Below are 141,818 nucleotides of genomic sequence, written 5' to 3' on the forward strand. Positions count from 1 at the left end.
CAAGGTGGTCATTCAAGGAAGTTTATTCCCACTTGAAATTTGGAAGCACCAGCATCCCTTAAAATCATTGTCCTCGTTTTCCACAGACCCAGAAACCCTTTTGATTTTGAGAAGGGCACGGGCGGCCTTCACCTGGTGGTCTGGGCTGGGGCCCCAGGGATGGAGGCGGTCAGGGAGGATTCAGTCGGGTCTGGGGATTTGCTTTGCTCTTAATGGGGGTCTCAGGAAAACGGGGCACCCATTCCCATCTGCATCCTCCATGCTTCCCTCCAAGGGAGGCCCCCCAGAAACTCTTCCACTCAAGGGACAAGATGGGGAGTCGAGAGGCCTGTTCTTTTCACCCTGGGTTGCTGCTTGGTTGCTCCGTGACCCCCTCCGGGTCTGGTCTGGCCCTCTCTGGACAATCAAGGGGTGGACAGTCTCTGAGCAGGTGCGGGCCTCCCTGTCATGGCCAGAACCAGGCCCACTGGGCACCCCACCCACACTCTCCCTGGGGGCCTGCTTTCCCTTTCCTCCCTCCAGTTTCCCATAGCCTGCCCTTTCCTGTCTTCCCTGGAGAGCCCTTCATGCCACGGCTGGACTGTCCAATGCCTCTGCTATCTTGGATTCCTGTGTGAACATCCGCCCCAGGGTGAAAGGGCATTGCCCACCCATCACAGGGGCACTGAGGAAAAGCCAAGAGCCCTCAGCTTGGGGGTGTGGGGGGTGACACAACAGAGACATGGCCACTGGCAGCCACAGCTGTGTGAACTTAGGCAAGTTGCCCAGCCTCTCTGGGCCTCTGTCAAGTGACAGGGCTAGACAGGACATACTCCCAGGGCCTGTCAGCTTGGGAAAGCTGCATCTGGCTGCAGGTGAAGGAAGATGCGTTCTGACCCGTCCAGTGCTCCCCTGTTTTCTCGGGCTGGAGGCCTCTGCCATTTCCCCCAGACGTATGCAACCGGGCCCGGCAGGTGGCCCCTGGCCGTGGCCGGCCTTCTCATATGCAATATTTCTTCTGGCTTCTCATGGGGATCATAGATCCCAGACTTGACATTTCCCGACACCCGTCCCCGGTGAGCATCCTGCCTGCCTATGCATTTTGGGTACAGCTCCTGTGACATGTCCCTCCCACCCTCAAAAGCTGTATTTTTCTCTGGCTGAGATTAGAGCATATTCCTTGTAAAGTATTTTTCTACATGGGGTTTTCTTAGAGCTCTCGGGAAGCACATGCCAAGGGGCTGCATTGCAAAGGCCATTGGGGTCTCTTTGGGGCCCACGCGTAAATCCGTTCTGCCAGGGATTGCATTGCAATGACGTGGGAGCTGGGGGTGGGGTGCCATTGGGATGATTTTTTAAATAAAGTTATTTAAATGCAACTGGACTGGGGTGTCTGCCTTTTTCTTTCTTTTTTTTTTTTATTATTTTTTTTTGATCATAGGCTGGCAGTAGCTTCTGTTTGGATCTTAGGACATCTTACCTGTTTCATTCATTCATTCATTCATCCATTCAAAAAGTCTGCTTGGACTATGCATTGTTTTCACCTCTGGAAAAACAACATGAACAAGACGGAGGAGGTCCTGTCTGCATGGGGCTTATAATTCTAGTGGAAAACAGACAATGAACAAGGGAGTACATTGTAAAGAATTATTTCAGAATGAAAAAACAAAACAAAACAAAACAGTCATGGGGACACAGTGGAGGGTGAGAGCTTTAGCTCCGGGGTCAGGGAAGGACTTCTCTGAAGAGGTATTTGTGGGGAGACCTTAAAGACAGGAGCCAACCCTGTGGAGACGGGGAAGCACAGTGTCCCAGGCAGGGGGCGCAAGTGCAAAGGCTCTGAGGTGGGAATGAGCTTGGTGGGTCAAGGAAGAGAAAGGCCCAAAAGCAGAGTGGGGAGACCAGGTTGGAGGGTGCAGGGCCCAATGGTGAGGGCTTGGGTCTGGACTGGATTTTATCCTATCTGCAGGAGGAAGCCGCCGAGGCAGGTAAGTGGTGGGTCTGCTGCATGGAGCCACTTTATCCTGGGTGGGATCTCACTGATGTCCTGAGTCTTCACTGGGCATCCAGGGCAGGATGGGCCCAGAGGGCACAGCCAGGCCTCACTAGGGGTCCACAGCTCTGTGGGGGCAGATGAAGAGCTTCTTCCCATCAGCTATGCATGAGGGAGTGAGCCCCCATCTCTGGAGGTGTGTTTAGCCAAAGGCCAGATTGGGCACAGGGTACCTCTGTTCTCCCTAGTGCCGGGCGATAGACTCTGGGCCCTTCTGAAACAGGGAAGAGGGTGTGGACAGGGCCAGACCTAGAGAGGTACCCCTGTGCTACAGACTGGCTTCGTGCAGGCGCTTCTGTGTGCTTTTCAAGAATTCTCTGGATTATCCTACAGCCTTCAGAGATGGTTCTGTTAGCTCAGTGTCATAGGTGAGGAAATGTACAGAGAGGTTAAGTAACTTGCCCTAAGTCACACAAATAGTAAGGGATGGAATACAAGGATATGAATACAAGTTATGGCCAAAACACACAGGGAGGAGGGAGGTGGACAGAGGCCATCAGAAAGGCCAACAAGGGACGCCTGGGTGGCTCAGTTGGTGAGGCGTCTGACTTCAGCTCAGGTCAAAATCTCACAGTTTGTGGGTCTGAGCCCACGCCGGGCTCTGTGCTGACAGCTCAGAGCCTGGAATCTGCTTCAGATTCTGTGTCTCCCCCTCTCTGTGCCCCTCCCCCACTCACATTCTGTCTCTGTCTCAAAAATAAAAAATATATATATCAAAAAAGAAAGGCCAACAACCAGAAAAGGCTGGGGGAGTGGCATTTTATTCTAACATCATCTATAAATAATGAGTTTATATTACTGAGGGGCACCTGGGTGGCTCAGTTTAGCTGAATGTCTGGCTCTTGGTTTTGGCTCTGGTCATGATCTCAAGCTCCATGGGATTGAGCCCCGCACTGGGGTGTTCTCGCTCTCTGCCCCTCCCCCACTCATACATACTTGCTCTCTCAAAATACATTTAAAAAAAATGAGTTATTGAGAGATGTTTGGTCTGGCGAATTGGAGAAAAGGACCCAAGAGGCTTCCCTAAATTTGCCCACACACTGATCTGTCCAAAATATTGACCTGCACTATGATCCCAGCAAAGCTGAACCCCTCTCCTGGCCTCAGTTTCCCCACCTGTAACAGTGAGTTGAGCACACAATTCCCAACGCAGAGGACCAAATACTTCCTGTACCACTTTCTGAGGTCCTGAGGGTTCTGCCTTCTGAGGCCCCAGAGTCTGTGGCGTGATTTCTATTTGCATCCCTCTAGGGCTTACGCTCCTCCCTGCAGCCTCCCCCACTCAGGCCTGGCGGTCAGAAAGCCCGTTTGGGTGCCAGTAACTACTCCTGGTGCATGACCTCTAATCAGCCCGAAGCCTTGAAAGGGGCAGTTTATTCCAGGTGGGGAAACCGAGGCTCGGGAGACTGATGTGAGGTGTCCCAGCCATGCGGGGCGGGGTGCATGCCAGGTGGGCTTTAGTCCCCAGCATCAGGGGAACCAGCCCGGAGCAGACCTGGGACAATTCTTTCAAAGACTTGCTCTGTGCCCCTGAGTTAAGTGTACCCCTCTGTGAGCCTCTGCCTCAGTGTCTCCATAGACAATTACCACCCCCCACCCCACCTTTTTTTTTTTTTTTTTTTTTAAATGTTTATTTTTGGTAGAGAGACCACAAGCAGGAGAGGAGCAGAGAGAGAGGGAGACACAGAATCTGACACTGAGCTGTCAGCACGGAGCCCGCCACGGGGCTCGAACTCCCAAACCTCGAGATCATGACCTGAGCCGAAGTCAGACGCTTAACCGACTGAGCCACCCTCGGGCTCCTACAAGACCCACCTTTGATGAGCATCCTAGGGCAGAACTGAAAGCCCTTTGTAAACTGTTAAGGTGCTTGCCAAACATGAGGAAAAACAGCCTCATCAAAACAGAACCAAGGGCACCTGGGAAGCTCAGTCAGTTAAGTGTCTGACTCTTGACTTCAGCTCAGGTCATGATCCTCTCGGGTCCTGGGATTGAGCCCCCAGTTGGGCTCTGCGCTGTGTGGAACCTGCTTGGGATTCTCTCTCTCTCTCTCTCTCTCTCTCTCTCTCTCTCTGCTCCTGCCCCCCTCCCAACTTGCTTGCACATGTGCACACTCTCAAAAAAAATATTAAAAAAGAAAAACACAGAACACGTGTTGGATTTTAAAAAGGAAATGTTTATTTTCATGTTATAAGGTGATTACAAACTCCTCTAAAAAAAAAGCAAAGATGAATTTAAAATATCGATATACATATTTATCTAAAAAGCAAAAGAGGAAAAGAAAAGCCCTGCAAAATACAGGGATTCATATCATAAAACATTTATACACAAAAGCTTGTATACTGCAAGACTGAATTACACACCAAGGATCTTATTCAAATACAAATTCCTCCTCAGAAGAGTCTCTCGTTGGTTGATTTTTTTTTTTACAAAAGTTTAAAATATCGTAAAAATATTTTGAAGTTTTAAAAAAAAGTCCTGATGAGCCAGACATATTTCTGGAAGGAGGCAAGACCCACGTTCTCAGCTTTCTCTTGTGCTAAATACAGAGTCACAGTTGCTAGGGATTCGAAAATTAAGTGGGTAAAAAATAAGGGTGGGGGGGGGGAGAAAGAAATGGAGCCAACATCTCAATTGGAAGCCAAATATATAACAAGATTCCTCAGGGAACTGTCAGAACACGTCTGTAGTGACACCCACCAAGAGAACAATGAAACATAGCTTCCGATTAAAACGAGCAGTCTGAGGGCCAGGCATTAACAGGGCGTTGGGGGCGAGGGAAATGCTGTTCTCTGGCTTCCAGGTTGCCCACACCCCTCTCTGCGTTTTGATATCTGGGATGTTGTTTGGTTTGTGCCTGTTGGATTTTTGCACCGGGCTATTTATAGCATTCACGTGGACAGCCCAGCCTGGGGCTGCCTGACATTGGGGCTCGGGGCTGGATGGGACCTCTAGCCACCTCAGGGTTTCTCTTGGGTCCCTTCCTGGCCCGTGTCTGAGGCTGGAGGGGAAGGGAGGCAGTGTCTGCCTTTAGCCCTGGCTGCCCAGAGCATTTCCCCGACCAGAGGGGCAGTGCTGGGGAGATGCTGGCTGGGCCCCGGACCACTGTGCAGTGGCACCGGGTGACACAAGATCACCCTGTGCTAGGCTGAGGGTGGCTCACTCCCCTTGGACTTTGCCACCTTCTCTAGGGGTGCGCTGGGATCTGGGGTAAGGATGAGGGAGCAGAGGTACAGAGAGGGGGCCGTGTCACCCAGAAATCATCCAAGGCCACTCACTTCTCTGCCTGGGAATGTCCCTCGTGGCCTCAGGCTAAATCCTGCCTAAGGGATTCTGCCTCTTGCACACCAACTGGCTTCACTGGGCCTCAGTTTCCTCACGTGCCATAGGGAGGTCAGCTCCTAGCTCACAGAGGGCTGTTGGGTGCAGGGCCAGGGTGAACGGGTGCCACCTCTCCTACCAGAGGGAGGGCCGTCGTCGGTCCCACGGAGCCACAGCTTGAGGTCCAGTTGGCCCGAGGATGGTGAGAGGACGGGGGGTGCTGCTCTCCTCGTCCCTGAACGCTGAGGGGACAGAGCGCTTCCTTTTTTCATAAAGGCTCGTCTTTGGTCTTCAGGGAGAACACTGGGGAGCTACACGCGCCACTCGTCACACACCCTTTGGAGAACCTGCAGCCAGACGGACTCCAGACAGCCCGGCTCCAGTCCCTGCTTGCCGTGCCCAGCTTCTTCCTCACAGCGGGTCTCATTTCCCCATTTTATAAGGGCGATGACCGGGGAGGCACTGACCACGCAAGACTGCCCACTGCGGGGACCGACACGGCCCATGCCAGGCCCGGCGAAGCATCTCCCCGGGCGAGATTTATCCTGAGGCCCTTACCCATTTCTGCATCCTAAAACAAGTTCTTTAACCACTTCCCTCGCTTCCCTTCCAGAGCTGGCCTGCTGGGCTATCTGCGGGCACTGGAAATTCTAACCCATCCCAAGGCAGAGAGTGGGCGGGCTGCCTGTTCTCCAGAGACAGGAGGACCAGAGTCATGAGCTCCAATGACAGGTTTCCTTTATGAGGAGACATAGAAAAGTCACGCACCATCACACCTTGTACTCACAGAGCCAAGTTCTGCGGAAACACAAGGGCGAGGGGAGTAGACAAGAGGGTTCAATTGGAGACAGGTGCACCGGGCGATTGTCGAGGAGCGGGCTTGGGGAAAGTGGCTGACCTTCCTTCCAGGCGGGGCCTGGGGACTTGGTCTGCATGTGTCTTTGGTCTAGAATTTGGTCTGCGAATTTTATAAGAGGAGAGGCCTTTCCCAGGCCATTTCCAGAATGTTGCAATTTGCCTACCAACCCAAAATACTGTAGCCTTTCACCAGAGGGGAGACATTGTAGCCTGAAATGGCCACAAAATGCCCAGGCAGCCACAGCACGCCAGGCCCCCCTCGACCCCACGTGTCACCTGTCCCCAATCGTTGACAGTGGTTAGTTTACTAAGTTCCATGAGACAAAGGAAAACAGGTCACATTGCTACTCGGTAAAATTAGGAAAAAAAAACTGACAAAATCAAATCAGACACAGCGGCAACCATAAATACATAGAGAAACAGGAACACAGAATTGTTAACAGTTTGGAATAGGACTGGGTATTGTTTGGCAGAGTATACGCTTTGGAAACAGTGAAATGTGGATGCTTGCCAAAGAGAAGAGGTTCAGAACTGCCTCTGCTCCTCGGACCCCAGAGGCTCCTCCCCTCCCGAATGTGGGGAGAGGGTTCCAGGATTCAGAGAGCCCCTGCTCCGAAAACCCGAGGTGGACCACTCTCCACGCCCCACGAGGCCGTCACTGTAATTTGTGCGTGACAACGTGTCATATTTAGACTCTGAACTTGGAAGTGACAGTTTAAATGGCACAGTTTAGGTCCAAATGGGGGCTGGGGCGGAGACGTGTCCGTCTTGGGATTTTAAAGGTGGAGTACCTTCCCTCCTGGTTCAGAGAAGACAGGCTCTTGGGTAAGCCAGTTCTGGGGTGCCAGCCCCCTGAACAATCCCACCCTTCTAGAAAATGCCCTCTCACCTCCTCTCCTCGGTCCCCACATAGTGTGTATCTAACACCAGCTACCGCAGGAGTTGTGAAGAGTTTCACCATCTCCCGAGTCACCACCAAGGGCTGCTCTTCTGCCTGAACGGGGAGGAGGGTTTGGGAGCACTTCGCCCAAGTCAAAGATCCAGGGAGGCTCCAAAAGCACTCTTGGCACTCCCAGCTAGGAGCTGGGGCAGCCCTGAGCCGGGAGCGTGTCGGGAGTTTCCCAGCCCCTGGGAGACGAGGACAGAGCTGAGCGTGGATTGCTGAGGAAAGAAAAGCACCCCTCCCTGACACCATTTCTCTCTGAACGCCTGGGCCCACACCCTTTGGTCCACTGGCTCACCCCTCGTCCCTCACCAAATACATCATGCTTCTCTCCTACAGGCAGCTGCGAGAGAGGTCAGCGGGGGGCCGGCCAGAACCTGATAGAACCCCATTAAAACGCAACAGACCCATCCGTGTGAGGGTCGGAGCCCTGAGACCACTGGCGGCTCCTGCAACGCCGGCCTCGAACTCTAGCTGGGAAGCCGTGGGACTGCAGCCTCCCGAGGCCTCCTGAATGTCGGGGTTCCATCCTCACCAGCACCCTCTTGGGAGCTCTTACTGCCCCCGCTCCGATGAATGGTTCTGACAATCGATCTGACAGTCCTTCTGACTATCCACCCTCCATCTCAAAATAACAGGCAGGATTTTGCTCTTGGTGCAACGGTTTCTAGAGAATCAGACTTTGGCTGTAAGGCCTCACCTGTCAGCTGTAAGTCAGTCCCTTGACTGGAGGCGTTGATTCACTATTTTGGCATCTCTCTTCTTGGCTAAGACAAGTGTAATGAAACCTCTCCCTGTGGCCCTCCTTTCTCTAGCCCCTCTGGGTCAGGCCGGCTGGTGGGGCCTCCCCTCTGCTGTATGCTTCTATCTGAACCAGGCTGGGAAGGTACTACACCTTTAAAATGGGTCTCCCGTCCAGGAAAATTCCACCCTGTGTTTTTGGGGGCAGAACTTTCTGCCAGCTATACAAGCACCGAAGAATTGCTTTTGAAAATGAGATCTGTTGCTGGCAAGATCGATTCAAGTGGTAAAAGTGTATGACAATCTCTAAATGTATATATAGTTATATGTAAAAAAAAAAATACAAAGAAAAATTTACCAAGTTCCCATAAAATACATCTAATTCAATATGAAAACTCTGCCTCGCCCCGGACATCCGCCGGTGGGTTTTCTTTTTTGTATAAAATATCCCCAAATCAAAACAAAAAACACATACACACGATACCACACACACACACACACACACACGCACGCACGCACACAGAGTAACATTTTCTGTGACAATTAAAAAAAACAATCCTAGTGCAAATAGAAAGCTCTGTAAACCTGGTCCTATGAGAATCTAATGTTAGTAAACAGCAGGGAAGCAGCCCGTCCGCCCGAGCGCCCGAGAGCTCACATCATGGTCTCTACTATGATGTGGGTCGGTTTCATGAGAGCGCCGTTCACGGCCAGGCGGGAGCTGTAGGGCGTAGCTCCCTCGCGCTCCACGGCCCAGCGGTTGGGTTCCCTCGGGGTCAGCAGGTACTTGAGTCTCTGGAGAAGGAAGAGGATGGGAGCAGAGAGGAAAGTCAGGCATCCTAGTTCCCCTCTTCACCACAGCCGTCTATCCCCTCCGAGCCCGGCCAGTGCGCTGTTTGGCCTTTGGCAAACTAACCCCCTCTCTGGACCTCCCATTTCACCCACTAGCAAATGAAGGAGTTGAACTAAGGTGCTTCTTCTAAGGTCCCTCTGGGCCCTGAATGAGGGCAGAATTCCTGTCAATAGTTTCCTTGGCCAACCCCTGCTTGCACACCTCAGGGACAGGGGGACTCATACCGCCTGGCTCCGACTTCTTTCTCCTACGAAGCTGAAATCTGCCTCCTTGTAATCCCCATCCCCAGATTTCTCTGACTTGCAAAGCAGCTGAGTTTCTGCACTTTGTATGCCCGAGGTAGGAAGACGGTTATGAGCCTCCCCTGGCTTCCTACCTTCCCCAAGGAGAAACCCCCAACTCCTCAGCCACCTGTAAACTACATTTCCTGCCTTCTTGCATGGCCCTCCCGTTCTCCTGCAGGTATCTAGTTCTCCCTGCTGGGGGCTCAGAGACACTGCTCGTGTCTGAGGTCCTCAGAGAGGGACTGGAGATTGGACTTCATGAGAGTTGTCCCATCACTTTGGGACAGGACGAGTTTCATCCTTCTGTCTGGTTGCCTGATTATAGAAGCAGTGAGGGAAAGAGCCTTCCTGGGACACCCAGAAGACCCACAGCGGATTTGGGACTGGAACTCAGGGCTCCTGACCCCCAGCTTTCCCCTGCCAAGTGTCTACTCAAAGACTTAAATAGGAAGCAGCTGTGAATAAAAAATCCTCTCTTTAGACATTTACATTCAACTTACGTATATTACAATTTTTAAGCTGCTTACTAAAAGCTACCATATCTCATTTCTTTTTTCAAAAAATGTTTTTAAACATTTATTTATTTTTGAGAGAAACAGAGACAGAGTGCCAGCTGGGGAGGGGCAGAGAGAGGTAGACACAGAATTGGAAGCAGGCTCCAGGCTCCGAGCTGTCAGCACAGAGCCCAATGCAGGGATTGAACTCACAAACCGCGAGATCATGACCTGAGCTGAAGTCAGACGCTTAACTGACTGAGCCACTCAGGTGCCCCAAGAGCTACCATATTTCACTCGAAAAATCCAAATTTAATTTCCATCTGCTCTTAAAACCTTGCAAGATCTGGCAACTAGTAACAACAGGCCAGAGCTGAGCACATGGCTGCCTGCTGCAACTTTCGATCGCCTTCTCCAGGTCCCTCCTGACCCCGAGTGAGTCCTTCCCTTGCCCAGGTTCCCCGCCTGGTTCTGGGGGGACCAGCCTGGAGGCCCCAGGGAAAGGGTAAGGGACGGAGGGCCAGCAGGAAAGCAGGCTCAGCTCCCTGCCGTCATGCTGCCTCTCTATACAGCTGTGAGCCCAGAAGGTGGGACGAGAGGCAGGCAATGCCAGACAGCCACCCGGGACTCCACGTATATGGGAGGTGCGGACAGAAGGGGAGTCACCCCGGGACGGAGCTCTCAGTTTACAAATGTGGCTCAGGGAGAAGCTCATGGCTGGGAGCGCAGACGGGAGGTCGAGGGGCACGTGACAAATGGATGGTGGCTCAAATGCCTTCAGAGGACGGCGCTTTGGCTATCCACCTGGCTTGGAGGCAACCGTGAGGTGCAAGTTTGGGAAGAGGCCTCACCCACACCCTCCTCCTCCCTCCCTCCACACCCTCCTTCCCTCCCCGCCCCCCCCCCACCCCGCCAAAACCCATTCTCATCAAACCTCTGAACTTGGGATGGAACAATATTTTAAAATTAGGCTTTGAAGGGACACAAGTTAGTGTAAGGTGTCCCCCAGGGTTGAAATATGTGGTTGCTGTGGGCAGAGACCAATTGGAACAAACATCCAAGACTGTCTGCTCTGCCCCAATTAACCCGTTAGTTTCTGGGCAGTAGGGACATTCTGGATATTCCCAGGGAGGGGCTGGGTTTGCAAGAGGTAATGGGGGGGGGGGGGAAGGGACATGTGGAGGGCTCAGGACCATAGCGATCACAGATCTGTCCCCAGACCCCGTATTTCAGGATTTTCACAAATGATAGGTCCTATCAGCATTCTGGCTGAGCGCTGGGGTCCTTCCCTGTGTCCTCTGAGAAATTACAATGGGTCCGATGCTGCAGGAACACCTCAAGGGCCCAAGGGCTATCCCAGCTCAGACAGACCCCGGCTTCGTGGCTTCATGTTTTCCTCCCAGGCACACCCTGGCCTGCTTCCTCTGTCTAGGGAAGGCTGGTGCCTTCTGCCCAGCCACCCCTCTCCCCCCACCAACACTACCTCCAGGCCATTCCTCTGCCCACAAGGAAACCGGCCCAGCCCAAGGGGGAGCCAGGGCCCCAGGACATCCTGGCTCCAGATTTTTAAGAGAATAACAATAAAAAGAGTCCAGAACAAAACAGTGTAGTCTTGGAGCTGGCCCAAGCCCAAAGGTTAAGGGAGATTCTAAGAAAAGGATTTCTTGGAAAGAGCCCCAGTTTTTGCCACAGCCTGGAATCTGCAGTATTGTTAGAGAAATTTCTGAGGGGTTGGTGGTAAGGAGGGGACCTCAGGGTGGGAGACTGGCAGGCACAGAAGCTTGGAGGACTGAGGGCCTGTCTCAGGCAGCAGATGGGGCCACAGATCTGGGGAAGGGGACACCAGCATGGGCCGGGCTTACCAAGAACATGGCTCCAGGGTAAGAGAAGGCCTCTGGGTAGAGCTCAGGCTTCCTTCCCAGCTCCTTGTCTCCTGTCTTACTGCTTCAGCACCATGGTCCCCACTGCTCCCAGGATAAAGCCCTACCTCTTAGCCTGACATGCAAAGCTACTGTCACCTCTCAAGCTTCATCACTCACCTGCCCCCCTCAGAACATGTCATCGCTGCCCAAACGCTATCACATGTCCTTCCCTGTGAACATACCAAGCGTCACACCCTTCCACTTCTCATTCTCTGCTTGGCAAACTCCTCGCCCTGCCACAGTTCTGCTCTGAATGTCACCAGAGCCTTCGTCCATGTGAACTGTTTTTGTTCCTGTTTCCCCACATGCCTGCTGACAACCTCAACCCCTCCAGGGGGCAGGCAACGGGTTTAGGACCCAGAGAGGGCAAGCGACGTGCCCAAGGTCACACAGCAAATGGAACAGCCGACAGCCAGTGGCTGGCTTTCACCCTCTCCCTTCTCGCCCTCCCACCCCCCCCATATCCAGCCTTGGCCCCACGTGCTCACCACAAGGAACGGCCCTTCCGTCTGGCAGAGGCGGATGACCATGACCAAGGGGACGCACATCATGGAGGACAGGGCCAGGCTCCAGCCCAGCCCGATGGCCCAGGTGGGGTACACGTAGACTTTGTTGTAGGTCAGGGGTACGTACTTGACGAGAGAGAAGATAAAACATCCCTGTGGAGAGAGATGGGGCAGTCAGGGGGGCCCTGGCATCAGGAGCAGGGGCTCTAGGAGCAGGGCAGGGCCCACTCAAGGGGCCTTACGCCCTTCCTCACTCGGCTGCCCAAGGACCTCCCCTGGGGCAAACCTGACCACGTCGCTTCCCTGCTCAACACCCTTCCGTGGTCCCCCAGTGCCTTCAGGATCCAGTCCAAATCCCTCAGTCCGGCCAGCAACGTTAGCCAAGAGCTGTGCCCCTTCACCCCTCACCAGCCTGCCACCCCCTCTCCATGTCCGCACTCCAGCTGTCCTGAGATCCTTCCAGCTCCTTAGCTGCGTGCCCTGGGGCCTTAGAACAGGCTGTTCTCTTGACTCGAGCCCTTACCCTCCATCCTCATTTAGCTCGAATGGTCCTGTCTTCGTCTTACGTGTCCAGGCCCTGCCCGGACTCTGTCAGGTGACCATACCTTTCCTTCCCAGAAAGCATACGGTTATAATTACTTCTTCACACATGCTCCCCCGACCTAACTGAATCAGCGAGGGCAAGCAGGACGTCTCTCTTGCTCCCCTGTTTCTCTAACACCTGGTGCAGCTCCAGATGTACACAGCAGGTGCATAATAAATGTTAGCTGCATGGGTGAAAGCCTTTCCTCCCTTCCCCCACTCACCCATCTCCATCCCTGACCCCCAGGACAGGGTGCAGACCTGGGTCTTGCCCTGTGGGGGTGTGTCCAGCCCCAAGCCCAAGCCAGTGGCCAGTGGCCATCAGTATCCATGAACGGTGGGGTGTGGTGAGCTCTGAGCCCCAAAGCCTGTGCAAAGTCCACATTTCCCTGAGAAGAGCACATAAGTCTGGCTGGGAGAGCCCAGGGCTTGTTTCTGGTCAAAATTATAGCATCTCATATATGACCCAGGATTGCCTTGGATGGATCCACAACGTAAAAAGGACTTAAATCTTCATTATCTAATAACTGGGTTTGACGGGAAGACAAATCCACATAAATCAGAATTGGTGGCAGGGGAAGGGAGAGCATTAGGCTACAGATACTTTCCCGGGGGCAACTACCGTTTGCCTGGCCCTGTTGTTGCTTCCATCCCTAAGGGTGGGGTGTAGCTTAGATCGGGATGGGGCCCAGGAGAGCGCTGCTCTGGGCTCTCCCAGCACGAGGAAGCTTGGTACCTGCCCCTTCACATTCCTCTTTCCAGCAGGGTGACCTCATCCCACCGCCTGGGGATACAGCCTACCTCTGATCTACCCCTCCCTCATCTCAGGGAGGGACGGAGTGGTGACAGGAGGTGCTCACAAACCACTGTCGAGTGAGGACAAGAACACGGGCTCTGAACCCAACTAAATTCATCTCCCACGATAAACTTGCCAGTTGTTGCGGCTGCTGGTTGCTACAGCTTATTGCATTTTGTGGGGAAAACATGCACCTCAGATGAGAAGGCCACAGCCATACTAAATGACAGCAAACCTAAGGTTGTCGGCTGTCACTCACCTCTCACTGCAGAGTCTCCTTGCCATTACAAACGGGGGAAACCAGGGCCCCAAGAGAAGGGAGGTGCACACTGCGAGTTCATGGCCGTGTTGATTTATTCCGGCCCTGAGAGCAGGCTCACTGAGGGGAGGGCCCGTTCATCCCTCAGCACCTGGTTCCTAAACGCAAGGAACATTTCTGCCATTTGTGCGCCTCATGGCACGAGCCAAGAATGGCCTAGCAGATGTCTTCCCCTGCAATTAGCTCCAAAGCTCACAAGTGGTTTCAAATAATGACAGGGAAGAAGAGGACTTCCCTTCTGCCAGAACCTCTGGGGAAAAGATTGAAATGGAGTGTCTGGGCATGCTCTAACCTGCATTCCAAGATGGCGGGCAAGGGAAACCTGGCACGGGGGCGGGGGGCGGGGGGAGAGGAATGTGGCACATCACGGCCCTTGAGTCCTGGGTGGGTACGAAGCTTCCTTGTTCTTGGGAGAGTCCAGAGCATCTCTTTGCTGGGATTTCCCCTTTCTGGACACAACTCCCACCCTGCCATGGAAACACCTCACTTCCAGTGTCCATGACCTCTCTCCATTTGACACCCTAAAGGCCCCTCAATTTGATCAGTGACCCAAACTGAGCTCACGAGCTCCAGAAGGGCTTGGGGAAAGGTTATGTGCTTTGTTGTGGACCCCCTGAATTTCTCGACATGCATGCCCCGACACACCTTCCTCTTCCGCAACGCCTTGCCTTTGCATGGCCCAGGCTGGTTCCTCTGCCAGGAATGCTCTTTCTATTTTCTCTTCCTGACAAGCTCTTACTTATTCTTCAAAACTCATCTCAAGGAACTTTTGGGAGCAGCCTGCTGCCTCACCTCTCCCAGGCAGAGGTGTCACTGGGCTTGTTACAGGCCAGTGCTTGGCAGGTGCTGGGCAAAAAATGGTTCAGCAGGTGATAAGGTCAAGCCCCATGGACAAAAGGCTAGCACCCACAAGCCAGGCAGGGCAGAACTCACAACACAGAGAACTGGAGTGACCACGGCCCAGCTGTACTTCATCCAGGGCCCAGGCCGGTAGCCAATCATGTCCTCAATACCGTCATAAAGGTTATCGCTGCCTAGGAGAGATGGAGGGAGACAGAGAGTGACACTGTGTCCAACACCAGCATCTGCCCTGGGAATTGCACAGCAGGGGCTCAAGGGCCATGAGGGGGACTCGGGGGTCTGCTCAAGGTCCCTGCTGCTCAACACCACATAGATCCAAGAGTGGCAGATGTTCATCTGAAATTATGTGAAACTCAAATGTAACTGGGCATCGTATATTTTTTAGGCAAACTTAGGCAGCCCCCAAATCCTGGTGTGGCCAATCCAAGGTCTCAAGAGGATTAAAATAGACCACGTCCGGGTCCCAGAGCAGTAAATCATAGATAGACCCCCCTACACAGACAAATTCTGTGTTTCTCAAAACATACAGTCACACCCTGCACCTTTAGCATGGGGAGAATATGTCATGTGGCCACAACGATATTATTTCTGTACAAAAGGGGAAGCCTTGAGGGGAAAATGCCAAGTAGGGAAAGCCTTTGTGTTCAACTCAGAGTGAATTCCCCTTCGAATTCTGTTTTGGAAGCTTCTAAATACAGACACCCAAAGAAGAGACTTGAGAGAGTATATGCCAAAGTCCGTACTCACCATATATCCAGGCAATAACAAAACATTCAAAGAATGCAACCCACAAAAGGCATACACCGCTAGCTGCATAGTAGTCAAAGAGTTGAAACACATACATGCCACCCTATGAAGAAAAAAACCAGAGAAGGTTGACTTGTTATTTGGTATCCAATTCCCTTCATATATAAAGAGCTTTGACAGATCAGTAAGAAATAGAAAACCCAAGAGGAAAATGGGCACAGACTATGATGACTAGATACATGTGTAGAAAGATGCTCAACTTCATGTTTGACAGATTAGTTAACAAACACAGACACACAGGGGTGCCCAGGTGGCTCAGTCGGTGGAGCGTGCGACTCTTGATCTTGGGGTTTTGAGATCGAGCTCCGCGCTGGGTGCAGAGATTACTTAAGAAAATAAAATCTTAACACACACACAAATACACACAGGAAAATGAAAGCAAAAGATGTTTTCCTCAGTAAAAATGATGGGTTTCCGGAAGCAGGTGCTGAAAACTAACCGGGGCCAACAGAGGATACTTCAGTGAAATCCAACTGCTCAGTGTGGAGCTGTGATCTGCCTTTGGCGCATGTGTGTGTGTGCGTGTGTGTGTGCGTGTGTGTGTTTCTTAAAGACATTTCTAGAGAAACAGTCATTTGCATTTCCAGTAGGAAAAAGTGGTGATGTGAAACCTGAACGGAGTTTGGGAGCAAATGCAGTGATTTGCTGGAGAATGAGGGGTGGTAGGTGGGGAGGGGGGCATAAGACAGCAGGCCCCAGGCCTATGCCAGGCTTCCATGTTTATCTTAGTGCAAGAATCTTTCTTTTCTGCTGCCTCTTCTTAGACAGCTGGCCCACCTCTGCCTTAGACACTGTGCTGTTCCTGCATCTTTTTTCCCTTCTGGATGGAGCCTCCTCAGGGCCCCCGCCCACCCTCTGAACAGTGCACACTCCCTGCCGACCACACAGGCCCAGCACCGCCCCGGTGGTATCTACCAGGAGGTCTGCATTTATCTTTTTGAAGGTCTCCACCTCCCCTCCGGGCCTGAGAAGGGCTGTGGCACAGTCGTGGGTGAAAAGAGCTGCCATTAAAGTGGATTTCGGCTGAAGCACCTCTCTCCCAGGCATCCTGGGACGAGGGAGAGACGGAGGGCAGGGGGTGGCCAAGGTGTTGCCATGGTAACAGGAGAGAGGGTTGGGAAGTCTGGGTCAACTGCTGGGTCCTGAGCTGTCTCCTGCTGCCCGAAATGTAGGCCAGGTCCCTTGGGCAGGGTGGGATCCCTGAACTGGGTGGGGCCAGGAGATAACCCATCTCGGTGCTATAGCCTAGCCACTGCCTCCACCAGTGGGAGGAGGGGCAGTACAGCCTTGGACTGGTCTTTGAAGCACGTGTAGGTCACCAAGAGCCCTGCAAGAGGAGGTCCCTCGGGCCAGGTGAGAAAGCCACCTACCTCCGTCACCATCGCCAGCCCCAGCAAGTAGCTGATGCTACATATGAAGGCGATGAAGATTTCCCGACGGAAACCCTTCCTTAGGAAGGATGGGTAAAGATCGACCAAGGACGTGATCTGTCCTTCGACTTCAACAAACTGCGGAGGAGAAGAGAGTGGTTGAGTCCCAGATGCCCAGCACCTCCCCTCTGCTCCGAGAGGAGACTCCTGGCACTCACGGAGTAGCCTGAGGGGTCAAGACCAAATGTGTGAACGTGGTCTCCTGAACTCTACCTGGGGAGCCCCGCCGGCCGGTCTAGCCACGGTGGGCCACACACAGTCCTCCAAATATCCCGCACATCTCTGTCTTTGGTTCAGAATGCCTTTCCCTTGTCATTTAAGACTTCACTCAAGAATGACCACTTCTCTGAAGCTAATGCTGACCCTCACCTTCTCACACTTGCTGGCACATATGTATTGGCACAAACACCTCCCCCCATCTTGGTCTTGGTCCTTTCTGACACCAAGGGCAGTGCCCCCTCGTCTCTGGGCCTGGAGTGCCCAGGTGGGCTAGGCACATGTGGTTGCTCAGTGGACACATGAAGAATGAATGGGTAACTCAGGGCAAGTCTGGACCCCCATTTCCCCATCAGATTCACACAATGGCTTTAGCTCTGTGGGGAACGTGGATCCACAAGGATATCCTGCACACCTAAGCGCCCACGTGTGTGAGCCACATGCTAACTGTGACCCCAGGAACCCGGCCCTGGGCTCCCAAAGGTAAGGAAACCCATTGAAGAGGCCCTTCCTTGGGTAATGTGCTAGGATGATTCTCAGTCTTTCTAAATCTTTCTAACATATAACTTGGAGACGGAGCCAGATCGTTACATGGAGAGCTGCCTCTGTTAAAATGCAGCAGGAAACTCTGTCCTGTGGACGCTTATTGTCATGGATGTAACCAGTGCCCGATGGACGGGTTCCACCCTTCTGCGGCTACTGGTCTGGGCAAAGACTCCTCCTCTACCTCTATCTTTGGGGCAGAAGCATCCGGAGCACAATCTAGAAATGAAGCTTCAGGACCGAAGGGCACACAGAAGCAGTTTACATTTGGGTGACTACTGCCGAAATGCTTTGCCAGCCAACATACCCTCCAAGGCCGGTCTGCCTGATTCCTTTAAAAGTCGAAAAGCTAAAGCCTTGACCCTTCTGTTCTTTCATCCGAGAGAGGCATTTGGGAAGGATGTTTCCCCAGCATTCCTACAAGAGAGGTCCCACCACTTATTCCTTTGGGATGCATCACAGGAGGATCAAGGGATACAACCCGGGAGTGAATCCCTTTCATGGCTGAGAGGGGCTGGAGAACTGATCCTTTGTTGCCAGGAATTCAGGGAAAAGAGGAGCGAGAGGCTCTTGAAAGGGGCCCAAAGAGGAGGGGCTGATGTTTTGACCTCGGACTGATGTGTCAGCCACAGAGTTTTCAACCTAAATTACCACTGAATTACGGCAAACCTGTGGCCCAAACATTAAGCTTCAAAAGGAGTTAAAGACAAAGGTTCTTTCCTTTTTGAGATGGGGAAATTAAAGGCAGGAAGGTCCGGTGTCACTGTGGGGCAGGGTCAACACCAGCACACGCCCCTCATTTCCAAGCTCCCTTCCATTTCTGGAGAACGCCAGCCCCAGCCCTCAGCCCTGCTCCACCGGCCTCTTCAGACCTCCCTCACTTAACAGCTATGTGACCCTGATTTCTCCAAATGTCCGTCTGTCTCCCCTGTAAAATGGGAAGGTCTTGCCTGCTCGGCAGGGAGGCAGACAAAGATGTGAAATCACAAGAGTAAGCTGGTAATTGGGTGATTGCTGCAAACCCATGTCAGGGGATGAGTGAGCTCCAGGGAGATGGGGGCCAGCTCTCTCCTCCACCGGTGCTGCTTCTTATCTCGTGCAAGCATCTGCCTCCATGTGCATGCCACCCCCACCCCATCTCACCAAGAAATACGCAGTGGTCCCTAAGTCAAAGAGCGCTCCCTGCAGATGCCAGGCATCCTGGGGGGGAGGCAGGCGGGGGGCATTTCCTTGATGGGCACACTCCATCAGTGAGAGGCCTCTGCCTGAGGTTGGCTATGGATCTCTGCACTTCCATGAGAGGAAGCTATTTGGGGGGAACTCCAAGATAAGGCCAGGAGGGATGAACTAGCAGGTCAGGGAATGGGTAGCCCCAGAACCAAGCCCATTCCTGAAACCAGCTGTGTGTGGCCTCGGCCGATCCCTTGTTCTTGCTCAGCCTCAGTTTTCTTGGCTCTACAGGGCAACAGTTGTACCCAGCTGTAGAGACGCTACAGATTCAAGAGTTTACATATATATATAAAAACAGGACAGGGAAAGGGCCCCGGAATGGGGAGTTGTATTTAATGGGGACAGAGCTTCGTTTTAGGAAGACACAAAGGTTCCGGGGGCGGGTGGCAGCAATGGTCACACAACAACGTGAATGTACTTCATACCGCTGAACTGCATGCTTAAAAATGGTTCAGATGGTCCATTTCATGGACCATATTGCCACACACATACATAAAAAGCCCGACATGAAGACTTGCCCACAGAAACACCTCGCAGGACAGCGCTCTGACTATATCACGGTGCTGGTGGGGCGTGAGGCGGTCACCAGCATCTGCAAAACCTTCCCCCCCCCACCATCTGCGAGCTCACATTTAGCAAATAGATGCAAAGGAGGGATTCCAACCTAGGCCATCAGACCCCTGAGACATTATGTCCTGGCTCCCTGGGTTCAAATCCTACTCAGGCCCTTCGTGGGATATCAATTAGGCAGGCCATTTGAAGGGCTCTGAGCCCTGAGTTCCAGGTTCTGAGTGGAAAGGGTGCCAGCTCCCTCTGAGGCTGGCTTGGAGAGCTCACCAAGATTCCCTGAGCCCGTTGGCCGCCATGAGGCCTGGCTCAGAGGTGTGCCTCGCCAGCCAGGCCCCACCTGCCTCCCAGGGAGAAAACTTAATATAAACCACCTCCACTCCCTCAGGAAGCAGCTTCCTTGGCCCAAGAGGCCCATTTTGGGCCCATGGAGACGTCACGCTTTGTCATTTATTAACCACTCTCTGTTTTTGTTTTTTGCTTTCACTTAGAGCTTTGGAAGAAGTTATAAAAGCCATTTGCTTGGGGCCTCCGAAGGCCAAACTCATTAACGAGAGATGATTAATGGACTCCTCTTGGTGTTTATACAGCTCAAGCCCACCAACAACTACACAAGTATTTTGTTTTCAGTCTCCCAAATGTTTCCACTCTGTCTTCTCTGCTAATCCTGGTCCCCTTCCTGCCAAATCCTTCACTCTGTTCTTGACCTTGCTGGCAGACTGCCTCCTCTCCTCTGCCTGACCTTCTAAGACGTTCCTCCTATCTGGTTCTGAGTCCACAGGGACTCACCCTGGGCAGCAACTTTGAGGCTGCTGCCCATGGGGTGGGTGGTGAAGCCCTCTCCTGAACTGGCAGCAGGCCTCTGGACCAAAGGCAGCCAGATACCCAGACCACATAGAAGGCCGCAAAGTGCCTGCCTTTCAGCGATGGACCTCAGATGATGGCCCCAGGGTGGTGGCACCGTGTGCAGGACTCTGGTCTGGGCATACCACCAGCCCACCCTGCGCATCCTAACTCTCCACTCCTGGATCACGCCTGCCCTCTCAACTGTCATCTTGAGACAACTCCAAGGAAAATACACATATCTCCAAGGGAACTCTGTTTTCCAAGCACCACGTGCTGCTCTGTATCAGGCACTGTGCCTGGTACTTCATACAAGGCAATGTGGGTATAATCACACCCATTTACGAGATGAGAAAACGGAGTCTCGGCGAGGGGAGGGAATGTGCCCAATGTCATACAGCATGGGGGCTTGGAACTGTTACTCCGAAGCCAGTCTCAGCCCCTGGTTGGCTCTCACTGACACACCCCATGGAGGTCTGAGCCCTGGAGGGGCGGGACACAGGGGTTCAGAAGTGCAGGAAAATAGTGTTGGTATAGATGGAGCCGTGCCTTGGGAGGGCAGAAGCTGGGCTGGCCAGAGGACAGGGTGGGCCTGAGCGAGGCTCCCCAGCGCTGGAGGATCATGGTTTCACTCCGTGGGACGCTACTCACATGCGCCAGGAATCACAGAACACCATGTGTGGTTTGGGCTTCTCTGGCTGCACTTAGGACAATCAGTGACAGCTTGGGCAGGCACTGTCGCCCCTTCCCTGAACTGCCTGCCATGTCCTGGGCCCCCGTGTGGACCCTCCACGGAACACATCATCATCACCACTTGGCCTTGACCTTCTATTTCCCGTCTTTAGTTTCATTTTAACCACACGCCTCAGGTATCCATTTCCCCTTGCTGGGGCCAAAGACCCGAGCTTTGGGGCAGACGTCCTCCTCCTGTTGCCCTGAGGCCCTTTCTATCCCTGGGGTCTTGGAGGAACCCTTGCTGGCTGAAGCTGGTGCAAGTCTGAGGTGAGGGCGGGAGGGAGTGACGGTGTCACACACGGCACGATGAAGGGCACCTTCCCAGAACCACACTCCCCCGGGCACTCCCTCTGTACGGCGTCCCCTCGATCTGGACATACCTGGCTATCCAGTCCAAGCAAGAGAAGCATAATAAAAAAGAGAATGGACCAAAACGTGGGCAGCGGCATCATTGTCACAGCTTTTGGGTAGGCAATGAAGGCCAGGCCAGGACCTAAAGGGAAGAGAAAATGGGGAGGGGCAGAGGGGGAGGCACATCAGTGACCCGGCCAACCCAGGGCACTGGAGCTCACACAAAGACACTCGGGACTGAGGCGGTGTCCCAAACCCCAAATGCAGGGAGGAGCCAGGTCTGAATCTGTGCCTGGGGGAAGAGCCCAGGCCTGCCTCCCTTTCGGATGGGGTGCACTGGGGCTCAGGTGGGGCCCCGTTTTAGCATCTGTCTCCTATGCAGCAGTACAAGTGGCCTCACACACCAGAATCCGGCAGACCTGGCCATTTGGGGGCGGGAGATGGGACCGAGCCTGGGACCCAGTCTGCCGGCTTGGAAAAGGAGGGCTCCCCAAACCAGAGTAACCAGGCCAACATTTGCTGGAAGGAAGCAAAGGGGGAAAGATCTGGTTATCGGACTACCGAAGGCCCCGTTGGCAAAGAAAAGGTTTCTACTTCTGAGTTAATGACTAAAACATTGTGAAAGAATACAGAACCATGCCCTGCAGGGCAAACCTCGCTTCAGGGGTGCGTCTGTGCACCCCACTGAGCAATGTCAGAGGCAAGGCCCAAAGCTAAAGGGAGGTGTGCGCGGGGCAAGACCCCAGGCTCCGGAGACCCGAGACTTCCATTCAGGTCTCACTCCACCTTCTCTTTTTGTCACCACGCACCCCTGCAGGGACCTGCTTCCCCACCTGAGAAGGGAGGGGCAGGATCCAGGAAATGACTCCCAAGGAGACTTCTCGTGCTCAGATTCTCAGATGCTGAGCCCACTTCCCTAGAAAAGGGCTTCTGGTTTCTGAGGAGTGGACTCGGACAGAATCTGGAGGCCCGGTGTGGGAGAAGGGAGCCCCGCCAGCTCAGGGGGCATCTTTCTGCCTGGAAACATTCCAGAGACATAGAGAAATGTCTCCTCCTGTCTCCGGCGCGTCTGGGGGGAGAAGCCAGGGGTTAAGAACTGAGCCAGTGATTAAGACCTGTAGTTCTAAGAGGCGGCAGGAAGGAGCAAAAGAAAGGAGGCCTGAAAGGGCCCGGGCTGAAAAAATAAAGTAAGATCCACAACTTAAAAAATAATAATAAAAATTAAATAAATAAATAAATAAATAAGGTCAAGAAATGTGAAAACAAAAAGGGCTAGAGGCCAGGATATTTAGAGCAGATATCAGAAACCAAATGACTAGCTTAAGAATGAAAAACAAAACAAAACAAAACAAAACACAACAACAACAACAACAAAAAAACACCAAAAAAAAAAAAAAAACCCAACCCAAAAAACCTTTAAAATAATTTGGAGCCAGAAACCGCACAGTGGGGCGTTAACCACAAATGTGGCAGGCAAGGGCGAGTCCTTCTACTGTCCAGAGTCTACTCGGGTATCCTCAGGCGGCGATGGTAGCAAATCCCACAAGAAGTGGTAGAAGGGGCGGTCCTACCAAAACCCCAAAGTCCAAGCTGCAACGGAAGCCCCATGTGCACCTCGCTGGGGCCCCCCTGGTCCCCCTACACGTCAGCTCTGGCCCGACTGGTAAGCGTCACTGCGTGTGGATTCAAGTCCAGCCGACTGCGAGACAGATGTAAAATGGGGCCCCCCAACCCCCACCCGCCACCCCCCGCCCACCTCCCGCCGCCCGCTGGGGCCTGGGGGAGGTTCTCAACACGCTCGTTTCTGTATTTCAGTTTTGCCTTTCTCAAGCCAGCCTCTGGGAGAGGGTCTGAGCATCTTTCTCTAAAAGCGCACGGGGAACTATAGAGAGAGAAGTCCATGTGAAGTCACGCAGCCGCTCCGAGCACCAATGCATGCCCCTCCGCGAGCAGAGAACGCGCCGCTGCACGTGCCGTGTATACTCCGTTCGGCCAAATAATTATCTTGTTCAAATGCACTTCGCTCAATATGGTGCTTGTTAAAAGCTTATTAGAGAAATAATCACCCTTGAGGTATCTGTCAGCTGTTCAGACATCACCGTGGGGAATAAACAACAAGGTCTTTGAAGTGGACAGGAGGAAGAAAACAACTTAGGGTGATGATATATACACATATAAAAGTACCTAGTTGTCCACAGAGATCTATTTTAGATATCGAGATATACATATATATACACACATATATATATATACATATATATATATGTGTATATATATATATATATATATCCCACCACCAATTCACTCCATGCTCCTGGCAATCACAACTGCTTTGCAAGCCCTCAACTGAAAAAAGCCGCTGCAAAGAAGCTGCAAATGGTCTCCCCCTCATCACTGGACCTGCCAAACTCCCAAGTGGATGTGGATCTTTCTGGAATTAACTTTCTGTGTCCTCAGTCCCTGGCCTGCTTCTTGGGGCCCTTGGGGAAGGAAAACTATGTCTGATGGTCCGACCTGGGACTGGGGGCCAGCGGAGAGATGCGTGGGCTTGCCACACTTGTCCTGCGACACTGCGGGGCGGGCGGTGGGGAGGGGGCAGAGAATATCTTTGCCAAGCAAGGATGAAAGCAGGGCCCACGGGTTCTGAGGTCAGAGAAAGTCAGAGGAGCTCAGATGCGTTCTCACACAGGGAAGACCAGAATTATCACATGTGTCCAGGGTGAGTGGGAAGGCAGGAGGCAGAGGACGTCCTCGTGGCAGAGGGGCCTGTCCAGGAGGTGGCGGGCGCCCTGTCCAAGAGACCCCAACTCGGATCCTGATCAGCCCGAGCAAGGCCCTTGCTCTCAAGCCACTGGTCTCCTCATCTGCAGAACAGACGTCTAAATGCACAATGCTGAGGTACCCCTGACCCCCAACGGTAGGGTTCTGTGGCTGAGAAGCCAGGACGCCACCCTGTTTCCAACAAGGGCCAGGGCAATGCCATGGCAAGGGCTCTAGCTATGCCTGACTCTGGTCTGTGGTGGTCCCTGGAGTTAGGACACTAGGCTGTCCTCTGGACCTGAGAGGGGCCTCAGCCCAGGACCCTCGCCTCTCTCCATGTGGGCCCAGAGAGGTCGTGAGAAATCGAGAGGTCGGGTGCAGCAGAGGACATGTACAAAGTTACCAAACCTTCCAGGCAGCTGATGAGCACCCACCCAGTGAATGGGCAGGACAGGAGGGAGGTAGAGAAGCCACAAAGATAGCCCTTGGGGAACTCGGGAGCCTGCGGTTCCTGTTCCCATATCCAAGCCACTGCAGTTCTATGGCTGCAGTTCCAGGACTTAGCACTTCCAGCAGCAAGTCCTAGAATACTGTGGTTCTGAGGCTCTAGGATTCTAGCAACTGAAGGCTTTGTCATTTTCAGGTTCCAGAACCACCTTCCTGGAGCTCCAGGATCCCAGCCTAGGATCCCAGGCTTTGCAGAGTTCACGATTCTAAGACTTTCCTCTACTTCCGGAAGGAGCACCCCACCAACAGGGCCCCACGCCTCCAGGGGGTGACACTGTCCCCACAAACTACCCCCAAACTGGGTCTGTCACGGTCCCAGCGGGCGACCACCATGCCCACCGTCTCTCTCCCACCCCACTGCCTACGGTGGTGGCTGACACAGGGCAGACTCCATAAATCAATAGCATCGGTGGAATGAATGAATGGGTTTGCTAGAGGGAGCGCGCTGGGAGCAAAGTGCAAAATACAGAAACCAAAGCTGAGAAGGTGGTGATGGAATGCCGACTGGTGGCTGGCTTGGGCCTGAGTTAGGAAAGTGGTTTCTATTGCTGAAACCAGGAGTTTGCTGGGGAAGGAGAGGGAGGGAAGACCACACAAGAGTAGCTAAGTATTCCCCCAACTTAACCAACCCCCATGTTTCTGCTAGCCCCTTGGGCCAAATTGCAAAGTGCTTAAAATTTAGCTTTTGTACTCTTTGATACGTGGGGGACATCTTGGTGGGGGGGGTCCGTTTCGGAAACCAGGCTCGTCCCCCCCCCAAAGCCCCCTGGGGTCTGGCTTCATGCCTGCAGTACTTGGCTTACACACTAGGTGGCAGTGCCCACCACCACTGCCACCAATACCACCATACCTGACTCAGCCACATCAGCAATGTCCACCCCTTGCTCTTGTGCCATGAAGCCCAGGATGGAAAAAATTGCGAAGCCAGACACAAAACTGGTACCACTGTTCAGGCATCCCAGCAGCATACAGTCCCTAAGTTACACATATGTCAGGGAGCAAGTTAATTCACAACACAAGGAAGCCACGCTCCCTACTTCTTCTCTTTTTTTTCTTTAAACATCATCATTTCTAAGGTTTACCAGGCCCGCTGGAGCGACACTTGCCTGTACGAGTTGTACTTGTACTTGTTGTAGCTCCCCAGAGAGGTCATGGCCCCCAGGCAGATGGCGTAGGAGAAGAATATTTGGGTCCCGGCATCAATCCATACCTATGGGGGTTGGGGTGGGAGTGGTAAGGAGAGAGAGAAGGGGCCGTTAGGACCAGCTTCCTGGAGGGGGCAGTGCGGGCCCTGGGCACCTCAAAATGTGCAGAGCATTTGTGCTGGAATCCAAGGCGTCTTTGAAGGCAATACTGAGCTGCAAGGAAGCCCAGAAGTCAAAGAAACCCCCAGTCACTGAGCGTCAGGATTAGGAGGATGGACTTTTGAAGCAGACAGATCTGAATTCCAACTATGAAATGATTGTGGGCAATAGGGACTCCCGCCTGGAGCCTCAGTTTTCACATCTGTACCATGGGCTCCACTGCCCTGACGCACAGCACTATCATGCCTATTTTCGGAAAATAGATTCAGCCCAGTGCAGGCACAGGGTAAGACCGTGAAGTCAAGGCCGCTATCGTTACCGTAACTGCTATTGTCCGGGGACCCCCGAGTTGGAACGGGGAGGATTCCCGAACGGATTATGCAGACAAAGCTGCTCTCCAGAACTTTCCTTGAGCAGCTCCCGATGGCCACAAAACTGCCTTCCCAGCTGTCCTCTGATGTTGGCCAAGCCCCCTCTCACCTAGGAGAGGGCGAGAGGGCAGTGGGGAGGAGACCCAGAGCAGCACAGGACCTTGAAGGCAACTTGAAGGTTGAGGATCCCGGGGACAAAAGGTCCTCAAATGGGCCAGTAAAACATTGTAGGGTGTTCTCCAACCTCCCGCGGTCACATGGCTGACTGCCAGGAGCCAGACGTTCAGTATCTGCCCCGACCTTCCAAGAGCTCATCGCCAACTCTGAATTCCGACCTCGGCCAAGGAAGCCAGAAGCGGCACTCCTGAGCCGACTCTCCCATCCCCATGAGGCAGCCCTCTCGGCCACTGCGGGCAGAGGCCAGGGGCGAGGAGGAGGCTGGCTCCTGAGACCAGCCCCCCTTACCTGGCACAGGGCCCGAAGAAGACTATAACTGGCTGGCCTCAGGAGGCCTCGACATGAAAAGATACGCCCACAGCGGGAAGGGCCCATGTGCACGGTGAACAAACTGCCACGGCCCAGCGGAAAAGTACCGGAGCCGGACGGCCCGACCAGATGCGTGTGCCCAAGAACCGCGGAAACTGGGACGCCAGCTTCGCTTCCCCCGCACCCTGCCCTGCCTGGCCCCGGGTGGGAGGGAGGACAGGCTGCCTCCCGGTGTACCTGTGGGTCCTCCAGGCGGCTGATGTCGGGGTACAGATAAAACTTGATGCCTGCGCCTGCACCGGGCAGTGTCAGTCCACGGACCAGCAGCACCAGGAGCATGGCGAAGGGGAAGGTGGCCGTGAAGTAGACAACCTGTGAGGGACGAGAGGGATTCAGGGGGGCCCGTGGCCTCACCTGCTGCTGTCACATTCCAGCATTCCCTCCGGAGCCGAGGGTCTGGAGCTGAGCCTGCCGCTTCACTTGCTGTGTGACCTTACACATATCGTTTAACCTCTCGGGGCCTCAGTTGCCTCACCTGTAACCTGGGTATCACACAAGTACTCACCTCACAGATTTACTGAGATTCAATGAAAGCAATCCTATGAATATTTACTGAACATCTAGGCCCTGGAAATAGAGCGGTGGACAAGGCAGAAAACAAATCCCTGCCCTCACGAACAGACACTCTTGTGAGTAAAGAAGGAAAATGGAAAGTAAGAGTGTCAACTATCAAGTGTATGTGTAAAAGGCTGACCCCAGTGGTCGGCATGTGACACTCAGTACGTGTTAGCTAACATTACAACTGTTAGTACGACTCTTGTGGTTCGGGATCAGTTAAGTGTGGGTTCAAATCCCAGCTCTGTCCCCTCTCTTGCTGGGTGGCCTTGGCCATGATGCTTAACCTTTCTGGGACTGTTCCCTCATGTGTAAATGGAGACAAAAGTAATAAAAGACCTTTGTCAAAAGCTGAGGTGAGTGCCTGGCACTTTGGTGCTCGAGAAATGGGGCCTGTTGTTGACTCTGATTTTGTAGGAAGGACACGAGAACTTCTAGGAGGAGATGAAGTCTCTAAAGCCCCTTGGCCAGGAGATGGGGAAGAGCCTCCACTCCCTTGGGACCATGGGAGGCCCACGGCCTTCCCTGGATCACACAGCACATCCCAGGCAACCTAAGGCCAATTGGAGGTGGGGACCAGAGACGACCGAGGCTGTGCCGTGCCATTGCCAAGGGCCTGCCCTCCATATCCTCCCCTGTCCTGAGAACACTGGTCTTCAAACACCCTGCGGCCTCAGTCCTCTTAGATGGATTTCCCAATCTTTTCCTTCAACCCGAGAAGTTTCCAGGCAGGGTTTATGCCTGGGAGGGGCTCAGAGGTGCACGGCTCTGAACAGACAGCGAACTCCTGGTACTTCCAGCAGGACACTGGCTGAATGAGGACTCCCCAGGCCCGAGCCCACTTCGTGCTCACCACACCCCCCCTAAACTGGTGTGCTGGCCACCGTGCTGACAGAGGAGGAACCGAGGCTCAACAGGGCTTGAAGACTTGCCCAGGTCATCTAAAGAGCACAGGACCTGCACCCAGAGCCCGTGGAGATTAACCACCTCGCTCTGAGCAAAGGCATGAGGTATTTCACTTTGCCGATGGAGCACATACAGAAAGGTCATGTTGACCACCTGAAATGCTAAGACAAGGTCGCAGAGCCCCTGACTCCCTCGGGACCTCAGAAAGGAACGACTATGTAGCCAATGCACCCATTTTACAGGTGAGGAAACAGACACCCAGAGAGTAGGATGAATGTGTCTGTGGTGCTGGGGGCGGGGGCCAGAAGTGCCCAGGTGGGTAACAGGCGCCAATGGAGGGTGACAGACCCTGAACCCCACCGATCTGGCACAGGAACCCTCACTGGAGCACAGTTCTTGGATAGCCAACATCCCTTTGAGTAGAAATAACTAGAAAGGGCCTCTGGAAAAGGGCAAGAAAAAAGCTCTCAGGACCCACCTGGCTTGGCTGCCCTCAGCCAGTACTGCCAACCAGCATTTATTGAACGCTTACTGTAAGCCTGGTACTATTCCAAGTGCAGTAACTTCTATACTTAGTTGGTCCTGCCCTACCCTAGCCCCTTGAGGTAGGTTTCAGTCCTATCTTCGTCTTTTTTTTTTAATGGTTATTTTATTTTTGAGAGAGAGAGAGAGAGAGAGACAGACAGACAGAGTGTGAGCAGGGGAGGGGCACAGAGAGAGAGAGAGGGGGAGACACACAATCCGAAGCAGGTTCCAGGCTCTGAGCTGTCAGGACAGAGTCCAACGCAGGGTTCCAACCCATGAGCTGTGAGATCATGACCTGAGCCGAAGTTGGGATGCTCAAGCAGCTGAGCCACCCAGGCGCCCCGTGTTCATCTTGAAGGTGAGGAACTGAAGCCTTTGCTCAGAGCAAAGTGGTTAATCTCCACGGGCCCTGGGTGCAGGTCCTGTGCTCTGTAGATGACCTGGGCAAGTCCACTGCTTGCCCACACAGGTCACACAGCACTTAAGAGGCAGAGCAATAAAAAGCCCTTCTGTGGGGCGCCTGGGTGGCTCAGTCGGTTAAGTGTCCCACTCTTCTGTTTTCGGCTCAGGTCACCATCTCACAGTTGTGAGATCGAGCCCTGAGTCGGGCATCATGCTGAGCATGGAGTCTGCTTAAGATTCTTTCTTTCTGGGGCGCCTGGGTGGCGCAGTCGGTTAAGCGTCCGACTTCAGCCAGGTCACGATCTCGCGGTCCGTGAGTTCGAGCCCCGCGTCGGGCTCTGGGCTGATGGCTCGGAGCCTGGAGCCTGTTTCCGATTCTGTGTCTCCCTCTCTCTCTGCCCCTCCCCGTTCATGCTCTGTCTCTCTCTGTCCCAAAAATAAATAAACGTTGAAAAAAAAAATTTTTAAAATTTAAAAAAAAAAAAAAAAAGATTCTTTCTTTCTCTCTCTCTCTCTCTCTCCCTCTCCCTCTGCCCCTCCCCTGCTCGCACTTGCCCTCTCTCTCTCTCTCTCTCAAAAAAAAAAAAAAAAAGTCCTTCCAAGTCTGGCAGTTTATTCAATCCTTCCAACGACCCGAGGAAGGCTGGACTCCCCAAGGGCACAGGTTGAACTTCAAGCTCAGTGACTGGCTTGCTGTCAGACCTTGAGCAAGCTACTGTCCCTCTCTGGGCTTCATTTCCCCACAAGCTGAAGCCCGCCGAAGTGGGAGGCTCAGGCCAGATGGCTCTGAAGTTCCCTCCAGCCCTGCTGCCTCAAGGGGAAGGGTAGAGTGGTGTGGGTCACCCAGGCTGGGGTTTGCGTCCCACCTCCGCCACCTCCCAGCTGGGTGGTTTGGCCTCAGCTTCCATCTGTATGGGGAGGATTAAGGGAGCTGACCTCACCTGCCACCCTCAGGGAACCTCGGCAGTGATCCTGGTGACCCCAGGTGAAGGGCAGGCCCTACACCTGTCTCTGCAGCTCCTTCCCGGGATGCCTTTGCTCCATCAGGGCCTCAGTTTTCCCAGCAGAGAACCCTTCCAATTTCCCAAGGACCAGAAGGCAGATGCAGAGGGCGGAGGCAGGCCAGGAAGCCACAGAAGGGGTGAAAGAAAGAAACCCAGCATGGCCCCCTCCAGGCCGCTCCTCCCTTCCTGCAGACAGGCCCCCAACCAGTTCCCAACTCTGGGCCCTGCTGTGGGCCACACCCTGGGCCTGGTGAACAACAGCTGCTGACAGCACGCTGTCCCCAGAGGGCGGCCACTTCAAAGCCAGCTGGGCCCCACCAGGCTGGGCAACCAGGCTCTGGCCAGAGGGCTTTGTGTCAGGGACACAGGAAACCACCCAGGGATGGGGGTGGCTTCCCTTGTTTTCACATATTACATTTGTTTAACAAGCACTTAAGTAGCACTTACTGTGTGCCAGGCACTCTACTAAGCTTTATGTGTGTTACTCATTTAATCCTAAAGGGGACGGTACGTGCATCACCTGCATTTTCTAGATGAGAAGACTGGCTCAGAGAGGTTGATGTCAGGTGCCTGGGGTCACAGAACTGGTAGGTGGCAGAGGTGGGACTTGATCTAGGCCAGCTGACCTCAGAGTCCCGTGTCTTTTGTGTGCGTGCGTGTTATCCCTGTCCCTCCCCCAGTCCAGACCAGGACAGCCCCACCTGATCACAGCCCCACCTAGTCACCCCACTTCATCTGCCTTTTTGGAAAGCCACCCTTGTTTTGCAGAACTCGCTGCTCTGAGGACAAGCCCCTGAGACCCATTCTCTCAACTTTTCCGTGACTCCCCCGGGATCCTCACGGGAGAGGCTGGTGCCAGCCGCCGCCAGTGGGCCTCTAGTGGTGGCCCAGCAGGCCTTGCCACGGGACGTGGTATTTTTCCACTCTTGCTGGCAAGCTCATGGTTCCTCTGAGCCCTTGATCCAAAAGCCCTGTGGCCCAACTGCCCTGGAAACTTGAGAGGACAACTCTTCCTCACTCCCCTAGGGACGGTGGAGAGAAGGTGGTCTGCAAGGCAGGAGGGAGACAGGTTAGTCTCCCACTGCCCTGAACTTCCCTTGGGGGGAAAGGCCTGGGGAGCTGGGGTCCCTCAGCCCAGAGATGGAGGTCCGAGAGGTGGGGCCATGAGTCTGTGCCCAGCACCTAGGCAGGCCCTGAAGGCTTTCACAGCACCCCTGTGTGTGTGAGGGCAGCATCACGAACTCATTTCACATAAGCGGAAGGACGTGCCCAAAGTCACGCAGCCTGTGGGACCGAAACTGAGATCCCAAACCACATCTGACTCTGACTGCCACCCCTTTGTTTCTAAGAGCCAGACGGAAGAGCTGGCGATGGAAGGGTGCGGCCTCAGACCATGTCTGTGCTCCTGTCTGCCCGCGAATGTGTTCCCCTTTGGGTCCATGGCGCCGTACTTCCTGTGTGAGGGTCTAGACTTGCGTCACCTTCTTGGACCTGAGGCTCTGTGAGCAGGGACGTGCCTGCCTCATGCCCCACTGCACCATCAGGCTAGCACAGGTTAGGGCAGGCAGCAGGTGATGGTTAGGGGGTGGAAGAATGCAGGGCGCCGAGCTTGGCAGCTGGGCTGTCTGGGTTCAAATCCCAGCTTGTCCCAGACACCTCAGAACATTAGGATGGTTAAATGAGCTAATAAACAGCACTGAGAACAGTGCCTGGTGATGTGTGTTACACAGCATTTGCTGCCATTATCACGGTTTGTTGAAAGAATTAAGCCCCAGCATACCTGGGCCATGGCTCAGATCCTTGGAATGCCAACAATTTACAAAAAAGGGAACTGAGGCTCAGAGAGGCAAAGTGACTTGAACTTGGGTCTTGAGCTGCCCAGGCCCTCCCTCCGTCCACCCCCTCCCTAATGGTCCAGTGTCAGCCACTGAAGAAAGGCCATGCCAGGATGAGGCCTGCCCTGCTGCCCATGGGCCCAGCCCCCACAGCGGCCATGAACCTGGTCTGTGGCCAGGGCTGAAAGCCATGGCTGGCGGCCGGCGGCGGGCGGGCAGGCAGGCAGGCTGTAGAGCTCAAGGAAGTCCACAGAGCCTTACTGTGTTTGTCTTGGCTTCTTTGGGCTGGCCTAGGCCCTGCTATTGTTCTGGGAGCCATGCCCGCCCCTCAGGGGCCTGGAGCTGTGTGAGGAGGAGGTTGTCTCCAGGGGTGGGGAAGGGTAGGGGACCTCTGTCAAGTCACGTCTTCAACTGGCCACAGTTGCAGCCTGGTACCCTTCGCTTTTCGCTTTGATTCTATTGTCTTGCCCGCTGTTCCTGCGAAACATCAGCTTCCTCCATCAGACTGGGGGCTCCCCATAGGTCTGGATCAGATATACCTCAGGGCCTTTGCACTGGCTGTTCTCTCTCTTTAGAATTTTTTTTCCTCCAGATATCCACATGGCTTACCTCTCCCTGCCTTCAGACCTGTGCCCCAAAGTCACCTTCTTGGTGAGCCTGCCTGGCCACCCTATTTAAAAGTATACCCCAACACTTCCTATTCCCCTTCACCACACTGTCCTTTAACCACCATACTCTAGTCACCACCTGACCCCTATATATTTCACACATTCACTTTGTCACAACCAGCAAATGTGTCAGCTCCTGGAGCACAGAGATGTCTGTCTGTCTTGCTGACCCCTGCATGTCCCCCGGCCCCATTCCTACAATAGGACCTGACGAATAGTAGAGGCACAAAATGGACAGATGCATAAGGAAACGATCATGTCTCCAGCATTGCTCAAGAACACTGCTCCATAGAAACTTCCTGAGAAAAACTCATCTCCATGTGGGGAAAGGGAGGCCCAGTGAAAACAGGATTGGTATTTACTGTACCATCTGAGACAAGCATCGTGCTGGCTACGTAACACTTCTTGTTTGAACCCTCGCTTCCACCCGTTCTGTAGATGAGGAAACTGGGGCTTCAAGGTGAGGCAGTACCTTTGAACAAGCCGCCTAACCTCTCCCAGCTTAGTTCCCTCACGTTTGAAGAAAGGCGGTGAGGAAGCAGCTTGCACACAAGACGGAGGAGGAGGTGGGGTGTCACGGGTGAAAGCGCTCCCTGAGGCATTGTGTGGATTGCTCGAGGGGCCATCTTCCTGACTGTCCCGGTGGGGCAATGCTGGCCAGGGGTGCTGCGTGTGGACATTTCTGAAGCCTGGCCTGCTTCCTTTCTGGACGGGGTTTTAGGACTGCAGGATGGCTCCGAGCACAGAAACAGGCAGAGGGTGTGTGGGGCTGGGCAGGCCCCCGTTCCAGAATCCTTCCCATTCTGCCTCTGCCATCCTGGGCGCCCGGATCTTGCCCTGAAGGAGATGCTGGGATCCATTCAGATCCGTGATTTCACTTCAGGGGCTCTTCATCCAGAGACAACAGGGTCTTTCATTTAAATTCCGGTGCAGCAAAGGCCCCTTCTCCAAACAACTTAACCACCCACTGCCCACTGCTGTACCTCGAATGCCACCTTAACATACTCGCTTGACCTTTGGGGGCTTTTAGACCTTAAAGAGATTTTCCCCCATCGAGATGCAACTGATAGGAGGGAAATGATAGATGGGGGACATGTAAAGGCAGATGAGCCAACACCTTCACTATGGCCTAGAGCCTGGCCGAGGCACGGGCTCACACCTCTGATCATGACAGAGCCCTCTGCACTGACCTGAGATGGCAATGACCATGATGCCGGCCAGTGTCTTGGTTAATCAGGTAATGGTTTAGCTCTAACTTTAACAGGTAACATTTTAATCATAGGCTGACATTTTCATGATGGCCAATACACCAGCCCATACCTAAAACCTCAATTATAAGCTAACATTTTAATGATCAGCTACTACCTCTGTTAATAGCTAACAGTCTAGTCATCGTGTAACATATTAAATCAGCGGCAAATATTTCAGTGATGGCTAACATTCTGGTTAACAACTAACATCTTGGTTATGAGCACATGACTTAATCTTATCAGCGAAAGCTTTCCTTAATAACTAACAACTCAGTTTCCGGCTGAAATGTCACTGGTAAGATGATTCAGTGCATCGGACTTAGCAGCAAAACTCCCGGTCAGTGCTTCTCAAACCCTCAGTGAGCATTTGGATTATCCGGGGATGCTGTTCAAATGTGGGTTCTGATTCTGCAGGTGTGGGGGAGGCCCATGGGTCTGCATTGCCAGCAAGTTTGCGGGAGATACTGCCCGTCAGGGCGCATTTTGCAGAGACAGGGTCCGTGCTGTTAGGGACTGGCTGAGAACCGACAATCAAGCTGTCAGCTCACCTTGCTTGCAGCTAACTTCGCAGTTACAAAGCCAACGTCGGATATCTGCTAACAGCTACGCTTGGCCGTGGGAGCCAGTGATTATGGGAGCTTGTACAGGCGCCACAGAGCCCACTGCCCGATTTTCAGGAATTGTGTTAGCTCGTTGTGAAGCCCTTGGTAACTTGAAGTCAGACATGGTGGAAGTATTTCCACCACGAAGTGGGCAAATACCACAAAGCAGGGCCTGATTTTCTTTTAGGGGACTGCTCTGTCGCACACACCAGCACTTTAGTCTGGGCTCTGCGTCCAAGCGGGAGGGCCTGGGAGGGGGGTAGGTGGAAGATTCTCTGGGCTGAGGCAGGGGAGAGACAGAAACACCACTCACTTTTCCCGTGGACTTGACGCCCTTCCAGATGCAGAAGAAACAGACCAGCCAGACGAGGAGAAGGCAGAGAGCAAGGTCCCACTTCAAGGAGCCGGGGTCGTCGATTCCAGAGGACAAGCTCAGCACATTGCGCCTTCAAGCAAACAAAGCCGCAAGTTAGTCGGGCCGGCCCTGGGGCAGCGAGAGCTGAGGCTGAGGCGCCAACAGTCTGGGGTTGAAACCCCGACTCAGGCGCCATGTTTCCACAAGGCCTCTCGCCTCTCCAAGCCCTGGAATCGCCATGGGTCTTTGAAGCAGCTCCCACCCAGGCCACAGGGCTGTGGAGAAGTCAACAAGGAGATAGATTCGGACTCTTACGTCAGGCGAACCTGGGTTCAAGCCAGTCTGGCCTCAGGAAAGTTAAGTAAACCTCCAAGCCTCAGTTTCCTCATCTGTAAAATGGGTACTAATTCCTGTGGATCAATTCTTAGTACACCCTGCTTCAGTGCCCACCGAGGGCCAAACACTGGGTTCAAACTTGGCTCTACAGTGTAATCACTGGGCTGGTTACCCAAACTCCTGGACCTGAGTCTCCTCATTTGTGAAATGGGGATGACTACCCTCCCCCAACACTCTGTCCCATCCCTCTTATTCTATTCACCCCTGTTCCTTATCCAGATCTCCACTAAAATGTAAGCCTCACAAGGCTTCTACATGCAGCTGCACAGCACTTTATAGAGATTGGTGTTAAAAGAAAACCCACACGGGGCGCCTGGGTGGCTCAGTCGGTTGAGCGGCCAACTTCGGCTCAGGTCACGATCTCGTGGTCTGTGGGTTCGAGCCCCGCGTCGGGCTCTGGGCTGATGGCTCAGAGCCTGGAGCCTGTTTCCGATTCTGTGTCTCCCTCTCTCTGACCCTCCCCCATTCATGCTCTGTCTCTCTCTGTCTCAAAAATAAATAAACGTTAAAAAAATAATAATAAAAAAAATAAAAGAAAACCCACACAAAGTACTAACTACAGGGTCCGGGTGCAACCAGCACTGGGTAAACCTGTTTCTGTCCTGGCCTTAAGACGCCCAGAGTAGGTCCTGGTACTTAAGCAATGCTGGTCTCCTCCCAACCCCCAGCAGGGTTGTGAAGGTCTTGGGGGTAGGGGGGTGGGGACAGGTAGACGGTCTGAAGGCTAATCAGCTCAGAGCACCCACCCTCCTTGCCCGGCATCACACAGCAGAGGCTGGGTCCTTGGGAGTCCAAGAGACTTACTGACCTGTGGAAGATGAATAGAAACACCTACTCACAGACACATCTCTGCGGGGCAGATGCCATCTGAAGTCAGGGTGGGGCAGCACGGGGTGCTGATGGCCAGAAGCCACACATCGTAATGCCAAGAAACTGTCCCCATTGTCCCGGAGCCCTGATACCGCAGCAGTGACCAAGGGCAGGCACACCGAGCCCAGGGACGTCAGCCCTGCCTGCCACTCCACCAGGGTCCTTGTCCGCTGAATCCCCGGGCTGCTGACCATGGGAGCCAGGGAGCTCGTGCTCCCCTGGGAAAAATCTGGTTCGCTCCTGTTCTAACCAAAGTTCGCTCCTGGTTTCAAGGCCACACTCAAGCAAGAGAGGCAGAGAGGGAGTGTGACTTTGTGCCCTAGGCTCTCTTCTGTAAAACGCAGGTAACAGTTCCTGCCCCCATGCTGCTGCTTGGCAAAGCATTCCAGACAATTCCCTAGCTCTCAGCCAGCCTGTGGGAAGTTCCCTGTGGTCAGGGCTCTGGGTCTCAGAATGCCTACTGGGCCAGATGTGTCATTGCTTTTCCTTCTTTTTTCCAGAGTCAACATGAGGACCTTGAATAAATCCAAGATGCCCCTCTCAATTGGCATTCGACCGAGGCCTTTCTTTGGGTCACTGCCATGGTCCCAGCACCTACAAGAGCATGTGGCACATAGTACAGCCTCGATAAATACCTGTTGAGTGAACGAACCAGGGACTCAGCTGAGGCAGCTGGCAAGTTCACATGGCACTCTGGACCAATCCATGCAGTATTACCATTAACGCACCTTAAAAGGGGGCAGCTTTCCTACCCTTTTCTTGATGAGAACCCTGACATCAAATGGCCTCCCCTCTGTCACCCACAATGGTGTGCTCATACCATCCACAAGGCCTTTTCAATTCATCTCATCTGATTCAAGGACTAAGGTCACTGGCCCCATTTTACAGATGGGGAACACCAAGGCACGGAAGACCCAATTGCCCACAGACACACAGCCAGCAGGCGACAGTGTTACCACCCTGTACTCAAGCCTGTCTGACTCCAAAAGCCCGCACTCTGTGGACTCCCCCATGCTGCTCCTCTGGCAAACAGAGAATAGAGCCTAAACTTTAAAAAGAATCTGTCCAGTCCCTGCTATGGGCCAGGGTCACCTGAAGCCTCAGGCCAGGGGGCATCCCCGTGAGGCAGGCCGTCCGCCAGACGCATCCCGGCTGGGGCCCTGCCAAGCACGTGGATCTGGCGGCTGCAGCTGCCTGAGAATAAAAAGCCCTTCCCGCAGGCTCCAGAGCTCAGCGCCTTCAATGAAGGCCCGGGGCATGCTGGGCAGCGGCCCAAGGCTTCCTTGTGAATGGGCAGCGTCACAGGGAGAGTGCCTTCCACCTCCACACCTTTGCACACCCTCTGCATTGCCAGCCACGTGGCCCTCGGGCTTCCAGAGAAGCCTTCCCTGCTGCCCCACAGACCACCAGAGTCCCTGTCGGTCTTGCGGCTTCTATATGTGGCTGCACCGAGTGTCACCCACGGGTGAAAAGTCTGTCTTGCCTACCAGGCTCCAAACATCCCAAGGACAAGGATCTCACAGGCAGGTACACAGTAGGTGCTCAGCTAATGCTGAGGAGGTGCCCGGCCTTTGCTGCTCTCCTAAGGGCAAGCCGACCGAGGAGCTTGAAACCCCAGAGCTCAGAATCTGACCACACTACGGCCAGCCGGTTCACGGACGCCCTTTCGACCTTCTCCCCCTCCTGTGCCGGGTAAACCCCTGGTGCCCGTGACAGACGGGAGGCTTGCTCTGGGCAGCTAGCTGCGCAGCTACGGAAGCCACAACAAACAAGGAAACTGAGTCTCCGCTGCTGGCAGCGAATTCCCTAAGGGAGCTGGCGACACCTGCAGCGACACTGTTAAAGGCACGTGCTCTTGGATCCGGCAATACTCCGTTCCTAAGACTCTGTCCTGTAATTACTCTTGCACGTGTGGCCACCGACGGGGTCCACCCCAAGCTATTCATCGCAGCAGCGTCTGCAGGGCCGATGCCTGGACGCCACCCAAATGGCCCTCAACGGGGGCTCCGCAGGGGCAGGGAAGACACACAGTGGGATGTGCCACGGCCCCTAAGACAATGGGAAAGCTCCCTGGATGCAGATAAGGAACATAAAACAAGTGAACAAAGCAAGGTGGACAGCACTGTGGCATGCTCCCTATTGTGTTCAAAAGGGAAGGGGGTGGATGTACATTTGTGCTTGACTACGCACAGACTATTTCTGGTAGGACACACAAGACGCGGTTGCAGTCGCTGCCTGTGGGGAGGGGGACCTGGCGGTGGGGACACGGGGGAGGGGCGCTCACTTGGCACTTAATACCATTTTTTCTGTTTGGCTGTTTTCAGTCTGAATGTTTTTCTCGGTGAATGTTTGATGTTGTCAGAAGAAGGATTCCATGTTTTTAATAGCACCTTTATAAAAATTATTTAAAATTCTTGAAAATGTTTGTAATGGGCCACGCAGACGTTCTAGGAATGGAATGAGCGTGTCTCATCAGTCAGGGATTGTCAAAACAGAGCCCAATGTGGGCCCAGGGCCAAAGTGACCAACATCCTTTCCAAAGATATCTTTGGGTAGCCGTGGAGGCCAGAGAGTGTGTGCGTCCATTCGAACCCCTCTTTGAAGGGACCCAAGTGTGAAGGACCCTCCCCAACCCCCCCCCCCCCACCGTGGGACTCCTGTGGCCTCAGCCACAAAGCAACAGATAGGGATCTGTTGGGCCTTCCCCCTGTGCTGCATGGGAGGGCTCAGGAAACTGTAGAGTGCTGTACCCCAGAGGCACGGCTGTGGTGCACTGCCCCTTGACGGTGCCTGCTAACCACCCCAGGAGACTGCACGTTACCCAAAATCTAGCCATGTCCCCAGCACTGCCACCACTCCTGTCTGGGCCCCCACTGCTCCCCAGAGCTACTTCAGCAGGCTTCCCACTTGCCTTCCTGCCTCCACTGTCACCCTGCCCCCAAGTCTGTTCTCATCAAGAAAGAATGTGTCCATACCCAAGTCAGGTCACACCCCTCCTCTGTTCCATATCCTCCCTTGGCTCCTACCTACCTGGCTAACGAGGCCCTCCCAAGCTGCCCCCATCTCTTTTGTGCCTCCCTGAATAAGGTGACCAAATACTCTTATCGTTCAGACCTATTAATAATGACAGTGGGACCACAGGTGTAAATGGGACGTGTCCGGGACAAGCTTATGTATGGTAGTCCCATCTCGAACCTCAGTACGGCCCCTTCAGCCACTATGTTCTCTGAATAGATTGAGCACATTCCTGCCTCAGGACCTTTGAACTGGTTGTTTTCCCAGCCACGTGTTACAAGACATGCCAACGCCCTCCCTGCTTCAGGTTTCTGTTCAAATGTTACTTCACTGGGGCAGCCTCTCCTGTCCATCGTATGAAAATAGCATCCCTGGTCACTCTCCTTCTCCCGCCCCGGCTTTATTTTTCATCATGGATCATCACTTTTATACTACAATCATATTTGTGTTATCTGTGTAATGTCTGGCTGTCTTACTGCAATGACACGTCCATGGAGGCAGGGCCTGTGTCTGATCACTGCTGGACCCAGAGCAGTGCCTGGCACATAGTGGGTGTCCAACAGACATTAACTGAGTAAATTAATCGTACCCATTTGGTTGATGGGGAAACTGAGGCTCAGAGAGGTTCAGGAATTCACCTGAAATTACCCAGCTAAAAATCAACCCTGGGCCTGGTTCCCTTTTTCTGATGCTGCCCTGGGGACCAGCCCTCTGTGTACCAGGTCCTACGCTGCCCTTCGCGAGGGCCCCCAGCATCCCAGGCTTCCCTGCATCTCTCATACAGAGGGAGGAGGCCCAGAGGTGAGCTGCATTCTTGTCCAAGAATAGTAATGATTCATTCCAGGGTGGGATCCAAAAAAGAATCGCCTGGACGTCTGTTTTGAGTCGGCCGCCCCGCTGCCGTCCAGCCGGCACTCAGAGATGTAAATACGTCCTCCGAGTGGGCCAAATCGTTTCCTTTTGACTGCCGGCCAGCCATTTATTGGCCATGGCTCTTCCCTGGAGACTGGCGGAGGCAACAATTATAAAAGAGCCCGTCCTCCCCGAGCATGGGGCCACACAAGGCTCTCTCCACCGCCTCCTCCTTCCGACAGCTGCAGGGGAAGATTGGCTGAGCACGGCTTGTTTGCAAATATGACTCATTTCTTTGATTCTAATAAAGCCTAATGATACGTGCTGAGCTCCCGGGGGGCTCGGGAGGAACCAGGGAGGAAGGCATGGCTCCGGCCTGATGGAGGGCATTAGGCCAGATCTGGCCCCGCCTGGCTTCCAGGGCTGGGGTGAAGCAGGACCCTTGGGACAGACAGAAGAGGACCCCAGAGCAGAGACACGCAGGACAAGGTTAAGCGGGGGCAGAAGCTCTGTTTTCCATCACAGAGCAACTCAGAGTCCAATTATAATTCACAGCCAGTGTGAAATGAATGTCCCAGGGGCCCAGGTGGCTGTCACAGGGGTCTGCAAGGGCACATCTCACCAGCTCCTGCCGACAGTGGTGCTTTGGCGTTGCAGACAGGGTGGGCGTGGGGGGTCCAGGCCAAGAGAAGACCCCACGCAACCTGAGAGTGGGTCACGCAAACACATACGGCACAATTTTACCTGTGACCATGGGCTTGCGGCTGGTGGGGACACAGACACTGCAGGTGGCGTCTGGTGGCAGAGGTGAGGTCTGGGAGCTCTGCTGCCTGTCTAGCTCCCTGCGTCACTTAACCTCTCTGGTCCTCAGTGTCATCCCCAAGGAGCCGTGACTGGAGGCCCTGTCCTTAGCATATCCCTTGTCTTAGCTCTTTAAATAGAGCCAGACTGTGAAGGTGTTGAAACCATGCTATCTCCAAGGTTTAGAGAGGTGAGGTCACTGCCCTGGGGTGCTGCAGCTGGGATGCGTGGTGGCCAGAGTCAGCCTCCCTGCTCCCGACGACCTCCTCTAGTAAAACTGGAGGGGGAGGGGCAGCTGGCAGGGATGTTCGGCAAGTTCCTTCCCTGTCCAGGGCCCATAAGGAAGTCTCAGCTTTCACAGTGCCTTCTTATCTTGATTCCTAGGCAGCTCTCATCAGGCATCGTTTGCTGAAGGCAAGGTCACCTCGAAGACCTACGCGTCTGCTGCAAGTGAGAGACGTGGAGGGAAACGATGGCTGGGGCCGGGCTTTAGCTCGAGGGATATGGAGACCAGCCTTTTGAGAGTCAGCTGGTACCAGTCACGGATACCTCCATAATGCCCCAGCAAGCCTCTCCTAATGGAAGCCGCAGAGCTGGTCACTGTAGGGCTGGTGGCTATTTTCAGGGGAAATCACAGAAGCTATGTGTCACCCCAAAGGGAACCCAGACCCACTGATGCCTGAACCCTGTGAGGCCCTATCTATAGTTGGTGCTTCATATATGCCCTAGTCTCTCTCCCACTACTGTGTTCCTTGAGCAGTGTCCAAAACATATTCACTCATGTCGCTCCCCTTCTCGTATACCTTCTATGGCTCCCCCTCCTAGAGAACAAAGCTCAAACTTACCGGGCTAACATTCAGAGCCTCAAACCTTCTCCTGGCCCCATGCGTCCTACACTCCAGCCAAACTGGTGACTTTACTACTCCCAAACACTTGTGTGTGTTCAGAATGGCATGCCTCTTCATGGGCTGTTCCTTCCACCCAGAACGTCTTTTCTCTCTCCTTTCCAGCCTAGGGAGCTCCTATTCACGCCTCAAAGCCCAGCTCATATGGCCTTTCCACTTGCAGTTGAGGAAACTAGGCCAGAGAGGGGTGGCTACCTTGCTGCTCTGGGCAGACAAGCAATCAGTAAGAAGAATCGGCACTCGGTGGGCACTCACTGTGTTGAAACATTCTCACTTAATCCCCCCGGGCTGAGTGAGATCATAGTATCGCAAAAGCCAGGAGAGGGTTCTGGGCTGAGAAATGCCACATTTGGATTCACAGTTGACTGCAGAGACACAAGGGTAAGGCAGGGAGAGGAGAGTCCAGCGCTGGGGTCTGGGAGAGTGATGATGGGACTCCCATGCAGGGTGGGGGGGAGTGCAAGTGGGGAGAGGGGTCAGACTCTGGATATACTTGAAAGGGAGAGCCAAGAGCACTGCGAACTGGATGGGAGCTTTGAGGTGGGCAGGGGTTTGGGATGAATCCTACGACTTCCCTCCTCGAAGCGCCTCTCCAAAGATGAAATGCAGTGAGAGGGGCAAGTCCCCAGCACAGTGCTCACTGGAGCTGTTAGTTCTCTTTCCTCCCCCCTCTTCCATGTGCAGGAGAAGGGAGGCTCTAGAAGGCTGGGAGCCGGGCCCTTCTCACCCGTAGCACCTGGCCCAGGGCTACACTGCACTGAAGCCCCCGGCCCCACTCACTGGCCCCAGCCTCTGCTCGTGCAGGTGGCTGGCCAGGTCTTCTCGACTAAGCCTGCATTCCAGGCTCCTGTTCTGTGGACCCCAGTCCTCCCCAGGGTTCCAGAAGAGGCTAAGCCACTTGGAGACATTCAGGTGGGCTCACAAAGCTCTGCTGGGACCCAAAGGCTGGAGTGGAAGGTGAGCACCGGGCAGGTGGCCGGCGCTCTGTGAGCGGAGCAAGTCCATCCGCATCACGTGGGCCTTCGGAAGCCGCCTGCGGGCTCCGGACATTTCTGAAGATAAATCCTGTCTCCGTGGCTTCCAGGCCAGGAAGGGCAGCTTGGGCACTCAGGATGGGGATTCTGGAAGGCAGGAGCCTTAGAACCCACAGGAGGGCCGGGTGTGGGGGATGGGCACGTGAGAAGGCATGGGAAAAATCAGACACCCTGAGGACCTCATTGCTCTTATGAGTCCTTCCCAAGAGCCCTCACATCTACGCTAGCAGAGAGGGGAAGGAGGACAGTCCCTTTGCAATTCGGGGGGAGTGGGGGTGCATACGGGAATTTGAGAAGGGGCCATTCTTAGTCCCTCTGAAGGGCAGATCACTTGAGTTCCAAATGCCCCTAGAGGGCAGTTTTATCCACTAAGAGGACACTCAATAAATTAAAATGGCCCACATTTCTCAAGCAGCTTCTCAGAGCTCAGTCTCACTCTGAGAAGCTGCACAGTCTCACAGTCTGTGTCTCTGAGTGAGACTCAGAGCTGTGCACAGTCTCACTCAGTTAAGGGCAGCCCTACATCCCTGGAAGGGCAGTGCTATGATCTCCCCAAGCACAGGGGAGTGTTCACTGGAGCCCAGAGAGGAAAAAGCACCTGTCCAAGCTAGGACTGGCAGATCGAGGGTTCGAACCCAGGCAGCCAATCCGTGCCCGAGGCAATGAGGTCCCAGCAGGTATCCAAGTGGCTGGTTGGGCACCAGTTTCCTGGGTGGGGCAGGCCGCGTGTGGTCAGGCTGTGCCAGGAACAGCCGAGAGCACACAAGGCTGTGGTTTCGGGCCCCACTCAAGTGAGAAGTTCATGGTGCCTGCATTTCTTTGTCTATAAACTCAGCTGTCTGGTGGGGGTGGTGTGGAGTGGGTGACGAATATGCTTGTAATGCCCTCTCTGTCTACAAGTGGAAAATATGTACACACAGAGAGCCCTTGTCCAAGCAGGCCTAGGGCCTTGTGAGCACAGACCGAAGGCTCGCATGTCACGACAGGGAATGGACGACCTGAGAGTGGGCCACCTGACCCTATCTTGCCTAGGATTTCCGGGCCCTAGCCCTAACGCATGGCTGGGACTGGTCAGCAGGCAACCCCCTCTTCTGTGGGCCTGTTCCTGGGCCAGCTTCTAAGAGCGGGGAAGACCCTTGGAAACCCCAAAGCTGCACACAAAGAGGAGTAACATCTCATGACGATGAGGGACCACCCCCTTCCTTACTGATGTCTCCTGCCCCTGGCTCTCACCCTCCAGGTGAAGACTTATCTCAGTCATTTTCAGGACCATCAGGATCATACCAAGGTGCCAAACCCCAAGTTTAGTGGAAAATGACGCACAAGTCCATTTTTGATTGGCTTCCAAACACTGGGTTCACAGGACTCCCTCGGACATCAGCAAAGAGGTGCCCAAACTTCAGGTTTCCACTTTCTGCCTTTCTGCTGTCTGTCCGCTGTCTGTATTCCTGTAGGTGCTGACTACATTGTGGTAAACCATAAAAACGCCCACAGCTCTCCACTCCTCTCCTGAAGAGACAGGGCCTAGCTCCTACCTCTTGAATCTGGGTTAGCCTGTGGCTTTCTTTGGCCAACGGGACATTAATGAAAATGGAGCAGAGGCTTGAAAAGAGGTCCTGTGCTGGGGCTTTCCCATTCATTGTTTTGGAAACGCTGAGCCTCCTGTAAACAGGCCCAGGCTCAGGCTAGCCAGCTGCATGATGGACCCATATGGACCCATTGCCCCTGGCACCCCAGCCAATAGCCAGCTAATCCCCAAAAGAGCTATCCTGAGATCCTGCAGCTGACCTACCCATGAAGGAGCCCAGCAAAGACCAGAAGAACTGCCCAGCCAAGCTCAGCCCAAACTGCCAATGAGCAGAACCATGAGCCAAATAAATGGTGGTTGTTTAAAGCTACCAAATTTTGGGGTGATTGTTATACAGCAAAAGCTAGCCAATACATATTTTCTTGCTCTATCTATTCACCTTTCCGCTTGAGTAACTACTTCAGCTTCATACATGCATTTTTCTCTACGCGATAACAGGTTTGATGTGCTAACTATACATTTTTTCCGAAAATGCATTAAGAAAACTACATCATTTTCAGACAACAGAAGTACATATACCTGCATACGGGTGTAGGAATGATTCATTCCCCTCATTTGACAGTTAAAGAAACTGAGGCTCAGAAAGGGGCAGTGACTTGCCGAAGGTCAAACAGCCAGTAAAATGGTAGAACTGGGATTCGGTTCCAGGCCTGTCTGAGACCAAAGGCATGGATTGATGTCCAAATCTGCACCCTCCTTCCCCCACCATCCATCCCAAGACAGTGACTGCCACATCCCTGGGGAGAAGATGAGGGAGTAGGCTGTCGTCCAGCCCCCAACCCGTGCCCTCCTCCCTCCTGCCTTCGGTGAGGCTGGCCTTACTCCCAGAACTCGGTGACGGGCGAGGTGAAGTTGTTGGTGTTGAGGGTGGCCCACAGGCTCTTGTTCTTGCGCATAGTGTCTTCCATGCACTGCGGCGTGTTCCAGCTGTGGTTACAGTGTGCCCAGGGCAGCTCCGACTGGAAGGACTGGAACAGATAGTATGTGGCCCAGGCCAGGATGATGACGTAGTAAATATTCAGGAGGGACACGATCACGATGGAGGCATAGCCGATGCCTGTGGGTGTGGGCAATCAAGATGAGAATCAGGAGGGGGGCCAGACCCACCATGGCCACCTATTCAACTTCAGTATCCCCAGGGCTGGGGCCCAGATGGGCCCTTCAATAATGACCAACAAATAGGGGCACCTGGGTGGATCAATTGGTTAAGCTTCTGACTCCGGCCCAGGTCATGATCTTGCGGTTCGTGAGTTTGAGCCCTGTGTCTGACTCTGTGCTGACAGCTTGGAGCCTGGAGCCTGCTTCCAAATCTGTCTCCCTCTCTCGCTGCCCCTCCCCCACTCACACACACACACACACACACACACACACACACACACACACACTCTCTCTCTCTCTCTCTCTCTCTCACTCTCTCTGTCTCAAAAATAAATAACCATTAAAAAAATTTTTAAAAAACCTAATGACCAGCAAATATTTATAGGATGAATGGATGGCCAGATGGATGGGTGGATGGGTGAAAGAATGGATGGTCTGATAAGCAGGATGAATGGAAGGATGGATAGAGGATGGGTAGAGCAATGAATATATGGCTGGATAGATAGATGAGTAGATGGATAGATGTTTGGTTGGATAGACAGCTGAATGGATAGATCTTGGGTTGATAGATGGATGTTCAATATGTTGGAAGGATGTATGGACGGTGGCTGGTTGGAAGGTTAGGTAGATGAATGGATGGATGAATAAGGGGATGGGTAGATGGGTAGATGGAAGGCTGGTCTAATTGACTAATGGAAGAAAGTTTACTGGATGGATGGATGGATAGGTTTATACAGATGAATGAATGGACTCACACATCCTCCCACCCCTGCCAATTATAATCATAACAGTGATTATTTTATGAATGCATAATAGGTATTAGGCATAGGAGTAAATGTTATAATAATAATAATAAAGTTACCATTAATTTGGTGCTTAGTACGTATACAAGACACTTTTACATAGCAATGTCATTTTGTCTTCATAGTAACCCTATGAAAGTAAGCATACTATTTCCATTTTACAGATGAGGAAACTGAGGCACGAGGCGATTAAAGGACTTTCCCAGAGTCACAAGAGTTTGAGCAAGAGGAGGACATAGGACATGACATCATACAGACTCCTGAATTTGAGTGCTTATCTTCTGCACTATACGGCTGAGCAGCTGCTACATACGGATCCTTCGACAGCACAGAGGTGGGAACCGCTCATATGTATTGGGCAGCCACCGCGGGCCGCAGCATCACAGGAATAACGCACCAACTGCCTGCGACCGTGCGTCAGGAACAGTGCCAAGTGGGCTTGCATGAGGCTCCAATGTACCTCGTAAATAGTAGGTGCTCAATAAAAATTTGCTGACCCGATGAACGCCAGGCCCCGGGTGACCTTTGTCCCATACTCACCGGAGAACAAGGGGCAGATCTTTTCCCAGCAGGTGATGCCCCCTTCAGAGGTGTACTGGCCTATGATTACCTCCAGGAAAAACACAGGCAGACCGCCGCCAAACAGGAAAATAAAATATGGTATGAGAAATGCACCTGCAGAGAGAGCAGAGTGGGATGAGGGTCAGACTGCGGCTGCCACAGGGGCCACTCCCAAGCCCTCCCGGCCAATGGAATCCAGGAGAATGAGGGAGGGGCGTGAGAGATAAAGGCCAAACTCTTGGACCTGGTTGAAAATTCTCTGGGCCTTGCCCACCTGTCCAGGGGGCATCACCTTTCCAGTGTGCCTTCTCACCTGCTTCAAACCCACCAGGTGCTTTTCAAAGCCTCCAAGCCTTTGCTTAAGCTGTGCCAACGACCTGCCTAACTTCCCCACATCCGTCCATCTCGAACACGACCTCCTCACTGAAGCCTTCGCCCATCCTTCCCCAGGCCCGCCCAGGGCAGGAAGCTGAGAAGAACTGGCTAGGAAGGGTGCAGTGATGAGAAGCAAGAGGTGGGAGTCTCCAGCTGGGGGTAAGAACCAGGGCGAGGGTTCCTACCTGGCATCCACTAATGGCTTCGGCGGGTCCATAAACCCTTTGAAACTGTGGGCAACTTGGGTCTATGTGTATGTGCTTTGTTCTGGGGAGCGTCTAGGGCACTCATCAGAGTCCCAAAGGCGCCTGAGACCTACAAAAGGTTAAGAAACCAGGATCTAAGGCAGAATTTCCCAAAAGGTGGTTCTCCTAACTTGGGCGGCAAGCCACCTGCTGCCAAGCAAGTCTCTGATTGCAGGCCGTCCCGGGCGCTGAGCAATCCCTCCCTGCCCAGTGTTCCGTAAGCCCTCTCCTTGCACCAGGGAGAAGGTCTCCATCACGTGCTGCCTGACTGTGATACCTCCGACAAGAGAGGATTCTAGCTCAGAATCCTCTGAGCAGCAGCAGGTTGAAAAAAAACCAAAAAACCAAAAAACACACCAAAACCCTGAACCAAAAAACCCAAACCAGCCAACTAGCCGAACACCCACTTACAATAAAAAAAATTATCTTCAAAGGTGGTTGAAAGATACAGATTCAAGGTCTAAGCTCTGGGGACACAACGTACAGCACAACAACGGTAGTTAACAGTCCCGTACTGCGTATTTCAAAGTTGCTGCGAGAAGAAATCTGAAGTTCTCAACCCAAGAAAAAAATGTCTAACTACGTGGGGGGATGGATGGTCACTGGAGTTACTGTGGAGATCATTTAGCAATATACACATGTATCAGTGCATTATGTCATACGCCTTAAGCTAATAAATGTCACGTGTCAATTGTATCTCAAGGAAATGGGAGCAAAATTTTTAATTAAAAAAGAATATATTTTAGAATAAATTCACCGAATTTCTTTTCTTGGATACCCTTCCATCGTGGCAAATAATACTGGTTTTCCATTTATGGGGGTGGGTACAAAGCCTGCTTTTGAAGTACATTTGGATTAAGTTAGAAAAAGCCAAAGCAGGGGTGCGTGGGTGGCTCAGTGGGTTAAGCGTCTGACTTTCGCTCAGGTGATGATCTCACGGTTTGTGGGTTCGAATCCCACATTGGGCTCCATGCTGACGGCACAGAGCCCGCTTGGGATTCTTTCTCTCTCCCTCTCTCTTGAAATAAATAAGTAAACTTTAAGAAAAAAAAAAGGAAAAGAAAAGGCAAAGCAAAGGCATGTAGATATGGGGGGATTTATGAAGGGGCCATGTGAATGCCTGAGGCCTGGGTCATATGGGTCTGGCCTCATCACCTCCCGAGAGAGAGATGGTAAAGGACTTACTTGAGGTTGCCCAGCAAGACCCTGACAGAATATCACCTGACTCCCAGTTGTGCTCATTTCTTGCCTCTGAGATGGGGTGGGAGGTAGCAGGCTGACCCAGGGGAGGTCCAGGCTGGGGGCCTGGGAAAGCGGGGCATGGAGAGAACCCCGTGGCCCGGCCCCACCCTCTCCTCCAATGCCACTCTCTGCCCAGTCCAGGCTTACCTCCACCATTTTTGTAGCAGAGGTACGGGAAACGCCAGACGTTGCCCAAGCCAACGAAGCCACCAGCCACAGAGAGCACAAAGTCGATCTTGCTGGACCACTTCTCCCTCTGAGGGGGCTTCCCCTCTGCCTCATCTTCGGGCCGCGTGCCTGGGCTCTTCCCCGGGGATGGTTTCAAGATGTCTTTGTGAAAGTCTTTCAAACACTGCAGTTTCTCCTTGGTGGCCATATCCTCCTTGATTTCTGTAGGGGACAAAACAGAAGACAACGTGTGCTCGGTAAGGGACGGCCTGTTTGTCTTCAGCACATGCTCTCCTTTCTCACCCATGAGCTGGCTCTGATCCACCCAGGCCAGTGGCAGGGGGCCTGACATCCCCTGTCTATCCACTGCTCTGTCCTGAGTGATTTGGACCCCCTAGGTGATCAGGGACCTCAAGACTCAGGAACTGACAGGTTCCCCAGGCACCTGCTGAACAGAAGCACGGGGATCCCATGTTTGTCGTCTCCAAATGTCATGCCTCGTTCTGCACCCGGAAGCAGAGAAGCCACCCCAACGCTGGCATCATCTCCACAAAATAAGACACACGCCGGGCAAATCCAAGGTAACTTCCCGATAACAGCCTGCCTGCATTTGCTAGAAATGAACAGACACTGTCTCAAATTTCAGATTTGCCTAGAGAATGATGGCTCCCATTTCATTCAAGACCCAGCACAGTGCCTGGCCATAGGAGGTTCTCGTTCCCAGCTTTGAAAAAGCAGATTCGAAAAAGAAAGAATGGCTAAACATAAATGAATACGGAATGGAGTTTCAAGCCGGGATGGACACAGTATTTGAAAAACGAGGTTTCCATCAAAGTATGGAAAACAGATGTTTATGAAACAGGTTTGCAGTTTATTAACCAGTCACATCTCTGCGGCACACTGTGGGGCTAACGGAAGAACAGGGGCTAATGTCCATTTGCCCATCCCTCTCTAGCCACTCTGGCTTGCTCTAACCCCTGCGCCATCCAGGCTCTCTTGCCCTCTGACTCCCTGTTGGGTTCAGCAATGGAAGACCCCAGATGAGGTCCAATCTCCAAGTCCCCAGAAGCTGTTCAGGATCACACTCAGCCCACCCCGGCTTCGAGCCCACTCTAGAGGAAGTCTGCCACCAGCCAGGAAAGAACATCTTTCTCTACTTCCCAGGTCCCTGAGCCCTACCCCCCACTGCCAGCTTGGCTTTGAGGGAAGAGCACCGCGAGTCCCAGCCCAGGGTGAGAGGGTGCCTTTGAGGGTTTACCCCCACCCGGTGGATGGCCACAGAAGGCAGCTGAGCTGGGGGAGCCAGACCTAGGGGGCCTACCCACCCCTCCCCGAGCAGAATAAAAAGTGTGACCAACTCATAGCCAAACAGCCTGGGATCCAAACGGATGGCCAACATGGAAATAACCAAGAGAAGTCAAGATTTCTAGGTTTTCTTAAGACATGTGAAGGTCATCAGGCCTCTTTGGGTTCACATTCCTTAAGGGAACGATCGGCTGGACCAGATGCGGCCCGCTCACCCGAGCACACCCTGGCCCGCTTGCCACCTGGCTCACAGGACATCTCTAGTGGGGATCTGAGTCTGCCTTAGCAAAGTGCTTAGCACTACGTACCTGACAATGTCTTGCTCAAGCCCTTGCTTCCTTGTCTCCACTTTGACAAGAACACAGGCTCCATGGTGACAAAGACCTGCCTTATCTACTGCTGTGCCCAAAACCTGGAGTGCAGGAGGTCGCCAGGTAAGAACAGATGTGTAAATGGTCCCCAGAGTGGGGTCTTCAAGCAGCTGTTGCCACGTCCCAGCTCTGATGCCAGCGAGTGTCTCCGCCTGGCGTGGGTGGCGGTCTGGGCAGGGTGAGTTGGGGGCTGCCTGAGGACCTGGGGTGTGCACAGAGGATGCCCTGGCCTGGCCCCAGCAGACAGACCCACAGGGGCCATGCTCTGAGGAGGAGAGGCACAAAAGCACAACAGAACCCCCATTTCCCCCACGCCTCCTTCCTCTCCCTGGCTCGGGGTGGGGGACCCCGATTGTTTCGCTATCTGGCCATGAGCAGACCAAGAAAAGGCTTCCTGGAGCCGTCGGGCGCTCGCTGAGCCCTTCCTCTGTCTCCTGGAGCGCAGACTGGTGGCGGCATCCGCACAGCCTTTCTTTGCCCTGCTCCCTCGGGGCGACGTGGGGGTTCGGCCAGGCGTATGGCTACTGTAAAAATAGCCCCAGCGGCCAGCATTGTTCTAGCATTAATTTGTGCAGCCCCCGATGGTTATCTGAGCAGCCCATTGTGGGCTGGCTGGATGGGAGCATAATTGGAGGATGTGGGACTCAAGTCCCTCCTAGTGAAGATGTTTTTCAGGGAATGACCCCTGAACCTCCTCACCAAGAGGGTTGGTTCCGCCCTTTCAGGCTCTCCTTGGATCTCGGGGCTACGAGGCACTTCACAAGGTCAGCCAGGCGGAGGGGGGAGGTGGCCAGCTTCTGTTCGCACAGGCAGCTGGGAACGGCGAAAGTTCTGCCCCAGTAGGATACTAGGAGCCGGGGCAGCTTCCCTGTGGCTACCCTGAGAGTCCTGGCTCTGCCCCCCAGGTCCCCAAACCCACTTGCCAGGCTGGCACTCAGAGGACCCTGCAGAAACGTGGGGGTGGGGGGCAGCAACAAGTTCCCCGAGACCCTCGGCTCCAGGCTCCTGTCTCCCATGAGGAGAGACCTCCAGCCCCTTCTCCCCTCAGGACCCCGTCTTCCCAGCACCCAGCACCCGTGGCTGAGCCAGGATGTGGGCGGGGCTTGAATGGGGCACAGCTGGGGCCTGTCACGTGTCTGGCACCACGGGGGTTTCCCGTCTCCTCATCCCAAAAGCACATCCAGGGATGTGTGTTCTTCTGTTACGTCACCTGTCTCACCCACGGCTGCCACGAATACAAGCCCACCTGCCCTTCAGGAACACACCAGCCGGTTGCCCTGCGTCTGGCTCCCTGCCGCCAGGGCCACAGTCCGTGACCTCGTCCAAGACCTACTCATGCCCTGATGAGGCCAGGCCCAGGTGCAAGCATCCCACCTCCCACTCAGGGGGCTCATTCCAAGCCCTTCTGTGGTGCCTGACCAGCCCCGTGACTGTAAAAGCCCATTGCAGCAAGACCCTTGGCTTCCGCCTCCTGTACATTCCTGGCATCCACCCACATCTCTCCGTTGCCATGGCAACCGCGGTGCTCAGGGGCCCTGACAGCTCTTGCCTGGGCATCTGCGGCAGCCTCCTCCCAGGTCTCCCTGCTGCTACACTGTCCCAGCTCCCCAAACCGTTCTCAGCGCAGCAGCTGAGGGCAACGTATAGAGCACAGCAGACCAGAACATACCCCATTACTCCTAGGAGAAAACACAAACTCCTCACCACAGCCTAGGCGCCATCTCCCCATTCTCCCTTCTCCTTGCGACACTCTTTCGTTCATCCCACTCCTCAGCTTCAGGCTCCCTACACGGGCTGCTTCAAGCCCTCTGGTGGCGACCTGACCCCTGGAGGAACTGGAGTATGAGCCCCGGCCTAGAAGCTGACAGCCGTTTCCTGGCTGGGTGTCCTCGGGCAAGTTGCTCAACCTCTCCAGTCTTTCGTGGCCTCACCTGTAACGTGCGGATAATCACGCCCAGCTCATAGGGGTATTGTGGAGACTCCACAGGGGAGGAGAGGAATGCATGGAAAGTACTTAGAACCGTAGTGGCAAGTAGCAAGTACTCCTTACACAGGAGCGGCTGCATTACTGTTGTTACCGCCACAATTATTATTGGGTCCACCTTGACCTTGGGGTATGCAAGGCCTTGGTTCTACTCAAGGGGAGATCGGCGAGACCCGGGGAGGCCAAGCGACACTCCTGAGGTCATACGCCCGGTAGTGACAGTAACCGTAACGCGTGCGCCGAACTTTCAGCTCTGCCGCCAATCCCTCCCCCGGCCCAGCCCAATCTCAGACAACACCTTCCCTGGAATACTTCCATCCATCTCTGCAGACTCCTGGAGGCCCACTAATTCCCACCTGTCACCCCACAACACCCTCCCCACAGTGCAGTGAGCACTTAGGAACAAGCCCCCTCCTAGGCATTCCAGCAGCCCGCTGGCTGCCAAAAGCTGTTTTCCTTGGCCCCAGGCCCAGGGCTGTTTTGTAGCCGTGATACATAATTCCCCATTTTAAGAGCTTCCTCTTTGGTTATTACAGCTACAAGTGATTAGAATCGGCATTAGAATCAGCTCTGACACAGAGGCTCCAGGATTAAGGCTCCCTCCCTGCCCAGCTTAAATTCTCCTTGTCTCTGTTGCAGGGGTCAAGGCCAGAAATGGCTGTGCCTGAAGACCGACGTACAGATCACCTGGTCAGCTCTGGCACGTCCACGGACAGATTCGACCTGGTGCCAGCGATGCCGTGGATTTATCAGATGTTCCTTTGCTTCTCCCCCATTTAAACCCACTAGAATTTTGGTACTTACACTTTGTGCTGAGCTGTCAGTAACTAGTGGTCTATTTACTCCTCAAACAGCCTTACTGTGGAAGGGAAGGGATTTCTAGTCCTGTTTTACCCATGAAGGAAGTTGAAGCTCACGTGAGAGAGTGAGTGGCCTGCTTGGGGCTATGCACACAGAAGCCGGAAGCCAGAATTCCCACCTCCACCTGCCCAATGCCTGAGGTACTGGAGCAAAGCTTAGAAGGAGGAGACCTCTGCCCTGTTTGCAGATGAAGATGCTGAGGCCGGAGGAAAAAGGCCAGATGTATAGCAGGACACAGTGGGGACTGGGTGTCCTGCCCACCTCCCATGCCCTCCCAACCCCTCTGGCCCCAGGTGCCCAGGTGCCAGCCAGCTGGACCTCGAATCAAGCTGCAGACACCGCACCGCGGTGGCTGCCTTTCCCAGCACCTGCCGCTTCAGTCCAAGGCTGTGGGGGAGAGCAAGCCCTTGCCTGAGAAGTTCTCACCCTTCCCCAGCAGAACTTGAAACGTTTCCCGTAAAAAAAAAAAAAAAAAACAAAAAAAAAAAACAAAAAAAACAATCCCACAAGGCTCTCTGGAAGAGAACGAGGACTTCAATCTCTCATTGTCACTGACTTAACCAATCAGTGAGGTTCTATCAGGTTTTCAAAATAAGAGGGCAGGTAGGTACACTTTGCTGTTTCCTCTTTAGAAGCCCTCCCACCCACTCAGAGGCACACAGTCAGCCCCTGAGATCCATCTCTGGACAGTGAGTGTTTCTCAGCAAGCCTCTGGGGGTGAGGCAAGCAGCACCTAGAATCCCAGAAGAGACCCCCTCTTGGAGGTAGAAAAATAGCAACGTCCTGTTGGGCTCACTGTGGAATTAAGCATTCTGGGGCAAGGCTTTATCCTCTCCTCCCGTTCCCCTGTCCACTCCAGAGCCAGGGTTCTGGGCTCACTGAGGCTACGACCCAGCTGCGTGACCTAGAGCAGGTAACAACCTCTCTGTGCCTCATTGGCTATAAGAACTCCCCTCCTAGGGATTAAGTAGGATGATGCCTGTAAAATGTTCAGCACAGGGTCTCTTACATGCTAAGTGATTAATAAATATTAGCTATTACTGAAGAAAACAGCTGACCACACTGGAATTTTATTAATACTGTGTGGCAGGCATCATATCCTGAGTGTTTTGAAAAGAAGAAAAAAGCAAGCTGCATTTATGAAGCATTGACTACACACACGTTTATTTAGCAGTGTGCTAAGTGCTTTGCAAGCATTTTCTCAGTTAACCCCCTCTATGGGAGCCATTTTGCTGACGAGGCCTGGAGAGGTGAAGTCACCCATCCAGAATCACACGGCAAGTAAAACGGCCGCGGAGGCTTCAAACGGCTCGCAGGTCTGCTTCAGCCTCTGTCCCATGTTCTCAAGCACTTGGCCATCTGGGATCACCTGCAAGGTGACCAAGTGAAATCAGGCCTGGTGCCTTTAAGTCCACTCCAAGCCGCTGGACTGGACACATCAGGGTAGTATGGGAGGGCCAACAGGGAAGCAAGGAGCCACAGGACACAGATGGGGCAGGGCCCGGGGACCTGGGGAGCAGTCACTGCCCAGGGCCATAGGGAAGGGCTGGACAGGCTCATGAAGTGGCATTGACAGCCAGGACACACGGCACCCTGGACCAGAGCCTTCCTCCAGCAGGCAGGGAGAGCCTCCCAGACTTCTCTGATAAGTCTGAAGGGGCTCCTTCAAAGCACTGTGTCCACAGATTCCAGGCAAAGGACAGGTTCAGTGAGTAGCAGGGCTGGGATCAATTAGTAATGTCTGCCACGGCCATGCTCCTTAGGTACCCTCCTGACCCTAGGAAGCATCTGAAACCTAAGCACAAAAAACAAAAAACAAAAACCAGGGCACCTGGGTGGCTCAGTCGGTTAAGCGTCTGACTCTTGGTTTCAATTCGAGTCATGATCTCACAGTTCATGGGATCGAGCCCTAGGTCGGACTCTGAGCTGACAGCACAGACCCTGCTTGGGATTCTCTCTCTCCTTCTCTCCCTCTGCCCTCCCTTGCTCTCTCTCTTCTCTCCCTCTCTAAATAAAAAAATAAACATTTTTTAAGAAAATTAAGCACCCCAAACCAACCAACCAAACAAAAACAAAAACACGAGGTGTGTCAAAGAGTGCTATTTAACCCAAGACCTTAAGGGTAGCTATTTTTGAAAAGAAGTAGAAGTTACTCAGAGAAAGACTTTTGTTTTTGTTTTTCAGGAAAAGGTGCACCTTTAAAAGATGTAATCATTTGATTAAATCACGTGGTCTGTATCCTTCTGTCTTGTTTATCTGTCTGTATCTCAGGATAACTCATGTGACAATCTCAACAGCCTACAAGGACCTGGCCGCGAAAGACAGAGTTTGGAGGGGAGGCAGGGAGGCTTCGGGGAGGAGTAGGGCTTGCGGCAAACCGGATGGGCCGCTCTCCTCAGCTCCAGCTGCTGCATATACATTTTCTAATTTCTAAACCATGCCACGGCCCAAATACAAATATGGTTTGCCTTCTTTGCTTACGCCATTACCCCAGGTCACCTGAGGTGGCCACAGCAAAGGGCAGGGCAGGGCAGGGGGCAGGCTTGCCTGGAGATGCTGACCAGCCCGGCCTCACCGGCCCAACGGCTCCCCCGGTGAGGTCATCCAGGAAGTCTGGCATTGTTTTGCCCGGAACAAAGCTGAACAATGAGCGACCGCATTCTGGTCCTAGTGAAAGTGAATTCCGTTTGGGGAATTGTTTTTAGCATGACATCTCTGGGGACAGGGCTTGTTAATCTACCTGGGGTTCATTGTCTGCGGGCGAGTTCTCCCCTTCCCTGGTCGAGCTGGAAACCCCCCACCCCACAAAAACTCAGGTCCACCCTCAGAGACCCCTCCATTGAGAGCACCTTGCCTGGCTCATTATTAGCCCTCAACCTACGTTAAGTGTCTACCTCTCCCCAAGCTTCACAGAGGCTCCCCTTTCACAGATCAGGATGCTGAAGCTTAGGGAAGGGGAAGGTCAAGCCCAGGTCACACAGTCATGAGGCAGTAGGTCAGGATTTGACCCCAGATCCTGACTCCACACCACCCAGAGACGAGGTGACCTCTGGACAGGGACCTACCAGAACAAGTCATACCTCTGGCTCTGTGATTTGCAGAGGAAAAAGTGGGTGAGAGGGAACAGGTTTTACAGAGAACCGGCCTCTGGGACAACACTGGTGGCAGGCAGGATGTGGGCCCAATGCACAGCCACCTTGTCCTCTTCTCAAAAAATGTTTACAGGTGAGAGGTCCGGGGACCGGGTCCAAATATTTTTCTTATCTCCTTAGAGGTGGCAAGCACTGACCCAAAGCCCAGAGAACCACAGGCGGTCAACAGAGAAGAACAAAAAAGAAGGCATGCAAGCTGCATGGGAGTGAGGGGGAGGGTACTAGGTGGGGGGGAGGCAGGAGGCCGAGCCAAGGGAGGGGCCGAGGGGTGGGGGCAGGATGGCCGGCGCAGCCCCCAGGCACCAGCCAAGCAGGCCACTGAGTCAGGGGAAAGGGCAGTGGACCAGGGGCCAAAAGGCTGGGTCTAGTTCTAGTTCCACTGGGTCATGCAGGCCAAGTACTGCCCCTCTGCATCTCAGAAGTCCAGGGACAAAACAGAGCAAGGGTAACCCCGGCAGGCAGTGACTGCTGAGTAAGCACTTCCTGAGAACCTACCGTACTGGGTGCCAGGCACTGCTCTAGGAACTGGGGGCATGGAGGTGAGCCCTGAGGAGCTGACGTCCCAGAAGGGGAGATCAATATTTACAACCAGGACCAGCATGTAGAAGACAGCCAAGCAGGATGAGGTGTAAGGGACAGCGACACAGGAGTCAGTGAGACCCCTCCAAGGAGGTAAGGTTTCATAACGGCAGACGCTCACTGAGCTTTCAGGGACCTTTCAGGGACCTTTCAGGGACCTTCCAGGCACCAATGCATTTATTCCTCTCAGCAGCCTGGATGAAGCAATGAGGCCCAGAGAAGCGACGTCACTTGCCTAAAGGCACACAGCTGGGATCTGAACCCAGGCAATGGGTTTTGGGGTCCATGCTTTCAACTACACCGAAACTGAGGTCTGCATGGCAAACATCTGGGGAAATGGTGTTCTCAGAGCAGGGAATGGTGTGCTCCAAAGAGGGCCACACAGGGCATGGTAAAGGAAAAGAGAGAAGGCCAGTGTGAGACAGAGAACAAAGGGAAACAGGGGATAGGGTGACCTAGAGACGAGGCCATGTCCAGAGGCCAGGATTAAAAGCTGGGTTTATCCAGAGGCTGGTGGCAGCCCCTGGAGAATTTTGTGCTCAGTGGGGACTCAACCGTGTGGCTCCACAGCCCCTGCTTGTCCCTGACTGCCTGACCAACCCCTCCCTTCCACTCTGGGAGGGGATTCAAGGGCTCATGCTGGGCTTTTCCCTGTAAGCTACTACGAGTGGGGGCCTTTAGAACCTGGGTCCTTTATCCCTGACACCCCGGAGCCACCCAGCCCCCTCATCCTGTGCCAAATACCTGCAGGACTGGCTGAAGACGACTGCTGTTCTTTATGAAGAGGCATCACCCAAGGATGGGTGGCCAGAACTCCTTCCCCTTGGCCAAGGGTCACAACACCAGTGCCACAGAGAAGAAAATGTTCTTGTGAGTTGAGTCCGGACCTCAACAAGGGTGAAGCCCACGGGTTTGGGAAGAAGAGGGTCAGCCTCTGATGCTATATAATCTGAGACAAGTGACTAACCCCTGCCAAGCAGGCACTTACCTGGGGCAGTGGGGCGGAAAAGCCCCAAATGTCCCATGCTAACTGAGCACCTACTTACACTGCTGGCCCAGGGCCACTGCAGGGGGATACGAGGTCACCTCCCTGCCCTCAAGGTGCTAATGTCCAGAGACGGAGGGGAGGGACTCGTTTTGTCAAAGTAACACAAACATTATTCTGCAAGGAGGACAGGAGTCGTGCATCTGGTCAAGGGTGAATGAGAGGAGCTTCAAGGAGCAGGTGCCTGGGACACCCTCCGGGTTGGGCCCCACACAGCCTGGCTGGACCTGGACTCCTGGGGAAAGGTGAGTATCCGGGAACAGTCCAGTCTCACGGATTCTGTCGCAGCGGGCTCAGACCCCAAATGCCACTTAGGTCGATTTTGAGCATACACCGCCAGAACTAAAGCTTAGCTAAAGGAGAGAAAGCAGGGAGACAGAGGAGGGCCGCCATGGCGTCTAACGGGGGCGCTCAGGGGCCTGTTTTGGTGCACAGGGCAGTGAGTCAGCAGGCAACGGTCTCCTGGCACTGACTCACCAGCCACAGCCTGTCACTCTCCCGTCAGCTTCCCCACCACCCCAGCCCTCAGCCTGGTTTTGCCGGAAGTGGGGGTGGGGTAGGGTCTACCATGATCCTGAGGCAGGCTCTGTAGAACCCAGGATTATTTCTGGAGGCCACAAAAAAAGAGACATGAGAAACAAGAAAAGCGCAGTTTCCATTTCCGCAAACTTCCCCTTTAAAGCTATAAGAACCCTAAAGCCGCCCTCCTCTCACTGCTTGTGGAAAGCAAACAGGGCTACCCCTCCCTAGCTCTATAGAAACTGGAGAGCGACAGGATCTCAGCGACAAGGCTAGCTAAGGGCACGTCTGTGGCCCAACACCCACTCAGAGCCAGCCACCTCCAACTCCCTCACCCGGGCTCGGCCGGAAGTCACATCTCCATGGAAACAGTCAAAGAACGCTCTGCGGAACAGCCTTGGGAAGTCACCTCTCTAAGCCTCAGTGTTATCATCTGTAAGATGGGCATAATATCCCATCTACAGTGTGTGAAGACTCCTAGCTCAGTAAATGTTTGTAAACAAGGCCCCTGTTCCTCTTTTAAACACGTCTCTACTCAATGAGGAAGGACCTTCTTCCTTCCTAGCTGCACCCAAACCTCACCCTCACTTAGAAATTTAGCTCAAGGAGAGTTTGGTGCCCGAGGAACGAAGCAGCTTGAGATTTAGCAAGACAGAGGTGGCGATCAGCTAGCAATGTCTGCTGCCAGTGCCCCGGTGCCTGTGCCGTCTCGGAGCAAAGGGACTTGCTGCCTGGAATTTTCTCCGTTTATCTGGAAGTCAACTTCCGGTTGGCCTCCACCACCCACAGCCCACCTGAGATCCCCAGGGGCTCCTGAACCACACACATCTTAGGCTTTCTCACACCTCCATGCCTTGGCTCATTCTGTTCCCCTAGCCTGGCACGCTGTTCCCCAAGTATGGTACAAGCAATCCTCAGATGATCCCTTGGGACAATGGCCCTCCAATGCCTCCCTTGGGCTCCGTGGGCCACACCACCTCTGTTCCCATGCTTACCAGCCCATATCAAAATTGTCTGCTTACCCAGGGCCAGCTTCCTGACACCCAGTATGAGGCCCGGCACTATAAATATTTGTCGGATGGAACCTTTAGGGCTCACAACTCTGGGGACACTCAGCATAGGAGTAAATATCTTCTTCATTGTAGCTATGTGTAGCGGGGCGGGGGCGGGGGGGTCCTCAACTAGGGTGAGAGAGCAAACAATAGCAGATGTTTAGGACACAGGCAGGGCTGTTGACAGAGGAAGAATGGGCCATACACAGCCTCTGCTAGACAGAGGGGGTGTGTTCCCGGCATATGAGCACAATTCCCCCGCAAGTGGTCAAACCCCTGCAGAGCTTTGCCCTCTTTTGATAGATGAGCCCGAAATCTTCAGGAAGTCAATTTTCGTTAAACAACGTGTTCTCTGAGCATCTTCCAAAAAGGGACTCTGAAGTGAATTCTCCTTGGTCTCCTAAAGGTTCGCCGGGTACTAGAGGATCCCAGTGGATCCTGCACGAAAACTGGGAGGCTCCAAATGGGGCCTTAGAGTAGTGGCACATGCGCGTGCAAGCCCACTTTTGGGATGAGCAAACCGAGGCCCCAGACACACAGCAGATCAACAGGAGCCACCAGCCTCTTTCACAGATGCGCCATCAGAGCTCAGGGGACCTCGTTTCAAAGGAGAAAGTGAGGCCAGAAGGAGGTGGGATTATCCCAGCCCGCTCTTATTCCAAACCCACGTGGACCGCCTCAGATCTAATTCCGTCAGGTTGGCGGCTGTTGGCACAGAAGCCGTGGCAACTTCCAGGGCTCCAAGGTGGTGCCTAAAGCAGCCAGCATTCGGCTAGAAGAAAAGCTCAGCATTAAAATCCATACCAGGGATGGGGGGGGCTCAAGGGAGGATGCACATTTCTCAATTATGCATACCGTCTCCCAGGGCAACCCCCAGGCACCCTCTAACCTTCTCAACCTTTCGTGCCCCCAGTGCTGTTCACCGAGAGCACCGTGTAGGGGATGTGGCGCTGCCTCCTCACGGCCAGCCACCCATGCAGTGACACAAAATGAGGCCACCTCATCCACTGGAAACTCCCTAGAGGCGTGCCCACTAGCTCAGCCAAGCCTGTTGCCAACCATGCAACAGCAACCCCCACTGCCCACCATGTCGCCCTCAGCTCGAGAACTATCACTGGTGGCTCCCAGCTGCTTGGAGAATAATCACTGTATTTCCCCATCAGGAACCCAAAGCTCCTTACACTTGACATTGCCCTTGTCCCCAGTCCCCACCTTATCTCTCCTCTGGTCCTGCCTGAGTCCCAGGACCTCCTTGTTTTCTCCATCATTATCCCATTCAATCCTGCACTTTGAGAGCCCGTGAGTTCTCTTATGTTTAGGTAGATCCCACCCACCCTGAAGACCTGGCCCGAGAGTCACCTCCTCCAGGAAGCACTTCCTGCCCACCCCACTCTTTCCCCTCGCCTCCTCTGACTTGTGTCACCACACCATGCACCTGGTTCTGGGCTCTTGCTCAGACTGTGACACCCTAGACAGAGTTCAAAGTTCTCCTTGGGAAAGCTCCGTTTCTTCATCTGTAAAGCGGGCCCCCTAATCTGTAAAACTGTCCCGTGCTGAAGTCTCTGGGCCCCTGAGCAGAGTTGCTAGAAGATCCCAGGTGCCTGAACCTCAGCACAGCCTGGGGCTCTGACTGAAAATGCAGATGCCTGGCCCCTCCCCAGACCTCCTAAACTGAATCTTCAAGGATATTAGACCAACCCCCCAGAGTGAATAGTAGAACCGGGTGAGGTTAGGCATAGTGGGTGCTAACAAACTGGGAGGTGCTTGGTAACATGTAAAACAAAATCAACCGATGAAAGAGACTATTACTGGCTGATGAAACTGCATGCGAGTGTGCATAGCTGTGCACACGTGTGTGCCCATGGACTGTCGGTCTCCCCTGCCAGACTATGAGCATCTGGGGTCTGGGCCTGGCTGGCTTTCATGTCTGCCAGCCCCAGTTGAGTCCAGGGACTACCCTGTAACCATGTGCCCAGACATGGTTTGCCACGATAGTTTGCCAGAGGCTCTCCTACTCCCTTTTGCCACTGCTCCTTACAGTACTCCCGGGGGACGGGCACTTTTGTCCCCATTTTACAGATAAGAAAACTGAAGCTCAGAGATGAAACATGGTGGAGCCAAGGTTACCCAGTGAGCAAGTGACAGAATTTGAACCCAGGACAAGGCAATACTCCCTCTACTGGCTTCTTAAGTTAAAAGGCGTTTGAAAAATAAAGGTTGGGGCTGGCAGGTGGATTATCTGGGGCTCCTGGGGCAGGGAGCTGGTGGAGTAGGGGTCCTGGAGGGACAAGCACCCAGGGGGCAAAATCCAGCAGAGCAGGCCTCAGTCAGCATCTCCAAAGAGACACAGAGTGTAGGGCACATCACCTGAGACCTGGGAACCCCTCCCTGCACCTGTCACCCTGGCACAGGGGGTCACTTTTTCCCTAAAGTGGAGGCAGCGGGTGGGGCCTTTCCAACAGGAGAAGCACCTGTCCCTAACATGCCAGCTCTCCAAACCCAAGGAACAACCGCAGGCAAGGACCCAGGAGACCCTGGTGAGGCCCTGGCTGGGCCAGTGGCCACTGCTTGACCAAGGCAAGACCTGCCCCTCTCTGGGCTGTGGTTTCTACCAGGTGACCAGCAGACCCTGACAGCTTGCAAGGGCGGTATCCCAACCATCCGTCCCACGCGCAGGTACACACACACACACACACACAGACACACACACAGCCACCTCTCCTTCTTCAAAGGCAACCTGCCCACCAGAAGAAAATACACACCACAGATACACCTGTCAGCACCCCAGTTTCCTCAAATGTAGAACGAGGACAGTAGTACCTACCTCTTCGGGCTGCTGGGAGATTAAATGAGCTAATATGTACAGATGACTCTGCCAGAACAAAACATGAGCTATCAGGACAATGACCAAATGCAGGCATATTCTTCCTGAGACCAGTGACAGCCTGGACTCACAGCCAAGGTCCTGCTGGGCACGTCCTGTGTGCCAGGTCTGCTGGACACCTGACAGATCACCTCGCAGAGCCAGGACCAGGGTTCAAAAGCAGGCCGGCCAGTTCTGAGACGCGGGGCATCACCCTAACGCTCCTACCTCCTCTTCCATTCCTCTTCCACAGTGGGGGGGAACCAGTGTCCCTGGGGGACACTCTCAGTACACCCGCTGACTAGGACGATGTAGGTCCTGTGGGCTGGTGGCTCCCTGGGGATCTGAGCACAGATGCGGAAACCTGTCACCTCCTGTCCCTAGCCTCGGAGTAGGGTCGGGAGAGCAGCTCAGGCAGCTGCCCACAGACAGGCAGAAGATGCCCAGAGGAGCCGGCGGCCAGGCCAGCACACGAGGTGGTGTCGGTACCCCTCTGGCCCACGGGCGGCGGGGGACGTGGAAGTTACAGGGCCTGGGGCCCGACCTTGAGAGCAGACAAAACGTGTGCGGCAGGCGCTGCCGGGGAAATGGGCTGCAGAGAGGACCCAACAGCCCATGGCGGAAATGCAGACCAGCTACTGGAGCAGAGTGGCCAGGCAGCCTCCCTCCTTCCTGGTAGGCACAGCTGCAGACCTTGGGCTGCAGCTACAGAAATCAGATTCCGCGACCCCCTCAACTGCCAGGGGCCTCAAAACCCCAAAGGTCCTCGCTAGAAATCCCTGGGTACCTGAGACCCCTTAAGTGGCCATCAACAAATGACAGATCAGCCCCGGACGCCAATGCCCAGTTTACAGAGGAGACTGAGGCTTGAAAAGGGAAGGGGGCTTTCCAGGAAGCTCCAAGGCTCTGCTGTGGGACCCTGGGCAGCCCTACTGGGTCTGTTTCCTCATCTGTAAAAGGTGACCAATAATGGCATCATCCTCTCAGGGCAGAGGGGTGATCACGTGAGCTAATGCAAGTAAATCACTAAGTACGGGGCCAGGTGCCCAGACAGGTGCATATTAAGATGTTGTGTGTGAGGGCAAACATTATTCATGCTGGAGCGAATCTCAGGCAACTGCCTGCTAGTAGGAAGGCAAGACCACAGCAATTATGGCAAAAAGTTTGCCAGCCCAAGAAGGATGGGCCACTCCATTCTTCAACCCCAATTGTTTTTTTGAATGTGTACTAGTTCCTGAAATTCAATACCATCATCTGGTCTAATATGCCCGTTTTACAGGTGGGGAAATTGAGGCCTAGGCATAAGAGCTTTGGTCTCTAGTGTTTCAACTCAGGTTCTAGGCCTCTGGTTGCCTTGCCCGCTCCTACTGTTTGGAAGCCTAGGACCAGCTTATTTGGGGAGCTCTTACCCAGACCCAGGACATGCACAAATCCCACAAAGGTCTTTGACTCCAAGAGAAGGAAGGCCCTGCCTGTTTACCCGGCAATCTACTTCCCATCAGTCCAGGGGCCAAGAGGCTCCTTCAGGCATTGATTCTTGTTCCCACCAGGCCCCCTGAAGGACCACTCAGGTCAGAGCATCTGCTCCCTCTCCTGGGTGGACTCCCTGGACACCGTTTCCTAGGTAACTGCAGCTGTTGGGGACCTCACAGGCTTGAATCACAGAAGGCAGCTCAGGAAGGTTCTGTAAGGGGACAGAGGCCCTGTAAGCAGACAGGAACACAGGTGGACTTCCCCCAGACACTGGGAAACCGGGCTTCTCATGAAGCCTGAGAGAGTATAAAAGATGCCCAGCACGCTGGCTATGGACCTCAGAAAATCTGCTGAGGTCACAATGCCCCTTCCAACACAGCCCAGGTACCCAGAGACTGCATACTCCAGAAAAATGCCACCGATTGGGAATGTCCCTAGCAGAATTAAAGCCAGAGGAGGGTCCTTTGTCATAGAACTTACTGTCTCTCTACATCAGTGCCTGGGAAGCCCTGGGCTGTCACAGCTCAGTGGGTGCATTTTCACAGGCCATTTCAGGCCCTGAAATGCACATCCCTGCTCTTCTCGATCCTCAAATACTTCCTCCAGGAAGCCTTCCCTGACCATCCCCGGTCCATCTCCTGGCAGAACAGATTGCTCAGCTGTAATCCTAGTTTCTTCCTCCCACAGTCAGAGGATGCTCTAGGACAGAGGGTGGGCCTCCTCCCTAGAGGCAGCCAATGAGGAGGACCCGGGTGTATCATTGCCATGGCAACCTATTGTTCGAATTCCAGCTGTTCTTACGTCCTGGAAACAAAAAATAGTTGTAGCTGGCACTATGTTGGGCATTTGATATAATTCTAGCTGCTAGTAATTTTTCATTTTCTACTTTAAGTTTTAAGTTTATTTATATTTGAGAGGGAGAGAGAAAGAGAGAGAGAGAGAGAGAGAGAGAGAGAGAGAGAGAGAGAGAACACCAGGAAGGGGCAGAGAGAGAGGCAGGCTCAGCACCGCCACTGTGGAGCCCAATTCAGGGCTCGAACTCACGAACTGTGAGATCATGACCTGAGCTGAAGTCGGATGCTTAACTGACTGAGCCACCGAGGTGCCCCAAGTTGGTTAGTAACTTTTTAATCATGTTAAATATTTTTATTTGCTTAGATCACTTCTCACTGATTATTGCTGCTTGCTTTCCTCCTATAATCAATCCAAAGGTAATAAGACTTCATAACATTTTCGGAGACTCTCATAGAACAAGAAGCACACTCTAAACGCCTGAAAAGTATGGAAAATCCTCCAACTGCACACCAGTTCCAGAACTCCCTGGGTTGAGTGACCCTGCATATGCCCAGCTCAGCGCCTGGCACTTGGGGGCAGTACTTTCACCCAGTCCTTACCAACCACCCTATGAGATGAGGAATCTCACCCCATCTGAGGCTCAGAGAGGCACAGGCACTTCCAGAATCCTGGGTCCTCAACCGCTGGGCCCTGGGGCATCTCCTGACTAGGACCTTTGACACCAGCAAGACCCCCTCTGCACCTGACACCAGAGGAAACTGAGGCCAACAGGAGGTGGGGATGTCATTCTGCAAATGAACCAGCTAGGATTAGGATCCGAGTCTCCCAAGGGGGCCCCTATCACGGGTACTGGGCCAGTCTCAATTCCAAAAGTGCACTAACAGGGGCGCCTGGGTGGCTTAGGCAGTTGAGCGTCTGACTCTTGATTTCAGCTCAGGTCATGATCTCACGGTTCTTGAGTTTGAGCCCCGCGTCGGGCTCCATGCTGACAGCACAGAGCCTGCTTGTGATTCTCTCTCTTCTCCTCTCCCTGCCCCTGCCCTGCTCTCCCTCTCTCTCCCAATCTCTCTCTCTCTCTGAATAAACAAATACATTTTTTAAAAATGGCAGTAACAAAAACATCCACATCGCTGAGGCTTTGTGCTAAATGCTTTACAAGGACCTTCCCATTTAATTATGTATACGTGCTGGGATGACTAAATACTGGCCCCCTCGGGCCAGGAAGAACTGTTAACCATTTCAATTCATACTACCTAGAGCAATTAGATGGCTAAAACCTGCGGGTGTGGCTAATAATAAGTGGATGGAGGAAAAGGACGGAGTCCAAAGAGCATCATCCCTGCCCCCACCTCCTCTGAGCTCCTCTCACCCTGACCCTCCTGCAGTGTCCCATCCCCTGCAGCGGCCCAGGACTTAATCAGCTTATTCACCCTTTAGATGGCCTGGCCGATCAGAAAAAGTCTCCTTTTACTCCTCGGGGACAAGGATAGCTGAGATTTAGGCCACAACTATAAATAGTCAAGAAATCCGTCCTTTTTAATTGACTCATCTATTTATTTGGTCAATCAGTTCCTGCTGACCCCCAGATGGCTGAGTTCTACATAATTCCACCCTCGTGCTGTCCGTGGAGAGGAGGGACCCCCCTGGCCTCTCTAGCTTTGTTCTCCGAATTCCCCAACAGGCACTGCCCGCCGCAAGACCCTGTTCCCCACATACGCTCTGCCTAGTTCCACTTTTGCCTGTGCTGCGTCACCTTAAAAGATTTTAGTTGGAACCTAAGTCTGTTACTTGTCAGCTGTAAGCGGTGACCTCAGGAATGTCACTTCCCCTTGGGGCCTCAATTGCACCATCTGTAAAATGGGCCGTCTGGAATTACACAACGGAAGGTAGGAGGAAGTGCCTCTGTGCACGATTGGATTTGCTCTCAGGAGAAACGGCCTGGCCCAGGATGCGGAAGACCAGCCACCTTTCACTTCAAGCTGTTCATCAGTAACACGGACTCCGCCCCTCCTTAGCACCCTGCAACTAAGTGCAGGGAGAGGCAGCAACAAGCCGCAGGGGCCAAAACCAAACAAACAGTTCCTCGTCCAGTGTTCTGTGTCAAATGGGCAGCCGAGTCTGCTCACCGCCAACCCTTCCCAAGGCATTTCACGTGCTCCCCAAACCACGTGAGTCGTCAAAACTAGGTTAGACATCTCGTTAGAGTGTGTTTCCTCTTGGGACCTCTGGCAACGCCTGCAATCCTCCCGCAGCCCTGTTTGGGCGAGGGCTGGGCTGGGCTGTTTGTTTTCCTGAGCAGAAGCCAGTGGTCAAAACAACTCCATAGTCGCTACCTTTGAGGGGGCACCTGGCAGCAGTACGTAAGGACTTCTGGTCCCAGGCTGGCTCCCCAAAGTGAATCAAGGCCAACCACTCGGCGGGGCGTTCAGGGTCACCAGCCGAGACCTCCCATCCAGCTCCTCTCCCCTGCCCTCTGCCCCAGAGCGAGACACCGCAGCCAAGCCCCAGCCAAGCCCAGCTACTTGCAGCATCTGGAGAGGCTTCCGGCTTTCCCTTTTCAGGGCCGGTGATGCCTTTCCTGTCTAGCGCCTGCCTGGCATGCTTTTGTCATTGGAGGCCTCTGGGCAAGTTTTTTGAACTCTGTTGCCCAAAGCATCTTCCAGAGACCCCACCAACCACAGCCAACTTGTGTCCTCACTGGCCTGGTGGTTCCCAGGCTGGGCAGAGTGAGGCTCGGCTCTGGGTCTCCAGGGCACAGCCAGGGCCCGCGCTGCGGGAGAAGTCCAGAAGTCTCTTGATGACTGAACGAACAGACTTTCAATTCTCGGGTTTCAGATGCTTACAGGTTTTCCCCAAACTTCCCCTGACATCAAAGATTCTTGTCTGGGCCTTTCCCCCACTCAGTGGGGCTGGAAGGGGTTTGAAGATATATGAATTTCTCAAATGGACCATAAATGTCAAAAGGAAAACACAAGGTCTGCCCCGCCGTGACCTCATGGAGTTGGGAGCTACCGTTATCTACGTGAGATGATGCAGGGCAACAGAGCCTGTGATGATCACTTCCCAGCGTGTTCCATGAAACCATCATGCCACAGGCCTGGCATGATGTATGCCAACTGTCCCTCGGTAAGACAGAAAGAGAAAGCTCACACTCAATTTTCATGTAATTTATAGGTTCACATGTATCTCACTAGATTGTAAGATTCTAAAAAATGGACGCTGTGTCTTTATATTTGTGTCACTAGCTCTGTCACATAGCTTATGGATATGAAATACAATCAATTTGTTTAGTGTTTATTTTTAAGAGAGAGAGGGAGGGAGCACAAGTAGGGGAAGAATAGAGAAGGCGGGGGTGGGGGGGGTGGCGGGGGACAGAGGATCTGAAGTGGGTTCTGTGCGGACAGCAGAGAGCCCGATGCAGGGCTGGAACTCACAAACCACGAGATTGTGACCTGAGCCGAAGTCAGACGCTTAACCAACTGAGCCTCTCAGGTGCCCCATAAAATTAATTTTTTAAGGAAGTTGGGGGTGGCCTTTCTCCCCAGAAGCACGCCGCATGCCCAGTCTGCAGCCACAAAGCTTTCAGGCCCGGCCACATGGGGATCAGCTGGGATCCCATACGAGGCCAGAGATGTATGGGAGTCAGTACCTAGAAACCGCCTCGAGGGGCGCCTGGGTGGCGCAGTCGGTTAAGCGTCCGACTTCAGCCAGGTCACGATCTCGCGGTCCGTGAGTTCGAGCCCCGCGTCGGGCTCTGGGCTGATGGCTCAGAGCCTGGAGCCTGTTTCCGATTCTGTATCTCCCTCTCTCTCTGCCCCTCCCCCGTTCATGCTCTGTCTCTCTCTGTCCCAAAAATAAATAAACGTTGAAAAAAAAAAAAAAATTAAAAAAAAAAAAAAAAGAAAGAAAGAAATAGTAGGATAAGTACACAAAGACTATTGCAGTTTTGTATATATGAAAATTTGGAAACAATGTAAATGTCCTTCAAGAATGGATTTGGTAGGGGGCACCTGGGTGGCTCAGTTGGTTAAGCATCCAACTTTGCTCAGATCATGGTCCCATGGTTCATGGGTTCAAGCCCCGCGTCGGGCTCTGTGCTGACAGTTCAGAGCCTGGAGCCTGCTTCGGATTCTGTATCTCCCTCTCTCTGCCCCTCCCCCATTCATGCTCTGTCTCTCTCTGTCCCAAAAATAAATAAACCTTGAAAAAAAAAAAAAAAAAAAAAGAAACCGCCTCGGCCCCAGGGGCCTTCCAGAACTGCAGCTTTTCTAGTTTTGTTTCTTTTCGGATGAGACATTCCGGGGTGTCTGGACTATTTAATGTGACTAAGTCACCCCTGAAAGCACTTCAATACGACCATTTAAAATTAATAACACACATTCATAAGACCTATTTGCGTCAAGCTTTTCGATATACCAAACTACTTTCTCCTCGTCACCAGTTAGCCTGGTGGGCACACGGTCCCCCCTTTTACAGGTGGGGCAACTGAAGCCCTGGCAGGTGGGACTGGCCAGAGGTCACACAGCCAGGAAGCTGCAGACCAGGGCCACAGGGTGGTTACGGGAGGAGTGCAGGCACTAGGTCTCAAGGTGCCGTGTGACCTTGGGCACGTCAGTGCACTTCTCTGAGCCTCAGAAGGCTCATCACAAGGATGGACGGACAGGAGGGTGGAGGCAGACGGCTGCGGGAGAAGTGGCCCGCTTCTCTCCTCCACCCAGAGACAAGACCTGGTTACGCACACGGACTGCATTCTGGAACCCCTGTTCCACTTTGCAACCAAAGTGTTTTTGTGATCTTCCTTCCGGCCTTGTTCCTCATTCTATCCCCACTGCCCAGCACTCTGCCTGGTATACAGCGGGTGTTCCACGAATGCTCACCATGTGAATGAACAGATGAATCCAAGGTAAGCGACTCTACTCATTCAGCTGTGAGATCCTCACAGGACAGGAGAAGGTCTGGAGGGAATAGTCCAGAAGAGAGCAGCAGGGTCCCACTGGGCAGCACCCTGTGGAAGGAGGGCAGGGCGGGCAGCGCACCATTCCTGTCTCCTACTCTGTCTGTGTGGCTGCAGCAACATCCCCAGGCACCCCTCCGACCCCGGCTTTTCCACCCGTGAAACAGAGAACATCAGGACTTTGACACAGGTCTCATGGCTCAGATGAGGAAACGACTGTAAAGTTCTGGGGTGTCACTGGGGCCCAGTAAGCATCTCCACGTCAAAACCAGACCTCGTAAGTCCACCGGGCTGACCCTTCGGGTGCCTGGATGAGGACGCAGATGCCCAAGGCGGCAACGTCTCAGAGACTCACCGCCAAGAGGGCCAGGGCTGGGGCGAGAGCAGCTGCAACCAGCTCACGGGGACTGTCCGCAACTTCAAGCAGCGGTTCAACCCAGTTTGCCGGAACGGCCTGAATCAATGACGTTGCAGAGGTAAGACTGCCGGGTCGACAGAGACCGCAGAGACGACATCCTTCGCTAAGAACATGACTCACCGTATATCTGAATTTCTACTTCAACTGGACGCCCAGTATTTTATCTAGCAACCTTATTCAGAGTGTCTGGAGGGATCCCTGTTATCACCACCACCCTCCTCCCTGCCCCCGGAATCCAGCATAAAATGTGACACCCAGGAAATAAAAGGGATCAAATACTTGGGCCGTCTGGACTGAAAACTTCAACCCGAGTACAAATGAAATACCCTGGGACTGTAAGGGTCACATCCTCCCACAGGAATGTTCCTTTCTTTCTTCCCACTCAGAGGAAGCTTCTCACCTGGTACCTGCTCCTCTCACCTCTTCCCTGTTTCCATAGTTTTTCTAGGGCAGGTGTCTGATCCCAAAGGTGTCCTATAGTCCTTACCTCACAGATGCCCTGAATACCACATCCACCTATCCTGATCTCCCGACAGACATTCCTAATCGATCATGGCATCCTTCCCACAGATCGGGAGCCAGCCTTACAGTCCTTATTAAAACATGGCCTTGGGCGGGGTTGGGGGAGGGGGGCTCTGTGGCTCAGTTGGTTGAGCGTCCGACTTTGGGTCAGGTCATGATCTCATGGTTTGTGGGTTCAGGCTCCGCATCGGGCTCTGTGCTGACAGCTCAGAGCCTGGAGTCTGCTTCGGATTCTGTGTCCCCTCTCTCTGCACCTCCCCCCCCCCCCACCATGCTCGTACTCTGTCTCTTTCCCTCTCAAAAATAAACATTAAAAAAAATTAAAAACAAACAAGCATGGTTTCTCTCTCGGCCTCAGCAACCTAATAGACAAGAGAAAGCTCTCATGGGGTGCCTGGATGGGTCAGTCCATTGAGCATCTGACTTGATTTTAGCTCAGGTCATGATCTCGAGGTTGGTAGCTTTGAGCCCCATGTCAGGCTCTGCACTATTAGCATGGAGCCTGCTTGGGATTCTCTCTCTCCTCCTCCCCTACTCTCTCTCAAAATAAATAAACTTAAAAAAAGGGGCACCTGGGTGGCTCAGTTGGTTGAGCGGCCGACTTTGGCTCAGGTCATGATCTCGTGATCCGTGAGTTCGAGCCCCATGTCGGGCTCTGTGCTGACAGCTCAGAGCCTGGAGCCTGTTTCAGATTCTGTGTATCCCTCTCTCTGACCCTCCCCCGTTCATGCTCTGTCTCTCTCTCTGTCTCAAAAATAAATAAACGTTAAAAAAAAAAAAAAAAGATTCTCTCCCTCCCTCCCTCTACCCCTCCCCCCCCAATTGCATGCCCTCTCTCTAAAATAAAAAACAATTAAAATTAAAATTAAAAAAACAAGGAAAGCTCTCATGTTGGGGACACGGTCGGGACAGGCAGGAAACCAAGAAAAGACTAGGAAGGAATCAAACAGAAGGCCACAGGAGAACTCGACCTGAAAACAAATCAGAACGATGACCCCCTCACTGTGGCAAGAGGTAGGGAGGGAGGCATGGCCTGGTCACAACACAGCAGAGCAGATGGGGCCCACAGAGCAAGAGCTCAGGGGTGATGAAAGGAATGTGGAGAAATCTGGGGGTCAGAGAACACGTGTGCAACGTCATGTGGGAGCTAAGCTGGGCTGAGATGAGGAGCAGAGGAGCCATTCAAAACTGCCTCCGGCAGGGGGGCCCTGGGGGGGCTCGGTGGGTTAAGAGTCAGACTTCAGCTCAGGTCATGATCTCATGGTTCCTGAGTTGAGCATCGGGCTCTCTGCTGTCAGTGCAGAGCCTGCTTCAGATCCTCTGTGTCCCCCTCTCCGCCCCTCCCTGACTCAAGCGTCTGCCCCACCTCTCAAAAAAATAAGTATTAAAAAAAAACCAACAAACTCTGCCTCTGGCTACTCCTAGGGATGAAGGCATAGGCATAGGGGTGAAAAACCTATTATGCAAAAGCCACTACAGACCGTGTGCCACCAAGCTGCCAGGCTGGGGGTAGGGGCCAGCCGTTAAGCACGCGGTAGACCCTACGGGGCATGCGCACCGATGTCTGCTTTATAGAGATCACCCAGCCTAGGGAAGGAGACCATCACAGTAGGCACTGGCTCCTAAATGGCAGAGCTGACATTCATGTCCAAAGCTGGGCACTGCTATCCCACGAGCTCCCCGGGAAAATGATTCCGGACCCTTGTTCTACGCATGAGGAAAAAGAGGGCCCAGAGAAGGCAAGTGACTCGTCCAAGGTCCCCCAGCAAGTTGGCGGGGACATGGGTAGATAAAGGTGGTGCCACAGGGAACCCTTTGGGAGGTTGGGTCTGAATACTGACTCAGGGCACCCTCCTTCAGGGGTGCCTCAGGGAGCCAGCCCCTCCCAACCCGAGGCTGTCTGCAGCCTTAGGAATCCAGGAGGCTCCAGCTTTTGGGAGCCTGGGTTTCTGGACTTCTTATCTGCAGGCTGAGAACAGACTAACAAATGGGAATACCTCCCAGAAACCCCACTCAGGTTTCACGTCGGCGGGCAGCTCTGCTCTCTGAAATGCCCTGCCAGTTTCTGGAAAAAACAAACAAAAAACTGTGATACTGAGATTTTTAATAAATATATATATTTGGTCTTGCCCCCCAAAGCCTACAGAGCTCCTAAAATCCTTGTAATTTCCCAAGTGAGGAAAGTGATAAAGGTGTCTTTTGTTATGTTAACGAGTGATTCTAGAAAGTACCTAAGGATGGGGGCTGGTTGCTAGGAGAATCCAAGGAGGGATGAGGGGGTTGGAAGTTTCAGTCCCCACCCCCTGACCTCCACGGAAAGGACAGGGGCTGGAGATAGAGTTCAATCACCAAACGGCCAATGATTTAATCCATCGCGCTTAAGTAATGAAGCCTCCATAAAAATTTATTTTTATTTTATTTTGTTTTATTTTTTGAAGCCTCCATAAAAATTTAAAAGGACGGGTTTCGGAGAGCTTCCAGACTGGTGAACACATGGAGAGTTGGGCAGAGAGGCACTGGAGAGAGCATGGAAACTCGGCGCCCCTTCCCCAGATACTGCCCCACACGTCTCTTCCATGTGCCCGTTTGGCTGTTGCTGAGTTATGTCCTTTAATAAACAGGCCACTAATCTGGTCAATAAAATGTTTCTCTGGGTTCTGCGAGCAAATTAATCAAACCCAAGGAGGAGGTTGTAGGAACCTCCGATTTATAGCCAGTTGGTCGAAAGCACAGGTATAGGTGGGAGTGGGGGCGGGGGGCGGCCTGGGAAGACTGAATCATTAACCTACAGAATCTGAAGCTGTCTCCAGGGAGATAGTGTCAGAAGCCAGTTTAAAGGCAGGACCTCCAGCAAGTGCTGGAGAATCACTCGGTGGTGTGGGGGGAAAAATCCCCACATGTTAGAATCATAACATCTCTCCTTGAAAAAACCCTCATCTGACCCCAGTTGGTGCTAAGAGCCAAGACAGGGAAATAAACCAAGGAATCCTCTCTCCCTCCACCTGAGGCCCAAGCTTTCCCAGCATAGGTGAGGCCCAAAGAGGAGGCTCCTGCTCACCCTGGTGGTCCAGAGGCCCCAGCTCCCAGCAGCTGCTGTGTGGGACCGACTATAAGCCAAAGACGTGGCTCCCTGTCCTGACACATGGCTGACCTCGAGGTGGCCATTGCCTTCTTGAGCCTCAAATTTCTCACCTGTTACACGGGGACAGTAATAACTACGCTATAAAATAATGCAAGTATTACAGATGGAAAACCTTTCTGAGCACAGCAAAGGGCTGCACCTACTATTATTGCCTGTATATGCCTACGTGCAGTCACTGTGCTAAGAACTTTCATAGTTTCTCTTCCGTGATCTTCCAACCAGAAAGGAGAGCCTCTACATCATTCTACATCAGGTCTATTTTGAGAGGACTCTAGGCCCCAGAGAGGTTAAGTGACATGCCCTGGGTCACACAGCAAGGTCGAGGCCAAATTGCATTTACACCCAGAGTCACTGGACACCTGAACTGAGGTCTTAACCACACCTCCCCTCTCTCTTTTTAAAAAAAAAAATTTTTTTTTAACGTTTATTTATTTTTGAGACACAGAGAGATAGAGCATGAACGGGGTGGGTCAGAGAGAAAGGGAGACACAGAATCTGAAACAGGCTCCAGGCTCTGAGCTGTCAGTACAGAGCCCGACGCGGGGCTCGAACCCACAAACTGCGAGATCGTGACCTGAGCTGAAGTCGGACACTTAGCTGACTGAGCCACCCAGGAGCCCCATACCTCCCCTCTCTCTAAAGGGTATATTGATCAACCTCTGAGTCTGGTCCAGTATTCATAGCATACCTTGTTTATTGAATTTTTCTTTTCTTCCCCAACAGAGGAAGGCTCACACGCTGAAGCTGTTTCTCTGGGATGAGTTGTTTTAAATCCACTGCTCCCTAAAGGCCTGAAGGCAGCGGCTCCCCAGGGAGGGGGAACCGCTCCCTCCTGATGCCTCTGCGCTGTCACCGCTGATAGGAAAAGGCTTAAATTGGGGCAATCTCTCAGCATCAATGATGCGGCAACATGTGCCCAGCACTGTAAAAATGCACCCCCAGCTTAGGATAGCAATTCCAATTTTCTGAAACAGACCAATGTGTAAAGATGCCCACTCAGAGATGTTCACTGCCTTCGGTTTGGCAAGATGAAAACAGTTCTAGAGATTGGTTGCCCAACAATGTGAATATACTGAACACTACTATACTGTAGACGTAAAAATGGTTACGATGGTTAATTTTATGTTATGTATATTTTACCACAATTAAAAATAGAAAGAAAAAAAAAGATGTTCACAGCAGAGTGGTTTACATGAAAGAGAAACTACAAACGGCCAATCTCTCATCACTAGGGGATTAATTAAATAAATGATGATTTCCTCAAACAAATCAGAACAAATTAAGAAAGGGGGGGGGGTCAGCAAACCTCAGCTCCTGGGCCAAATCTAGCAGGTTACTTTTTGTAAATAAAGTTTTATTAGCATAGAACTACACCTGCTCATTTGCATATCGTCTAAGACTGCATTCTGGCTACAACCGCAGAGGCGGGACAAACTCCACTGAGATCAGTGGAGGCAAAACCACATGGCCCCGAAGCCCAAAATACATCTGATCTAACCCTTTGAAAAAAAACCCTGCTGACCCTGACTTAGAAGACCAAAGACCCAGAAAAACGCTTAGAAATATGTTAAGGGGCGGGGGCGGGAAGTTGGCTCCCAAACATTGCTACACTGTGAATTCAACTTGAAAAGGAAACATTTAAATAATGTATATTTACCCACACGTTTATAAATGCACTGTTAGATGGTTATGTTTGGACGGCGGGAACAGAGATAAATTACATTTTCTTCTTTTGACTCCTCTGTGCTCTCCAAATTTTCTGTATTAAAAATACATTACTGAGGCGCCTGGGTGGCTCAGTGGGCTCAGTGGGTCTGACTCCTGATTTCAGCTCAAGGACTTGAGATTGAGCCCCAGAGTCACGCTCCCTGCTGGGTGTGAAGCTTCCGTAAGGTTGTCTCTCTCCCCTTCTGCCCCTCACCCCTGCTCACAAGCTCGAGCAAGCGCCCGTGTGTGCTCTCTCTCTAAAATAGAAAAAAAAGGGGGGTGGGGCACGTGGGTGGCTCAGAGTGTTGAGCGTCCTGCTTCGGCTCAGGTCATGATCTCACGGTTCATGGGTTCAAGCCCCTCGTCGGGCTCTGTGCTGACAGCTCGGAGCCTGGAGCCTGCTTCAGATTCTGTGTCTCCCTCTCTCTCTGCCCCTCCCTTGCTCGCAGTCTGTCTTTCTCGGTCTCTCAAAAAAATTTAAAAAATTAAAATAAAAACAAAAACTTGGGTCACCTGGGTGGCTCAGTCGGTTAAACATCCAACTCCCGCTAAAGTCATGAACTCATGGTTTCTGAGTTCAAGCCCCACATCGGGCTCACCACTGTCAGTGCAGAGGCTGCTTCAGATCCTCTGTCCCCCTCTCTCTCTCTGCCCTTCCCCCACTCACGCTTGCTCTCTCAAAAAAAAAAAAAAGATTCTCTCTCTCTCTCTGCTCCTCTCCCCTGCTCCTGTATGTGCTCTCTCTTAAAGTAAAAGATAAAATAAAATAAAATAAAATAAAATTAAATAAAATTAAATTAAATTAAAAAATAAAATAAACAAGATTCTCTCTCTCCCTCTGCCCGTCAGCCCTGCTCATGTGCCTTCTCTCTCTCTCCTAGAAGAAATGATAATTATGTGGCCCAATAGAATGGCTAATGTAAAGTGACAAACATGTTGCAGTATAAATGTATCAAATCAAAATGTTTTAACACCTTAAAACTTATAGAATGTTGTGGGGCACCTGGGTGGCTCATCTGGTTAAGTCCGATTTCGGCTCAGGTCATGATCTCACGGTTTGTGCGTTCAAGCCCCGTGTCTGGCTCTGTGCTGACAGCTCAGAGCCTGGAGCCTGTTTAGGATTCTGTGTCTCCCTCCCTTCCTCTGCCCCTCCCTAGCTCATGCTCTGTGTCTCTCTCTCTCTCAAAACAAATAAACATTCAAAAAAAAAAAAAAAAAAACAACCTTACAGAATGTTGTATGTCACATATATCTCAACTTTTTAAAAATGTGTCACTTTTATAATCAGGACAAACAGTGAATACCATTTTCTCACTGCCTGGGCCCCTCCAGGGAGGGGGTGATGAGGGGTCACAGGTCTGCTGGAGTTTACAACCTGGAGGGGTGGGGGGGGGGAGGGGACGGGGTGAGGGAGAAAGCCCTCTGGGAATTCTTATGGCAAGCCCAGAGAGGATTCCCCTCCGGCTAAGGTTACCACAGACACCCCCAAGGGTGGATCGGATTTTCAGCTGAGGCAGGTTAAGGGCGGGTGGCTCCTGGGGATCTGTCCAGGGAGCTGAAATTAGAACATGTACTAGGGTGCTTGGGACTGACTGTTAGGCCTGTAGACTTCAAACCTCCACTGTGACGACAAAAGGGGTCATCACAGGAAAGGCTGCCTGTCTTTCCAATCCTCTTGGGGGCATTTATTGCTCCATTTTACAGGTGGGGAAGCTGAGGTTCTGAGGAGTTCAGGGACTCCCCTCCCGAGGTCACACAGCTGGCAAAGGACCGAGACAGGATTTGGATCCAGGACTATCTGACTCTCCAGCTCCACGGACTTTCCACCAGATGGGTGGTGCCTGTCAGGAATGATTTTTTTTGGCCGGCTCCTTAATAACTCAGAGTCTGCTGAACAACTGAAAATCCTCCATACCTCAATCATCTCCCAGCCGTGCACACCCTGTGAGGGGCTAGTGAGTAGTGATTATCACCCGTCCTCAGATGGGAACCTGGAGGCCTCAGGGAGGAGAGCCACACACCTTCGTGCCCGGTGGGGCTCCAGCTTCAGAGATGACAGTTTCTGTTCCCTGACAACACCCTCCCTCCAGATCCTGCTGCCTGCCATGTCAGATGGCCAACGAGCCCTTCCACAAAGAGAAAACTTAGAGGGCAGCGTGGAGGAGGCGTCACACAGACCTGAGAGCAAACCCGCTTCTCAGCCTCCACTGGCTCTCCTGTGAAATGGGTTCCCACCAAGTGTGGATGGATCAGCAAACCTCGGAGGAGAGGAACGGTGACCCTTTGTTGCCTATAAAGCCACCAGACCAGATGGGGGCTGGGCCCCTTGCACAAGACTCTTTATCTGGAAGCAGAGCTCAAACTCCAGCTTTGTAGCCACAGGCATCTGGCTTCCAGGCTGCCCCAGGGCTACTCATTAACCAGTGCAAGGCCTTGGGAAGGGACCAGACTGGGAGTCGGCTTCAAGCCCAGTGGGGAGGGGAGAGCAGTGCTGGATGGTGTGGATACCGGGGTCAAAAACCCGGGGTTCAAATCCTTCCTAGCTGTGTGACCTTGGGGGGGGAGTCAATTCACCTCTCTGCACCTCAGTTTCTGCATCTGTACAATGGAGCTAATTATCTAACTCATGAGGGTTACTTTGAAGACTGCAGGAGTCTATAAAGTGCCTAGCAGTACCTGATACAGAGTAAATGTCCAGCAAATGTATCTGTCATTTTTACAAAAAGAACAACAACATCCACATCCTAAGACCGTTGTAGGATAAAATGAGCTCCTATGCATTAAACCTCTCGATGCCATATCGAGCATGCTGTTAAAGAGTTCAATAAATGTTCACGATAATTCTTATTGACGTTTGTGACAAATATGGCAATGACTCTGGAGGCTGACATGGATGGGAACGTTTCCATTCCCACTCAGCAGCTGGCCAGGGAGGTGTCCTGAGCCCCCAGAGATACACCTGCCTGATTTTCCATGTCTGATGTCACAGCATAAAGAACAAGTCTCCAGAAGGTGAGGTGGCCTAGAGGGGGGTGGGGAGTGGATTACAGGGATGGAATAAGGTCTACCACGGGCAGCGGTGGGCCAGGGTCCTCAGGATCTTTCTCCTAGTCCTGGCTTCCTAGGGGACCCCAAATCTGCCAAACTCCAACTCGGGACCAGTGGGAGCTTGGCCAGGGCACTACCTTCCTCCCCTCCCCCCCTTCCACCCCCAAGAGAAATTTCTGCCCAAGAAGCCGGGGTGTTCAAATTCCAGAGCAGAGTCTACCAATGGGCCATGAAATCAACTTAAAGGGTCAGGACTATCATTTTTATAAAAGAGAACGGAATACAACAGAGCCCTAAAGAGGGTGAGGATGTGAGTTATCCATGAGGCTGGTTTCACTTTCATCTGTGTGTGTACATGGGAGCTCAGTGGCATCCTGCTGTAAATCTATTTCTTACTGAATGCCATAATGAAAAAGCTTTGAAAGCCCCAATAGTAAGGATGTTTTAAACCAAGGTAAAGAAGTCATCTGCAGGAAAGTCAGGTTCCTGCCCCATTAAACCCCTTTTAAAAACACTGTGATCCTGAACTGGGGAGGGGGGTGCGGGGGGGGGGGGCAGCTTCTGTAAATATGAGATAGTCAGCAAAATGTCATTAAGGTCTGTAGATTAGATAACAGAATTGTGTCAATGTTAAATGTCCTGGGGTTGATAATTGCATGTGCTTATATAAGAGAATGAGTGGCCTTGCTCTTACGAAATACATATGAAGTATTAGGGGTAAAGGGGCATCATGCCTGCAATTTATTTCCTAATGAGTCAGCAAAAAAAAAAAAAAAAAAAAAAAAAGAATATTAACGTGACTATTTTTATAGCATATATATAGAGATGAAGCAAACATAGCAAATGTTAACAATGGGAAAATCTAAGTGAAAGGTATACAGGAGGTCACCGTATTATCCTTGCAACTTTTCTGAGGGTTTCCAATTTTATAAAAATAAAAAGTTTGATGAAGAGACAGTCGGGACACCAGCCCCAAGTCCTGGAGCATCCTAGCTGTGCTGGGAGCCAAGCATCTCACCCTTTTACATGTGCCCGACCCCAATCCTCAGAATTCCCCATTACCACTCGCTGGCAGAGCCAGGAATGGGGTCCAGGCCAGACTCCAAAATCAGTGCTCAGCATCTGTAGGGCTACCTCCCTGGCACAGTAGGCATGCAGGCGGCCAACCTGGGCCATAAACCCACAGCCCGGAGGTGACGCGTGGACGAGGTCCTGGAGCCCTAGGGGTTCTGTTTCCTTCTCCTAGAGCCTGGAGAAGACACTGAGATCCTGAGTGCCCCATGTCGGTTAGACACCAATGCCATGAGAAGGTCAAAGGCCACTTACGTTTTGGAGGCTCCTCGGAAAGGGCTGTTGTTCTGGACCTATTACAAGAGGAAGCAAAGAAGGAAAGAAGAGAAGATCTGGTCAGGTTGTGGCTTACACGAGACCCAGAGCCTTCTTCCATGTGTGACCAACTCATACATGCTGGGAGGGGCCAGATCAACACCCAGTGGGGCCAGGGCTGGGAAAATCAGGGGCTCAGACACTCATGCATACACACACATGCTCGCTCTCTCTCTCTCTCTCTCTCTCTCTCTCTCTCTCTCTCTCTCACACACACACACACACACACACACACACACGTCTCCTGGATGCGGGGCCCTTCAAACTGTCAGCAGCAAGAGCCACTGGGGCCCTGTCCCTACCCAGCAGCCTACATCCCTGGGAGCCCCAGGCCTAGCCATGGGCCCAGCTCTGTGAATGGCTGTTCCCTGTGAGCACAGAGACATGATAAGGCAAGACAGAGGGGCTGAGGAGGCCCTGGGGGCCCCAGATTCTTGGGAGAATACGGTAACTCATCGACTGGCTAGAGCCTCCGAGAATCATGGTGCCAAGGAAATCTGAACTTTGCTGAGCCAGACAGTCCCCAAATGTGATTGACCCCAGAAGGCTTTTTTTTTTTTTTTTTTTTTTTTTTTTTTTTTTTTTTTTTTTTAATAGAACACCTCCTGTTCTTTGGAACTCAGCTTAGGGAAAAATGCAAATGGGGGAGGATCACCTCTCCCTCTCACTCTACCAGCAGAGCAGTGCTGGAAAGCTCCCTGGTTTCCTAGAATATAAAAATGCAGAAAACCAGGAAATGGCTTCTTATCAACTAAGATCTCACATTTCAGTGAACATGTAAATGAAGGGTAGAGAAGGAAAGGGGGGATGGTGGGAGGGCAGAAGAGGCCGCAGGGTGGGCAAGTCTTTCCTCACCATGCCTCAGGTCCTGCCCTTGGAGCCCCTTCCTGACAGAAACATGGCCCCAGCAGTCTACAGAGTTCCCGGTCCCCCAAATAACACAACTTCATTGCTATGTCAGGGCCCCCATGGGCTCACGTGGGTGCCCCCTGTGTTCAAGGCCCTGTGGGGTAAGAATATTCAGTCAATAATTTATTAAGGGGTCCCTGGCTGCCTCAGTCGGTAGAACATGCAACTCTTGATCTCTGGGTTGTAAGTTCGAGCCCCATGTTGTGTATAGAGATTACTTAAAAATAAAATACATTTTTAAAGATCATGGAGCACCTACTATGGGCCAGGAACTGCTTTAGGCACTGGGAACACAGCAATGAGCAAGACAGCTGAGGTCCCCGCTGTCATGGAGCCCAGAACCCCACGGAAAGGGCCAACATGTGACACAATGCCTCGGAGGCTTCCCATGGCATCGCGAAGGCTGGGGTAGATTAGTGATGCCTACCACAGGTGTAGGTGCTGTGGCGCATGTAACCTGCCATCCTGACAGCAAGGGAAGAGGGAAAGGGGGAAAGATGAAGAAGCATGTTTAACGCACAGTTATAAGCATAATGTTAAGGGAACCAGAAGAAGGAGTATAATTCTATCTGGTGTGAGACCATTGCAGTTGCGTGAGGGCAGCCCAGCTCAGGAGGAGGAGGAAAAGAGTGGCACTAAGTTCCTGTGGGGACAGCCTCCTGGCACCCATGACCCTTCTTCTGGGGACAGCCTCACATCTCTTCCACCTGGAGACCCATGCACACCCACTCTCAGCCCATAGGGCTCTGGGTGGGCATGTGAGCCAGGCCTAGCCAACCAGAGAGGCCGTGACAACTGGCTCAAGGATAAGGGCTTGACCAAGCGTGGACAATGAGAGTGATGACAGGGGCTTGTGCTAAAAATATAGTGAAAAAAGAAGGCTCTTTCGGGGCCCCTGGGTGGCTCATTCAGTTGAGTGTCTGACTCTTGATTTCAGCTCAGGTCATGATCCCAGGGTTGAGGGATCAAGCCCGGCATCAGACTCCATGCTGACTATGGAGCCTGCTTAAGATTCTCTCTCTTCCTCTGCCCCTTTCCCCTCCTCCCACACTCTCTTAAAAAAAGAGGGGGTGGAAAAAGGCTCTTTCTAGGCTGAGACGGCTATGCTGGGACAGGAGGTATCCTATGCAGTTGAGGGTAGCCCAAGGAGAATGAAGCCAACACAGAAGCCTAGGAATGGAGAGAAAGAAACGGAGGTCCAAAGACCTGGATCCCGCCATGCCTGAAGTATGACCCGGGGTTTTTCAATTAAGAGTCAGTAAATGTTCTTTCTCTTTTATATTCTTTCTTCTTCCTCTTCTTCTTCTTCTTTTCTCTTCTTTTCTTCTTCTTTACATTCTTTCTTCTTCTCTTTTCTTCTTCTTCTCCTCCTCCTCCTCCTCTACATTCTTTCTTCTTTACATTCTTCCTCTTCTTTTCGTCTTCTTCTTTACATTCTTTCTTCTTTCTTTTCTTTCTTTTCTTCTTTTCTTTCTTTCTTTCTTTCTTTCTTTCTTTCTTCTTCTTCTTCTTCTTCTTCTTCTTCTTCTCTTCTTCTCTCCCTCTTCCTCCTCCTCCTCCTCCCCCTCCTCTTCCTTCTTCTTCAAGTTAGTTTCAAGTGATTTCTGCAACTTGTAACTCTAAGAATCCCGGCCTACGCCCTGTCTCAGATGTGCTGTATAACTTTGTGCATGCCCCTTTATCTGACATTCAGGTCATCAGAAAAGTGGGGCACAGATGAAATGAATCTGAAGTCCCCCTGCAACCCTGGTACTCTGGCTAACAAGAATGTGCAGCAAAGGGTAGTACTGACCCTCCCTGACCCCTGGGCATTTGGCCTGAGATGGAGAAATCAGCCGTTCTCAGAGTTAAGCCTTGAGGGCTTTGTTAAACCAGAGTGCTGGGCCCCACCCCCAGGGTCTGAGTCAGCAGGTCTGGGGTGAGGCTCAAGATTCTACCTTCTAACAAATTCCCAGGTGATGACGTGACTGTGCATCCTGTGACCACATTGTGAGGACCCAAACTCCAAATCTGTTCTCTTCCCAATTGCCTGGGGCAGGTGCCGGGTGCAAAAATAAAGCCCCAGCCACGCAGAAGATCTCAGCAACCTCAGCCCTCCATCAGATCCCCAGTTGCAAGGATGAACCAGTATTTAAACAATGACGCACCAGGTCCCAGCTCACAGCCCTTCCAGTGCCTACGCTTCCGGCCAGCCCTCCACCCTGGGATGCATCTAAATAACAAGGCTGTAAGACTGACAAGGAGCCTTCTTGGGTTCCAGCAGGCCCCACACTGGTCTTCCAGGAGCTGGGAGCATCCCCGGGCAGCTCGACACGCCAGGCAGCAAGACCCACTTCAGACCTGATCCTGACACACTGCCTCAGGCCGCCCTGCTGTCAGCGCTGCTTGGCTGGCCCTGGGCTCTCCCTGATTTACATCCGACTTGGCTGCCTTGAAAAGCCTCCTGTGGCTTTTGGACCGTGGACACCGTTCAGTAGAAAACGGCTTCCCCACCAGCATCCTTTCCAAGGTGGCTCTGGCCCAGAGGGCCTGGCCTGGCTCAGCGGCCTCCCAGCTGTGTGACCTTGGGGGCAAGTTACCTGCGGTTTCTGGGGCTTTGACTTTTCACAAGCAAAATGGAAATCATCGTATCTCTTGTGATGGTTAGGGAGACGATGCTCACAAGGCACAGGGGCTGGTTGAGGAAGTAGGGCGGGCACCCAAGAGCTATGATTTACCTCCTTTATTCAAAGCATGGTCTGCAGACCAGCAGCAAGATCACCGCCGGAAGTTGGTTAGAAATGCACAACTCAGGCCCTCAACTTAGTCCTCCTGCATGGGAAGGGGCATCTTAAGCTCTCAGGTGACTTCTACAGCTTTCGAGTCTGAGAAGCACTGCTGTGCGTTTACCATTATTATGGCTGTTGCCATATCCCAGGACAGGGCCAAGATGTAGCAACAACCCGCAGGCGGGTCAGAGGGAAGGAAGAGATGGAGGGGGAAGAAAACTTCTCCCGCGCCTCTCGGGCTCCCCACTAACGACGAGCGAGCCCTTCCACGGCTCGGGTGGGTGGGGGACCGTTGCATCCTGCGATGGGCCTTAAAGAATAGGTACCGATCACCCACTGACTTCACTCACAGGCTCGGCCAAGCTAACGTGATCCACTGAAAACATTCCAGGTCTCAGACCGAGGGCTTCCGGCGGCCGATTAGGGCTGCCCTCGGATCCTCTCTGCAGAAGGCTGACTCTTTTGCATTCAAGGAGGCAAACGGCCGTCTGCCTGGAGCCCGCAGCCCGGAACTCCCGGCAGAGGCTGACAACAGCGGGGCTGCCTGGGAAGGTGCGTGACTCCGCCCGACGTAGGGGTGTGCCGCGGGCTCTTCGCGGAGCAGCGTGGGGGCTGCCTGGATCTCCCCAGCTCCGGCCTCGAGCTGCCCCCGCGGAAACACGAAGGTCTGCGCTGGAGAGCTGTAAACACGAAGCCGGCCTTCGTGAATCTCTCTCGCACGCGTGTGCGCCGCGCTGCCAGCCCCGTTGGATGAACAGAGCGGAATGCTACCACCTGCCCGGGGTCCCCTGGCAGCGCATTTCCATGCCTCCAGGGCCAGGCCAGACCCAAGGAAGCAGCTAGGGGGTCAGGGGCGTGTTGAGGGGGTGGCCAGGTGGGACGGCAGTGTGTTCAGAGACACTAGACAACGGCCAGATGCAGCCGCAAAATAAATAAACCCTATGCTGAAAACTACTGGCTCGATTATACAACTCCGTGTGGACAACACAAAACGTGCCTGTGGTCCAGAGCTGGCCCCGGGAGACCATTTTGCAGCCACTGGTACTGTTTTTTCAGGCCTGGGGCTTGATCTGGCAACCAAAGTCTGGTGCCCCACGCTGCTGGGATCATTCATTAAACCATTTTATAGTCAGCTCCATGAGGGAGGGTATGGCCATGCTTTGGTCTGAATGGCTCACCTGCCACATCCCCAGGGCCCATAACCAATAAATATGGATGGTGATGGGTGAATATAATTTTCAAGCCCGGACCCACTCAGTTGTTTAAACTATAGGCTCTCATCTCAGAATAGATGAAATCAGCCTTCAGTTGTGTGCTGAGCACCTACTGTGTGCCAGGGCCTCTGCTGGATGCGGGAACATCTATCCCTCCCTCCCCGGCTGTGCTCTCAGTCAGATGAATGGATAAAAGGCAGCACTGCAAAGATCTGAGCTCTGTCCTACAGAGGCTCCGAGCAAGGTTAGATTATGTACACTTTGTTTCATCTGATCCTTTTTGAGTGTACTTACTATGTGTCAGGCACAGTTAAGGGGCTGAAGGAAAGCTTCATGAAGCAGGCAGCTTCAAGCTGGCCCTTGAAGAGGGGGAATAATAAGAGAAGGGAGAGGGGCACCTGGCTGGCTCTCAGTCTGTAGAGCATGTGACTCTTGAACTCAGGGTCTTGAGTTCAAGCCCTATGTTGGGCATGGAGCCTACTTTGAAAAAAAAGAAGGGAGGAAGGGCCTTGTGGGCTGAGGCATGGCAGAGCCAAGAGAGCCCCACGCTCATTTTAGGAGCAGAAAACAGCCAAATCACGAGGAGAGGGGAAAAGTGGTAGCAGATGAGGGTAAACACTGGCCAGGAGCCAGATTCTGCAGGGCCTCGAATGCCAGGCTAAGGTGTGTGGACCTGATTTCATACAGCACTAGGGAGCCACTGAAGGCTTTTGACAAGGAGAGTGGCATGCCCCCACAGAGCGGTGCCTAGGAGGAATAGAGGCTGGCAAGAAGCCTGTTGTCTCAAGCCGTAGGGATATCCACCCAGAGAAGAGATACCAAGTGCCATCTGGTGAGAGCACGAATGTCCTTGAAATCATGGCCTGAGTCTTCCCTGAGGCCTAACTCAGCAGCCATCATCTCCAGGTGCCAACTGGCTATGGGGCAAGAGGGCAGAGCCCTCATGACCACCACCTTCCGGTGCCCTTCACCCACTAAGCATGACTCTGCTGAAATACACTTCACCCCTCCACCCCCCCCCACCCCCCACCAGGCAACAGGCAACCTGGCCTGGGTTAGAGACTTTCTGCCAGAAAGGGGATGGTGGAACATGGCAGTGATTGGCTTAGCACTTTTATTGTGTGCAAAGAGCCGAAAAGCCGTGGGAGGGCCAGGACTCTCAGAAGTCCCCCCAGCCTCCCAGCCTCCATTTAATGGGGAGGCTAAAGCTCCAAGGGACTAGGGAGGACCCAAGTGAGCAAATCTAGAGCTCAGCCCCGGCCCTCTAGCCCTCTTGCAATTGCCTTGATTCTATTCCACAGAGCTGCCCACGGGAGCCGAGAGGTCCTGCTTTCCAGGAACCCCCATTCCGGATTCTGCAGATGTCTCTTGAGCAACCAAGTGCTAAGGAATCTTTTGGATCAGTATGGCTTCGTCCTCTCACCCCCTTTCCTATTAGCTGTGATAAAATCAGAATCTGAATTATGAATGTGGCCATCAAGAGTCTGAAACAAAGGTAAAAACCCTGCCCTTAAATTTACCTGTCTAACGTAATCACTGAATGGAGCCTGAGTCTGGGGGAAGAACTCGTTTGGGAACAATGGCCCTTTTGATAGCTGATCAGTCTCATTCAGACCTCACTCTCCAGATCCAGAAAGTGGATGGGCGGGGAGGCTTAACTCAAAGATCTCAAAGTCCCCACACTTTTCCCCCTGCCAATGGACCACTCTCCCTCAGACCTTCCATGCTTTTCCCTGCCTGGACCTGGACTTTTGCCTGCCCTTGGCATGAGCCTCTGGAACTGTTCATTAACCTCTTCCTGATACAGATCTTCTCCCCTCCTGTGAGACTGAGCCACTTGAGCACAGGGGCTGTTTTATTTACTTATCCTTGCCCTCCTGGCCTTGGCACTCAGCCTGATACGCAGTAGGTGCTCAGTAAAGCTCTGCAGTGCCGCCAGTGGAGTAAGGGGGGGCTCTGTCTCATTCTAATTCCCTTTCCTATATCCCAGCTGTGTGAGCTGCAGCACAAGTTACTGTCCTGAGACCGGGTGAACTCATCCAGAAGATGGAGGGAAGAACCCCCAAGTCAGGCACAGGGCTTAAATACAGGAAGGGAGACAAGGCATCTTGGGTGCTCAGTAAGTATCAATCCTTCCCACCTCAGCCTGCTGAATGGCCTCGGCCTGCTTCTTTAAGTTCAAAGTCACCGGATGGGAGCTTTTCATTCACTGAGCTGGCAGCGCTTGCGGTGACTAAGACAGGCCAGACTAGGTCAGTGATTCCCAAATGCAGACTAGCTATTCAGGGTGGCCTGGCAGGTCTGTACGTTCTGACAAATGGCGGTCCCACAATGGTCCGTTGTTTGAAGAGTGAGTGGCAGAACCAAGAACAGCACGATGCCATTTTCGATAACAACACCACAGAATGAGAGCCAGCTTGCTGGACATGTCCTAAATAGCCCCAGATCAAAGAGGACCTCAAAACCGAAGAGAAAACTAACCTAGAAAGTAATAAAAAGGAATATATATGTCCACGTAAATATCCAAGGGATTCAGTTAAAGCTGTATGCAGAGGAAAACGTGTAATCTTACCATTATCAGAGAAAGAAACAAATAAACAGAGTGAAGATTACAGTGCACTTTTTTTTTTTTTTTTTTAATTATCTTTAAGAATCACTTTTAGTAGGTGCGCCTGGGTGGCTCAGTCGGTTAAGCGTCCGACTTCCACTCAGGTCATGATCTTGCGGTTCACGGGTTTGAGCCCTGCGTCGGGCTCTGTGCTGACAGCTCAGAGCCTGGAGACTGCCTCAGATTCTGTGTCTCCCTCTCTCTGCACCCCACCCCCGCCTGCTCATGCTCTGTCTCCCTCTCTCTCTCAAAAATGAATAAATGTTAGGCGAGCCTGGGTGGCTCAGTCGGTTAAGCGTCCCACTTCGTTTGGCTCAGGTCATGATCTCACGGTTCATGAGTTTGAGCCCGGCGTCAGGCTCTGTGCTGACAGCCCAGAGCCTGGAGCCTGCTTCGGATTCTGTGTCTCCCTCTCTCTCTGCCCCTCCCCCGCTCGCGCTCTCTTTCTCTCTCCTTCAAAAATAAATAAAAACATTAAAAAAAATTTTTTTTAATGAATAAATGTTAAAAAAATATTTTAAATCACTTTTAGTTGATAGTGTTTTGTACTGCTTGAGGTGTATTACTTCTGTAACTAAAAGAATCCTTTGACAGTTTCTCATAAAGTTAACATATCCACCCTACAACCCAGTCTCACTCCTAGAGCTATGGAAAAGATAAGCCCACTAGAAGACTTGTACAGGAATGCTCATAGCAGCTTTATTTGTAATCATCCCAAACTGGAAACACCCAAATGTCCATCAACAGGTGAATGGATAACAACAGATAAATCCGTACAGTGGAATACTACTCAGCAATAAAAGGAAGCACCTTCTGATACACTCAACAGCATGGATGGATCTCAAAAACATCAAGCAGAAAGAAGCCAGACACAAAAGCATATAGACGACACAAGTCCATTGATACAAAGTTCTAGGCTTGGCAAGACTAATTTGTGGTGACAAAGATCAGAAACTAGTCGCCTCTGGGAGGGGAAGGGCACAGGACGACTAACTTTCTAGGGGAGCTGGGAATAGTCTATTACCTTGATCTGGGTGGTTAGTTACACAGGAATATAAACTTGTCGAAACGCATCCAACTGTAACAGAGTCTTTGCATTTCGCTGCATGTAAATTATATCTTAATTCAAAAAGATTTTTTTTTTTAAATCACATGGAAATATTTAAAATACAGATTTCCCCATGGGGATCAATTCAGTGTGTCCATGCTGAGCCTGGGAATCTGAATTTATAAGAAGTAACTCAGGTCATTCTCCACCTAATTAGACTCAATGCTGCCTGACCCCTACCCCCCTATACTTCCCTTCCCTTTTATTGTTTTGGGTGATTTTTCTTGGGTATATTGGTTTTTATAAGGGAGTTGGCAGATTCGCAGAGCTTTAGAAACAGGACAGCAATTTCCATTCTTTCTCCCTTCTCTTGGACACCCCAAACCCCTGCCCCTCAGCTCAGGTTTCCAAACAAAGCCTCTGACCAGGTGAGGTGGGAAGAGAAACCCCAACGCCCTGTCCAGGGGGCAGACGTTACTCACCCTAAAGACTCCTGGGCTTCATGCTTCCAGGGAGGTCAAAGCCAGTAAGTTAATGGCCTGTGTACCTATTAAACTGTATGTCCAGGCCTTCACCCTGTGTTTACAAAAAGAGCTCAGGGCAAGAGTCACTGGCACAGAAAACGCTTTGTGCCCTGACCAGCAGGGGCCCAGCTGGCCATCTTTGGTTTCCTGGACCCCAGCCTAATTCCTCACCTACCGTCAGGGGTCTTCTGGGCTCCCGGGTTGAACTGGCTTCTCCACTGCTGCCCCCAAAGCCAGTCTGATGCTATTTCTCTCCCTGCTGCTGCCCTCAGAATAAAGCTCAAGCCCATTTACCCAGTGCCCACTCCCCTCCACCACCTGGCTCCTGCTCTCTCCAGCAGGGACCCTGCAAGGCTTATCATGATGGCTATTTCATGCCGCTGTGCCTTTGCACCTGCTATACCCCCTGCCCAGAATGCCAGCCCATACTGTTCTTGCACTCACAGAAAATGCCAGCCCCGACACCACCCCCTCAAGAAGATGAAGTCTTCACAGCATGCCACGGATGGCGTGGTCACTGTCCTCTCTCCCTCTGGGCTACGAGCACCTTAAAAGCCAATATTCTACCCCAGATCCAGTGCCCAGCCAGAACTGACCTCAGCTAGGTTACTTAAACAACTAGATGAGGCACATTAAAAAAGCTCTCTTTGGGGTGCCTGGGTGGTTCAGTTGGTTAAGCATCTGACTCTTGATTTTGGCTCAGGTCATGGTCTCATGGTTTGTGATCGAGCCCCACATTGGGCTCTGTGCTGGCGGGCTCTGGGCTGGCATCACGGAGGCTACTTGGGATTGCCTCTCTCTCCCTCTGCTCCCCCCCCCCGCCCCCCCCTCTCAAAACAAACAAGCAAACAAACAAAAGAGCTCTCTTTTACACTTGAAGGCCACCCTGGGCATGTCCACATCCACAGCTCCTCCCCAGAACCCATAAATTCAAACAAACACTTGGACCAAGATAAGGTGGCCAACACAGAGGAGTGAGATATAGCCCCAAAGAATCTGACTCTTGCTTATGACCTTCTGCCGAAGAGAGTGACCAGCCTGCACCTGCGGGGGTCACCCTGGGGTTCCGAGGTCAGCCCCGTTCCCGCCCAGATCCCCACCCTGCTGTGGTGAAGCTGCACTCTGGTGCTCCCTGTATTTGTCAACTCTTTCCTATATACAGGAATGTGTCCAATGTAATTTTTTTTAATGTTTATTTTTAAGAGAGAGAGGGACAGAGAGACAGCCGCGCCAGCAAGGGAGGGGCAGAGAGAGAGGGAGACACAGAATCTGAAGCAGCTCCCGGCTCTGAGCTGTCAGCACAGAGCCTGACGCGGGGCTCGAACCTCCAAACCGTGAGATCATGACCTGAGCCGAAGTCAGACGCTCAACCGACTGAGCACCCAGGTGCCACTACAGGAATGTGTTCAATGACTCGCAGGGGTCTTATTATTTCAGGAACTTTGGAAACACTTTCAGAGTACAGCTCCCAAGTCCTTTGACAGATGGACAGGCAGACAAGTTGGGAGTTAGAAAACACCATCACCAGAACCCAAACTGCCTCCTGGGGACTGACCCTTGTGTAGGAAGAGTGGCACAAAAAAGGGAGAGTGTATAACTAGGGACAGAATTGAGGTGCCAGTGGGCCCCAGGCACCCACCCTCCAACCCTGAGGACTGAGGCATCTGTGACTCTCCTTTTCCCCAGGTCCCAGCCAGGGTCCAAGTTCAACACTTCAGCACAGCAGTGACTAAAGCTCCACAGGGCCAAAAGTCACGGCTGGCCAAGGGAAGACGCCCAAAGCCCACTCTCGTCACTATCCAATCAAGGCAAAGTCCTCTAGGCAGCTCTCAGTTTGCTGATCTCTAAAATGGGCACTTCCCACTCTGGCCTCCCGACTCTGCAAAGCAGATGTGACCCAATCACTGCAGGACAAGTGGAGAGGAGGGAGATGAATGGGGCAGAGGAGGCTGACTGCAGCTGTATCATGGGCCAGCACAAGGGTATCCCTGAAGGACAAAAGCTCAAGAGTGCACCTTGGCCTTGCCACATACCACAGTGACCTGAGACCTCGTGATACCCTCTAATCGGCAGCTACGAAGCCGAGCCCGGCTTTACAGCTTACCGCAGGCTTATTCACTCTCATCTCCCTCAATCCCCTCAAGGACGCAGCGAAGCCGGCATTGGCGTCCTTGCTGCCCAGACAGCCAAGCTGAGGTTCAAAGAGGCCAAGAGTATCTCCCAAGGTCACCTACCGACTAAGACACAGTAACTGAGGCACGGTAACTGAACTCAGCTCCCTGGGGACATGCTCCTGCCTCTCAGTCCCAGTTTACCTCATAACCAGTCGACTCCACCCATTTTACAGATGTGGAAACTGAGGCCAAGAAAAGGTTGCACAAGGTCAACCGGGGGCCGAGCCAGGCTCAAGCCCAGGCCATTCTGCCAAGCCTGCTCGGTGCTGGGTTCTCAGCCGGTGCCCTCGGGCATCCCTCTAATCCCCCTCAACACCATCCTGATTAAACTCCTTCCCCCACTCCCACCCCCGTACCTGCTCATGCCCACCCCACACTCTTCAGGATGACTCCCTGGTCGAGAGGGAGGCAGGCGGTTGCTAAGCACTCACCCGCTCTTTCTCACAAAAATAAACTCCTTCTGGCTGGGAGACTCTGGATGAGATCCCCTCCCTTCTAGCCAAGAAAAAAATTAAAAAGAAAATTTAAAACGACTTCTCCATGACATTTATTTGAACGCCAGCAGTGCCAAAGCGTGGGCCAATTTACCGAAGTCCAAATGGAGCCAGCCACGCGCCACTAACCCTCAGCCCAAAGACCCTCCGTTCAAGTGTCTGGGCAGTTACTGAGCTGATTTATTTCTCCAGGCCGGAAATGGGGGCTCGGGCTGCCTCCCAAGCCTTTGGGGCTGGTCCTAGGGGACACCAGGATCTGGCAGAGGCTAGGCAGTGACCAAAATAGCCAGGCCGGTGGCCCTGCCCGGCACACACCTCCCTCTGAAGGCCGGGGAGGGTGGCCCACAGGTCCCCCCCTCCAGTTTAGGCTGAAGCTTTGAGGCTGTCAGAGGAGGTCCCCAAGATTCTCTATCTGGCTTCCCTGGTGGGAGGGGGACGAGAGTCTCTTGCTCGAAAGAGGAACCCTCAGAAGGAAGCAGAAAAGGCTAGAGGAGGATGTGTCCTGCTGTCCCTGCCTGCTGCCCATTTGGCCCCCAGCTGTCCCTCGGGGCCTCCGTCCTGCCACGCAAGACGGCTGGACGTTGGCACCGCCACCTGCACGCCACACACGGGCAGCACCCTTGGAGCCGTGCCCCCCTATCACCTCTCCCCACTCGGTGCCTGCCCTGGAGAATCAGCTCTGGCTGTTCTGTCCTCCAGGCACCGGGGACACTCCCTCAGGTACTGCCGAGAGGACACACAAGTGCCCGCAAGCAGGGGCCAGAGACACAGCCACACTCTGGGACACACACGTGCACAGCCAGGTACTCGGAGACACAGTCACATACACACAGGTCCACACCAGACACACACCGGGACACACAAGTGCACACATCCAAAGACACACTGACACAGCCACACTCAGGTATCAGACACACCACAACACACAGAGACGCACAACCCAAGACACACAACAGCAGGCACACACGGAGACACACAAGTGCACACTGCTGGAGAAATGGAGCACCACCCACCCTCAGAAACACAGACACACACGGGGACATGGGGGCACAGACACCCAGTGAGACGGAGACACACACACACACACACACACACACACACACACACACCTGCCGCCTGCACGAAAAGCCCAAGCCCTTTTCGCTGGCCAAACAATAACAGCCCCGCCAGCGGGTCGGAGCAGGCGACCCTCCGTCCCTCCCTCGGTGGCGAATGGGGCGCCGGAATCGGGGGCACCCGGCGGGGAGGTCGGGCCGGCTGGAGTGCAGGGCTAGGGAGGGGGCTCCGCGCGCCCGGCTCCCTCTCCCTCGGGTACCTGGGGTGGCCGCGGGGCTGCGCTCGGCTGCGCTCGGCTCCACTGGCCGGGGGCTGCCCTCCTGCTCAGTCTCTGGCCCGCGGGCTCTGCGCTCCGCGCTCCTTCCCGGCTTGACTCGGTCTCTGGGCTCGCGGTCCTCGGGGCTCGGTGCTGGCAAGCGAGCGGGGCTGCGGCCAGGGCCCGGAGCTCTGCGCTGGCGGCGGCGCGGAGGAAGCGGTAATTTATAAGCGGCTTCTTCCTGACCTCGCGTGTCTGTTGTCTGAGCAGGCAGCTCTCAGCATCACCCATCCTGCTGGGTGGAAAAATACCAGCTTGGCCGGGCCGGGGGCGGGGCCGGGGGCGGGGCCGGACGCCCAGCCCCGCCCCATATGCGGACGCACACATGCACACACACACACACACACACGCACGAACGCGCGCGCGCGCGCGCGCACCACACACGCACGCGCGCACGGGCTCGGACAAAGAGCCCGGGCTCGCCGAGCGCGCGCGCACACACCCTCATGCAGCGCGGCGAACGTTTGGCCCACCGCTTCCCCCATTAGAGCGCACTTCTCAAGGAAACCCTTTCCTTGCAAAAGCTGGTGCCAAGTGGTACAGCCGGTCCTCAGCCTCCTGCTGCTTCCAGAAAAAGAGCTAGAGAGCCCCGGGCCCGACCCGCCCCCTCCCTTACCCACCGCCACCACTCGCCCATCCACCGGGCTCAAAAGAGGGACCTACCGCTCATTGAGTGGCCAGGTCCCAAACCACTCCACTGCTTCCTTTTGGGTGGTCATCCAGGTTCTCCGACCTCGGTTTGCTCCTCTGAAAAATGGGCACAATAAGCCCGCCCTCGCTGCCTCCCCAGAGGCATGAGTGATCTGAAGCTGTGATATGAAGCAGTCAGCAGCTCTTTGATTCTTGGCTTTGCCCCTGCTGGGTCACTTTGGGGGGTTACTCAGGCTCTCTAAGCCTCAGTTTCCTCATCTGTAAAATGGAAACAAATATAATAGAACCTATCTCCTCTAACCGCTATGAAGACTCAAGGTTAACAGTGTAAAAAGCTCAGAAAGGCACGGGCACTTAGAAAGTGCCAAGCAAGTGTCAGCTACTGTGACTATTTTTAAATGAAAATGGGGAATGTGCCATTATTCTTGTCCTTATTTGCATGAGTGGCTCCTCTGAGACCATTTTCCACACTCCTGCCCTGTGTGGGTATGAGGAGGAGTGCCGTGTGACCTCAAGCAAGGCCTTTCCCTCTCTCAATGCTCTCCACTTTCTCCTCTCACTCACTCCCTCTCTGCACCTGGGAGGCTGTGTGCAGAACACATGGATCCTTCCACCTTTGCAACTGAGAATAAAAGAGGAAATACAGGCTCTACAGAGAGTCATCCCCCACGTCATACCTGGCCGTGTCTGGATGAGCTTCATAACACCCTCTTCCAGAACAGCCCCCAGAAGGCAGACCAGGGAAGCTGAGGAGCAGGATTGGAGAGATGACGCTTATCCTCTGCCTGGTTTTCTCATTGAGGCCCCCTGCTGTCTGCCTCCATCTTGACCTTCTAGCGGGTTACCCTCTCCCCCTGCTGCAGCTGAGCAGACATGCCATCCCCTGCCCTTCTCTGCTGTCCCCAGCCGTCCCCTCCTCCAGGAAGCACCCAGCCACCCCAGGTGGCATCCACCTCCCGGCTCCTCAGCTCGGTCTTTTGAGTTCATGGTGATTGCACCCCTCTTACAGGTGAGGAAAGCAAAGCTGGAGAAGAGAACAACTGAGTCCTCACATCTCTCCCCTCCTTCCCTATGTGAGCGAGGCTCCTCCGTGAGCTGAAGGAGCAGATGGCAACCCCAAACTCCTCAGCCTCCCCGTGTGTGTCACTGCACACAGCACCAAGTGGCAGGTCATAATATGGTTAAGTGACTTTGGAGAGGAGGCTTTGACTAAGCCAAGGGGTTGAGGGGAAGGGAGGGGGGAGCAGAGGAAGCTGCTGTGGAAAAGCTTGTTGGCAAGAGTGGTTGGGCCCTAAGCCAAGGTGATATGGGCCAGCTGAGGGTCACAGAGAGTGAGCGAAGGCAGTGGAGGCCATGGGAGGAGCGGGGGGGGGGATCGGGGGGGCACGTCCAGTGGAAAGCCCTTCGGATCATGCGAGCTTCAAGCAGGTCAGTATAGTACAGATGGTGCCAGCTTAGGACACACGGATGACGCTTGTCCAATCATGTATCTTCCTCCTGTAGGGCATAAGTTCCGTGAGGTTGGGACCTTGTCCTCTGTGCCCCCATTGCATCCTGAGGTCCATCATAGGGCCTGGCACACAGCAGATACCCGATAAATGTTTGTTGCCCTCCTTCTATTTAGCAAACCCTTATACAGACGGCATGTAGTTGCACAGTTCAATGCATTTGTATATTTCAACTCATTGAATCCTGACAACCACCCTCTGAAGTACCTGCTATTAATCTCCCCCATTTACAGAAAGGAAAACTGAGCCACAGAGAAATTAAATAGCTTGTCCAAAGTCATTCAGCTGGTAAGTCGTACAGCTGAGATTTAAACCCAAGGCGGGAAGAAGAAGGGGAAGGAGGAGAAGAAGGAGGAGAAGGAGAAGGAGAGATAAGGGGAAGGGGGAGGGGAAGGAGAAGAAAAGCCAGGAAGTGCTCCAACCTCAACCCCAAGGAAAGGTGGCATAAGAGGTGGAGAAGGGCTGGTGGGGTGGGGGTGGGGTGGGGTGGGGTGGGGAGGGGAACTGGGGGAAGTATAGGGTGGGGTGGAGAGAGCTCCCCGTGGAGGCCAGAGACCCCCAGTTTGTATTTGCCCCTCTGCTGCTGTCCAGCTGTGTGACTGGAGTCTGCATGCCCACTTTCTGGGCACCGGTTTCCTCATCTGTGACATACCATAGCGAGTCTTACCTCGCGGAGCCATGGTGACGAAAGGTCTCCAACTGGGGGGCCCTGTGCCGAATCTAGCTCCCAGATGGGCTTTTCTGGCTTTAAAATGTCTTGAGTTAATTGCCATGAAGAAAAACTTGGAAGATCTCACATATTAGGAATCTGAATGTCTGGTGGAAAGATTTCACATTTAGAAAATGGCAAGACGGAGCCTCCTCAAGCCATTATCTACCTGTCCACCATCCCTTGGAGCTGAGTGGCATCAGCCTGCTGCTCCCATGGGGATGTGGGATCCCCAGGGTGCCACAGTCCCCACCGGGCTAGTTCCCTCATTTATGCCACTCAGCTGGCCCTGCAGAGAGCAGACCAAGAGAAGCCTAGTGTGCTCTGTGCACCGGCCCTGCGCCTTGCCAGGGGACGGCAGCTGGAAACTCCAGGGAGAGACAGTGAGCACCAAGGAGCCAAAAGCGCTGGCAGCGAGAAGGGAGCTTCAAGGAAACCCAGGCAGAGGTTTCCTTCAAAAGCCACATACTAGCCTGAAATTCCACTGGGACTGTTTTGAGAATGAAAATCGATTGCCGGAAGAGCTCATGGAGGGTATGTGGGGAAAGATGGCCAAGTTTCAGGCTTCTGTGCGCTGCCCTTAACTTAAAAGCAGTGAATGCAATTTGGAAAAGGTTCCTGATCATGCTTTTTTCAGCAACTGGCAATAATAAAATAAAATCGATCCAGGACTTGGAACAAAACCTTTAGTCCTCTGCCAGAGAATAATTTGTCTCATCTATCAGGTGACCACCGGCCAAGGAGAGCTGTTGAAATTCTCACCGGAGGTCCAGCCATGCTGGGCCATCTGGCCAGTGCAGGGCACCCCTCCGCACCAGCCCTGCGGAGGGTGACGGGGTCAGCCTCTCAGAATGGCATTCCCTGAAGAGACAAAGGGACAGTCATGAGACTGTCGAATGGTCCCCATCCTGGGCACTTTCTCCTGGACACACCCCCTGTGTCCATACTGCTGGATGTGTATGGGTGGACCCCTGAACCATGGAGGCTTTAACAGAGCATCTGAACCTTCAGGAATCTGCTTCCCACTTATCTAACCTCCTCTTGCCTGCTTGCACATCCCAGCTTCATCTGTCTTGGGCTGTGTGACCTAGATTGAATCGTGGGGAAAAAAAAAAAATCTCTCTGTGCCTCAGTTTCCCAATTTGTTAAGCTAGGCTAATCATAACCTCTATGCCCCAGGTTGTTGTGGGAACTAAGTGGAGAAGATTCATACAAAGCACTGAGCTTGATGCTGGGCACACAGTCCAATGTTGGGGTAACCAGAACACTCGCTGGCCTTTTCACATGCATGCCCCGAGCTTTCCCACCTTCTGGGTTTCCTCCACACTGTTCCCTTCCCCAAAACACTTTGCCCATTGTCCTCTTGGAACCTGGGGTTGAGCCAAACTTGGAGGCCCAGACCAGGAGCACCCATAAGTCAGCGATCCCTAGTACGGGGCCCAGAGCACGGAAGATCCCAGGAAATGCTTGCTGGATGTGGCCTGTGGGTGGCAAGCCTCCAAGGACTCATTTCCTTCTCTCCTTCCACAAGAATGTGGTAGATCTGTCCCAGGGATGAGAGGAGTGTCAAGGCAGGGGGCAGACATTCAGGGGAGGGGGTGGGTCCACGTGCATATTTATTCATCTACTAATATAGCTCCTTGGCCATCCCAGGGGCCTCCTTCCTGGCTTTCTGGCTTCCTCTCCTGCCCACCAGCCCATCTCCACTCAGCAGCCAGAGGGATGCTGGGACCCTCCTCCACGGCTGGTGGGGGCATGGAATGACACAGCCACTGTGGAAAACAGTTCAGTGGTTTCTTATAAGGTTAAACATCCACTTAGCCTACAGCCAGCAATTCTATGCCTAGGCATTGACCAAAGAGAAATGAAAACATACGTCCACACACAAAGACTCGTATAAGAATGTGAACGGCAGCACCATTCATAATAGCCCCAAAAACGGAAATAATCCTGGTTGCGTAACACCCACAGGAGAATGGAAAAACAGACAAACAGATGAAGGACTATGAGATGCACGAAACTGTAGGGCAGTCTCCAAAACACGAGGCTTGGTGAGAGAACACCACAGACCATGTGGACTTCTCAATTCAGCCAAGCAAACTTAGGGTCTTGGAAACAGGAGCAGTGATCACCTCTGGGGGTGGGGGCGGGGGCGGGGGTGGCTGGAAGGACCCTGAGAGACCCTCCTGAGGGTTGGAAAGGGGCTTTATCCTGAGCATAGGTATACCTCCCCAGCACCCGTGTGCTGTATACTTTAGATACGTGCATTTCACTCAGCTCAAAGGTCCTCAGACCCACTCCATTGTCCTTCCTGCTTTAAATGGCCCCACAGCTCTCACTGTGCTGATGGAAGCCCGCACCCCTCAGTGCCTCTGAGATCGGCCCCTCCCATCTGCACCATGCCTCTCCTTCCACCTGCTCCCGCCACACTGGTTTCCCTTCGACCTAAGCTCCTTCTGCTGTTGGGCCTTTGCTTTTGGCTGCTCCCCCGCCCAGAAGGCATCCCTTCCCATTCTTTGGACCTCAGTGCCAGTGTCTCCTTCCCCAAAGACCTTCCCTGACCGCCGTGTCTCATACAGCCACCTGCCCCTCCCCACCAGCACCGTGCCGTGGGCCTGGTTTTATTTCCATCCGAACTTGGATAACAGCGTGAATGTACCTCGATCATATATATATTGGCCTGTTTCTATCTGTTTCCACATCGAGGCTGCCCACTTGACATGGGCAGGGCTGAGCCAGGCAGGTCCAGCACCACATTCCCAGGGCCTAGAACAGTGCCTGGCCCATGGTAGGTGCCCAGGGAATATTTGCTGAATGAATGAATGATGCTGTAGCTATCTACAGTTGCTGTGCACATCCATATAAGGGATCACCCCCTCCCTCCTGCACACACACACACACACACACACACACACACACAGTGCAAAACTAACCATTTGTGCAGCTGGGGGTAAAGGGGCCAGTCAGCAAAACTGTGAATTCAGTTCCACCCCAAGGAGCTCCCTCCCCTCCCCTTCTGCCCTGGAGAGATCTGGATCTAAGCCCTGAGGCATCTGGGTGTCTCAGTCTCCCCATCTCTAGCACCAAAGGTGAGCCAAGATGGCCCTAGTCCAGCCCTCCTCCAGCTGCAAAGTGCATATAGTCACCTGGGGATGTTGTTCACATGCAGATCCCACTGCATGGTCTGGGGAGGGGCCCAAGGTTCCTATTTCTCACTAGCTCCAGGCAGACACCCCTGGCCCACAGGCAACACCTTGAGTCATGAGAGTGCAGGAGAGGTTCTCAAAGTGTGTCCCCAGGCCAGTCGCAGCAGCAGCTGCAGCCCCTGTGAGAAATGCATGGTCCTAGGCAGAGCCCAGACCTCCTGATTCAGGAACTCTGGGTGGGGGGCCCAGCAGTCATGCTTCGCAAGCCCTTCAGGGGCTCCTGATACACTGCTGTGGGCAGCACTCATTCTCAACACTGGCTGCCTGTCACAGTCACCCAGAAAGCTTACAAAGTCCTGCTGTCTGAGTCCCACCCTTCAAAATCCTAATGTAATTGGGCATGAGGCTTTTAAAAAAATTAAGTTCTCCAGGCAATTTGAATGGTTCAACAGAGATGAGAATCCTTGACCTAGGGGGTGCTGGGGCCTCTGGGAGCATCACCATCTCCCAGACATACCCAGGCAGGCCTAATTCCTCTGCATTCCTGCCCGGGCCTCTCACTGGCTGCCTTCTTATATTTGGTTATTTTTCCCTCCCTCCCCAAACACAACAATTCAAAATATTCCCAGCTCCCAGACAATAAACAAAGCCAGAGAGGCGAGCTCCCTGGCTGTTTTGTTCCCACTTATGGCCTGATCCAAGGCTGGCCTGATTGGGCCCTCGGGACTGGTCATCTGAGCCAGGCAGGGTGGGCCCCAGCTCACAGGCCACCCCAGCTCTACTCCTGGAATCCCAGAATCCCTCAGCTCTGAATGGCCATAGGCACCCTCTGAGGCCACTTCCCCTGGGAAATGGAGGCTTCAGAAAGGGTGAGTGACTGGTCCCAGGACACACAGCAGTACTGAGAAGGCCTCAGTCATCTCTTGCAGTCTGGCAGGGGGAGAGAATGAAAGTTTTCTGAGCTCCTAGGCTCACAAGCATGATCTTTTCGACCCTTTCCAGTAACTGGGAGGAAGGAACCCATGTAATAGATGAGGAAACTGAATCTCAGAGATGATGAGCCACTGACTTGAGGCCACACAGTGGAGCTAGGATTCGAATCCAAGCATGCTGGACTCTAAGCTATGAGCCCTGCTCCTTTCCATAGGCCAAAGCCAAGAGAAGAGAGAGAAGCAGAGGGAGGAGGAAGAAGGTGACATCAGGGTCAGAACAAGGGTGAAGAAGATGCCTGGTTTTGGACATGTGCCGCATGACCTCAGTTGCTTAGCAGGTGAGCATAGGTGACAAGGTGTGGGACAGCTGCCTGCATGGACCCTGATTTTTGATATGGATGGTCCAATGGAGCAAGAAGAAAAAACTCTTGCAATCATCACTTGGGTTATAACACTTGGTATGAGCTAAGTTTTGTCCAGGTCCAGTTGCTTGAAGCATAGTAATAATCTTGCACAGACTTCACTTGGCTATAACTTCTATGGGATCAGAGCACATACAGGCTGTGTCTGTTTGCTCATCCTTGAGAGTTTAATACGCCTGCCCTACATCCATGCGCTCAGCTCCTGGCCACCTGGGCATGACCTGGGGTTGCTGGGTGGGACTGGGAAGTCCTTTCCTGGAAAGAACGTAGGAGTGCAGCCCAAATCCAGACTGGGCCACCAGTGCTCTGTGACCTTGGGCAAATCACTGAACTTTTCTGGGCTCGGTTTCCTCAAACATGAAGGGAAGATAGCAGGAGGGAAAATGGCCATCCCTGAAGTCCTAATCATTAGAGATACCTCGGAATGAGACATTTTGGGTAATAATCAGGTTTTCTCTTTTCAATTCTCTTTTTATCCCTCTGATAAGCCGAGAAGTCTCAGCTAGGTGCCTGTGTATCTTCAACACCCTTTGTCATTTGCTCATGTCCTTTTTCTTTTTCTTTTCTTTTTTTTTTTAATGTTTATTTATTTTTGAGAGAGAGAGAAAGAGAGAGAGAGTGAGCGGGGAGGGGCAGAGAGACGGGGAGACACAGAATCTGAAGCAGGCTCCAGGCTCCGAGCTGTCAGCACAGAGCCTGATGTGGGGCTTGAACCCACAAACTGTGAGATCATGACCTGAACTCAAGTCGGGCACTCAACTGACCGAGCCACCCAGGCGCCCCTCATTGTCTTTATTTTTAAGGAGCCTTCTATTTATGGAAAGGATCATGGTCTTCCATTTATAGCAGTGATGGGAGGTTTACTTTTAGCAAATTGTATGCAAGTTGTTTGAAAATGAGTTCATTTGAAGGAAAAAAATGAAGCGAGCAGTGATTTAGGAAGATATATCAGTTTCCTAGGGCTGCCTTAACCAACTACCACAAACTGCTGGCTTCAAACAGCAGAAACCTGTTCTCTCACACTTCTGGAGGCCAAAGGTCAGAGATGGTGGTGCTCCCTCTGAGGCCCTAGATAGATAGTATCCTTCCTTGCCCCTTCCTAGCTTCTAGTGGTTTCCATCAACCATTGGGTTGTCCCTGCATCACTCCAACCTCTGTCTCTGCTGTTACATGACCTTCTCCGTGTGCATCCCTGATAGCCCATCCCCCTGTGTCCTAAATTCTCTTTTTCTTTTTTTTTTACTTAAAAATTTATTAAAGCAAAATATACATAAAATTTTCCATTTTAACCACTTAAATTCATAGTTCAGTGGCACTAAGTACCCTCACACTGCTGTGCAAGTATCACCACCATCCATCTCTGGAACTTTTTCAGCTTTCCCAGTTGGAACTCTGCACCCATTAAACAAAGCAATTCCCCATTCTGCTCTCCCAACCAGTCCTCGGCAACCACCATTCTACTCCTAGACTATTCTTTTTAATGTTTATTTATTTTGAGAGAGAGAGAGTGTGAGCAAGGGGGGGGGGGCGCAGAGAGAGAGAGAGAGAGAGAGAGAGAGATAATCCTGAGCAGAGTCCATGCTCAGCACGGAGCCAGATGCGAGGCTTGACGTGGGGCTCGAACTCACAAACCGCAAGATCACAACCTGAACAGAAGTCGGACACTTGACCGACAGAGCCACCCAGGTACTCCTCCTAGACTACTTTTTGACTCAATTTCTCTTTCACGTAATAAAAGTGAGGGTCCACTGCTAACTATAGGATTGCTTTCATATATGCAGACTTTCTTGCATGTACATGATTGAGTTTATCATAAGAAAGGCAAGAGAGAATGGGGTTGGAGAAAGAAAGGAGACAGCTGGATAGGGATTTTCATACCGGGCCTACTATTCCACAGGCCTCAGCAGCCCTGCCACCGATCTGCCCAATTGTCTCATCAAGTTGGTCTTTGGAGTCATTCCGTGTTACAGATCTGCAGGCAGGTTTCATAGCTTCCCTGCTGTCAGCACAAGGCTTTTCATAGTACTGCCACCCCTTAATGCCCTCAATGATCCCATCCATGGTGAGGATTCTGTTTAGGGTCCTGGAGGCACCTTACACATTCCCTTCCTGTGCCATCATGGTCCTGGCAATGAACTTCAGATGTTTTGCAATGACCTTGGGATTTAACTCTTCACTCTGCAGGACCCCACATCCTCAGGAACCAGCCACCAAGAACCTAAATCCCCTCTTCTTATAAGGACACCAGTCATGTTGGATTAGGGCCACCCTAATGACCTCATCTTACATTGATTACATCCTCACAGACCCTATTTCCAAATAGTCACACCCACAGGTCCTGGGAGTTAGGACTTCAACATATCTTTTTGCGGGGGACACAGTTCGACCCATACCCAACAGGTGAGTTGTTGTAAGGAAACACTTGTACAGAGGGACCTAATGGACAAAGGTTTAGGGAACTCTGCCCTGGCCTGAAGAGCATGGGAAAGGGAGTCAGGGGGCCAGAATCCGGCCCCAGCCTTGCCCTCACGATGGGAACTCCTTGGGCAATCCTGTTGTCCCCTTCTCTGAACCTCGGTTCCCTGGAGTTTTCCAGCTGGGTCCCACAGAGTCCCCGAGGAACCTGGGGAGACCTGGGGGAGGTCAGAGAGGGCAGGACTCCAGACCCCCCAGTATTAGCACCACTTTGCTCCAACTGTTATTGGGACAGTGGGGAAATCTCTTGTTTGACAAAAAGGCACCAAAATAACTTGCAAGATAAGAACCCTTTATTAATTCATATATTTTTAAAATAGGGAACTCTTCACGGATTTGCGTGTCACTTTGTGCAGGGGCCATGCTAATCATCTCTGTGTCTTCTACCTTTAGCTGAAGTGAGCACTAAAACACTTTAAAACCACTGGGCTGGTGAGTCCGAGCGACTCCTTGTACCCGCTCTGATTTTAACTCATTCTCTTCCCTGGACCAGGAAGGGAGGAACAGCCACTGCTCACTGCCCGCTTTTCTCTGGGAACAGAGTGTCTATCTGCACAGATTTTGCCCTCAGGAAAGACCACGGTCTCCAGGTTCCCCTCTGAACCCCACCAGAGAGGAAGTGGAGGAGGCAGCTCAGCCTTGGGGCCCTTCCCTCATAGGCTCCAGCCACCCGAGGGACCTTTCAGTTCCCATAATTTGTTAATTTGCTGCTGAGGGTCTTCCTGCCACGGGGAGTTTGTGCGCGCTGTTCCCTCTGCTGTTCCCGCTACTGGGGAGGTTCTTCCACCCCTTCACCTGCCTGCTGTACTCAAGCTTGGTCCCGCCTTCAGGGAAGTCTTCCCTGATCTCCCCTGACTAGTGAAGCACCCCCGCACCCCCACCCCACAACCAACACGGTTTTATAATCTCTAGGATACGGCTCATCCCTGTTGTGCATCAGACTCGCCTTGGCAGCTTTTTAAAAATACCCATTCCGGGGGAGCCTGGCTAGCTCAGTCAGTGAAGCAGGCTACTCGTTTTTTTCTTTTTAATTTTTTTTTTAAAGTTTAGTTGTTTACTTTTGAGAGAGGGAGGGAGGCAGAGAGAGAGAGAGAGAGAGAGAGAGAGAGTGTGCACATGCATGCGCACCATGGGAGAGGGGCAGGGAGAGAGAGAATTCCAAGTGGGTTCTGCAGGGTTAGTGCAGAGCTCCATGCGGGGCTTGAACTCAGACCCGTGAGATCATGACCTGAGCCAAAGTCGGACGCTTAACTGACTGAGCCACCTGAAGCATGAGACTCTTGATCTCCAGGTTGTGAGTTTGAGCCCCATGTTGGGTGTAGAGATTACTTAAAAAAAAAAAAAAAGCCATTCCCCAGGGCTCCCCTCCTGAACTTCTGATTCCTTTGGTCTGGCGTGAGACCAAGAACCTGCATCTTAAGCAGCTCCCCAGTTCATTCTTTTTAAAATTTTTTATGTTTATTTATTTTTTTAAAGAGAGAGGGAGCGGGAGAGGGAGAGAAAGAAGGGGAGGGGCAGAGAGAGAGGGGGAGACACAGAATCGGAAGCAGGCTCCAGGCTCTGACCTGTCAGCACAGAACCTGACGCGGGGCTGGAACTCACGAGCGGTGAGATCATGACCCGAGCCAAAGTCGGATGCTCAAGCGACTGAGCCACCCAGGCGCCCCTCCCCAGCTCATTCTAATATGCAGCCACGGTTGAGAATCATGACTAATAATTATAATGACCCACATAATCATAATTCCCATAGCCAGCAATTTTTTGAAAGACAAAAATCTAAAAACAAACCTGGGGGCAAAACTAGAGATTCTACAAAGCTATCTAGAAACTCTATTTAGCCCCTATAGCACTAGTCATAGCTTCACTGTAGACATATCAGTTGGGCTGCCTGGAGGGGCTGCTCCAGACCCTGTCGGGTGATATGTAACATACGGTATAGGCGCTTCATCGTTCTTGCAATCCCGATCACATTTGGACTCGAGGGTTTGCAGAGAAGACTTTGGACCCTAGACTATAATTGGTGACAGCGTCACCTCTGTCTGGCCCAGAGAGAAGTCCTTGACATGCTTGTCCTCCCGAATCCTCATCACCTGGTCCCTGTGAGGAACGCATAACCTTCAATCCCACGTTACAGAGGAGGAAACTGAGACTCACGGGCAGAGAGGTAATGCGCCCAAGGCCTCACAACCCACCCAGCACTCGGGAAGGATGGGGCTATACCCAGGCAGTCTCAGGAGCCCCAGACCTAAGGACGTCCACAGGGGAAACATTACTGAGGGCTTTGAGTTTGGGTCCTGATAGTGTGGGCGAGGACCGTGGTCAGCCCTCTGATCCCCAGGCCCAGCCCACGGTGCTTGGCGTCGCCGAGGGACAGGCTGGCAAAGCTAGAGTCAGGCAGCCTGGTGGGGAGGCCCTGTGCTCGTCCCTCAGAAGCCTGTACTTGGAACAGTGCCCTGCTGTTTGGCCAGGCTTCAAGCCCGAGGGATGGATTTAGTGTCCTTAATCCTCCTCTTGAGTCAAGCCCCTACTTGTCACCGGCCTGCCTGGGACCCCTCAGAGCAGCCTCTTTGGTGAGGCCTGCCTTTCTGAGCTTGAAGGCACGCGGGTCTGGATTTGTGGGAGGGGCACTGGACCTGCAGTGTAGACAGCCCCTTTGTCCCCGTCAGCCTTCTTTATAAAATGAAGACTGTTTGGGTGGCTCAGTCATTGAGTGTCTGACTCTTGGTTTCGGCTCAGGTGAGATTGAGCCCGGAGTCTGGCTCCATGCTATCAGCGCGGAGCCTGCTTGGGATTCTTTCTGTCTCTCTCTCTCTCTCTCTCTCTCCCCTTCTCTGCTCCTCCTGCCACTCACACATGTGTGCACGCTCTCTCTCACTCAAAATAAATAAGTGAACGTTTTTTTAAGAAAAGACTGTCATTGGGAAATGACCATGATGCTTACGGCCCTCCCCACTGAGAGGTGGGGTCTGTTCCTGCTGCCCTTGAATCAAGGCTGGCCCTGCGACCTGCTCGGGTTAATCAAATATGCTGGAAGTGACACTGTGCCAGTTTGAAGCCTGGGCCTCGAGAGACCTTGCAGCTTCTGCTCTTGCTCTCTGCTCAGCTTCTGCACAGCTGCCACGTGTAAAGTCAGGGTGGCCTTCTGGCGGATGAGGCACCGTGAGGGAGGCCAGCCAGGCCAGCAGAAGAACCACTCGGTGAGCTAAGTCCGAATCACCAACCCACAGAACCGTGAGCCAAACACATCATCATCGTTTTAAGACCCTTAGTTTCGGGGGTATTTGTTAAACTGCCGATGCCGACGGCACCTTCCAGTCCAGTCCTCTCTGGGCTGCTGAGGAGTAAACAAGGTGGGTAGTGCCTACCACAGAGAGGATGCCCACGCAATTGACAATGTTCTCTTGCTCCTCCGGCGAAATTCTTCTTAGTGGTCAAAGGTAGAAGAAAGAAGGTGAAGTCTCTTGTGGGTTTGGTGCTTTTTCTACTAATTTCATCTCACCTGAGATTGGTTCCCTTCTCCACGCACTAGTTATAGAGGGGCTCCTGTTGGTGGTTTGGGGTTAGGTGCCCTTCATGAGAGCCCTCCTTATGAGCGTTTTCAACCGCAGGGAATTTGTGAGAACACCCAGAGGAGGAGTATGTTAAGAGAGAAGAGAACCCCAACCTTGAAGGAGTGGGCTTCAGAAGAGGAGCTTGTAAAGGGGCCTGAAGAGGAAGGGCAGGAAGTTGAAGGGAACCAGAAGAGGGTATGTCATAGGAGTCATGACGGAGGAGGGCGTAACGGGGTGAAGGGAAGCTCAGTGAAAGAGGACTGACCAGAGGCAGTCGGATGTGTCCACACGAAGATGAGCTCTGTGGTGCTGGCAAGATGGGGTTCCACGGAGCACAAGGGAAAGAAGTCGGAACACGGTGGCTCAAGGAGAAAGCCAGATGGACAGAAGACATGGAATGTAGATGTGTCACATTCGCAAATAGTCTCTCACGTACGCATTTCTTCCACTTCCGTCTAGGGGCTCCTCCTGGGCTCCTAGGACTGGGGGATACGGAAATAAACACGACAGTCTGAGTTCGAGAAACGTGAGATCCACGAGGAAACACAGAGAGGGTGGGTGAATGAATAAATGAACAAGTGCGCGAGTGAAATCCCCTTGGATAGAATGCCCCCGAGGGCCAGCCCTCCCCCACCCTGCCCCCGACCCAGCGCTGGGTCCCAGCACAGAAGCTCTGGAGTAGGACACCCCCAGCCGTCGTAACTGCAAGCTGTGTGACCTTGGGCTAGCAGCCTCACCTCTCTGGGCTTCCTCATCATCACCTGTACCGCGGAGCTGTGAGAGCTGTCCCCAGCACTATCCCATGGAGGGGGAGCTTCAGGGACAGTGGTGGGGGTATGAGGGGCCCCCCTTGGCCGGCAAGTCTCCCGGGGAGCAGTGAGTTTGATCTTTGTTTTCATAAAACACACCTGACCAGGTGAATGCCTGTGTTTTATGGAAGGGAAAAACAAAATACGGCAAAGGGTGGCGTGTGGGAGTGAGGGCAGGAAGGAAGAGAGGGGAGGGAGGGGACAGGGAGAGGATAATGGGGGCAAGGATGCTCCTTCACACTTGCTGTGTGCCAGTCCCTACTCTCAGCTTGAGCCCCGTCAATTCATTTACTCCTCATGGCAGCCTGGCCAGACAGGTGCCCTTGTCACCCCCACTTTGTCCACAGGGAAATGGAGCCATCTCCCCTCTGTGACAGACCCTGGGGAGCAGGAGCAGAACTGGAATCCTAATCGTGGCGGCCTGACTCCAGAGCAAGCAGGGAGGGGGGTGCCTGTCCCAGCAGACAGAGTCAGGGGTCAGGGTCCTGCAGGGTCAGGATCTGCAGCCTGGGCTTGGGGCCCAGAACCACCAGACTCGTGTGGGAGCCTGGCCGTCTTTGGACCTAGTGACCTCATCTGTGCAATAAAGGGCTGAGTCCTGCTCTCTTGAGCTACCCAGAAGCTCCTCTCTCGTGGTCTCTTCCTGCTCCTTACTGGGGCTTAAATGTCCGACCTGGTCAGCCCTGAGCCAGTCCCTGCCCCCTGGAGATTCCCCCCCAGGAGACTCTTACCTAATGGGGAACCAAGTCCCTGACTGGGGCTCTGACCCTCCGCCCCACCCCTCACAGAACCCTCCTCACAGGCTCTGCCACCACTTGGATCCCTGGGGAAAAGCCAACGCACACGTCACTCTTACTACAGAATCTTTGGTGGCTCCCTATTTTCTCCCAAGTGATTGAACCCCTCAGCCCTGCCCTCAGGGTGCCCTAACGCTTCCCTTCCAGCTGGTCTCCCAGCTGCCTCCCCTAAGTTCTTCAGACGGGCCTCAGGCAAGGCTTCTCTTCTCTTTGGATTTTCCCACTGTGTGTCTTTGTGTAACAAGTCCTTCTGTGGGTCCACCCTCCTGTTCCCCAGGCCTAGCTGATGGCTCCTCCCGAGGCAGGTAACAGAGCCCATCAAACTGCCTTGCCACAGTGGGTTCTGTGCAATTACTCCCGAGCTCCTTGAGGCTGGGGGCCAGCCCTTTCTGCACCCCTGCACCCACAGCACTTCCCCGGCCGCAACGGGAGGATCATGAGGCGGCAGGAACCCTCAGTTTCGGAAGCAACAGGAGATAAAAGTTGGTAGAAACCCAGTGTCCTGATGGGGGAATGTCAGCCAGCAGAGACTCAGGATCAAGGCCCCTGAACCCTCCCCATATGAACGAACTCGAGAAGCCTGTGAGTCCTCCCTCTCCCACCCAGAACATTCCAGAAGACGTCAGCTGGGAGGCTTCTGGAAACTAGCGTGCCCGAGGCTGTTGTTGCCAGTTGCCCACCCCGCTACGGAAGGCTGCCGCCCTGTGCCCACTTGCATGATGCACAGAGTCGTGTCAGCCAGCAGTTAAAGGAAAGCGTCTGCTACCACAGACCTTCTGGGGTCCCCTCAGGAGGACTCTCAGGGCCCCTTCCGAGTGTGAGGTTTCCTTGAGATTGAAACCAAGCCAGCATCTCGGCTGTGCCCCAGGGGTTGGCTGTGGGCACCTGGCATCCTTCCGCCCGTTTTCTTGGCCTCCAGGAGGTTCAGACTCCCACTGCCCAGTCCGCAGTGGGGGTCTGGGAGATGAAGGGGTCAGAGGGAGGTGGGGGTCTGGGGGATGAATCTGTGCCAGGGCAGAGGCAGGGATGGGGGAGGCAGGAGGCAGCTCGGGATCGGGCTGGACATGAGATGGAGTCATCTGAGATGGGCCACTGCAGGTCCTGGGAGCCCTTGAGCCGGGCTGGCCCAACTCATGGGGCTTTGGGCCGGGAGGCCCCCACACGGCACCTCGTTCACAGGCCCCCGATCTCCAGACCCTCCCTTAGCTGTTTGCCATGGACAAGGCCCTTCACAAATGCCGTCCTCCCAAGTGGCTGTGGGAATTCAGTGCGGTCCTCAGCACAAGGCCACTATGTAGGAAGTGTTCTGACACAGGCAGTAAATGGCTGTGCCCCGAAAAGCAGGAGGGAAGGGGAGGACCCCTTAGGAACAGGTGCTGTGCTAAGAAATTTCGTCCTCACAAGAGTCTCGTGAGGTGGCGTTGCTGTTGCTGTCTCACAGGGAAGGCCCAGTCACCCAGGAAGTAGAGGTTTTCTCCCCAAAGAAATAGCCCTGTGAGCCCCCAGACCCGTGAGCTCCCTCCAAGTCTTCCCTCCAGGTCCACAGCTCTGCACCAGCCTGCTCCATGGTCTTCTGGTCCCCATCTCGCCCCCCCAGTTCTCTCTCGGCTCACTCTGCGATGCTCCTGCCCCCCAGAACCTTCAGTGGCTCCTGGTTGCCAGCAGAACAAATTACAGGCCCTCCTTTGACACTCCAGGTGGGTAAATCTGGCCCTAGCCTCCTTTTCCGTCGTTCTCCTCCATTCTCGCTGCCCAAATATACCGTGTACTCTGCCCCTCCTTGCCCTTGCTCACTCACCTCCCTCCTCCTGACACTTTGTCCAGCCTCTGTTGAAATCCTCTGCACTCTCCAGGCACCACCGAGTGCTACGCTGCCCTTGAAGCCTGGCTGTGTTTCCCGGTATGATGGAACCTCTCCCCTCCTGCACCTCCATGATGTTTTGCCCAGGAAGTCCTTGCAGCCTTTCCACTTACAGAGGATTTGGGGTTGGTCCAGCCAGGGCTAGGTAAGTCCTGCCTCCCAGATCCTCCATTTGCCCAACTGTGAAATGAGATTTGAGACCACCAGCTGCTTGCTCCCCAAGACGGTGGGAAGTCTTACAAGAAGGCGCAGAGAGATAAGGAGCCATATTATCTCTAAGTTCCAGAAACGTGCAAGGATTTCCCCTGATATTGTCTCCCCAGTAGGCATCCCCTTTCATCTTGGCCAAGAGAACTCTGACTTCGGGGGAGGGAGTAACATGTCCCCTGGTGTGGTCCACCTTGAGTGGAATGCACAGTCCCAGACACCCCATTCCCATAGCCGGTGACAGGTCGGGAGCATTGGCCATGTTCTGGCCAATGAGACACAAGAGAAAGTCAGCTAGGGGCTTTAAGAGAAGGATTTTCCTCCTGGAGAAAAGAAAGGGACGCCTCATTGCCCGGGGTGCCTGATATCCCGTCCACCTCAGTGTCCACAAGGGAAGGTGTCACTGACATGCTGAGGGACGGCTTTGTGGAAAGTCAGAAAGTGCTGTGGTTCCCTGGGTCAGCACTGAGCTACTGAGGCCCCTGGGATCAGGGCTGAGACCTGTGTGACAAGAACCAGCCATGTGGCAATCTAGGGAGAAGCTGTTCCAGGCAGAGGGAATAGCCAATGCCAGGCCCCAGGCAGGAAGGAAGCTTGGTGTGCTCCCGTACCAGGGAGGAAGCATTGTGTGTGCGTAGGCGTACGTGGGGAGAGGGGGAGTGTGCAGAAGATGAGATCAAGGGTTGGATGACATAGAACCTCACAGAATTTTAGATTCTATTCATTGTACCCCCAACTTTTTATTAGAAAAATGTCCTAAAACATAGAACAATTGAAAGAATATAGAATGAGCACTGATATTTCCGTTGGGTTCAACCACTGTGAATATTTCAGCAGTTTTGCCTTATTTTAGTATATGTATGTGTGTTTTTTTTGTTTTTGTTTTTGTTTGGCTTAGCGTTTGATGGTAAGTTGAAGACTTCACAACTCTTAACTCCTAAGAGCAAGGATGTCCCTCTATCTAGGCACATTACCGTGATAACCAGAGAAAATGAAAACAGTTCTCTGATACTCAATTTATATTCAAATTGTGCAGCAATTTTTTTTTTTTAACTTTTGAAGTGTTTATTTATTTTTGAGAGAGAGAGAAACACAGAGAGTGAGCGGGGGAGGGGCAGAGAGAGGGAGGCACAGAATCCGAAGCAGGCTCCAGGCTCTGAGCTGTCAGCACAGAGCCCGATGCGGGCTCGAAGTCACAAACTGTGAGATCCTGACCTGAGCCGAAGTCAGACACTTAACCAACTGGGCCACCCAGGCGCCCCTGTCCTGTAAATGTTTTACATAGCTGGGTCTTCCTTCCTTCCTTTTCTAGAACCAGGATCTAATGAAGGCTTATGTGTTATACTTGATGGCTATGTCGAGTTCTTTTAAACTAGAACAGTCTTCCACCTGTTTCCCCTGACGCTGACCTTTTATAATTTTATTCATTTGATTACTTTATTAAATTGAGGTATGTCACCCATACAGCGCACGAGTCTTAAGTCTGCAGCTTGATGGAATTTGCACATAAAAATAATCACCACCCAGATCAAGATATAGAATATTTCCATCCTCCCCAGAGTTTCCCTTGAGCTCTTTCCAGGCTAATCCCTACCCCCCACCTGAGGCAAGAACAATTCTAATAGTTATCACTCCAGATTGGTTTAGGCTGTCTTAGAACTTCCTGCAGATGGACCCATATAGCACCTTCTCTCGGGTAAGGTTTCTTTTACTTAGCATGACATCTGAGAGAGTCATCGCGTTGCTGTGAACGAACCACACTTTCCTGTTGTCCCATTGAGGGCTATTTGGAGTGCGTTGGCGATGATGAATAAGGCATCGACTCGCGTGAAGAGTCTGGGACGGTTGTGGTGTCTGCTGATTTCCCCGTGGTGTGGCTTAATTTGTCCTTCTGTCCCCTGATTTTATATGAACTGAAACGCCTTGGAGAAGCCAGGTCAAGATTTCACAGGTAGGGCTGTGCTCCTCGTAACACATCCTACAAAAAGGCCCAAAGTGTCAGGTGATCTTTCTGTTAGTGATTTCTGATTGGTCAGGGGGTGACCTCAGATCTTTCCACTCTTAAGGTAAGTTTAGTTTTTACATCAGGGTCAGTGGAGAGTTTTTAGCAGGGGAGTGACAGGGTCTGATTCACCTCTTGTCGAGAGCACTTTGAGTTCCGTTTAGAGAATAGACTGTAGGGGGTCACAGGCAGAATCAGGGAGGCCAGTGGGGAGGCTACCCCAGCAGTCCAGGTGAGTGACGACGGTGGCAGCAGTGGAGGTGGTAAGAAATGGATTCTGAGTAGAGTCATGCTAGCCTCAGCACCTACATGTGGAGGGGCTTGGTCAAGTTTAGTTGTCTGCACTGAGCTTCGAGAAGGCAGAGACCATGGCTCATTCACCTCTGTGTACCCAGCCTAAGACCTTGCAGAGAGAATGTCCCCATCATACCTGGGTCTGCCTGAATTTGGGAGCCTGTGAGTTTTGGGGTTTGATGCTGCAATAAAAACAAAAAAACAGAACAAGAGTCTGACCTGGTTTCCCAGCAGCCCTTGCAGCAGCTTCTGATTAATAACATGCTCAACCCTCCTCCCTGAGCATCATGAATCACCAAGGATGCCCTTCTGCCTTCAGGGAGCACCATTCACAAAGCCCTAGAGTGACCATGTGGAGAACAGTCAGGTCTGCCTCCCGAGGACAGAAGCTTTCCAGCTTGGAGCCTAGGTCAAAGAGCTCTTTTCCTTCCTGAGGCTGGGGCCCAGGCATGAGGACCGGCCCCTGCACCTGACAGGCTGTCCCCAGCCACCTGGGGCAGCTCCCATCTGAAATTCTGCTTGCGCCAAGGAATATGGTGGGAGCCTAGGTTGCCTGCATTCGTGATCCATCACTGCGTAACAAATCGCCCCAAAGAACAATCGGTATTGGTTGTATCTCATGTTTTCTGTGGGTCAGGAATTCTGGGGTGGCTTAGCTGGCTGCCTCTGGCTTGCGGAGGCACCAGTGGTCTCTCATGAGGTCACTCTCAAGGGGTCAGGCTGGGAGGCTGTCATGAGAAGGCCTGACTGGGGCTGGAGGCTCTGATCTCAAGGTGGCCCCCTCACAGGGCTGTTGGTGGGAGGCCTCGGTTCCTGTGCACAGGCTTCTGCCCCTGTGGTGGCTGGCTTCCCCCAGAGGAAATGGTCCTAGAGGAGGGCGGAAGCTGCAATATGCAATACCCTGTGACTTAACCTCGGAAGTCACACACCATCCTTTCTGCAATATCCTATCGGTTACACAGGTCAGCCCTGTTTGGTGTGAGGGGGGGACCGCGTAAGGGTGTGCCTACCAGGAGGAAAGAATGACTGGACCCCATTGGGAGGCGCGTGGGCATTGAGCAGGGAAGAACACCACCCTACTTGCCCGAGCTCTAGTGATCCTGCGTGCCAGGCTCTATGCCTGGCTTTGGACGTGCAGGCGTGAACGCAACAGGCCCAGCCTCTGTTAAGCAGAGAAAGAACTCCATGCATTCAGTGGATTCGTTAGGGGAGCAAAGCCCCGTGGGCCACACAGGGATGAACAAAGCCACTGAGCCCGGATGGAGCCTCCTTAGCAAAGGCATCACACTCTACCCAGAGCCTCGAATACATGGCTGGATGTGCCAGGTGCACTGGGGTGAACAGCAACAACACCTAGAAGGAGACAGAAACCTCCTTGGCCTGGAAGCAATCAGGGAAGCCCCAGGAGGAGGTGGCATTTGAGCTGGTTTTGACGTCCAGGAGAACATGAAGGCGGGGGATAGTGTCACTGAGGGGTCAGGTCAGATATGGGGCTCAGGCCCGTGACAGGGACCTCCTGAGATACCCTTCAACTTTTACTTGACAACAAAGCAATTAATCACATTCTCTATTGTGCGTCATGGCCTGTGCTGGCCACTGGAATTCAGCAGTGGATGAAACAGACCTTCTGGTGCTTAAAACAGATCCTGTGTCAGGAACAGAGCCTGAAGGTGACCTTGAGATTGATACTAACAATAAAGCTACCTCCATTTCAGCCATGCGATGTACGTGCATCATCTGATTGCAGTGTGCACCATCACATCCCCATTTGACAGATGAGAGGCTCACAGCTGGAAGGACTGGCCGAGGTCCAGAGCCAAGCCTAATCCCAGGCTTTGTAAGTGGGCGTCGGGAGCCCAGACAGATACCGGTGCGCTAGCCCTCGGCCCGGCTCTCTGGAATGCTCTGGGCTGCAGGAGCTGCCTTCTCTTTCCCACTGGGAGGAGGCCTCCATGCCAGCCTAGGCCTTCACAACAGTGGGAGGAGGGTAGTACTGAGTTGTGTGGCTCAGCCTCTGTGCTCGGGGTCAACCATATGACCGATTAGTGGGGCCCATGAGTCGCGTGGGGAGGGATTTGCAGGGATTGCTGTGAAGCAAAGTGTCTCCGGGCCCGATCTCCTGCCATGGGGGGAGATGCAGAGGCCCCGAACTGCTAGTGGGCCAGTCGGGGGCTGCCCTGGCTTAGGGGCCCTGAGTCCAAGAGCCCCCATACAGCTCTTCCCCTTCCCCCCCCCCCCATGTTAGTGGTTAAGGCCATCCATCTCTAAAAGAGTGCCTGAGGGAGCCAGGCATTGTGCTGGGCTTTATTGCCCCTCGCAGCACTTCATGCACAGATGCTCCCCATTTCACAGATGAGGAGACTGAGCTCAGTGAGGTCACATCAGTTGTCCCAAATACAGATACAACCCCAAAGCAGGACCTGTCAAAATATACCTTCAAAATACCAGTCGGATCTGCCTCTCCTTTGCCACCATACCTGTCCACCTTTATCGCTGGCCTGGACGATGCACAGATTGGACATGTGATGTTCCTAAACATCATATTTTAACACAGCTGTACCTTGCATAAGTTCGACACTGAATGCTCTCTCTTGGACCTTGCCTTTCTCCCTCTGCAGTGTGTTTCTGAGGTTCACTGAGTCAGTATGTGTAACTCACGCTCGGTCATTTTTCACTGCTGTGTAGTACTCCCCGGAAAGGCTCCAGCTTAGTCTTTTGTTCCTGATTTTACTCCCACTGGTCCAGGTGGGTGTGATTTTGGTTCCCATATTACAGATGGGAAAGCAGGCTCCCAGAGGTTAAAGAGTTCATCTGGGATTAGCCGGCTTCTAAGTGGCAGGAAAAAACCCTATTGAACATTGAATAATGTGGCTCACATACTCCTTTATCTTTGGTTTTGTGAACAAAAAGGAGAAGAGACCACGCAGCTGGACTAGACCTAGGGCTATGTCACCTCTTGGGGGTGGCCGGGAGAGGAGAGGCCTTGAAATGGCATTGATTGGGAAGGTGGCCCTGTGGGCATAGACCACCCCAGCCCCAAATCCTTCTGTGGCCTCTGTCCACTGCATGGGAAGTGCATACAAACCACAGGGCAGACTGTCCTCCCTGAGGCACCTGCTGCCAGGGATGCCGAATGAGAGAGCCAGACTCAACTCTGGGCGTCAGTTTCCTCATCTGTGACTTGGGGATAACTGTTGTACCTGCTCAGAGACACGCTTGACTACTGTTCAGGAACATCTGAGATTTAACGATCTCATGGTTCCTCTGATTCCTATTTTGTTCAGGTTCATTCATTCATTCATCCATTCAACAAGCATGTGCTGGACATGTGCCATGGCCAAGTGCTAAATGGGGCGCTGAGGACCCGACAGTGACGAAGAATTGGGAGTCAGGATGGAGCAGAGGACACAGCCGCAGCTGTGGTAGGTGAGGACCAGTCACAAATGGGGAATGGGCTATGTGAGCGTGGGCCACATTGCCCTCTCTGCGGCTCTCTGGAATGGGCTTTGTGAGATGCCCAGACCCTCACTTGGCTCCAGGGAGGTGAGTCGTGTCTCCCCTCCCCCGCCCCGATCCGAGTAGAGCAGCACCTCCAAGGCAAGCCTGCAAGGGCCACCAGTGAGCATCCCGGAGCCCAGAGCTGCCGGTTGCTGGCACCCTCCCCGTGCTGGGCAGGCTCTAGGATGTGGCTGTGGACACAATCAGTCAGTCAGCTCACGGCCCAGACATGCAGGCACGTCACCCCAAGGACAGGGGCCAGAGGAAAACCCCCTTCGTCCTGTCTCCTTCGCTCTCCCTTCCTCACCCCCCTCCGCCACTCCACTCCCAGGGGAGAGGCAGCGGCTTCCCTCAGAGTTTCCACAGCCGCCCCTGTCTGCCTACCCACCAGAGACCATCAACCCTCGGCACCTGGCACAGGCCCCCGCCCGTCCTGCCAGGGGCGGCTGCTGCCAGGGGAGCCTGCCCACCCTCACGTCTTCACTCAGGCACGAGGCACTGGCTTGACACCAACGTGAACCCGACAGGAAGAGCCAATTCAGGTCACCCTCAGAGACGGCTCAGGGCTCAGGCGGGCCCCTGCTGGGAAATCTTCTCTGGGTGTCACCGAGGACCCAGGGCCCCAGCGGTCCCTTCCATCCCTACCCCTATTGGTTTATCTGTTTCGGCCCCCATTTTTTCTGCCTCCCATGTCCCCCACTGCTTTTGGAAAGACCCCGCTGTCAGTTGATTCTGGCTGAACAAGGGTCCCACCCTGGATGGAGATATGGCAAGTTGATTCAGGAGCTTGGAAACTGGGTCCGACAGCCTGGGGCTGATCTTGCTGCTGCCATTCTCGGGCTGTGGGACCTCCGGGCATGCCGTGTGCCCTGCGTAAGCCCTGATGTGGGATCCGATGGGATGACGGAAGGGGCAGGGCCCGCACAGGGGCTGGGAAGAAGAGGCGAGTGGGCCCCCCTTTGCTGGAGGGCTCGCACTCATGACTGCAGGGCAAATGCTGAAGGCCAGGGGAGGGAGGGCCAGGGAGGCCAGGTGCTGAGGTTGGTATGGCTGGTAAGTGCCCGAGGGGGCAGCGAAGAGAGGGAGCCAGGAAAGTATGGGAACAGAGAGGGAGAGAAAGAGGGGAGTGAGAAAGAGGCAATCACCAAAAGAACCAGAGAGAGAGGAAGGAAGGAGGGACAAGGAGGTGGGATGACAGTCATTGGGGTGCAGAGCCTGGAAGACTTCATGGAAGAAAAGGCATTTGAGCTGAGCCTAGAGGATGCCTGCCAAAGAGTTAGATTTTGGGGTGGGGCCTGGAGAGGGCCCAGTGAGAGGATGATCCAACCAAGAACACAGGGTGAGGAGTCCCGCCAGTTGGTGTCTCTCAGTGCCAGCAGGGAGGCCACTTCGAAAGGGTTCTGGCACCTGGGTCCACTGTCCCCCCCACCAAGAGCTCAGGCTTCTTCTCCTTTCCTCCTTGCCCCCACTGCCAGGGGGGCATTTCACACTTAAATAGCTGGGCTGAGAGTTTTGCCAAAATTTCCCAGAGCTGGAAGGATTTGGGGGGTAAAATCATTTCCCAGGTAGGGAAACTGAGGCACAGGGACCAGCAGTGGTGGGTGAGGGTCTAGACCTCCTGCCCCCTGGATGGCATTGTTAACAAGATCACAGCATCAGCTGGTCAGAATATCCTAAGCTCTTTCTTCCAGAATGGACACAATAGAACTGGCATCTCTGAGAAGAGAAACAAGAGGCTGAAGCCACTTGTTGTAGTGTTAGCTGTAACAACACTAGCAAACGAGAGGAGGAGGGGATCACGGTATCCACTCTGTGCCAGGCACCGTCCTAGGCACTTAAAAGTAGGAACTAATTCATATTTCACAAGAGCTCTGTGAAGCAGGTGTTATCGTCCCCATGCAATAGATGAGAAAAGGGAGGCACAGGGAGATGAATGCCAGGAACTTGACACCCAGTTGTCACCCCAGGCCACGCAGAGAGAACGCCCATGTTCCCAGGCCTCGCACCAGCAGGTCTGAGGAGAGAGGCTGAAGAGCAGGAAATGTGGGGGCTCCGAGGGGGCAGGCCAGGGAGGGGCCTGGGCCTGTAGAAATCCCCAAACGAGACCCCAGCCTCTGAAGACCGGAGGCATCACAGAGGCAGAGAGAGACAGTTGGAGAAACTGAGGCACACATGCGGCATCTGCCTCCCTGGCCACCTCTTCCTGGGTGTCCCGTGACATTCGGTTGCCCTGAAACTTCCTAGGCACTTATCCTTCAGCAAGCAATGTCCTCTGCCCTTAGCAACTGGCCCCTCCTGTGAGCCTTGGGTTTAACTGCTACTTTGAAGTTCTGCCACTATTTTGAGTGTTTAGCAGTCTTAGGAGTTGCAGATAAAGAGAAGGGTCCCAGACCCTGGAAACTCCATGGATGGTCCACTTTTTTTTTTTTTAAGATATTTTTCAAGTTTATTTATTCATTTTTGAGAGAGAGAGAGAGAGAGAGAGAGAGAGAGAGAGAGCAGGGGAGAGGCAGACAGAGAGGGAGAGGGAGAATCCCAAGGCGACTCCACTCTGTCAGAGCAGAGCCCGACCCAGGGCTTGAACCCACGAAGCCTGAGATCATGACCTGAGATGGCTCACTTTTGAGTTAGTGGAGATGGAAGGCACTTCTTACCCCCTTTTACCTGCTGACTGATGTTGGGCAAGACCCAAAGGCCTCAATGATCCCAGCTGTTGGACAAGGTGGTCTCTGAGATATTTCCAGTGGGATATTCTCTGTTTTGGGGATGTTTGAATGTCTGGGTGGCAAAGAGCCATTGATATGTGCCTCATTGATCTGAGAGATGGAGAGAGACCCACAAGGACAGCAGGTACCACACAGGTAGAGAGACAGAGAACAAAATAGAGAGAGAGGTGGTGGTGTGGGAGAAGCAGATACAGCTACAGACAAAAGTACAGAGAACAGAGAAGGTGAACAGAGATGTGGGGGCGGGGGGGAGAAAAATCAGAGTGAGGGGGTGGGGAGCACAAGGAAACCCAGCCAGGCCTGCCCCTCCCAGATAGCAGGGACAAGGTCCCTCACCCAGGAGCAGCTGGATGCAGCAGCTGGAGTAGCCTTGGCCTGCCAGGCCCTCTTCCGTGCCCGCCACTTCCGGCTTGGGCCTGGCAGGGCCCCCGAGGTGGGGAGAGGGGAACAGGTGGGCAATGTCAGCTGTGAACCAGCACATTTCCCCCACATCTGAGTAGGTAGATTTCAGCAAATGTTCCCTGCTGTGTGTAGGACAGAGTCACCTACTCACGCCTCTCGCTGCCCCTCTTCCTGCCCACGTTCTCTATCCTTAGGAGGCTGCTCACTGTCCCACAGCCACGTTCCACCTCTGGACCACTGCAAGGATTGTTTCTACTGCTTAGGATGCTCTGAGCCCCTGTTCCTCTTCTTGTGTAAGATGCTGTCGTGGTTAATTTTATGTATCAGCCTGGCTGAACCACAGTGCCCCAGTATATGGCCAAACATTATTGTAGATATTTCTGTGAGAGGGTTTGGGGATGAGATTAATATTTCAAAAGGTGGACTTTGAGTAAAGCAGATTGTCCTCCAAATGTGGGTGGGCCTCATTTAATCAGGTGAAGTCCTGAATAGAACATAAAACTGACCTCCCCTGAGTAGATGGTTTTCAGACTTGAACTGCAATATCAGCTGTTCCTGGGTCTCCAACCTGTTGCCCCACTTTGCAGATTTTGGACTTGCCAAATAATCATAATTTATTTAAAATAAATCTCTTTTATATATACTTTCTATTGGTTCTCTTTCTTTGGAGAGCCTTGACCCATACAGACATCCTTCAAAAGGCACCTCCTTCCTTGATTCCAAGAGTCCTCTATTTTCTCTGGTCTATTCTAGCCCTTCCTGCTGCCTCAGTTACATAGCATTTGTCACATCATGTGCCACTAAATTATAAATTGGTCTCCCTTACTGGGGAGTGAGTCCTAGACATTAGGGACTGGGGACAATTGACCAAGTCCTCAGCACAGCCCAGCACAGGGCCTAGCACAGAAGAGATGTTGGCTGAGTGGCTGGATAGATGGAAAGATGGATGGGATGGGTGAACGGATGGATGGATGCAGGATTAAAGGAAGGGAGGAAATTAAGAAAGAGAAGGAAGGAAGGGAGGGAGCAGGGGAGGAAGAGTGGGCAAATAGGTGGATAGAGGGGCAGATGGATGGAAAGTAGAGTGATGGGTAGGTGGATGGATGTGTGGATGGATGGATGGGTAGATAGGTGGGTGGATGAATGGGTGGGTAGATGGGTGGATAGGTGGATGGATGTGTGGATGGATGGATGGGTGGATAGGTGGATGGATGGGTGAGTGGATACATGACTGGATAGATGGATGCATGGATAAAGAGGTGGATGGATGGGTGGATGGATGGATGGATGGATGGTTGGTTGTAGAGACAGGTGGATAGATGGGTTTTGGGTGAATGGACAGATGAGTGGGTGGAGGTGTGAATGGATGGAGGGGTGGGTCAGTGTGGATGGATGTGTGGGGTGTATGTGGATGGATGGAAGGATGAATGGGTGGGTAAGTGGATGCATAAATGAGGCAAAGCCCTTATCATCAAGAAGCCCCCAGGTGAGTAGGAGCGTTACCCTTGTTCATAACTCACTTCCTCTTCAGGCAGAAAGGCCTAGGGGTCCCAAAGAGGACCGTGCCAAAGAGGACTCTCTTAAGGAGAGTGATATTCCCTTAGTCAGTGGCAGTCCCACTCAATCCTTTCTGCAGAGGCTCTACTATGTACCTGGCCTGTGCCAGGCACAGAATAGGGCAGTGGGTTTGGGCTTCGGAATGACCCAACCTCAGACTCAGTGCTGCTGTTTGGACTTGGACAAGGTCACTTTCCCTCTCTAGGTCTCGTTTCCTCATCCGAAATGGGCATATGGAGATACCACGTCACTAGAGGGTTAAATACATATGTTCTGGAGCGAGACTGCCCGGCTCTGTCATTTGTTCATATGTGACCTTGGGCTGGTCACATCACCATCCTATGCCTTAGTTTCCTCATATGTAAAACAGAGAGAGATTCTGGCATTGTTTTGCAGATTAAATGCATGAATATATATAAAATGCTTGGAACAGGGCTTAGCACAGAGTCATTGCTCATAAATGTTAGTCGTTAACCCACGTCACAGTGCAGTTGGAAAGAGAAAATGAAATCATGCTGGTGAAATATTTGGCCGGGTGCCTGGATCATCAGAACCACTTGATAAGTTGTGTTATCCTGAATCTCCACCATGATCCTATTTTCCACTCGGAGAAACTGAGGCTTTAAGAAGAAAGGTGACAGCCAGGATTAGGCAACAGATCAGAGGTGGAGGCCTTGATTCAGGCGCAGGCCTGGCTGACCCGGGGCCCCGAGCTCTGTCCAGGAAGGTGGCAAGCCCGAGGCCTTGAACTATGAGTAATATTTCAGCAGGTGACAGGACAGGGCTGGCCCAAGAGGCCTCTGGGCCGGAGGCCCAGCTGGGAAAGCACGAGGCCTCTCTGGGGTGTCATACGTCACGGGGCCTGGCCAGGGCACCAGCGGAGGCTGCAATAGAGTGGCCGGGAGGAGGTGAGGACAGTGAGGCACCACAAGAGGCTTCGGGCAGGGAAGGAGCTGGTCACACATGGGGCCTGGAAGCCGGGGCGACAGGCGGGGGCTGTGGCAATGGGTGGGTGAGAGGCGCCAGCCACCCTGCCAAGGTAGCTGTGTTCGTAGAGCGTGTGACCGGGTGAATTTCTCTGTTTGTGCCAAGAGCAAAGACAGTGCTGAAAACCACCCCGCAGAAAGCAGGCTTTCCTCCCTGTTTCAGACTCACACAGATGATGACACCAGTGAACACAGCCACGGCAGGCAGAGTGCGTGCCAGGCACACAGCTCACAAAGTCACTGTGATGACCTCCGAGGAAGCAACTGTTACCGTTCCCACTTTGCAGATGCAGAAACAGCGGCACGGGGAGCTGAGTGCCCTTCCCAAGCCCACGTGGCTGGTCCCTGAGGTCTGACCAGCCTCCGCCCAGCCCACCTGCCCAGCAGCAGGTCATGCCCTCGGTTCCCACACTGTGGGATGTTCAGAGTGGAAGGGAAGATGAGTGGGAAAGAATGGGAAGGGCGTTCGGGGTGACGGTTCCAGCTCAGGAGGAGGCTGAGAGGTGAGAGTGGGCGGTGGTGGGCACAGGGCACCGCAGAAGCGTCTGGGGCCCTGCCGTTGGCGTTTAAGCCAGCCAGGGAACAACAGCGATGCGTGTGATAACAGCAGCTCCATGTCTCGTCCCAGCTTTGGAGACAAGAACGGTGCTCTGCCCATTGCACGGGTGAGAGGTAGGTATCATCGCCCATTTCACAGATGAGGAGACTGAGGCATGGGTCAGGGGCAGAGGGAATCTGGGGCTTTTGGAGTCAGGGCGATGGGGAGGGCTGGTTGGGAGGAGGGTGCCGGGCCTGAGAACTGCTCCAAGTGACAGGACAAAGCCTGGGAAACCCGATCGCATGTTTACCAGCCTGGAGATGAAAGACGATGCTGCTGCCAGGGGGCTTACCAGCGAGGCAGGTAGCAGCAGGCCTCCTGGAGCAGGCAGGGCGGGCGGCCCGGGCCAGTGTTTCCCAGGCCGTGATTTCTACAACTCACCAGGTTTATCCAACCTGCTTGCTCTGCACCGGCTCCCTCTGTAAAATGTTTGCTGGGCAGAAGGTAACCCTGACTAGGCCCTGGGCCCAGCTCTAAGCGCAACGCTCAAAACAGCCCTCAGGCCAGGTGGGGTCCCGCTGCTTTCCTCACATGGAAGGGTGAGGAGACAAGGCAAGAACTGCCTGAGGGCACACGGCAACAAGGACGCAGAGCTGGGGTTTGAACCAGGCCCACCTGGCCCCAGGGTCCCTGGGCTTACACTTCGCTGCCACTTGACACTGTTGCTTAGGTCAGCGCATTTAAAAAGAAAAAGCCACGTCACATCCGAGAAATGGCTGTTGTAAACAGAAGGCACCAGAAAAACAAATACAACGAAAGACAGAATGTGGCCTTGTAATCTTCTCTAGATGCTGTGACCCGGGAGAGTTCAAAGCCAGAGAGACCTGCCTCTGGCTTGCTAAAAGGACAGAATACCAAGTGGCCAGAGAGGCATCCGAGACACCTAGCCCTGCTCTGAATCCCCAGAGGACTGAAGACATTAGCAAAGGGAAAAGTTCTCTCCCGGGTGAGTCTCTTCTCCTTAGAGCCAGGCAAGCCTCTGTGTCTGCAGCTCTTTTAATCTCTGAGATGATGCTGAGGGTCCCCACTTAACAGGTGACAGGATGGAGGCTTCAAGGTGTTGGTCACTGGCTGGAGGTTGCCCAGCCAAGCTGGGGATGAGCAGAGGCTGTCCAGCCTGCCCGGATTTCTGCTTAGACTCTTGCAAGCACTCACGTCATCAGAACCTGCCCGCTCCACAGCCCCCTGCAAGGAGACCACTCCTTGCTCGGCACGGGAGGTCAGGCCGAGGCAGCCTGGCCCTGCCCTGGGTGGGCGAGGCAGGGCTGGTCCGATGGCAAGAAGCCAGTGAGGCAGGGTGGGTTCTGGGAGAGCCCATGACTGGGAGGGGGCACACACGGAATGTCACCCAGCAGAGACCCTTCACTACTCTATCCATGCTGTCTCCAAGCACCGCAGGGACCAGCCTTCCATGTGGGCCTGCCTGAGAGGCAGTGAGAACTGGCCACTTTTGGCAGATAAGGAAACCGAGGCTCAGAGCGGGGAGTCTGCCCAGATGGCACAGAGCAGAGCCAGGATTCAGACCCAAATCCACGTGACTCCTCATTCTCTGCCCATTTCTCAGTGCAGTCCCATCCCGACAGGCAGACAGCATGAAAGATCCCTTCCTTCTGAGGCTGGAGCCTTAGATGGCCTCCACTCATTCATCCATCATTCATCAAGGACTCCCCAGGCCTGCTGTGGCCAGAGGCAAGTGCCCAGGGACACAGCAACAGGTGACACATGGCCCCCACCTGCCAATATAACTGTCTGGTTGGGAGACGGACCCCACGCTTGACCCTCTCATGAGAGGGGGAAGCACAGACCCTGAGGAGGCCCAGGGAGGCAGCTGACTCAGCCCGGGTCAAGGAAGGTTTCCTGGAGGAGGAGAAGCCCAAGCTGAGATTGGAAGGAGGAGGAGCAGGCCTGGTCCTGAGGCTTGAGCTTTGCAGAGCACTGAGAGAGAAAGAGTATGGTTCCTCCTGGAACTCACAGACCGGTGGAAGGTAGGAAGGACATGCACAGGGGAAGAAATCCAGTAACAAGACCAGCCATCCTCCCTGGGGAAAACAGGAAGGACCAGCCATCCTCCTTGGGGAAAACAGGCACCCTTCCAAGGGACTGGGAGGCATCCCAAGCCCCCTCTAACTCTGATAGCAAGGCCTCAGCGATCACCTGGCCCTGGGCTGGGCCCACAACAGGTGCCAAAACAAAGTCTCGTCACAGAGCCGCCAAAGGAGAGTGCTGTCGTATGTGTCCTGCACACGAACAAGAGGGCGATGGAGGTCCAGAGAGGGCACTAGACTTGTCCAAGCTCATACGGTAGCTGACATGGGCTCATACCCGGCTCCCTCCTTTCCTTTCCTTCTTCATGAACCCCCACCCCAGTACCATCTCAAGGAGGCAGGCTGTTTCTCCACAGATCAACTGGGTACCTGCTCAGGTCCATGTGGATCTTGAAGTCTCAGGGATGAATAATAATTGATAATAGCAACAATAACGTGCTAAATGTTTTATGTGTATTACCACTCACAATACCCACAAAAACCTTATGAAGTAGATACTGTTTCCTTTTATACCTGTAAAGAGGCCCAGAGAGGTAAAGTAACTGGCCCAAGGCCCCAGAGCAGGTAAGTGACAGAGCGGTATCCCAGCTCAGGCTCTGGAGCCCCTGCAGAAGCATGAGCCTCTTTGTCCTCCTCAGTCATACCAGGTTCTTAGGGATCAGTACATCAGGACAGACAGACACATCAACTCTCTAATTACGTGGAAGATGCCCCGGTGGGGGGAGAGTGGCCCAGGTGACAGGGGCCAGCCCCATCTCCAGGCATAGATGATCCCATGTCCCAAGTTGTACTTTTTCCTTAAGAACCCTGGGCCCTGAACTTCTATTTGCGTCAGAGGAGAGAAGAAACTGACGACCTTGGCCACGCTCTGCCCTTAGCCCCTGGGCGGGGCTGGGCCAGCCCCCAACCAGTGCCTGGCTCCCCACATTGGAGCACACACCCCTTCACGCCATCCTGCTTGGCCCGAGGGTTGGCAGGCGGCGTTCTCAGCCTCCAGGTGTGCTTTGCCCACACCTGCCTCTACCAGCCTGTTGGAATGTAGGGCCCTGGCAGGGCCAGGAGGCCCAGGTGTGGTGAGCGAGGCCTGAGCCGATTGGGGAAGGGGTCTCCCGCAGGGAACTGGGGATGGCACGGGAATTAATGACCGTCGTGTTTGAATTCTGATGCTAAACTTCCTAACAGGGAAATTCTGGGCAGGTCTCTGGACCTCACAGAGTCTCAGTTTCCTCATCTGTGAGGTGGGCAGCTAATGCCAACCCCCCCGGTTTATGCTGTGGCTGTTGAAATGAGAGAATTTGAAAAGCAACGAGCGCATGTCAATTATCATCTCAATAAAGCTGGATATTAATGAATGAATAATAATAATACATTAATTTTTTAAAAAGCACTTAGCCAGCGCTAGACCCGTGGTCGACACCCACATATTATGGTTCCCATCCCCATGTGAACCTGGACTGCCTTCCAACCTCGCTGGGTGTTCGCCTCCAATTAGTGGGAGTGACAGCCTAAAGCTCTGGGGTCAGGAGTCTGAAAAGCCACCTGGGATCAAGGGGAAACAGGTCACAGTTAATGATGTCTGTCAGGAACCCAGGAGAAGACAGACAGGTTATGTGTACCACAGAACTGCCACCTTCTCCTCTCCATCTTATCTTCTCTCTCTCCAATTTCTAATGGCATCTCTTGCACAACACGTCCAGGAACCAGTCCCTTCTTACCATAGCCACTGCTGCCACCTGGCCCAGCCACCATAAGCTCTCTCTTGCTTCCTCTCTTGCCCTTCAGGCTCCTCTCCCAGGCCCAGAGGGATCCTGTTCAACCCTAGTCAACCTCGCCTTCCTCTGTTCCTCTGCTTCTTTTATCCTGTGGGGTAAAAGCCGTCGTCCTCGCAGTGGTCCTCAAAGTCTGTTCGGTCTGAGCCCCGTCTGAGACTCGCTCCCCTCATCTGTTCTTCAGCTGCACTGGCCTCCCGGTTGTTCGGCCCAAGTATAGGAATACCCTGGCCTCAGGGCCTTTGCACTTACTCCCCCCAGCCTGGAATGCTCTTCCCCCAAATACCCATGACTCTGTCTCACTTTTTTGGCCTCTTGTCGGTGAGGCCTTTCCCCTATTTAAAATGGCAGCGCCTGCCTCTACCCCAACACGCTCAGTCCCTTTCCTGCTTTAGTTTTCTTTTTAGCAGTTACCACTTGTTAACATGCTGCGTATTTTCTTTATGTGTCTTTCTTATTATTTATTCCCCCCTCCAGCTCTGCCTCTAGGCTCAAGCTCTATGCTCCAGAAATCTCTGTGCTCCCTGACTCCTGGGCCCTCGCACATGCTGTTCCCTCTGTCAGGAAGACAATACCTCCCCCTTCTCTGCCTCTCTGTCTTGCTAATTCTTCTTCATCTTTCAGGTATCTGCTTAGTCCCTGCCCCCCAGTTTCTGGAACAGTCCAGATCAGACTGTGAGCCCTCAAGTTCAGGGGCCACATCCACTGTGTGTGTCATTGTCTCCGCAGCACTGCCTGGGGCCTGGCACACTGTGGGTCCTCAATAAATGCTCAGTGAGAGGTTCACCCACACTTGGAAGCAAAAGAGCTCATGCCTTCTGATCCTAAAATCCTTTCTCTTCCCACACTCCTGTTACTATTAACTCCTATTACTAATAGCCTGTTACTATTCCTTTACAGAGCACTTTTGTGTTGTTATTTCCTAACTGCCCCATAAGACTAGCAGCTCAGAGGTTGCTACTAAGACTGACTCAGAGAGGTGAGGGGACATACACCAGGTGGCACAGCCTTGCCTTTCCTGGGCAAGGAGACAGATGTCAATGCCAGAGGCCCGGGAGATCCATATGGTACAACCAAAGGTCTGAAGGTGAGTGGGGGTCTGCACAGAAAACAGCCAAAACAAGTATCAGTGGCTAACCCATGGGATCCGAAGGATTGCCCACATTCTGGAAGTCTGTATTGTTTGGGCTCAACTGCTGAGAGGAAAGAGGAGGCAAGGCCCAGGGTGAAAAAGAAGAGAGGAAATCTGGGCTGGTCCTGCCCATGCCAGCCCCCTACCCCTGACCCTATAATTCCCTCCTGCAACCTCTGCATGGAATGCCTACGCACCCAATCCCATAGGAACATCTGCCCAGAATGTTCCAGGCCCTTTCTGTGTTTGGAAGGGTAGATGCCAGTTAGCCCCTCTTCTCCTGATAACCTCTGGAGGACAGGAGCCTCAGCTGGCCAGGAAGAGTTGGAAAACTTCCCATCTTTCCTGCCCCAAACCTCTTGGAAATCATTTGTGGCCCATCTCACATTTTCAGCATCACAGGGGAATTTTTAAGATCACTAACCTTCAGAGCTTTCAAATTCAAAACCTGTTATGTGGCCAATGTTCCCGGTACAGACAGACATCTTCCTGCATGCTTCCTGCGTGTTACAGGCAGGGCTAACAGCTGAGCCTTCCTGACTGAGTCAGGCCCATATCAGCCACCAAGGCATGAGTCGTAAGACAGTGAAGGTCATGGACATTTGTCCCTGCACTGAGTGTCCCCGGCTGCTGTGCTTATGTAGTTGTTACATGTACCTTCCCCTCCCTCCCCCCTCCCTGGGGCAGTTCGTGTTTTCTGAGAATGGCTGCAACCAGCTCCCACTATACAGGCTTTTCTCAGGATGTGGCTTTGACCCCCCTCACTTGGAGAGGTGAGGCCCGGTGTATTCTCTCCCCTTGAGTCTGGGTGGGCCCGTGACAAAGACAGAATGATGCTGCGTGATTTCTAGATGGAAGGACTAGGGAGCCATAGAAGATTATAACCAGATGATCACAGTGTTTTAAAATGATTTATGTTGGGGGGCACCTGGGTGGCTCACTCTGTTGAGCGTCTGACTGCGGCTCAGGTCATGATCTCTCAGTTCATGAGCTGGAGCCCCGCGTCGGGCTCTGTGCTGACAGCTCAGAGCCTGGAGCCTGCTTCGGATTCTGTGTCTCCCTCTCTCTCTGACCCTCCCCTGCTCTCACCGTGTGTGTGTGTGTCTCTCTCTCTCAAAAATAAATAAGCATAAAAAAAATAAAGTGATTTATGTGGCTTCAGCTGGGTAGAGAAACCACTTGTGGGGCTGAGCCTAGAGGCAGGGTAGGAGTAAGGAATGAGCACCAGTGGGGGCCTGAACTAGGGTGGTGGCATTGGGGACAGAACGAGAGAGCCTTAGAGATGGTGTTAGGGCTGGTGGCAGCTGGTGGTTTCTCAGGGCTCCGGTTCATTTTATTCATTACTGTGGCCGGTGCAGAGGGGAGGCGGGCAGTGTATCAGTAGGTGTGCCAGCATCTGACCCAGAGGATGGCCACCTGGGATCCATCTCTGGCGGCAGGACAATGACTTTGGGTCAGAGCTGTGGGCCACATAGGATATGAATCCCTGAGGCCTGGAGCAGAGGCTGTGGGACTCGGGGTTTTCTATCCCTCTCTGACTACAATCTAGTAACAGCTGTCTTTATGGAGTGCTTCCTGCATGCCAGGTGCTGGCTAAGAATGTTACATTCTTATCTCATCTAATCTCAGTAGTCCTTTTTTTTAAATGTTTATTTATTTTTGAGAGAGAGAGAGAGAGAGAGAGAGAGAGAGAGAGAGAGAGAGCGGGGGAAGAGAAGAAAGAGGGGAGAGCAGAGGATTGGCTCTGAGCTGACAGCAGAGAGCCCAATGTGGGGCTCGAACTCACGAACTGTGAAATCGTGGCCTGAGCCAAAGTTGGACATTTAACGGCCTGAGCCACCCAGGCGCCCCCTCAGTAGTCTTTGAATGAGTATGAGGTAAGTGCCCATTTTAGGTGACAACACTGAGACTCAGAGAAGTTAAGCGACCAGCCCACGGCACTCATTTCAAAGGTGGCAGAACCGGAATTAGAACTTAAACTCTTGTAGGGGCTGTGGAATCTGCCGGCCTCTGGGAACCTGGATGAGCAACGAGGACTGATGTTTGTGGATATCAGAGGAGTTTTGGAGGGAGGACGCTGGCTTAGAAACATTTCACTGGAATGTCAGAATGAATGGGCCTGAGTCAAAGTCTGGAGAAACCAAATCCCTGAGATTTTCTTTGAAGAAATGATCCCATGCTAATAAAGGAATAAAAAGTCAGAAAGCCATGCCTGAGCTGAACCATCAGAGGAGGCAGGCACCGAAGCCAGATCAAGGGGACACGCTGAGCCCCCAGTCCAGGCAACAGTCTGGGGTCAGCAGGGGCTCCTGGAAGAAATTCCGCCCCAAGATGTGCTGCCTTCTTGCTGATCCTTTGCAGAATTTCAGCTTTCTGGAAGCTCCCGGCCTGTGTCCGGCTGGGGTCTGGTCTTTAATGATTAAATTGCCACTGGGAGGCTGGCGGGAGCTGGCTCACCAAGGCACAGATGGTCACTCCATCCTTGCTGGGGGTGAGGTTTAGAGCTGCATGGATTGTACATGTCCCGTTGGATGTGTCTCCCCTGGACATGCTCTTCTGTCCCCAGGTCCTCTCCTGCCAACCTGGCTGTCGAGTGGATCTCCTGGGGAGCTTTATAAAACCTGATGCCCAGGCTGCACCCCAGGGTCAGCATTTTCAAAGCTCCCCAGTTGATTCCAACGTACAGCCAGTGCTGAGCACCGATGTTAAGAGCACTGCCTTTAGAGTCAGACACAACCTCTGCTTCCACGCTGGGTGAACTCTGGCTCATTCGGCAACCTCTCTGAGCCTCGGTCTCTTCTTCTTTCCATTGGGAATCGTACTCTTGTCATAGGCTAAAGGGATTAAATCATCATTTGAGTGAATCAGCTGGTACTTAGAGCTCAGAAAAAAAAAAAAAAAGAAAGAAAGAAAAAGCAACTAAAATAATCATGCTCACAGCAATATCAGCCTTGCAGAGCGGAAGGGAACACTTTGGTTTGGGACTTAAAAGGAGCAGGTTCAAAAGGTGTTTCTAGAGCAGGGCTCAGAGGGTGAAGCCCATTAAGTTGAAGTCCCCTGTCAGCGTGACCTGCTTTGTATTTGCCCCCTCCACGGAAGGTTCTGAAGCGAACGCCGTTATTGTTGACATGGGCGGTTAACTCGATGCCTGTGTGGGATCTCTGTTTGGAAAACCAGCAGATCCTGCAGCGTTTGACTCACTGATGTTTCTGCATAGCTGTGGCTGTGACAACTAATCAGAACCCCCTCTGCCCCGGGCTGCAGGACAGGGTAGGGGACGTGAGAAGGCCTGCCCACTCACCCTGTTCAAACACACACCACGTGTGAGGCGCTTTGCGTACAAGTTTATGAAACAAGCATGTGTCTGGCACTTAGCACTTGCCACATTCTGTTGTAAGCATCTTAAGTGCGTTTCCTCTTCTGCTCCTCCAAAGGACCCTCTGCGGTCGGCACGATTAGTCTCCATTTTGCAGATGGGGAAACCGAGGCACAGACCAGTCAAGTAATTTGTCCAAACTCACACCGCTGGTAGGTGGCAGAGGCAAACAGGCCAGCTGGCTTTGCGGAGCATGTTTTCAAGGGCGCCACCGTGCTGGGTCTGTTATCGGCGTATTACCTAACTCGGTCTTCAGGCTGCACGGTAAGGATGATTGCCAACACTCTATGGGGGAGGAAACTGAGGTTCAGGGGGCTGAAGCCACATGGCCACCCAGCCAGCAAAAGGCAGAGCTGGGATCTGGCTTAGAAACTTGTCTTTGACTATCTGTGCTTCTGGGGTGTGAGCACGGAGTCATTCCTTCATTCATTCACTTAAGCGTTCATTCATCTCTCTCTCTAATCAGCTACAGTAGGCAGTTACTGAGTACCTACTGTATACCTGGCATGCTGAGGAGGCATGCTGAGGAGGCAGAGGTGAGACAGATGCTCTGTCCCCAAGGTGGTGGTGGGGTAGGCAAACAAGCCACCTCCCTAGGGTTTGGAGAAGAAAGAGACCGATTCTGGCTGGAGCAGTCTGAGAGCGCAAACTCTGAGGAGGTGGTTTTCATTTGGGTATCAAGGGATGAATAGAAGCTCACGAGGAAAAGTGACCTAGACAGATAGCATGGCCAGTGTGCCGTCATGGCTGTGTGGCAGTGTGTGGTCTATTTGGCGACATCCCACAGTTCGGGGTCGCTAAGATGGTAGGGGGCATGGGGTCAATGGGATGCATTGCCTGGGGAGAAAATTGCCCAGCTGTCCAGGTGAGCAGTGGACAGGGGGCTGGAGAGGGAGGGGCAGATTTAAGTTGGATGAAAGCAAGGAGGCAGACCCCTGAACTTCCCAAAGTGAACCCCACCGAAGAGTAGAGGGGGAGAAACAGACCGTGCGGGAGAGTGGAGATCACTTCAGGGCTGGTGGGAGCGAATGGGGGTGGAGATGTGTCCCCTCTGACCAGGGCCCTGGTTGGAGGTGTGAATCACCTCAGAGATCCCGGGCACAGGTGGCAAAGGAGACTGTAGGAGAGACAAACAGTGTGCGATTTGGAGTCTGCTGTGCTCCATCACTCCCTGGATAGGTGACCTTGGGCAAGTCACTTTTTTCTGAGCCTCAGTTTTCTCTTTTGTAAAATGGGAGCCTTACCATGCATGTCTGTCGACCCCGTATCTGTTGATGATGTGGCTCTGCCTGTGTCATCTTTTGGAGGGTCCTGAACCTGGCTTGGGCTTGGGCTGGGCCTTCCCCTCCAACTCCCTCCCTCATTTCCTGGATTCCACATGCTCACCTGTGCAATCCACCCCCACCGACCCCCACTGAAGGGTGCTTTCTGGGATACGTTTCTGACCTTGGCACTCCCCTGCTTAACTTCTATGGCTCCCTGATGCTATTAGATAAAACAGGTCCTTAGTGCTCTGGGCCCTCAGCAAGCCAGCCCTGTCTCATCACCCACCCCTCGCTGGGCAGGAGCCCCATGCTTTAGCCACGGGGCTCATGGACCTTCTCCTAAGAGGCTGCACCATTTTCCTGCCTCTGGGCTGCAGCACATGCTGTTCCCCTGCCTGAGATGCTTATCCTCACTGTGTCTGGTGAAACTCCAATGACCCAAGTTAGCATCTGTGGAGATGAGATCTGAGGGAAGGGAACAGAGGAGTCTGGAAGAACGGGGAAAGGAGAGGCAGTAAGATATTGCCAGCACCTTTTGCCACAAGTAGTGTTCTCATCCAAGCTGGCAGCCAGACCCCAAGGCCTTGGGGGTGGGCACTAGGCCACCAGGAGGTGGAGAAGTGACCAGGCAGGACCCACAGTACAGTTTCCCAAGCTGCCAGGAATCTGGAATGTGCAGTCCCGTCTCGTCTGCGGTTGGGGAAATATTCAGCTGAAAACAAACACTCTCATTCCTGATTAAGGGCGACGTCAAGGACCCTCTGACCCAAATGAGAGAGCCCTGCCTTGGGGGTTGAGCCTGATCACATCCCTTCTCCAGGAGGCCCACCTGGACTGTGCTGTGTGATGTCTGGTCGGTCAGTCACTGCTCATCTCTGTGCTATAGAGTCTATCTGCCTCCAGCTGAGGGAGGAGACAAAACCCGACAGAGAGGTCTCCACAAGCTAAAGACTTTTTTTTCAGGTTCCATTCAGGTGCTGTTTTCAAGGTATTAGAAGCATCTGGAGAGGGGAGTGCCTGGGTGGCTCAGTCGGTTAAGCGTCCGACTTCGGCTCAGGTCATGATCTCGCGGTCCGTGAGTTCGAGCCCCGCATCAGGCTCTGTGCTGACAGCTCAGAGCCTGGAGCCTGTTTCAGATTCTGTGTCTCCCTCTCTCTCTCTCTGACCCTCCCCCGTTCATGCTGTCTCCCCTGTCTCAAAAATAAATAAACATTAAAAAAATATTTAAAAAAAAAAGCATCTGGAGAGGGAAACCCTCTGAAAGCTAATAGATCCCTCGGGCAGGCCTGGCCTCTTCTAGGAGCTACATTTGATGGCATCCCTCAGTTGCCAACCACCAGGGATGGCATTTTCCAGGAGAAGCGGGGGCTCCTGAGAACTTGATGTGCAGATTCCGGAGGGACCAATCCAGAAGTGGCTTCTCCTGCTTCCCTGTCCGTGCCTGGCCTATATATCTTCCTGGGTGGGATGCTTACTTCCTGTCCAAGACTGGAACTGGCTTCTCAGGAACTGCCTTCTCCCCTGCCACCATGGGTCCCTAGACTCCTCTGCTTCCTCACTCTGCAGACAGCCCTGTGGGGTCAGCAACCAGCCCCCTGCCGCTGCCCTGCTCCTGGGCTGGTGGTCCCATTGTTCCTCCTCATTTCCTGGAGACCCTGATGGTTTTCCACCACGGCCAGGGGCATCTCCATGCCTTGGCACCCAGACTGAGCTGTGCTGGGAAGCTGGGAAAGCGTGGGGCCGGGGGATGGGTAAAGCAGGAAAGAAACGCATTTAAGGAAGCAGTTTTGAGCCTGACAGATGTGGGTTCTAATCCCAGCTGCACCACTTTCTGGCTGTGTTGCTTTGGACAGATGTCTCAAATCACCTGAGCCTCAATTTACTCATCTGTCATATGGGGCTCTTTGCCACCCTGCCTCAGCTTCCTCTTCCCACCCTGCCCTTGAGGTAGCACTCAGTCTCATAGGATGACCCCTTCCTCCCATCATGCCATGCTCTTTCCAGTGACTGTGCTTTTGTATGTGCTGTTTCCTCTGCCTGGTATGCGGTTCCTTTTCTCAGCCTGGCCAACCCCAATTCATCCTTAAAGGAGGGCCCCCTTCCAGAGCCTTCCCTTCCTCTCTCTCAGGCAGAATGAATCTGCCCCTCCCCTGGTTGCCCACAGTTCTACAGTAGAGAGGTTTTGGAGCAGCATAACCGGGTTCTGGGGCCTCGCTGATAGTCCTATGTCCTGATCACCTAACTCTGACAAGAGGCTTTTGCAAGCTTCATTTTGCCTCATCTGAGAAAGGGGGATAAGAACTAAATTGTCGTTCTGTGCTCTTTCATGTCCTGTGACCCACGGAGGTGACCCTGGTGTGCAGGTGCAACTTTGTCGTATATGCATTTCCTGGAAAAGAAAAACAATTTGGGCCCAACCCCTGGGGCCCAAGCAGTGCAGTTACGTAAGTTCTGAAACTTATTTTTCCCTGTAATTATGACAAACTCCTGGAGCCTTGGGCAAACGGACCCTGGCCCCAGCTCTTGCTTCTGCGCTTGTTGGGACATATACCAGAATTAATTTAATTACCATCTCGGGCCTCCTTCCAGGTGGGCCCTGCCAGGGCCCCTCCCTCTGGATTTCATTAAGTCTCCCGTCAACATCACTGGCTCAGTGCTGCTGGTTTCCCTCGGAGTCAGCTGGTGGAGCCACAGGGAGGATCGGGCGCCTGCCCCGGCCCCGCGTGACGGATTTTGTTTACCCTCTTCTTCCCACAGATTCCTCCCTTAATAGCCCTGGAGCCAGGAGGCTCCCTGGCAGGAATGGGGGAGACAGGGTCTGGGTGGAGGCACTGAGGCAGCTCCCCTGGTGGTGTGGGATGTACTAGGACAGCACCCGCTAGAAAGAAGCTAGGTTTTTAATGAACAGAAGAAAAATTCAGTTGGCTCCAGGGGGTCCAAATTTGGGGAGGGAGCTAAGTGGTTTTGGAAGCTGTCTTCAATCTTTTATGTCACTAGGAATCCATGGAAGAGCTTCTAAACTTAGATGTAGGCTGAGCCCTGATCACAGTCTCAGACGGGCTCCTCCCCCCAGTCATAGCCTGGTTATAAACATAGCCTCAGACATAAACTGAGCCCTGATCCTGATCATAACCTGGGCCCTGACCCCGGTCACAGATTGAGCTCTGGCTCCAGCCCTGGTTCCAGACTGAACCCCCATCCTAGCTGTAGCCTAAGGCCTGAATTTCTCCCTCAAACACGCCCTAGTTCTGTTCATAGGTTTGCCTTTGATCCTGGTCACAGACTGAAGCCTGACCCTAGTCAGAGCCTGGGCCCTGACCCTAAAAATAAACTGTGCCCTGACCTTAGTTCCAAGCTGAGCACTGTTCCTGGTCAAAACCTGGGCCTTGACTCTGGTCATAGACAGAACTGGGTTTCGGGTCATAGACTGACCCCTAGTTCTGGCCATAGAATTAGGACTGATCCTGGTTTTACATGAAGCTCTGATGCTAACCATAGACGAATCCCTAATCCTGGTTCATGGAATGAACTAAGCCCTGATCATGACTATACACTCAAACCTGATCTTTATCCTTGTCTGATCCCAAACATTAACCCAGCTGAATCCTAACCCAAGTTATAGACTGAGTCTTCAGTTCTAACCCCAGCTCCTAACTGAGCCCTGGATCTGGTCAAAGACTGAGTCCTGATCCTGGTTGTACACTGAGCCATAACTTCATCCCTGGCTGACCCATTCCCCGGGCTAAGCCCTTCCCCTGGTTACACACTGAGTCCTAAGTCCAGCCCCAGGCTGAGCCCCAATCCTGCATGCTGCCAGACCACACACCAAGTCCTCAGATTCAATTGTCTCAAGACTAACCCTTTCAAAGTGTAAACCTTTCCCCTAGAAAGGAACCAGGCAGCCCATCCGTGCTCAATCCTCAGTCAAGCGTTGTCCTTGAAGGAATGCATCATGGAACTAGCTCTGAGAGGCAAGAGACAGAGGGAAGCAGAAACAATTACTTTCAAAGGAGAAACGGAGGTGGACAGCTGGCTCCCCTGGAGGAATAAAAAGGTGGAAAGAATTGGGGGCATGGTGTTGGGGGCATGGAAGCAGACTTCTCCGGGCCTCCTCTCTAGGGTCAGTGGCCTGGAGCCACTAAGGTGCCCTATGGACAGTCATCCATCCGTCCATCCATCCATCCATCCATCCTCTCATTCAATAAACCCTTGCAGAGCACCACCAATGAGCCTGACATCCATGCAGTCCTCCACACATTCCACAGGCATATATTATGTGTGGGAGAGTCCACATTCTGTTTGGTGGGGAGTGGAGAGCTTCTTAGTGGGTGTCTCCAGAGTTATAAATTACCCCCTCCCTCTTCCTCACACTGCCACACCTATTGTGAGTTCCGTGGCATTGGGAAGGTACAAGTCACTTTCCCTCTCAGAGCCTCAGTTCCCCCTTCTACTAGATGGGCCGTTGTGCAGAGCAAAGGAGATGATAGTTGGAAATATACCTATACACTAGTCAGAATAGCTAGTAACAAAAAGACAAGAAGCAAGTGTCAGTGAGGTTTTAGAGAAAAAGGAACCCTTGTGCCCTGATGGTGGGAATGTAAACTGGTGCAACCACCATGGAAAACAGTATGAAGGTTCCTCAAATTTAAAAATAGAAATACTATCACTTGTGGGTCTCAGATTCATGTTCTGTGAATGGGCGCAAGAAACATGCTGGGGAGGAGGGAGGGACGAGGACGAGGAAACTAGTGAAAATGGAAGCAGGCTGTGTGTCCGTCCCTCTTCCTGACCACCACGCATGGACTCCAAGCTCTAAACAGACAATGAAAGATCAGGCAGTGGAGGCTGGAGGCCTTCTCGGAAAACAGCCTCAGTTTATTCCTCCGTCGTAATTCCACTACTGGGTATTTACCCAAAGAAAACGAAAACACTAATGCAAAAAAGATATATGTTCGTTGCAGCATTATTTACAATAGACAAGATATGGAAGCAACCCAAGTGTCCATTAATAGATGAATGGATGAAGACGTGGTGAATATGTGTGTGCGTATATGTAGAAATATATATATATAATGGAATATTAGCCATAAAAAAGAATGACATCTTGCCATTTGCAACAACATGGATGGACCTAGAGGATATTCTGCCAAGTGAAATAAGTCAGAGAAAGACAAATACCATACGATTTCATTTATATGTGGAATCTAGGAAAAAACAAAACAAACAAGAAAACAGAAACAGACTCATAAATACAGGGAACAAACTGGTGGTTGCCAGGGGGAAAGGGGTGGCGGCGGGTGAAGGGGATTAACAAGTAAAAATTTCCAATTTAAAACAAAGAAATCACAGAGATGAAAAGTACAGCATAGGGAGCATGGCCAATGATATTGCAGTAACGTTGTGTGTGACAGATGATGACCACAGTCATGGTGGTGAATGTTGTGTAACATATAGAATTGTTGAATCACTATGTTGTGCACCAATATAATATCTGTGCCAACCATACTCCCATCATAGTAACTAATGCTAATGCAGGATAGGCATACAGTTGGCACTTAATAAATGCTGCCCCTTCCTTGACTGCTGGGGTTGTTAAGAGGATGCTGTCACTAGTGCCACACATAAAATAGTGGTGACAGAGAATGCCCATTGGAAAGCCACTGGCTGCCAGCTGGAAGGCCGGGCTTCAGTTTCCCTATCTGTAAGCAAGAGGGTTAGACATGATAATCCCTCTATTCTAGCCACCCTCAGATGCCTTGGAGCTGAGTTTCAGGGTGAAAAGCAATGACAGCATTCAGCCCCAGACACCCTAAAACTCAGCTGCTCTGGAGGTTAATCTGCTGCAAGGCCAAGTCTAGGACAGTTGTAAATCCTGGCCTAGCAAATTCTCCCCACCCAGGGACCCACAGGCAGATGACCAGCCTAGAAGTCACCCCGATCACACTGGTCTTGACCCAGGTTCAGCAGATTTGGGTATGGCCTCAGGAAGTCACTGCTCTCTCCCCCACTCTGGGCCTCAGTTTCTCCATGCCTCATGTGGGGCAGTAGAAGGAGCTCATGGCAGGCCTCGGTGGGAATCTCATCCACCCCATAGGAGCCGGGTGACCTTGGCTAACTTAGTCTTCCCACCTGGGTGATGGAATACAATGAGGTGTCAGTTCTCTGACTGTGATTGGAAAGTGCAGGGGATGGAGACAACAGGTTCGGGCAGTGCAGAGCACACAGCAGGCGCACTATTAATGCAGGAGGTGTCATTACTACTGTGCTGTGGCAGGGATTTACACATGATGGTTCATGCAGGGGGTTTGGGGGTGTCTGGAGGCAGGGGGAGGAGGAGCAAACTGACAGAACGTGGGACCTTGTGCTGTTTTTTACCCAACGGGCTACTCTGTAAGAATTCGTTTGAAGAAAGAGATCTGAGGCTAAAAATTCTTATCACAAAAAAAGTTCAACATCACTGGGTTAGATGAACTTCCAAAGCTGACATGCTACGATTGGCAAAGGACCCAGTGGGTGCAGGGCTCTGGGCAGGCTTTTGGGGGGCCAAGGAGAGGCTCCCCCAATCTTTTGGCTGTGCTTATAGCTCTTGTGGAGTGTGAAGGGGCTGTGGACTGGGGGTGCCCCCGGTCTGTGGCAGCATTGAATTTCCCCATGGTGTCCACCTATCGTGGAAGAACACTGACAGCAGCCTCTTGAAAAGCCCAACTCGGCTTCACACCGTGCTAGATGCTCTACCTTCAGTGGAACATTTAACAGGCAAATAAGATTATTAGGCAGACAAGTATGGCTACTTCTCTGCCCATCTCACAGATGGGGAGAGTGAGGCACAGAGAGACCACACAGCTCTCCGAAGGTCATACACTGACTGAAAAGTGGAGTCTGGATGAAGGGCAGGGCTGGCAGCTTCAGAACTCTGGGGTGGCCTCCGGTCCTCTCCACCCCTGACGGCTGGAGTGAAGGTGAGCTGGATGGTCATGGCTGTCCAAGTGACCCCCAACTCACGTGTCACTCAAAGGCATTGAGCCTTGGGGGCTTGTTTATTCTGAGTTTTTTTTTTTTTTTCTTTTTCCTTGCTGGTATTTTGTTCTATTTTATGGCCAACTCCAACTTGCCTTGGGTAAGTCAAAGGAGGATGACATTTGTGGCTGGCATTTGACCCAGGAAAGGGGGGGGGGGGGCACCTGTGTGAATGAGGAGGAAGGGAGACCAAGGTGGGATGGGGGCTCCTTGAGGCAGGGGAACTCGTGTTTACTGAGCACTTACTATGGGCCAGGCACTTAGTACCTTGCTCTCAGATGGGTATTACTGTCTCCATTGTATGGATGAGGAAACTGAGACAAGGTGGCTAGTTAGCTGCAGAGTCAAGACTGGCTTCTAGCTGTGTGTGCCTCCTGGGCCAGGGCTCTTTGCAGGGCCTGTGAGTCCCTGTGGGTCTGGAGGGACTCCTGCAGCCCTCCTCGGGTGGTTCTCGGAGGCCCTGCCTAGATGCACAGCCTTGCCAGAGGGGCCCTCTCCAGGCAGCGTTTCAAGACTGGCTCCTGAGCCTCACCCAGGAACCCTGGCAAACAGCACAGTCTCCCTCCTGCACAGTGGCTCTTGGTGTGCTTCTCAGGAATTCTGGGCCTGCAGCCAGATGGACCTGAGTTTGAGTCCTGGCTCCATCCCACACTGCCTGTTGGCAACTTGAGCACATCCATCATCACTTGTGGGTCTCAGTTTCACATTCTGTGAAATGGGTGCAAGAAACATGCTGGGGAGGAGAGAGGGACGAGGAAGAGGAAACTAGTGAAAATGGAAGCAGGCTGTGTGTCCGTCCCTTTTTCTGACCATCACGTATGGACTCCAAGCTCTAGACAGACACTGAAAGATAAGTCAGTGGAGGCTGGAGGCCCTCCTGAAAAACAGAGGCTCATGCCGCAGAGCCTTGGGCCCAGGTCTTACGCTGGGTGTGGGGCCATGGGGGTGATGAAGTGGACACCCTACTGTCAAGGAGCTCCCAGTCCCAACGGGGAGGTGGGCTGCTCCTATCCAGTGTGAGGAAGTAGGTGGACATTCCCCGTAATCTAAATGGGGAGTCACATTACACTCACCCATTCCAAAGGGGGACGCATGCCCCAATTTGTTCCACAGGGAGATTTGGGGGCCGCCTAACATGGGAGGAGGGCAGAACACCAGATTCAGCCTAACGAGGGAGGAGAACACTCCATCCATTGGAGGGGTGGACACACCCTGAATAACAAGGCAGCTGAAATCTAGTGTTTCCACAGTGGCTCAGGGTACAGGGTGGGGATGCGAGGACCCATGCATCCTCTATCATGTGACCATTTCTAAAGCACCTACTGTGTGCCTGGGCTCATGCCCGGTGCTAGACGGGACAGCCTTTGAGGGTAGTTGGGTGCTTTGGAAATAGTGATGTGGGACGCTAGGCTAGGGTTCTTTTCAGGGTCCAGAATTCAGAGGAGGGTACAAACCCCCGCTACCTCCTCAGGGGGCAGCACATGTTGGCTAACCCGAGCCCCAGAATTTCTCCTTTAAAAAGTCTTTTCTTCCCACGATGCTCCCCAGGACAGGCTACCTTCCAGTCATCTGTTATGTCACACTGTATGGCATTGCCTGTCCCTTTCCGTTTAGGCACCAGACACTCAGAAGTTTGTCTTAATGATCTATTGATGCATCAAAACCATCCCCAAACTTAGTGGCTTAAAATAGCAACCACTTTATTAGCTCTGCCATCTGATCCGGGTGCAGCTGGGCACTTCTGCGGTTTTGTTTGGACTCACTCAGGCAGCTGTAGACACCTTGGGGCCGGATGGTGGAAGATGACATCCCTGAGGCCTGGTGTGGTGGCTGTTGGCCGAGCCACACGCCTCCAGGAGGCTAGCCTGGGCTTCTCCGCTGGATGCAGCTTTCCCAGAGCAAGTCTTAGTGTGCCTTGGGCATCCCTCTTTCTAAATGTCTGCTTACGTCATGCTTGCCGATGTTCTGTTGGCTAAGGCAAGTTACCTGGCCAAGCCGGAGCCAGTGTGGGAGGGGGCTACACCAGGGCGAAAATCCAGGGAGGGGTGAGTCACGGGAACCACTACCGCACCAACCTACCACCGGTTCCCCTTGCGCCGGTCTGTTCGTTTCCCGTCTCTGTGCCTTCCTCCAGGCTGTCCCCTTTACTTGCCAAGCCCTACTTCGGCCAACTCCTACTTGGGTAAGTTATGTAGCTTCTCTGTGCCTTGGCCTTCTTCTCTATAAAAGGGGGCTAATGAGAGTTACTACATTTAAGAGTTATCCTGAGGTTCAGATGAGTGAATCTGTCAAAAGTCTTAGAACTGTGTCTGGCAGAGGGTACGTCCTCAAGAAATGCCTGCCCTCACTGTCACTATGATTCTCAGTATGCCTGCTCCCAGTGGTGTCGTTCAAGGCCCTGCTCAAGGAGTGTCCTCCTCCCTGAAGCCTACTGGGATTCCCTCCAGCAGAGTCCCACCCCTGGGCCCAGGCCGTCCTGGCCTGCCTTCCCCACCTACTGTGGGACTCTTGAGGAAGGGAGTCCCAGGGCCTCTGAACCATGTCATGTCATCTGCAGTTAGAGAGGCAGACAGTCCTCGTTGGCCCCATTTGACCAAAGTGGAAACTGAGGCTCCAAGGCGTGTGGTGACTTGTTAGGGTCCCACGGCGAGTGGCTGGGTGAGCTGGGAGCTGAATGCAGGTGTGACGCTAGCTTGCGTGCTCGTTCCACTTCACTGTCTGGCCCCCCTTTGAGTGTGGCTGGCTCTGGGGGCTCGGCGGAAGGCAGGCGCGGGCTCTGCGTCCTGGAGCTCCCGATCTGGAGGGAGGAGGAAGGTCCACGGACAGTTGAGAGAAGGTGTGAGTGGCCAGTGGGCTGTGGGAGCCAGAGGTGCCCCCGGTCTGCTGGGGTCAGGACCGCCTGCCCAGAAGACGTGAAATGAAATAAGGAAAAGGCGGTCAGAGAGAAACGCCCAAGGCCACAGCCAGGCAGCCACCCAGACCACACTACCACAGCCCTCTCCTCCACGGCCACATCTCC

At 53.0% G+C, this 141,818-nt stretch overlaps 1 protein-coding gene and 1 non-coding gene across 4 annotated transcripts; both read right to left on the reverse strand.

Annotated features, from left to right (window-relative positions):
* Nucleotides 1-4,187: 4,187 nt before the first annotated feature.
* On the reverse strand, nucleotides 4,188-93,290 carry SLC6A6 (solute carrier family 6 member 6). 3 transcript variants are annotated; one of them, XM_030307483.1, is made up of 15 exons: nucleotides 93,008-93,288; nucleotides 79,894-79,931; nucleotides 48,757-48,999; nucleotides 46,727-46,861; nucleotides 45,108-45,342; nucleotides 34,783-34,915; nucleotides 26,900-27,034; nucleotides 25,608-25,711; nucleotides 25,352-25,476; nucleotides 21,264-21,376; nucleotides 16,690-16,827; nucleotides 15,260-15,362; nucleotides 14,585-14,685; nucleotides 11,937-12,107; nucleotides 4,188-8,690 (listed from the first exon to the last, which is right to left on the reverse strand). In XM_030307483.1, exons 3-15 carry the CDS (start codon nucleotides 48,983-48,985, stop codon nucleotides 8,550-8,552), a joined length of 1,863 nt encoding a protein of 620 aa, XP_030163343.1. In that variant the 5' UTR covers nucleotides 48,986-48,999; nucleotides 79,894-79,931; nucleotides 93,008-93,288; the 3' UTR covers nucleotides 4,188-8,549. The 3 variants fall into 3 exon arrangements, with proteins under 3 accessions (XP_030163343.1, XP_030163345.1, XP_030163346.1); XM_030307485.1 differs by lacking the exon at nucleotides 79,894-79,931; XM_030307486.2 differs by lacking the exons at nucleotides 4,188-8,690; nucleotides 11,937-12,107; nucleotides 14,585-14,685; ... (5 more) ...; nucleotides 26,900-27,034; nucleotides 34,783-34,915 and having other exon boundaries at nucleotides 45,104-45,342; nucleotides 93,008-93,290.
* Nucleotides 93,291-103,219: 9,929 nt separating this feature from the next.
* LOC115509482 lies at nucleotides 103,220-103,321 on the reverse strand. Its single transcript, XR_003967381.1, has one exon. It is a non-coding gene; the product is annotated as a U6 spliceosomal RNA (small nuclear RNA).
* Nucleotides 103,322-141,818: the final 38,497 nt, after the last annotated feature.

Source organism: Lynx canadensis, chromosome A2 (genome assembly GCF_007474595.2).
Source record: "Lynx canadensis isolate LIC74 chromosome A2, mLynCan4.pri.v2, whole genome shotgun sequence".
Taxonomy (NCBI): domain Eukaryota; kingdom Metazoa; phylum Chordata; class Mammalia; order Carnivora; family Felidae; genus Lynx; species Lynx canadensis.

What these genes read in the sequence shown, in the direction of transcription:
- SLC6A6 (XM_030307485.1), bottom strand. Translation starts at nt 48,985, where the DNA reads ATGGCCACCAAGGAGAAACTGCAGTGTTTGAAAGACTTTCACAAAGAC. An exon ending in CTGCTACAAAAATGGTGGAG is followed by an intron (nt 46,862 to 48,756) that starts GTAAGCCTGGAC and finishes CTCTCTCTGCAG; the next exon opens with GTGCATTTCTCATACCATAT. An exon ending in GCGTCAAGTCCACGGGAAAA is followed by an intron (nt 27,035 to 34,782) that starts GTGAGTGGTGTT and finishes CGTCCCTCACAG; the next exon opens with GTTGTCTACTTCACGGCCAC.